General features: G+C 36.9%; 2 protein-coding genes across 5 annotated transcripts in view; both read left to right on the forward strand.

Moving 5' to 3' along the window:
• The first annotated feature begins 9,341 nt into the window (after positions 1-9,341).
• GABRA4 (gamma-aminobutyric acid type A receptor alpha4 subunit) lies at positions 9,342-75,761 on the forward strand. Its single transcript, XM_029932067.1, has 9 exons — positions 9,342-9,571; positions 9,971-10,089; positions 26,510-26,577; positions 27,576-27,796; positions 27,979-28,061; positions 30,910-31,053; positions 31,881-32,033; positions 38,038-38,297; positions 73,758-75,761. The coding sequence occupies exons 1-9, from the start codon at positions 9,486-9,488 to the stop codon at positions 74,289-74,291; spliced, it is 1,668 nt and encodes a 555-aa protein (XP_029787927.1). The 5' UTR covers positions 9,342-9,485; the 3' UTR covers positions 74,292-75,761.
• Positions 75,762-90,858: 15,097 nt separating this feature from the next.
• The window catches only part of LOC115298013 (cytochrome c oxidase subunit 7B2, mitochondrial), a 137,475-nt gene continuing 84,154 nt past the window's right edge, over positions 90,859-144,179 (forward strand). For 3 of the 4 annotated variants that reach the window (XM_029946329.1, XM_029946338.1, XM_029946347.1), the window contains exons 1-2: positions 90,912-91,000; positions 139,132-139,187. The gene's annotated coding sequence lies outside the window, so the exon portion shown is untranslated. Of the gene's footprint in view, positions 91,001-139,131; positions 139,188-144,179 lie in introns of all 4 variants that reach the window. The other variant, XR_003911572.1, reaches the window with a different exon arrangement.

The following is a 144,179-nucleotide window of genomic DNA, read 5'->3' on the forward strand; positions in this document are numbered from 1 at the left end:
TGGTTATTTCTTCATCAAGAACCACTTTCTTTTTAATTCACCTCAGGAGAATTTCTGCATGTGGGACATTAACCTTGGTGGTTAATGCCAGGTGGTGTTTGGTCTCAGCCCAGGCGTGCCCTTAGCTTGGATTTTTTCTGGTTGGGTGACTGGCGGTGCCTGCTCCCTGGCCGCCCAGCACCCACTATTTATATTTATGTCTTAGCAGAAATTACAAATCACTCTGTGCCAGAGACCTGTGGAAATGCCAAAACTAGGAAACTATAAATGTTAAGACTGCAAATGCCAGAAGCATTTTTTTCCCTCTAGAAGTATAATTTCTAAAACTGAAAAAACTGCATGATATGACACCCTATACACATTCCCAGAAGAAAAGTGGTTCTGGATTTTAGCCAACATATCTTATTAGAAATACACTCCAAGGAACTGTGTCATCTGTTCTTATAGTGATGTCACATGGATTTGGCCTCAATTTAGAGTAGGCAATTATAAAACAAGTTGCGTTAGGACCATCTAAAAAATCTCCTCCTCAGCCCTAAGGTATAATCTCATAATAGCACAACATTCCAGAAGTCATATCAGAATGTCTTTCCTTTTTGTCAGAAGTATTAATAATGCTGTCTTATTGCTCATCAGGCTCATAATCTTGGCACGCATGCCTTGTTATTTTTTTCTTTAGAGTAAATTCATAGACCAATTAGCATAAAACCCAAGCACTTAAAACATTTAAATATATTATATTGCCTGATCACATACTTAATGATTTCCTAACTTGCCTGTAAATATTTGTAGGCTGGGTCATGAATCAAGAATAGAATTCAGATTCATAAAAAGGCCTTTAATTTTTAGATTTCAAGTTCTATGTCCTAGAATTAAGTTTTCTCCTAAGAGAAGTCAGGGATTAGCCAGTAGAATAAAAATCTTAGTGATGGAGAATCAGAAGACGGATTGAAATCCTGATCCTGGTAGCGATTAATTGCAGAAACTTGAGAAAGCCATGCATTATCTCTGAGTCTTAGTCTCACACTTAAAATTATGTGGTTAAAATAACTAGATGATTTTCCTGGTTGTATTTTGGCTTTGCAATTCTATGATGGAAGTGGGAAATTTAAAAGGTCAATATGGACATTTCCTTTCTCTAAAATCTTTTTCCTCACTTTACCGTCTGTTAAGCTTGAAATGTCAGAGGTTTCCTTTCGTTTAAATTTCCTAAATAACAATGAACTTGCTGGAGTAATTCCTTACATAAATATAAATTAAATGCTTAGAAGTTGGGTTTTACAAGACTGAGTAAGGCACCATCTCTACCCTTGAGAAATTCAGACGGGCATAAAAGAAAAGGACAACACAAATAATCAGCAGACACACATGACACCCTGTAAGGATGGATGAGCAGAACCCTTAGCCAGGAGGACACAGATAGACTTCTGGCGTGAGGCACCGTTTAAGCTAACATTTTAGAGGTATGTACATGTTTCCCAGGAAGATAAAATGGAAAAGGCAGATGGCATGAATATACATGCATGACTGAAAGATTTAGTAAGTCCAGAAAAAATGGTTACCTCTAATATATCACTAGAAGAAACACTGCAATGTCACTTTCTGTCATAAAGTGAATAGGTGTGCTTTGAAAGTCTTAGGCTATTCATAAGTCATTTTTACCAGACATTCAACTTTGCTCCATTGGCAGTTGTTTCCAAATTAACTTTTTATGATATGCTTTTTTTTTTTATTGTAAGAAAGTCCCAAATCATTCTTTGGTCTTTATCCTCAGGCATTTATAACAGTCATCAATTAAATCCAGGTTCTTCTCTCTGCTCTTAAGTATGATATTCAGTTCCTTTAGCTCTCTTTTCAAATTGTGTTTAATGCCACTCCATGCAGCAGCCACCAGATGGTAATGAAGAGCAGTCTGGCTACATAGTCTTCAGAGGACCAAATATATTACCACTGTGTCCCGTTAAGACTTCACAGGTTTGTAAGGAAAATTTAATTCCAAATGCTGTGTTGGTTTGATAGCAGGCCAGTGTAAATCTGTGATATTTTGGCAATTTACTTTGCGTGAGTCTAATTTGTGTGTTAAGTTCTGTATTGAAGACTTAAAGACTAAGAAAGACATCTAAATACTTGACATTATGCTTTTCTTTGAAGGTTTTTTGTTATTTAAACAATTGGAAAGAGCAGAATATCTGTGTCTAGAACGATTGGTGAAAAGAAATATGTTTTAAGGTTTATTTTTTGCTTTTGTATACTAATATATTTGAAGTAAGAATCTCTTCATATTACCACCAAAAATAGATAAAATATACAATGCAAATATATGCAACAAAATTACATAAAATATACAATACATTTCACATCTTTGTTTCTTGGGCTTATGTAATTGCTAAATGTGTTCATTTACTATTTTATGTCCCAAAGCTCATTAAGGAAAGGGTGCTATCTCTTCAAAGGCTTAGGCTTTTTTTTTATATACGAGTTTAAAAAGTGTTTTATTTGAATAATTGTATTGCACAGTTTGTTTTGTTTTCCACTATATTGTTCTGTATTCTTCAAAAACATTTTTTTGAGAGAGAGAGAGAGGAGAGAGAGAGAGGAGAGAGAGAGAGAGAGAGAGAGAGAGAGAGAAAGCCCAGGCAAAATCCAAAGCTCAATCCCTTGACTCTGGGATCAAGATTAAGCCGAAATCAAGAGTTAGACACCCAACCAACTGAGCCACACAGGCACTCCTGTACTTTAAAAATTTTCTACAATGAGCATGCATTATTTGGCTGATTAAAAAAATAAAAACAATAAGACTTAAATATAGTGATTAATTTTTAATGCCTATTTATTTATTTTTGAGAGAGAGAGAGAGAGAGGAGAGAGAGAAGAGAGAAAATCTCAAGCAGACTCCAAGCTGTCAGCAGAGCTAGCTGGATGCAGAGCTCAATCCCATGAATGGTGAGATCATGACCTGAACCAAAATCAAGAGTTGGACATCCAACAGACTGAACCACCCAAGAGATCCTGGAATGATTAATTTAGAACCAAAATTATGTTCAACATTTATAAATGCTCACATGTCATGAGTCCTTACTTGTGTTACAGAAATCTAAAAAGCACCCTAAAAATAATGACAATAGGATGTAACATAAGATTCAAGATTCTAGTATGATTTTATACCATTTTTTTCAGAACTCAGTTACATTTGAAAGGCAAGAAAATTTTTAACGTGTTAAATGGACTGAGTCATTAATTTTTAGTTATATCCAAGAGATTCAGTAAACATTGAGTCTTGTATTCCTCCACTACCTGTGTTAGATTAGGGTTTTCCAGAGAAACAGAATCAATGGTAGTGAGTAGGGGATGGAATTTATTCATTTATGTTGGCTCACACAATAATGGAGGGTGGAAGTCCGAGATCTGTAGGATTGGACAACAGGCTGGAAACCCAGGAATGAGTTACAGTTGTAGTCTGATGACAGTCACTTGGCAGAATTTCCTTTTCCTTTGGGGAGGTCAGTCTTTTTTTTCTATTCAGGCCTTCAACTGATTGGGCGAGGCCCACCCACATTATTGAGGGTAATCTACTCAAAGTCTGATTTAAATGTTGACCTCACTTAAAGATACTTTCACAAAAGCATCTAGAACTATGTTTGACTTAATATTTGGATAATGTGGCCGAGTCAAGTTGACACATAAAATTAACCATCATGCCACTCTTATAAAGTGTTATTTGATTTTTCTCTGAAGTATTTCAAGCATACAGAAAAGTATATATGGTGGCTAGTCTTCAAAGCTGGCCACCCAGAAACCATACCTCTTAGTAATTTCCTTGTGGATTTCCTCTGCACAGATGTGGTTTGTTCCTATTTTGATTTGACCAGTAGAAGGCAGTAGTGGTGGTTCTCTATAACTTCCAAGGCTTATTCTCAAGAAGTCTTACAGATTCAGCCCAACTCTTGAAATGTTTATTTTGGAGAAGCCAGCTTCATGTTGTCAGGAATCGAAGCTAATTAAGGGGGAGGCCCCAGAAGGAAATAGAAAGAGAGAGAGAAAGATCCAGCCAACCTTCCAACTGTTCCAGATGTCCTGACTCAGGCGCCAGTCATGTGAAGCAATAAGCTATCTTCAGTGGCCAGCTCAATCACGCCTCCAGGTGACTACAGGACCAGGGTAGTCTAACTGCAACAGGGTGAGGCGTGACCAGGAAAACCACCGGATGGGGCTGGTCAAACCAGGAACGCTGAGAGATCATTATAAATTGATGTTTTAAGCCAGCAAGTTTTGCAATGGTTTGTCATACAGCAATAGATGAGCAGAACAATTAAAAAAGTAATATACTGAACACTCAAGTCCCTACCACCAGATTTGTCAATATTTAAGATTTTCTCATATTTGCTTCATTACTTAAATAACTCCCTATTCCATTCCCCTTTCTTCCCCTCCATAGATATGAACTACCTTTAATTTGGTGATTCTGTGTTCATGTGTCACAACATATATACCCAGAAACTGGGTGCAACATTATTTTTCAAAGTTGAAATTTTGTACGAATGATATTTTGCTGAAGGTATTATTCTGTCAATTTCATATTTTACGTATCTTCCATTTTTGTCCTATACATAATTTTCTTAATTTTAATTACCTTTTAGTACTATTTATGCCATAAGGCAATGTACCCATTTTCCCTGTCAAAGGACTTTTATTTTGTTGCTATTTCCCCACAATTACAAACAATGCAATATTTTTCAGTCGCTTCCTTACAAACGTTTGAAAACTTTTATGGACTATAAAACAGGCCGGAGAGATGACTTGATCATAGGGTATACTCATGTTCAACTTCAAGTATTGCCAAATGGCTTTCCAATTTGGTAGTATTAGTCCAGCATCACTCTTGAAACCAAACGACATAGATGGAGGAGGACAAATGCTGTATGAACTCAGAGGAAATGGGTGGTTGGGGCTGCAGGTGGGGGAAATGAGGAGATATTGACCAAAGGGTATGAACTTTCAACTGTTTAAAAGATCAGTAAGTCTCAAGGATCTAAAGTCAAGCATAGTGACTATACTTAGTTAACATAGTTACACATAGTTAACAATTCTGTATTATGTACTTGAAATTTGCTAAGAGAATAGACCTTAAATGTTCTCACCACACATACAAAAAATAACTGAGATGATGGAAGCATTAACTAACATTATTGTGGTAATCATTTAAGAATATATGTATATGTCAAATTAAACAACAACAACAAAATTACATTTTATCCAGGTAGTTCTAAAGGGACAAAGAATAAAATCTTGATCTTTCCATTGATTTAGTCCACCATGAACAAATTACTTAACATATTTAGCCTTCCGTTTATTCATGAGAATAATACCTAACCATAAATATTTCTTCTGAAGATTTAAATGAAATTATCTATTAATAAAGAATAATTGCTCTTATTATAATAAAGATTATTATCATTACTACTATCTATATAAGAATGTCCAAATTGCTTTTATGGCTTAATGAATTTTAAAATTCATGATATGTATATTACTTTCATTTTGTTTTAAATATAGTTGAAAGAAGATCACCATGGGTACACACTAAATTGTGTCCCCCCACTCACTCCAATCATAAGTTAAAGTCGTTTTTTGAGAGAGAAGGGGGGGAGGGGCAGAGAGAGAGCGGGAGACACAGAATCCGAAGCAGACTCCAGATTCCAGGCTCCCAAGCTGTCCGAACAGAGCCTGACGTGGGACTCAAACCCACCAGCAGTGAGATCGTGACCTGAGCCAAAGTCGGACGCTTAATCAACTGAGCCACCCAGGCGCCCCAAAGTCATAACCTCCAGAGCCGCAGGATGTGACTTTATCTGGAAATAGGAATTTTTTAAAGACCATTAAGTTAAAATGAGGTTTTAAGTTGAACCCTGATTGAACAGGACTGGTGTCTTTATAAAGAAAGTCAAACACAGAAGTGCATGCATAACAGAAGAGACCACGCAAAGCTTACAGTATTAAAGAGACCATCGGCAAATCAAGATGAGAGTCTTTCAATCAACCTCTGATGGCACCTTGACCTTGGACTTCTAGCCTCCAGTGGGAGGAGAAGGCGAAGGAGAAAAGAAGCAGAAGGAGACGACCTAATGTATGTATCATAAGAGAGACACTTGGCAGCAAATTTAACAAGTTTAACTTGGGGCATTATCGGTAACATAAATTTCCCTTCCTAATCATTACTATTAGATGCTGAAAAAAATCTGTTACTTGATGGTCGTATTTATTTTCCAGAAACTTGGAAAGTATATACACATATACACAAATAAAATTAAGGGAAGTAATTAACAGAAAGAAGCAAACCTAGGTTGAATTCTTTCAAATTCATTCTATTACCACTCCAAAGTTTTGTGTACCAAGCTAGTTGGATGTTTGGTAAATTGACAATAAATGAAGCTAACTACCTTCGATGAAGGCCCAAGATCTAAAACAGTCCATGGAAACCGGCGATGAGTAAAGGTATCAAGTGGGATAGAGATGTTTGCTACACATTAGTTACAAATGTTTTCCACCTATTTGGTTGATTGTTCTATTATATGTTTAATCTTTTATACTAAAGCATTAGTCTGTACTATAGTTGTACATAGCCTTTGAAAATCTGATGAAAGTTATCAAGAGCCTCAAAGACAGCACACACACTTATATGAATACAAAATTTTGTATCAATTTTGGGGGCATTCCATAGGTATGTGAACTCTGAAGTAAGACTTTAGCATTAAAGCAATCTATTTTGTTTGTATTCTACCATGTCCGAGATAAGTGTGGTTGGCTTAACATAATGATGTTTGGGGGTTATGCAGTTGAACCTAATTCAAATTCTATCAAATGTAACAATAAAAGACTTTTGTTAACTTTAAATAAGGAAGTAATAGGTATAATTTTAACACCTTTATATTTCTGCATAGTTATATACAGGTAATCAGAAGAATTACAATCTGAGTCATAATGGATAGAAGTTTATATAAAAAACAATAGCATATTTAATGATATTTGTAACTTCTGGTAAGTTGTCATTTTTTAATGTTAGAGTTAATTTAAAATTCCTAGTGATAAAAATACATTTTTAAAAGATTTCAGACAGTAACACCCAACATAAAGCTTCTTTAAGTAATATAATGGACAGCATAAATGAAACCTATGAAATAAAATAAAAGATATATCTATGCATTTATCTTCAGTTGATCTTAAATACTATACATCAGTTAAAAAAATTTAATTGGAAGTAGCTACACTGAAGGGGAAATCTTTTTATACCTTTGAAGGTATTAGTTTCACACATTTTAAATTGGAATTTTAAAGATAATTTATCTTTAACAATATGAAACCTCTTTCCCTGTAGGCTTTTATTTTTGTTTTAGATATACATGTATATATCAATATCTATATATATTATATATTTCAAATGGATATCATAAGAAAACAACAGAAAATTCTGTTCTGAAAGTATAATAAAGCATTAAGATTGAAGAAATAATATAATGTGACATAATAATATGATGTATTATAAGTTTTTATGTGTAGAGTCTGTGGAAACAAATGCTTTCATGGCATATATGGAGAGTACACTAATAGTTCCATTTTTTTCCAAGTGAGTAAGCTTGAGTTTCATCCAAATTAATTAGGATGGATCTGGGAGTAAGTAATTCATTAAATTGTCTAATTGTTCATTCAATAAATATTTATCGTCCTTGTAGTATGTGGTATGCACTGCAATAAGAGAAAAAATAAACACATATAAATTATGATTCCCATCCCAGACCCGCAAGGGGTCTTTTAGAGAAGAATGATACTAACAGAATTAGGATGAAGTATAATAAATTCCATGAAGGAAATAATATAGAATATCATGGGCATACATACCTCTGTGATTACATACTTTTGGCAGTCAGAAAGGCTTCCCCTTTGCAAGGGAAATTTTAATAAGGTTATTAAAGCAAGCAAAAATAAAGAAACAAAACCTTAAAAGTCGCTTGGTTTGTTTTCATATCAAATCAGCCCACCAGTCACCAAAATTTGAACAAACCATCAAAGTTCTAAACAGAATATAATTTTGGTGGTGACAGTTTCCAGGGAACTAACTTTTTGGAAACTACTTAGGTCATTGGTCCATCATATGCAAATTTCCACTTGCATCACTATTAATGTGAAGTACACCTTTCTCTCTTGGAACCAATAATTAAGGCTTTATAAAGGTCTATTGAAATTGCTTATCTCTGTTCAACCAAAAACTAATGATAAAGTGCTTAGTGTTCCTTTTCAAGTCAGTAGTGGTGTAAGAGGTGATCTCCTCCATTTTAATTTGTCTTCCCATCTCCCTTAGCCCCTCATCTTTCTTTCACACACACACACACACACACACACACACACACACACACACACACCACAATTTTGTCTTTCTTCTGTCTCTCTCCATCCCCGCTCCACAGCCATCCTTTACTGCTCCCTAAAAGGGTCAACCGCTGGAAGTCTGAGAACTCTATTATGAAAGAAAAGGGCATCAAGTAAGTGTCACAAAAAGTGAAAGTGATTTTGACCAGATGTCCCTTGTCTTCACCTCTCCTCTCCTCTCCAGCAAAGGACGGAGCAGCAAAGCTGAGAGTACATGTGTGCCAGGTGGGAGCGACTATTGTAAAGGAATTTGCTATCTTTACAGCAACAGTTTGGCAAACGCGTCGACAAGAAGGAAGCTCAAGTCCACTTTCTAAGTTTGGCGAGAGTCTGCCCCTTGAATTGCAGCCCCTTTCACCAGGAAGAATCTTCTTTTTTTTTTTTTTGCCTCCTCACCCCGCCCCAGCGCCTGAAAGGGAGAGTTCCAAAGTTTGTTTCCGTCCGTACTTGACCCCTCGTCCTCACCAGTCTCCTATCCCCATGCCCAGCCATCCCAGTCACCCCGCTCCTTCCCCTCCAGCCTTGAAAATGGGTACAAAACAGGTCCTCAAACAGCCTGAGAGAGGAGCTTCACTGGTGAAATCCCAATCCCAGCAGGAAGGAAGGCGGGTGCAGGAGGGAGGAGTGGAGGCTAGGCATTGCGGTGGGCAGGACTCATTTAGGGCTGGGGTGGCGGACGCGAGGAGGGGCGGAAATCCAGAGTTCAAGGCTGGAAAGAACTTGCCCAGCCTTCGCGTGCGAGCGCGCGGATGGTAACCTCGGAGGCTGCACGGTGCGGGCACGAAAGGGTGTTGAGCGGTATACATAGCTCTCCATACACATTGGGAGCTCAGCGAGAAAAGGAGGGGGCGAGGAAAGGCAGGTTCCGCCTCCCCCTGGCCCGCGTGCACACACGCGCCCACCGCGGCTCGGGCTGGCTGAGCGCGGGCGAGTGTGAGCGCGGGCGAGTGTGAGCGCGAGTGTGCGCACGCCGCCGAGAGCCCCTGCCCTCGCCTCGCACCCTGCTCAGGGCATCTTGAGAGCCTGGAAACGTGAACAGGCTTAAAGTATGGCATGTTGCAAAGATGGTTTCTGCCAAGAAGGTGCCCGCGATCGCCACGTCCTCCCGGGTCAGTTTCGCCCTCCTGCACTTCCTGTGCCTGGCGGCTTGGTGAGTTCTCCGGGGTCCCCAGGGGCAAGGGTGGAGAAGTGGCCAGCTCCCGGCCCCCCGCCCGCCGCCGCCCCTCCCACGGCAAGCCAGACCCTCCTGTCTCCGCTGTAAGGTCAGGGACCGAAGCTGGGCTTTTCTGTGACCGCGTAGACGCGCAGAACCGCGGGGGAGCCGGGTGCAATAAGAGTGTGGGTTTGGGGGTGCGTGTGCGCAGGGGGAGCCTTTCCTGACCATTTTTCTGTCCCCCATCCTTCAGACCTGCCTCTTGTAGCCTGGGGCAAGAGTCTCTTTCCCTAGAAGATAAACCTGTTTCCACCTGTTCTGTGATGGATTCTTAAAACAACCCCTTCCGTCGTTTTTTATTATTTATTATTTATTTATTTATTTTTGCATTTGCAGTTTAAACGAATCCCCAGGACAAAACCAAAAGGAGGAGAAATTATGCCCAGAAAATTTTACCCGCATCCTGGACAGCTTACTCGATGGTTATGACAACAGGCTGCGTCCTGGATTTGGGGGTATGAAAGATTTAAAACGCTCAACTGTGTCCTGTCTGTCCCTCTCTCGGTCTGCCTGTCTGTCTGTCTATGGGAATATCATTAGGTATGCCTCGAGTGCAAAAATGGAAAATCTCCTTCTCCCCGCCCCCCCACCTTGATGAGACCTCTGACAAGAAAGACCGCCTCCACCCTTACTTTCCCATCTCCCTGCCGACTCAGAAGCTCTGCCTCTCCCCCACACTAATTACCTTCCGGGCCCTGACTGCTGGGTGGGGGAGGTTGGAGGGAAAGAGTCAAAAATGGGAACTTGGGGCTCGGCTGCCCAGCTGCGCTGCGCCCTGAGAATGGACTTCCCTTGCACCTGGCCACTTTGCTCAGAGCGGGTTGCACTTGAGCAACTGATCCCAAGTCCCTTGTCCTCCCACGTGGTATCTGTTCCTCTGCCAAAACCTCGCCACCGTGTTCTACCTAGGACATGAATCTGGGGCACAAAGCTGCCTGCTCTGCTAGAGAACCCAGTCCTTTCCTGTTCTCTTCCACAGTGGGATGACTTTTTACTGTATTTGGGGAGATGTCATTTACTTCTCTCCCAAGACTTTGGAGTCAGAGGTGTTTCAGCTTTATTTCTTCCTTAAGTATTTATAATAGCTCAAACAGGGGCACATCCATTAACCCCACTGTTGCTCTTTTTCATCATCATATTCCATTTACTTATATAATGAGAATTTATGTGGCAAGCGTTGTGGGAGGCCCTGTGTCCACAGAATCTGAAGATATGATTCTTCACCTCAAACGCCCACTGGGTCCATATCAGGGAGAACACATGACTTCACCCCTTGTGTCAGCTGTGGACCTGACCACCAAGCCCCTCTTTTTTCCAGCTACCCTGAGCTAGTTATCTACTGGGAAATGAGTTGATCAAGATATAGACTCTGTCTTAAAAGAGCCTCAAGCAGGAGGAGGAGGAGGAGCAGCAGCAGCAGGAATAATAACCACTAATATTGTCTTTATTTGAAGTGGCATATACACCAGGCATTTTATAGGCATTACCGAGAGTAAGCTATTACTATCCCCATTTTATAGATGAAGAAATTTAGGCTTGGGAAGTTAAGTGGCCAGTTCAAGTTCTCAGTTAGTAAGTGGCATGGGCCGGATGTGAACCGAGGTCAGGTTGTGTATTTATGAGACAAACCCATGAAGACCAAGATGATGTCAGATGCTGTGTGGCGAGCGTCAGGCGGAATTAGCAGCACAGAGGCCTTCGGGCTTCCTCCTGAGAATGCATGGGAGATAAGACGATGAGAGAACGGACACTGTAAGCGGGAGCAGGACATTCCTGGGGAGGAAGACAGAATTAGACCCTGTCTCAGGTTTGAAAGAATTATCAGAAGTAAAACAGAATTGGATAGAGCGGAGCTGGATAATTCTTTGGAGTCTGACGAGGCCGGTTCTCCTCATTTAACAAATGAGGACACTGAAGATTAGAAATGGAAAGTGATTTATACAAGGACCCATAGCATATTAATGGTTGGCTAGAATCAGGCTTTCTGATCCCAAACTTTTTTTTCTGGATTTTACTGAGAAGGCGATAGGGGGCCATTGAGGGTATTAAGTGAGTTTTTGGCATACCGACAGTGACAAATACGGGTGAGAAAGATGAAAGCTTCTCCTGGTGCTCACACCGCCTCAGCAGTAGGCTGCTAGGCACTGCGTTTGCCTTCATGCAGATTTGAAAAGAGGCTTCCTTACAGAAGTGAATCATTTGTCAGTGCGCGATCTTTCTTTCACAAGCGAGGGGGAAATGATCACTTTATATCCCCCCCAAATTTGTAGACAATATTCCAGATGATGTGATACCATTGAAGACTACATTATATCAATAAAAGAGGATTTATCTGCCCATAAAGGTCTTAAACATGACGTTTTAAGTAAGGAAAAAAATAACAGAAATACCACATCCCATGAGTTTAAATATTTATTGGAGAATTGATGTACCTGCACATAAATTAAAGTGAAAAGTTGTAAGTGAGACGATATGGTTATATTATTAAATGGCAAAAGTTGAAATGGCATCTCCCCAGTTGGTTATAATGCAAGTATTACTCAAAAAGAAGGTATCCATTGTGGATGGATCCTTTTTAACTAGCTACCTTCTCCCATAATATTATATAGACAATAAAATGGATGAAATCAGTCTGTGTGAGCCATCCTGGATCTTGGCCAGCTGTGATATTGCTGAAATGTCTCAAGGGCGTTATTAGTCATCTTACTTGTCACTGCCAGGTGACCTGCATTACCCACCCGGAGACACTTTCATAGCTTTATAGGAAGAGGTGGAATTCACGTTACTTCAAGGGTTAGCAGTTGATTAATCATTAAAAATTTACTATCTCACACAAGTTTTTGGCTATACCCATAAATATTTGTGGTAAATATGATTCATCTCTTAGAAATGGGCCATTTCTGTAAATACACAGCATTCCACGTATGACAGAGGGAAAGTAATTCTTTGCTGCAGGAACTGTGTACTGCGTTTACAGGATGTTATAAACGAGCATCACTGAAAATAATAAGAAAACTCAAACTTAGTGCAGACTCTTGGACGTGCTGCAAGTTGGGTCCCTTCTTTGACATTTCAGTACTTTGTGGCAAGTTTGGCATTTTAAAAATAAAATGAAAACAATTCGGATTTTGACCAGTGTGCTATAAATACAGATTTACTTCCTGGTTCCTTTAATCCTACTTCTGCTCTTTGTAGAGCATTTACTTTGTATCTGTTTATACAACTTAGCTGTGTTCCATTTAAAATAAAGCTAAAAGCAAAGATTTGAATTGAAATTGGATGGTTTGTGATTGCTCAGTAGGCCGGCAGGGGTTGGAATAGATTTGGAAACTAAATTACATATTTTTAACTCAGCGGCACAGCTTGCTACAGGGAAGTAAAAAGAACTGAAATGGTTCTCTTCTTTTCATCCCTCCAGGGTGTCCTCTCCCTTGTCCCCTACGTTCTCCCATTGGAGAAGAAAAGGGGAAAAGGTGAGAAGAGAAGGAAGGAGGCATGGCGCGAGGAGAAGCCAGATTGGGACTTGTGAAGGGGGACAGTCCTTTGGCCTCTGACAAATCAGTCTGCTGTCATCCTGAAGTAGCTTGCACCTGCTTAGGAGTGGCACACAAGGGGCACCTGGGTGGCTCAGTCGGTTAAGCCTCTGACTTTGGCTTGGGTCAGATCTCACGTTCGTGGGTTCAAGCCCTGCATTGGGCTCTGTTCTGACAGCTCAGAGCCTGGAGCCTGCTTCCGGTTCTGTCTCCTTCTCTCTCTGCCCCTCCCCTTCTCATGCTCTTGTCTCTCTCTGTATCAAAAATAAATAAATAAATAAATAAAGGAGTGGCACACAAGTGAAGCTCTCCACAGAGGAGCTAGAAAATCAGTCCCTGTGCTCTTAGCCACTTTCCACACTGTCATATGGGGTCTTAAAACGCCTAGCTGAGGTACTAACCACCAGGAGATAGCAGGAAGTCAGCCCTTACCCACTTCTATTTTACTGAAGGATTACGCCATTTCAATCTTTTGAGGCACATAGTCTGGAATAATAAATACTTCAACTAAAGACAATTGCCTTAGTCAATTCTTCCACAACCTCTCTGAAATGGGAAGAAACAGGTCAGTTTTGCAAGGTTGCTCACCAACACAGTAGAACTCCACCGTTACTGGAGTCCTCTAAAGTTTGGAATCCTTTATTTTTTAGTTTATTTATTTATTTATTTTGAGAGAGAGAGAGAGAGAGAATATGTAAGTCAGGGAGGGGTGGAGAGAGAGGGAGGTAGAGAATCCCAAACAGGCTCCTCACTGTCAAAGTAGAGCCGGACACAGGGCTCGAACTCACCTGAGATCATGACCTCAGCTGAAATCAAGGATCTGACACTTAACCTACTGAGCCTCCTGGGTGCCCCCAAACCTTCTTGCATATAAGGCTTAATAAGATTAGCAGAGATAATCAGGGTGGGCTCATCCCTATGTTAGAGGGAGTCTGAGAAAAGTTCCAATGAATTTCTCAAGAATCCTAAAACTACTCCGAGACAGGCTGCTTATATATACACTATTGCGACATCCACTTCCTAGGTTTTTTAAAAACATCCTCTGTTTACCAAGAGTGGAATTTTCATTAACATATTGTCTAGTTTCTAATTAGGTTATTAAAATACACAAAACTATATTTCCCCCAAAGGATGAAATGAGAACTTTTATTCTAAAGCTTTAATAGCATTTTAAAATGGAAAAGCAAATATGGAGAAGTATATACACTCTGGTATATTTGGAACATCCTTACCACAGAAATAAAAATATTCTTGCAATGTTTTCAAATGATCTATATCCTATAACCTAAAATTTAAGTTAATGCACTAACCCTGTGCTAGCTTTATTAACTGAGTCTACAGAGAATATATTTTTGAAAGTATATAGACAAAAAGAACACTTAAATCCACAGGGTGACAGAAAAATAAAGCTTCATTCTCTTTTGATTTGCCGCACTCACTTACGCATTCATTTGTTGAACCAATACATATTGACACCAGTATGTATCAGGAACAATGTGAGCTTGTAAAGATATTATTCTGAATCAAACACAGGTCTTTGTGAGCTATATAGCTAAGCAGTGCAGAGAGATAAAACTAACAAAGAAACAACAAAATAATTAAAGATCTCACTATGGGACAATCCAATAGCATGCTAAGATAGAGAATACATTGGATAAGGAGGTCTATTTCAGATGCAGTGGTCAAGAAAGTGTCTTAAGCTGAGACCTCAAGGTGACAGAAATGGAAAAGATAAGCAAAAGTTGTTCAAAGATAGAAAAAAAAGGCAAGTGTAAGCATACTAAGGTAGATAATTTAGTGTGATTCAGGCTATGAAGGAAGTCCAGTAAAGGGAGTCTTGTGAAGGTGGTAAGAAAGCAAGAGGAAGATTCTCTCAGAACTAGCTTGTGCTGGCGAGCAAAGGCCAGATCATGCAAGGCCTTTTATAGAAGAGCTCAGATTCTTTTTTCAGTGAACCTGGAAGCCATTGGAGTTTTTTAGTTGGAGAGAATGTCTTGGTGTGACTTTGCAACATGATCTCTCTGGCCGTTTCATAATAAAAAGAAAGATACAGAGGTTGGGCAATGTTGGAAGCAAAGAGACCAATGAAGAAGGTGTTTGTTTGTTTGTTTTTTGTGGCAGGGGTGGGTGGGTGGGAGGGTTTCTTAAGCTAGTGGTGGCATGGAATGAGGTGGTAGATGTCATAAAATGGATTTAAGTGGAAACAATGAAGATATATTTTGGAGGTATAATTTAACTGATAACTGTGCTGGATTTCATATGGGTGGTAAAGGAAAGGGAGAAGTTAAAAAAAAAAAGATCCCTGAATTTTTATTTTGAGAAAATGGGCAGAGGATAGTGTTATTTAAATTAGGGAGGTGGCGAGTAAGAAGAGGGATGGGGGGGAAATGAAGAAATCATGTGTGGATATGTTAAGTTTAGGATACATATCTGGAGTCCTGGTGGTTGTACTTGTTTGGCTATCAGACAAGAATTTTGTTTGGAGATATACAAGAGTCACCAGCATAGGGCACTGTGAGAACGGATGCCTAGAGCAGAGTATGAAGGTGCAAAGAGCCCAGAGCCAAACCTTAAGGAACATTAACAATTGAGGACGGGCAGAAAGCATAGAATTGCCAGGGGAGGATGTAAAAGAGTAGACTGTGCTATGTAGGTGGGCACTAGGAGAGTTTAATTTTGAGAAGTGAAGAGAATGGAATGTCTTAGGAAGGAGGGATGAGAAGCCTTTCTCAAAATCTTCTAAGATGTAAGTAAGATAAGGCTGGCCACATGGGGATATTTTATTTCATTCACTTTTCATCAGCTACTTACAGATCATATAGTATGTGCCAGGAACCGTTCTAGGATGGCACTGGGAGTGCATTCGTGAACAAAAGACATGCAGTTCCCTACCTTCATGAGTTGAGACTTTAGTGAGAGACAGGAAATGAGCAACAGAAATAAATAAAATTTAGAGTGTCAGAAGTCGATAACTGCTATGGAGTAATATAAAGCAGGGAGGAATTGCAGCTTTAACTAAATTAATAGGGAAGACTTCATTGAGAAGGTGATATTTGTTTCTTTTAAGTTTATTTATTTATGTTGAGAGAGACTGAGAGAGAGGGAGAGAGAGAGCAGAAGAAGAAGGCCAGAGAGAGAATCCCAAGCAGGTTCCATGCTGTCAGTGTAGAGTCTGATGTGGGGCTCAAACCCAGGAGCCATGAGATCATGACCTGAGCCAAAACCAAGAGTCAGGCACATAACCGACTGAGCCACCCCAGTGCCTAAGAGGGTGATATTTGAACAATGATCCTAAGCATAGGTAAAAACGTAAGCCATATTTGGGTTAGAAGAAACTCTGTGTGCCAAAGTGCTAAGCATGGAAATCAGTGTCACTGCAGTAAAGTTTAACAAGAAGGGGTTGGTATGATACAAAGATGAGGTGTGTAAAGCTTTGCAAGCTGGTAAGGACTTTGCTTTTACTGTGAGTCATATCAAAAGTGATTAGAGAGATTCCAACATGGGCAGAACCTGAACTGCCTAATTTTCAAAAGCCCGCCTTGGTTTTTACACTGACACAGGCACTCAGGGTCAGGGCAAAGGCAGAGAGGTTTTCGCAGTTAACTAGGCGAGAGAGGATGGGCATTTTGACCAAGGTGGTGGCAATGAAGCTTGTAAAATTGGAAGAAATGATGGGCTTCTGGCTATATTTCAAAGCTCTGGTCCACTGATGACAGCTAGAAATGGGGGGTGTGCGGAAAAGGAAGGGGTCGAGTCTGACTCCAAAGTTTTTGACGTGAACACCTGGAGAAATAGTTGCCAACACTGTGGCAGAAGCAGATTAGTGGTGTGGATGAATGATTTGTATGTGGATTTATTAAATTTGAGATGCCTATGGGACATTAAGAAGAGGTAAGTCTGAAAAGCAGGGACAATAGGTATGTCAATATATATGCTATTTAAAGCCATAAGACTAAAGGGATCATCAAGAGACTAAGGATAATAGAGAAGAGGTGCAATTATAGAACTGTGAAGGCTCCAGTGTTAAGGGGTGGGAGAGGAGAAGAGTAACCTCTGTCTCGGCAAGACTGAGGAGTGTCCTTTGAGGTAGGAGGGAAATCTCGGAGTATGTACAAGGGACCTTAAATTAAAAACATATGTAAATATATAGATGGATATACATATAGATATTTGTTTAGAATAGGAGGTGAGAGGTGCCTGGTGGCTCAGTTGGTTAAACCTCAGACTCTTGGTTTCTGCTCAGGTCATGATCTCACAGTTCATGAGTTCCAGCTGTCTTTGTTGACGGTGAGGACTCTGCTTGAGATTCTGTTTCTCCCCCTTTCTCTGCCCCTCCCTCTCTCTGTCTCTTCTCTCAAAATAAATAAACTTAAAAAAAAAGAAGAGCACTCCCTTTCTCTGTCTCTGTCTCTCTCCGTCTCTCTTTGTCTCTCTCTCTTTCTTCCTCTTAAAAATAAACATTAAAAATTTAAAAAAAAAAAAAAGGAGAGCACTTCGGTGGCTCAGTCAGTTAGATGACCGACTTCAGCTCAGGTCATGATTTCACAGTTCATGGGTTCGAGCCCTGTGTCAGGTTCTGTGCTGACAGCTCAGAGCCTGGAGCCTGCTTCGGATTCTATGTCTCCCTCTCTCTCTGCCCCACTCACACTCTGTCTCTCTCTCTCTCCCAAAATAAATGAATAGTAAAGCATTTTTAAAAATAATAAAAAAAGAGGAGGGGGGATGCTAGCTTCTGCCCCTGTGGAAGGAGCCGTGCTACGTCTATCATTTCCTTACTGTGACCGTGTCATCCAGCAAGGCCGGTTGAGACTCCCAGCAGTGGGACTGATCATTTACTTCTTAATGCTCCTGACAGATTAAGAAAGAGAAGAACATAAAATTAATCAGTACATTTAGCACTATCTATATCTTCAGTGATTTTGACAGGGGCAGCTTTGGTGATGGGTGTGAAGGTCTGATAGAGAGACATTTTGAGAACGGGAGGAATCTCTGGACATTTGTATTAAATCATTGTACGGGGGAGTGGAGAAATGGGGTGGTAAATGGAAGGAGAGGTAGGATCAAGAGAGCCTTTTTATTTATTTTTAATTTTTTAATGTTTGTGTATTTTTGAGAGAGACAGAGTGCAAGTGGGGGAAGGTAGAAAGAGGCAGACACAGAATCTGAAGCAGGCTCCAGGCCCCTAGCTGTCAGCACAGAGCCTGACACAGGGCTCAAACTCACAAGCTGTGAAATCATGACCTGAGCCTAAGTCGGATGCTGAGCCGACTGAGCCACCAGGCACCCTAAGACAGCCTCTTTAAGAGTGGGAGGAATTAAATTATTTTTTCAAACCTGTGGGAACTGTGTCATAGATATGGATGATGTTGACAAAAGGGATTTTAGTGGATCCTGGGCATGAAAACCAAGTTACAAGAGATGATAGCGTGAATAGAAAAGGAAGAATGAGAGGCAATGTGTATGGATTTTCCCCCAGAAGTTCATAATGCGAAAAGCAAGAGAAAGAGGGAAAATTGCCTTCTTTTAAGATGAGAAATATCAGAATACATTTGTGTGCCACTGGAATCATCTAGTAGGAGAGAGATACTTTAATATTACAATGGAGGGAAGGAATAACTTGAGAGAAAGACAAGAGACTATAGAACCCAGAACACAAATGTACTTTATTCTTCTCTCAGTTTAGCAAAAAAGATGTACTACTGCTATCTATCATGTATCTGCATTTTCTTTAGGGTAAGGATATGTAACATGCCTTTGGTGTTTCCCAAAATAGGCACTGTAAACTCTAGATATAGGCTATTGGTAACTTTATGGATATTTAGATAATATTTCACTTGGTTGTTAGTTTTCTTTGAGGTGAAAAAATATGTCAAGTCGCATTATATTACTGCCTAGGCCTTTTTATTGTATTTATTTTTAAAAGCCTCTTGTGCACGGAATTGGATTCTAGACTAAAAATACTTGGTTTACCAAGTATCACCCATTATCGGTCCACACATAGTCTTCTTTTTAACTCCCCAGCTGTCTGTTCATTCATTCACTGTAATATAGTCAACATACCAGTTCAATCATTAAACGCTACAACCTTGACAGCTTTCATTCTGCAATGCAGTCTCCTTTATCTTCTCTTCCTGTCTGCCCCACCTGAAGTAACCACCATTCTGAGTCCTTTTTAAATTATCTCATAGGTTTTCTTTGAATATCCTTTTAGCTCAGTTTTTTTTTAATTTTAAATTTAAAAAATGTATTGGCTTTGGGGCACCCAGGTGGCTCGGTTGGTTTTAAGCCTCCAACTTCGGCTCAGGTCATGATCTCACATTCGTGGGTTTGAGCCCTTCGTTGGGCTCTGTGCTGACAGCTCAGAGCCTGGAGCCTGCTTCGGATTCTGTGTCTCCCTCTCTCTCTGCCCCTCCCCCTCTCATGCTCTGTCTCTCTGTATCAAAAATAAATAAAACATTAAAAAAATAAAAAATAAAATAAAAAATATATTAGCTTTGAACATGCTATATATTAGCTTTCGGTGGTTTGTTTTCTCACTTAATTGTGTATGGTGAGGTTCATTCTTACTGTTGCATATTGCTATAGATCATTCATTTGACTGCTGTGTGATATTCCCACTTCATAGGAACTAGTTTATTCATCTTCTCTGCTGGCAGTAGGCATTTTGCTTGTTTCCAAGATTGTGTTGCTGTGAATATTCTGGCCCAAATTTCCTGCTGTAAATGTGCAAAAGTTTCTTTTGCATATACATCCAGGAACGGATTTTTCTGGATCTTAGTGTAAGTGGGAGTTCAACTTGATGAGATAATGCCAAACTGTTTTCTGTGGCAGTTTTACAAATTCAAACTCTCATTTACAATGAATATGAGATTCAGGATCCACAAACCCTTCAACCATACTTGAAATGGTTTTTGATTTTGAAATAATTAGAATTTTCTGATTTCTAATATGGCTGAACTTCTTTTCAAAACTTTATTGCCTACACGAATTTTCCTTCTGTGAATTGCATTTTCATTTCATTGTTTTTTTTTAAAGCTCTTCTTATTTCTTTACTTACTTTAATTATTTAAAAAGGTGACCTGGATTGATAGAAGGATCATAAGACTTAGGAAGCACTAATCTTTAATGTCATCTAAGTAAAACTCTATAGCTTTCTGTTTTCTGTGTAATATCAGTGGATATCTTTTCTTGGTTTACCAGGCAGAAAGGCTAGCATTTCTGTGTTTTTGGATGGCAAACTAAATTATAGATTTCTTTAAATATATCACTCAAAATTCCTTGTTGTTTTTGTACCTCCTATGTTAAATCTCTTGATTTTTGGAAATGCATCAGCAGTGTTTTGTAAGATGTAGCTGGATGCATGAATTTAAGTGGCTGAAAAACCAGAAATACATCCTCAAATGCATAGCTTCGGACAAAATGTGAACAAGGGTTAACTATTTCTATAATTAGCAAAGCACGTTAGGTCTCTGTCCTGGTGTGACAGCAAATTGGACATTCTTATTGGAGAAGAAATTAAACTGTTACATCCTTTGACCTGGTCTATATAGCTCAAGTAAAGTTAATTAGTGGAAAATTATCTGATATATTATTAATTGTCTTCCTACTTTGCACCCAAGTTAGATTCATTAATAAGAGGGGAATATTCCTTTGGATTTGATCTTAGTAATCCTGGTTCTTTCTTTCAAAGATTATTGAAGATCACTTTGTTGGCCTTACAAAATGCAAATACATTTTGGGGATTAAAAATCACTTCCTTATTGCCAAAGAAGTCGAATTTTTAAAATAAAGTATGTCTTTGATGTTACACGAATGCATATAACATTATGAGAAGGCCTTCCAAGCTCAAAAGTATCTGGTTTCTATGTAATTATGCTCTTAGTAAGGTTGATTTGAACATCTTAAACAGTAATGTTAGAGGAAGCGTCTCTTAGAATTGCTCTTAATTACATAGCGACCATTATTCACAGAAAACTGATTTATTGGAAACCTATTACATGTAAGGCCGGAGATTAGTTCTGGGAAAGGATACAAATATAAATAAGACACAGTTTTGGCTTTAATCAGGAAATATTTTTAGCTTAGCTGGTGTAACGCATGCATCCAAGTAATTTTTCTTTTTTGGAAATTTTTTAATCACTAGTGGGGTGATATTAAGAACAAACACATAGTTATTGACCACCCAGTATGTGCAATGCACTATGCTAGTTGGGAACTTCATAGAGCATTAAGATTTCATGTTTACTGTTAAGAGGAGAAAAACAGACTCAAACAAGGTCTAATAAACACAAAGGCATAGAAAGAGCTGCAAGAACACAGTTCAGAAACTAAGCATGAATAAAATTTAAATGTGGCACAAACAAAATTTAGGAAATTTCGATATGGCATGTTATGTAGTAGGTAGATGCAATTAATTACTGATTTATTATTTAATGATACATTAGCATAGTAAAGCCAGAACATATTTTGGAGATCACTAGAAGGGGGTTATAATTCTGGCTCTCCTGCCCGGCACGTAGTAGGCCTTCAATCAATCAAATTGCTATATCTCCATTTATTGCTCTTTGAAAAAAACCCATTCGCTATGAGCAGTTTCCCACCAGCATGCCCCTGATTTGTCCACACTCCATCCCCGTAGTGTAGACCACCATCATTTTTTCAGCTGGGCTAATACGGCAGCCTCTTGTAATAACCCTTCTTCTACACTGGCCTCCCTATAATTTATTGCCCGTACAACTGCCAGGATGATTTTATAAAAAAATGTAATTCAGATCATATAATTTCCTTACTTCAAACTCTTGATGGCCTTCCAATAATTAAGGGATAGAAATCAAACTTCCTCACAGCCTACGGCAGAGCTGTCCTGAATATCAGAGGGAGAAAACTTTGGGGAAGAACAGGGTAAAAGTGTTTCTTTCGTACTTCTGTATTATTTTGTTTGGACTGCCATAACAAAATACCACAGACGGGGTGGCTTAAACAGCAGCAAGTTCAAGATGTCAGCAGAGGGTTGGTGCCTTCGAAGTTCCCTCTCCTTTGTTTGTGGATGGCTATCTTCTCTGTCTTCATTCATATGGTCTTTCTTCTGTGTGTTTCTGTGTCCTAATCTCGCCCTCTTTAAAGGATACCGGTCACATTGGATTAAAACCCATCTTAGTGACCTCATTTTAACCTAATTCCTTTGAACCTTAACTCCAATTCAAGTCACATTCTGAGGTACTAAGGGTTAGGACTTCATCATATGAATTTGGGAAGCGCATTCAGCCCATTACAACCTCTTTATGTGTTGCCCATCTGTCACTGGGACTTCTAACAGTTTTTTTCCATGTAGTTTTAACAACTGCTGCCATAATGTGTAGTATAAATGTGTTGCTTAAATGATGCCACTTTAGAATATGAGCTCAGGAGAGGGTCTCTGTCCACTGACCGGTTTTCATTCTGTTTATATGGCTTTCATTTCTTATCATTTTCTTCTTTACCTGCTTGGCCCCAGTCTCACTGCCCTCTTTTCTAATCCCTGAACACACTAAGGTCTCTTCTACCTCTGGGCTTTCTTCCCTGAAGTTCTTTATGCTTAGGGTGCAGTTCTTTCAGTTTCACCAATGGTTACCCTCATGCTTACCCTCCAGGTCTCAGTTTAAAAGTTACTGCTTCGAAAAGTGCTATAAAATCTAGGCTTTCCCAGTCTCTTACTCAATTGCCAGCCTTGTGTGTATTTCTTGTGAATGACAAGACTCTCCCTTATAATTTATTTCCTTATTATTTATACTCAGACTCTCTAATAGCATATTAACTCCCTGAGGCAGGAAGTTCTTATGTCTTGTTTCCTACTGAAGCACCAAGACCTACTATGGAACTCAGCACACAGCAGGTGCTCACTCAATAGATGTTTATTGAATGTGTCCAAATGAAATCTCTCTACCAATAATATATTTTTAAAGTCTTGCTTTGTCTCAAAGACCTATATGATCATATAAAGCAAATATTGAGTAATGCCACAAACCAACTCAATAATACTAGGATTGTAATTCTGAAGGCAAACAGTTTTCAAGAACAATTAAGAAAGAATTATGTAAGAATTTGAAAATACCCATTATTGGGGCACCTGGGTGGCTCAGTCAGTTAAGTGTCCAACTTCTGTTCCAGTCATGATCTTGCATTTCATGAGTTTGAGCCCCGTGTCAGGCTCTGTGCTGACAGCTCAGAGCTTGGATTCTGCTTTGAATTCTGTCTCCCTCTCTCTCTGCCCCTCCCCCATTCACACACTCTTTCTCTCAAAAATAAAATAAACATTAAAAAATATGAAAAAAGTAAAATACCATATTATCATGGGATCATTATAACTACAAGAATTAGTATAACCCCATGTACCTTAAAATAAACTTGTATGTAAAAATATCATTGGTCTAATTCCTCTCCTATGCTCCTTCACTTACATAGAACACTTATGGTATTAATATTTTACAGGACATAGTTTGGTAAATACCATTCTAGAAATCAGATGAGCATTGTCTGTAAGCTAGAATAAAGTGAACAGCATCACCTAAGAACTTGTTAGAAATACAAATTACCAGGTTCCATTTTAGGTCAACCAGCAAATCTAGGATTGGGCCCAGCATTCTGTGCTCTGACAAACCTTCTATGTGATTCTGATCCAGTTCAAATTTGAAAAACACTGCCCTAAACTGATCTTTGAAGTAACTTTTAATTTGTCAAGAATCTTGTCAAAGAAATAGTTCCATTGTCAGGACATATGCAACCTTAATTGTTCTAAGTAATTTATGTCCTTTGTTCTGACATACAGTGACATAATACTTTTAATTCTTTAGCAGTTCTTTTTTTAAAAAATTTTAATTTTTTTAAAATTTATTTTTAAGAGACAGAGAGAATGTGAGCAGGGGGCGGGTCAGGGCTATCAGCACAGAGCCTGATGAGGGGCTTGAACCCACAAACCATGATGCTTAACCGACTGAGCCACCCAGGTGCCCCATCTTTAGCAGTTCTTAAGAAACTAGCAGAATGATTTATTCCACTCTTGAACCACTTTGAGTTGAAAGTTCTATCTTCTAAAATTCAGCACTCATTATCAGGTTCTTGGATTGCCTATCTATTCCTGGAACATTTTGCCTTAATGAGTTTATTACTACCATGTTTTTGTTATTATTTACAATTGCTCATTCAAATAAAAATTCCACTAACTTCTCACTCTTGTTTTCTCTGCTTTCCAAACGTGTTACTATTTTTTTTAAATGAAAACTCATTGGGGCGCCTGGGTGACTCAGTCAGTTGAGTGTCCTACTCTTGATTTTGGCTCAGGTCATGATCCCATGGCTGTGGAATGAGCCCCGTGTCACGCTCACCATGAACATGGAGCCTGCTTGGGATTCTCTCTCCTTCTCTCCCCAGTTCATGCTGTCTGTCTCTAAAATAAAATTTAAAATTATTTATAAATGAAAAATCTGATCTATACCTTTTCTTTCACTATATTTACAAAGGGTATATTTTTCTTTTTTTAATTTATTTATTTCTTCCTCAGTTCAGGTTATGATCTCATAGTTTGTGGGTTCAAGCCCTGCTTTGGGTTCTATGCTGACAGATCAGAGCCTGCTTCGGATTCTGTGTCTCCCTCTCTGCCCTCCCCAACTTGTTCTCTGTCTCTCTCTTTCAACAATAAACAAACATTAAACAAATCTAAATTTATTTATTTATTTTGAGAGAAGCAGAGAGAGTATGGGGGGGGTGGAGGAGGAGCAGAGAGAGAGGGAGAATCTCAAGCAGGCTCTGCGCTGTTAGCACAGAGCTGGAAGTGGGGCCCAGACTCACCAAACTGTGAGATCATGACCTGAGACAAAGTCAAGAGTCAGAAGTGCATCCAACTGAGCCATTCAGGTACCCCTATTTTTCTTAAGATGCTTATTCAGGAAAGGATTTCTCATTCTCCCTCAAACTATTTTTTCCCCTCTGTGGCTCAGTCTTCATCCCGTACAGGGAGAAATATTCTGATCAATTTATATGAGGATAACTTTAGACCTAGGGCATTAAGCTATTCCAACTGCTCTTTGTCTTTTTCTTTTCTTTTCTTTTTCTTTTTTTTTGGCATAAATCCAATTGTCCAACCAGTGTCCAAAGGAAATAGTACATCTTGATAGCAGATGTTATTCTTTCCAGCATGGAGTATCTAGCTTCTGGCCATATGATGGTGTAAACCATCATTTAAGGAACTGATATTCAAGAGGGCAACAGTTTTTTATTTTTATTAGTAATAAGATATATATATATATACATACATATATATATCATAATCTCTAACATTATTAAATGCATTATGTTCTAGAGACTGGGACAAGTCATTTACCTTTATTATTTTAGTTAATACTCATTAAAACCTGTACCTATTAGGATTCATGTCTAAGATTGAGTACGTAAAAGGAGCCAAATTTAAATTCCACCATTCCTGATTTTAAGCACCACGCTAACCCAGATTGTAGCAATTTTCCTTTTTCTAAAATCTGTGTCAGCCCCATTGTCATGAGGCTCCCACCTTTCCCTTCTGCCAAACACACCCGTGTGTTTGTTTCTGAACCAATCTTATTTATACCTACGAAAGAATCTCAGTAGTGGCCATTATCAGAAGCCAAGAGAAACTACTGCTTAATAAGTACTCTTAGGAGAGAGTCACTGTGTTCACGGTCTCTTAGGAGCAATTTCATCTGATCCCTATTGGTAGTCTTGCTTGACTTGTGTGATTGCTGCTTTTGAGAGGTTCAGTAGCCTGCCCACGATCAAACAGCTAGCAGGTGGCAAGAGGTGAACAGGGCTAACTTGTAGGAGAGTTTGTCTTTGATCTCAGTTACCAGTGGATGGTCTGCCTACTGTTAAAGGTGACATGAATCATTTTTGTGCTTAAGTTATTTAAGCAGAATCCTCAGCTCTCCAAAGACAACCATTATGCTTTTTCTCCTCCTCTTGTGGCTAAGTTCCCGTTTTTTAATAGCTTGCTTCTTTACTAAGGGCCAATCAGATGATGGACTATAAAAAAATTACAAAAGCTGAGTTTTTGTTCCCTGCACTACCTTTCATAGGAGTGCCTAGGGGTGATGTAGTTTTTTAAGAAACGATGTTACCCTAAGTAATTTTTTTTTTTTTGCCTGTAAATAAGTACTGATTTCTGGTTCTGTTGTTCTTTTGTCTACATTTTTTTTGTAGAGATGCATTATCTCACTAAATATTTAAGATGCCAGTAAAAACATGATGTATTATATCAGTATTTACTCTTTAACATCCTCCTTGCCTTGTAAAATTGGTACTTTTTTTTCACTCCTATTTACTTCATACCTACTAGGTCCTGTTACAGAAGTAAAAACTGACATATATGTCACCAGCTTTGGACCTGTTTCTGATGTTGAAATGGTAGGTATTTGGGAAATTTAATGTACTTTTTTGCGGTTTGAAGAAAACATGCAGAAGAGGGCAAATAATATGTATTTTGTTGCTAATAGCACACAGCTAGAAAGTCCAAGAACCGCCTAATTAGATTTAAAAGTTTAAAAGGATAAGACATTGAATTTATATTTCAGCTCTCATATTTGAGTATGTTTTGGTTTGGAGTTATTCTCAACAAAGAAAAAAATAACCTTACTATTACTTGTCTCTGTGGCACAACCTTTAGGTAGTGATTTTTTTCCCTTGGAAAATTATTGAAGTGGTGAAAATTGAAGAGTGTAATTAGTTTCTGTATGAAATCATATTGTAGTCCTAACTGCATTTCGTACCCCGTGTTGGCCCAACTGCTTACAACCTGCCTCCGCCCAGATCCCTCTCTCCTTGCCTGGCTCTCAGGCTTAAAGAGGTTAGAACACCAGACACCGGTCAGGATGAATTCCTCCATTCAATTGTATCCTCTCATCTTGAATATATGTAGATTAAAGGTCGGAGGACCTACTTTACCTTTTTTCCTTGACCCTGGGCTCCTAGGCTGATTTTATAAATTTTGTGAAAATAAAATTGCTTATTACATATTTCACTTTGTCTTAGAGATGCCTACAATTTTATGATTAATTATACAATGAGATTTGTTACACTTTTACTAATTTTGCTACCTGGTCTAAAGCACAGCTGTAAATGCTTGGTGCTGGCAGTTTTATTCAATTATAGTAATTACTCTTGAATGATTCATGTGTATGGTAATTTATTTACCTGATGAAATAGAAGATTAAGGTATCAAGATGGACATAACATGCTTTAATTGCTGGGAATGTTTTAGCTTCATTGATTTAAGAACACTTCTGCTCCTATTAATTTAGTTTTTATTTGGGTAGTTTTTTTTATGGGTGAGATGGAGGCTAGAATTTAATGCGTATTTACGTGTAGTCATCTGTGATTTGAATGTCACAAACTAATTTTCCTAGGAATACACAATGGATGTGTTCTTCAGACAGACGTGGATTGACAAAAGACTAAAATATGATGGCCCCATTGAAATTTTGAGATTGAACAATATGATGGTAACAAAAGTGTGGACACCTGATACTTTCTTCAGGAATGGAAAGAAATCTGTTTCACATAATATGACAGCTCCAAACAAACTTTTTAGAATTATGAGAAATGGCACTATTTTATACACAATGAGGTAGTCATTTTTTTCTTTTCCCTTCTTTCCTTTTTATGCTTTTTCCTATTCTTTCTTCCTTCTCTCTCTGTCTCTCTCCCTTCTTCTGTCTTTCCCTCCTTCTTTTCATCCTTCTCGTTTTAGGTGTCTAAAAAATCATTTACAAAGTGAGAGTTAATTTTAATCGCATTTTTCCATCATAGACTCACCATAAGTGCGGAGTGTCCCATGAGATTGGTGGATTTCCCCATGGATGGTCATGCATGCCCTTTGAAATTTGGAAGTTGTAAGTTACAATAAAAGCATTGTTAGAACTTATTATTATCTAATGCAAGCTGATATTTATATATGTGCTGAATTTCCCATAATCCATAAATCATTGTTTAGGGCAACAACTGTCCAAGATTTGACTTTTAGGAGACTATATCTTATCTAATATATTTGAATAAAGAAGTAAAAATGAACTCTTTTCCAAAAGCCAAAAATCCATTTGTGCAGCTGGCCTAGGTAGACTGAATCATAAATAAGAGGGTGGTGGTCAGTGGTGAACCCCATGTGCTGGCGGTGTAACAGAGAAAGTATAAAGGATTTTAAGGGGGGGGAGAGGGAGTAATTTAACATCGTCTGTTACAGGGAGAAGTCTTTATGGCAGATTTGAAAAAAGGTCAGTGAGGTTTCAGTTCTTGAAATGACAAGGTTGGAATAATATCAGCAGCACTATTAGTATCAAAGTGGTTGAAGCATGATGAAAGCGTTCTAAGAGGTATGGTCTGATATGTAGACAGAGCCAGATAATATAGCATCCTATAGACCACATTAAGGATTAGATTCTATTGTAAATGCTATAGAAAGACTTTGGAAGGTTTTACTAGTGGATTTGGCATTCTTTGACATTTTAAAATTACATTTCAGCTTTTATTCATGGAGAATGGATTGTAGAGAGACTGCAGGAGAAGCAGAGAAGAGTGGGAGGCTATTGCTTTAGTACCATCAGAGATGGCTGTGGCTTAGACAAGGATGGGACTAGAAGTGAAGCTATGAAGTAGGTGATTTGCAAATATTTTGTGGAGGTGAAGACAAGAAGGTGAAATGAATGGGTAGAAAAGAATATGGAATTTCTTCTCCCAAGCTCCCTTTACTGAGATGGTGGAAAAATGAGATTCCCTTTTTTAATGTCTACCTCAAATATTTGATTCACTCAGAATCTACCACAAACAGGTGCTGGCTTTTATAATTGCTTGGGATTCTAAGTGCACTGATTGTGAAACTGTTGCCTGCTCTTACCATTGCTCACTGCTTAACTTAATGAGAACTGGCCTTCACCATTCTTTGACAACCCCTAGTAATCACAGTATTCAGTGAGCTAAGTTACAGCTAGAGACTCATTTGCTCCCTAATCAGTGACTTAATGAATGAGAGAAGATTGAAAAGATACAGAGACAGAAAGGTTGATCTCACTGGGGGCAGAATTAAAATCCATTTGTACTATAATTTAAATTCCCCTCCAGATCGTTCTTATCTATGGGAAGTTCTTTCCCACCCGCCCACCCACCTCTGTTTCCATAGAGCAGCAGTCTTTGGAGTGACTTGAACATATCTGGCACTAGTCAGAGTTTGTACTAAAGAAATCACTCCTTGGAAGTTGGTGGTTTGGGTTGGGAATTAAAAAGAGAGACATTTTTTGATCGCTTTCACCCGTTTTGCCCACGCCCCCACTTCTTGCCTCAAGCATTGAATCATTAAGAGAAAGGTTATTCTACCAAGTTAGGATAGCCAAGAAAAGGCTACTCTAGTTAAAATATTACAGTCAGGAACATAGCATTCAGGGCCTTTTAAACGTATGATGAAGCATGAATATACCTCAGGAGAGAAATTTTGACACATGATTCTACACTGCTAAATGACAACACAAGCCTCAGAGTTTGTTTTGAGAAGCCATTTGTAAAAAGAATCTCTCTAGGTATCAACTCTTTTGTCAAATTAAAATTTACTGAGGACCTTCTGTGCTCTAGTCACTTCAGGAAGGTTTGTGGAGAGAACCAATTCATCTTGGTTCTTTTGAACTTATTTGTGTGTGAGCCGAGCTATCTGTTGTGGTAGACTGGTAAGCAAGCAGTTGGTTTCCATTTGCATTGAACACCAAATAAGAGAAAACGGGCTTGAATCGCCTCTGGGAGGGATTTGTTGAAGATGGAAGGAGAAAGGTCCTGACTGTAAGAGTTTAAAGGTAGTGGAACTGGTTGTGTAATTAGATTCCCCGGAGGGCTTCACAAATGTCGCTGCCCAATTGTTCCCAGACAGCACGGGGATTGCCCAGAGGCTGTGTGGAATAGGTGACCCCTGCAGAGCTCTCCCAACAGCAGGATCTGTTTTGGGTTTTGTTGTTGTATTATTATAGGCAGCATCTGGTACATTTCTAATTGGCAGAATCGCCTTAGGATGGAAGAAGTCAGTGTTGGTCAAACCCTGAAAGTGAGTTAGAATGAAAAGAAGTACTTTTGTTGGGGGAGGGGTATTATTTTTGCTCTTCAACTGCTTATTCTATTAGTATAGAAATACATCCAAGTGCATTGATGCGTATATAACATTTAAGTTGACTTAGTTTTTGTCCCTCCTCCAAATCTCGACATAAAAACAAGAAATAGGCTGTCACAAGGTTGTTTATTTAATCTTTACAGTTTTCTAAATCTTTTTCTTTAAATTTTTAATTTTTTATTATAGTTTATTTGTCAAGTCGGTTTCCATATAACACCCAGTGCTCATCCCAACAAGTGCCTTCCTCCACGCCCTTCACCCATTTTGCTCTCTCCCCCACCTCCATCAACCCTCAGTTTGTTCTCAGTATCTGAGAGTCTCTTACAGTTTGCCTCTCTCCCTCTCCTTAACTATTTTTTTTTCCCTTCCCCTCCTCTATGGTCCTCTGTTAAGTTTCTCCTGTTCCATATATGAGTGAAAACATATGGTATGTCTTTCTCCGCTACAGTTTTCTAAATCTTAAGCATGTTTTAATAAATCATGATTATTATTTACTTTCATTCCATCTTTCTTGAACATGTGTAATATTTTTAACTGTTGACCATCAGGCTGATGGAAAAGGACCACTGACTTTAATCACATTCTGGGCTCTCATTCAGATGCATATCCGAAGAGTGAGATGATTTATACCTGGACAAAAGGTCCTGAGAAATCAGTGGAAGTTCCAAAGGAGTCTTCCAGCTTAGTCCAATATGACTTGATTGGGCAAACTGTATCAAGTGAAACTATCAAGTCCATTACGGGTGAGATGTTTAATGATTAAAGTCAATATGCTACTTGGCATTCATTCTCGAGCCTGCAAGTGAGATTAAAAACAGATTCTGGGATTTGAGTCTTCTGAATTCTGGGCTTCAGAGTCTGAAAATAAGTCTACTGTTTCCTAAATAACTTTCTTAATGTGTTGCTTTCATATATAATATTAAAAGTACTTATCAACAGCCACTAGAAATCTTACAGTTTGTTTGCCTTATTAGCTTGTCTAAATGCCCATACTTGAACTCAGGGATGTTAAATATGGCTCTATGTTATAACGTTTCTCTTGGTATTTTTCTTTATATGTATAACAGTTAGAAATATAGCTCTTTCTGAAAAATAAGGCAGTAAGGCAGCCTCTCCCAAAGCATGGACACACATATAGTGTATATCTGTGTATTTCAATTCTTTCTAAAATTAAGCTCCATGTTTTCAAATGTGTATTTCTATTTTTTCTACCAATTTTCTATAAAAGTTAGGTCTAAATTATGCTCTTATAAAAATGCTGAAATTGAATGATAATTGCTTTTGCAGTACTGGACCTTTAAAATAGGAAGTACTGCAAGAAGTTTTTAAAAAGTTATAGCTTAATCTATTAAATTGCTTAATCACCATACAGAACAAAAGCGTTTCCTTGCGTAATGATGTTCAGTGTCATTTTTCCCCTAGTTAGGAACTATATATTTCTGTTTGCTTGCTATGCACAACAGGTAATTCTTTGTCTAGAATACTATTTTTAGTCTGAAATATGATTATGAATTCATTGACTAATTGCCTGTGTAACCGATAATACATTGTCCTCATGTTCTATTTGTAGGTGAATATGTTGTTATGACAGTTTACTTCCACCTCAGACGGAAGATGGGTTACTTTATGATTCAGACATATATTCCATGTATTATGACAGTGATTCTTTCTCAAGTTTCATTCTGGATAAACAAGGAATCAGTTCCAGCTAGGACTGTATTTGGTAATTGCAATTCATTTCTTGGGTATTTCTTGTTCACATTATATTTTGATTATGATTCATAAGAAGAGCTCTTAGGCATTTTTTTTCTAAGAAAATATTAAACAGTAATATATAAACCTGTATTGAGAAAAGAATCACATAAGCTTTCAATTTTACCCAGTCAAGATGAGTAAGGTTGGAGGAGGTATGGGCAGACCATCCCTTCCTTTGGGGCCCTATCAGATTTCTCTTATTGAGACCAGCAAAGGAATACCAAGTGTGAAACTGGATATGATTTCACTTTGGGTGATATTCTTGGGCTCCTACTTTAATGTTGTGTAATTGAATTAAAATTATATCTAGGTGTTAAATGAAATGCACTCGGAACTTACAATAAAACAAAAAAGTCATGGCTGAATGAATATGAAAGCCTTTGAAAAATTTGCCTTTTAATGAAGAGGAACAAAATGCAAGTGGTTTAAATGCATTGAGTTGGATGGTATTATATGCTTAGTTTATAAGCTTATTGTTATGTTCTAGTTACATTCTTTTTCTGAACACACCACATTTTCTTCTCTTTGTTTTTTATAGTGGCTTCCAATATATCATATTCTAAGCGATATGAAGTCCAGAACACATCAATTTTAAATTTTATAGCTGTTCATAAGTCTTCTACATGTCAGCCATGCTTTTAAATAATATACTTAGTTATAATGTTATTTATTTAATTTAACAAATTTCTCTATTCTTTTCCTATTGATTGTGAGTAGCAAAAGCATTCAGTAGCAGGATAAGAAGGAAAATGTTCCCAGTTGCTCTGGACGGGAGGTAAAGTCCTCACAAGAGGTGTCAATCTCCCTTTGCTTTTTCTAGTTGTAGGATCAAAGCCATGGTAGAATATCCCTGATTATATAAGAGCTGAAGGGATGGATGGTGGTGAGAGAAAACTGGGGGAAGGAGGAACTTCTCATCTCACTTCCCCATCCTTACAGAGGACTGATCAGGTGTCTTAGTGTCCTCAATACACCTGAATGTGAGGACGTTGCACCCTCCTTCCTTTAATCTTAGGTTTACCCAAGAACCCTACTGGGGAAACCACTACATAAGGGTCACTGCTGGGGGCAGGGTATGACCCCAGGAGGGCAGTGAGCAGATATCATGGCATTGCCTACTTCATAGAGTTGTGAAGTTTCAATTAAAGAATAAATCCACTTTGCAAGTATTGAATAAATTTTCCCTATTAAAAATGGGTGTAAAAATGAAAGAGAAAATCACAAGTCTAAGCTTTGCACCCTAAAAGGTTGGGGTTTGAAACCGGAACCTGGCACTTATTTTCTCCATCCATATACATGTCCGTCCCAATACATCTCCCCTTCATAGACTAGTGAGGATTTAAATTTATGTGCAGTGCTCATCACAAGGCATATGGTGCACTCAGTACACATTAGTTACTCTCTCTTATACTTCTCTGATAGAAGGGAGACTTGTTTTGTTCTCACTTGATTTCCTTGATAGTTAGTTGCTTCTTTAAGAAAACATATATTGTTCTAGTGTGTCCATACCAGGCACGCTAAGTCCTTTATGCTCATTATCTCATTTAGTGCCCATACTAATCTTGGGTCTTTCCATGTCATGTTGAGTCACCCTGACTGGCAAGAAGGGCCTGCTGAAGCTGAACATCAGACCAAAGTTCTTTAACTTTCCCTGACACCAATAATATCAATATTTAAGGAACCGTTATCATTGATAATAAAAATGGACTCACTTGTACACATATCCTCATCTTTTTCTGTGGTCTTAAGGAACATCTAGAACAGAAAATACTGACCCATCATTTGTGCATCTGATGACGGTGTAATAGTGTCTTAATACAGATTGGGCAGCCAGGCAGCCTAGGTTCTAACCACAAGGTCTGCCACGGATTTGCTGACAACCCTCAGTGAGTTACTTCTGCTCTTTTCCTCATGTGTTACAACAGGATGAATGGTTGTACCTACTTCATAGGGTTGCTATGAGGATTAAGTGAATTAATTTGGATAAAGGACTCAGGACAATGCCTATCACACAATACCTTTTATTTAAGTGTTTATTATTATAAGCCCACCTTACCATCTACCTCATTTGAGAACCACAATACAAAAGTCCTCTGTATTTTATATTTCTTGTGATTGTTTGATAAGCTTTGAATGATTTTTTGGTTGAATACAAACTAGTAGCCACTGTACGGTCTCACTTATCCCTAAATAATAGAAATCGTCAGTGATGAGGAGAAGGATAACATTGATTACAGCTGTATCCACCCAACATTTCCTACAGATTTCTTGATAATACAGACAGTGTAAGGAAATTAAGTAGCATGTAGTAAGGATACTGCTAATACTGTTACTAATGATGATAAGATTTGCCATCTTGTTTAATCTTCACTGTAGGTCAGCAAGGTAGGTGTTATTAATTTTTCATGGATGAGCAACAGCAAAAAAAAAAAAAACCCTCGAAATCAAGAAACTTGTATAAAGTCACATACGTGTAAGTTATGGACCCAGGACAACTTCTGTCTAACTTTGAGAACTCTGCCATTTCTACTCTGTCATTCTGTCTTCACAGGAAGTATGATGGAGTATTCCAGAGCTACTAAGTGAGATAGTGTGGATGTGTGCTGAAGATAATTTGTGGGTAGCTTTTTCCATTTGAACTGTGACATTTGTCTGTCTTGTGCTCATGTGCCAAGATGTTGGTTTTGATTGACCAGTGAAATTATGCACAATAATTAAGTCTTCAGATGCCTAACATGTGTCAGAATGGTAATTATTAAATTGTTCATTGAGGCACTGAGATGGTATTTCCCCAAGGAAATTAAGTTTATAATATTTGAGGAGTATTAGCAATCTATGTCAAATGAGATTCAAGAAAAAAATTAATTCTGGACTAGTATTTTTTCCCCTAATTTTCATTTCCCTCTTCACTCAGGGAGAGAATTTGCTGGGTCACAGTATCACTAGAGATCATGCAAAAACAAACTCCTCCCTCAAAAAAATTAATTAGTGTAAATATGAGAAGCAGAGTGTGCTAAATTCTCTCCAAAGGCCTTCTATCCACAAAGTTGTATGCCTTTAAGTCTTCTAATTATTCCAGTAGAGTAAAATGTTAAACCCAAGTAAATGCCAGCTGGCATGTCTAAATCATTACTAGTTCATTTTCTTGGAGTGGCCAGCCAAAAATTTACTCTTGTGCACAGTCTTAGCCCACTCTTCCACGTCCTCTCCCAGCTCCGGGGCCAGCCAATATGGTATATATCCAGCATTATAAAAGCAGGTACTGGCATCAATACTCGAATGTGTCAAAAAAAATTTCTATGCTTGTTGAAATGTTTTCAGGGTAGTTGCCAGCAAAGCCATCTAGACAGATGCACTGTCTTCCTAGATGCAGAGGAAGCATGGCTTCTTATCCGAACGGTTGGCTTCTGTTTGCTATTCTTTTAGTATTTATTTAACCAAATGCTCTGCCTAAAAACAGCTGTAATAAGCACATTCCTGTCATGCTAGTGCTTTCTTTAAATTTGATCACAAGGCAGACGGAACTCTTTAATGTCTAAAGAAAAGGATGGCAACATCAAACACTTAGCCAATTGTTTATGCAGGCTACAGTCAGAAAATATGAACAATAATATCATAAACCCTTCAAGGGCTAGTGTACAAACTCTAAAATCAAATTTACTCAAATCAGTGAAAAAAGGAATGGAATGTAACCACATATCCAGGATTTTTTTCATTTATGTCTAGAGCGTAATTTAATATCTTCTCGAAACTGGTGATCTACCTTCCTTAACGATCAGAAAGTAATTTTGGGATTCATGGTTCAATAATTGCATCAATATCCTACTTACTTAGCATTAACAAAGGAATTTCTTTATATGATAGCAGGAGAAGATGAAGACCATTACTTCAGGTCTGTGAGAGAAATTGTTTTAGTACAAAAAAATTGTTCAAAGTGATGTGGGAAATCCCAAATTGCTTATACTTGAGCTTTAGTTTTCCTTTTTGGTTATCACATGCTGTATGGAATTTTCAGAGTTCTGAGTAATATTCTTATTTCTGCACTGTTCATATTTTATTTCCAAGTGCTTTCAGCATAATTTTTAGTAGAGGAAATAAGGAAGTTGTAGAACATTTTTGAATTCTTAATAGACTATTAAGCTTAAATTTTTATGAATAAGAAGAAAAACTTCGATTTATCTTCAAACTTTGTAGCTAACACTTTAAAAATTAATTTATTTCTCACAGACAGCATGGGAAAGCTGCCATTTTTTTTCTGAGATTCAAAATGGAGGCCTAAAAGTTCAAAGGTCTCTTTCTGAAATGAAGTCCAATAAAGTCACAATACTCCATTTTCTAGCTATTTCAATGTCTCCCTATTTCACCTAGCAAACATTTTAAAATCTGTTTTAGACTAATAAAATTCCTTTAAAAAATCACAATTATTTTTTTGGAAAGGGAATACAACAAGTTCAAATTTCTTTCTTTGCTTATGGAATATTTTAAAAAATTTTTAATTGTATACTGTACAATAGCTTTAATTTTTTATGCTCTGAAATTGGCAATTCAGAGGGACTAGAGAAAAGATGGATTAGTGATGAGGTGAAAAAATGAGTTTTTATTTCTTATGCATCTCTCATGTATCCAGCATTGTATGAAGTATGTTAAATCCTGAAGAAATGTTAGACATTTCTGCCCTCAAGAAAACTACACTAAATCAAGTTATGGGAGCAAGCTTACATACATGGAATAATTAGGAAACAAGGCAGAATATAATTAAATGTGCTGAGTTGAGGAGACAACATAGTTTCTAAGTTCAAATAATATCATTCCTTTATTGCATAGAATTCACTATTTCTTCAGTTTGACATATCTTATTTGGCTTTCAACTGAGGATTGACATGGATGGGAATATATAGTTTAGATGTCTCCATCATCATCATCATCCTTCTCATCCCCAAACATCTGTCTGTGTCAGTTCAGGAGCTATTCTGAGCATTATACAGAATGAGTTTAAACAGATATAGTAAATTATAATAGAAATTTCCAAGCTTAACTAGATAACATAGATTAAAGATACAGATAGACAAAGATGCAAAAAGAGACAACTATTAGCTTCTTTAAATAATGCATTTCTCTATAGTTTCAGTGGCAAGCAGAATTTTTATACTGAGAGTGGGGATTAACCTTTTTTTCAGGTTGAGGAGAAGGCTTTCCTGGAAATGATATGCTTTGATGAAACCCTATTTATGAAAGAGAAGTACCTTGTTCTTACTGCAAAGATTTTCCTGCTTACCACGAACTGATGCATGGTAGAAGACCAATATTTTTAAAACCAAATTATTCTAGAAATCGACTTTTCCAGAAATCTACCTTTATTGCTTTTTATAAATTAAGCTCTTTCACAACTAGATTATTATTATTTTCTTATTATCTTAATTTGATAAATAATATGCACTTAAAGATTATAAATACCTATAATTCATGTTTTTTTCTGGTAATGATTCTCAATAGCAATGGTCCATATCTATCCCTTTAATTCTGATGCTCCAAATTACAGTGCTATCAATTTCTCACTCCCGGTTGAAAATAAGCACTTCAATAAGTCACACTTCCTGACGTCCTCAGGTATGCTGGCTCAGATACTAATGCCAATCCAATATATGATAGTGCCTTATATATTTGTAGTCTTTGTAGCAAACCCAATAGGTAAGTATCAACTGAAGCCCAGTTTTCCTTACTCAATCCAGGTGGCACTGAGCCAATTATTAGTAGAGGCAGGATTTTAACTATATCTGTCTCTTACTCAAACACCGGTGCCAATTCGCTGAACCACTAGGATTTGAATCTTCCACCAAAGATGGTTTGGTTTGAGATAATTGTAAACTTTGTAACCCTTACCCCACCGAATCCCTAGGTTTGTTGATGTGTTGGTTTGTTTGCATAGAAATAATGGTAAAGTATTTTGTCTCTTTGCTCTTTTGCTTTTGAAGGAATAACCACAGTCCTCACCATGACCACACTGAGCATCAGTGCACGGCATTCTTTGCCCAAAGTGTCCTATGCTACAGCCATGGATTGGTTTATAGCTGTCTGCTTTGCTTTCGTATTTTCCGCACTTATTGAGTTTGCTGCTGTCAATTATTTTACCAATATTCAAATGGAAAAAGCCAAAAAGAAGTCATCAAAAGCCCCGCAGGAGACCCCGGCTGCTCCAGTGCTGAAAGAAAAGCGTCCTGAAACTCCTCTGCAGGTATTTGACTTAATCTCCTTCCATTTAAGATTTCAGCTTTTTGGTCAGATTTGCATTGCCAGGGGAAAAACTGAGAATTTGAAAATCTTAATAACACTTTGTAAGTCATGTAAAGTCTGGAAAAATATAAAATAATGATTGTACATTTCAACTTTAGCACAGTGATTAATGGTCTAAAAATCAAATAGTTTTGGATGAGCTAGATTTACAGAGAGCTAGTTGTTTGAAACTTTCTATCAGAATTAAAAGATTTCGACACAAGAGAGACCTAATGGAGAACCAGGGGGAACGGAGGAGGGAGAGACAGTTGGGGAGAGAGAGGGATGCAGAACTTGAGAGACTACTGAATGCTGAGAATGAACTGAGGGTTGCGGGGGAGGGGGAAGGGAGGGAAGAGAGGTGGTGGTGATGGTGGAGGGCACTTAAGGGGAAGAGCACTGGGTGTTGTATGGAAAACAATTTGACAATAAAATATTTTAAAAAAATAAATAAAAACGCTTAAACCACACACAAAAAAAAGATTTCGACAGGTAAAATCTTATGTATACTAAGAGGAACCTGTGGATATCTTTGAGTGGGTTGAGAAGGCATTTTGGTAGAGTTCATTGAACAAAATAAAGCAGTTGTTCTTAACATGATCTCACATTTAGAACTATCCCATGGGGCTGGATGCGGCCTGAGCCCTTGTATTAAAGAAGAAAATAAAACCAATAAACAAGAACACCCATAGCTGTAGTCGATGTACGCCAAAGATGAAGAACTATGGAGCTTACATTTATGTATGTAGAAAGAGGAGAGGGAGACAGATGATTTAAAATAGCAAAATAGGGGTGCCTGCACAGCTCAGTTGGTTAAGCATCCGACTTCAGCCTAAGACTTGATCTTCTGGTCCTCTCTGTGGTCTGTGAGTTCAAGCCCGGCGTTGGGTCCTGTGCTGACAGCGGAGTCTCCTTTAGATTCTGTCTCCCTCTCTCCCTCCACCTTCCTCGCTCATGCTCTTTGTTTGTCTGTCTCTCAAAAATGTATAAACATTAAAACTTTTAAAAAAAGCATAAATAGTAAAACATGCGGCATATTAGATGCTGACAGTACTGCGATAGTGCGGAAACACCTAAGAGGAAGAAAACTTGTGGGAGGGCTGGGGTACCATTCAGAAGTCAGGTGCTCGGGAGAGTCCTCTGCAGGAAGGAAGATGGCCTTAGAACAAATTAGGGTCAGGGGTCACTTTGGCAGGAATTAACTGGTGAAGTTTCAACAATCTATACCTCCTACCAAGGTCTGCGCACTGGTTCTCTAAGAATGGTGTGTGAGCAGGTAGAGAAATTATTGCCCTTTCCATTAGGCCAATTTAAATAGTTTCCATTTTCCTTTAGAGTAACCCATATTGCAAGATTTTCAAAACCATTGGAATGGATTTTGTACTGTTTTCAGTTAAAAAATTGATTATCTGCAGTTTTAGTCCTTTCCCATTACGCATGGGTACCTTTATGCCATCTCTGCCTTTTACTGTCATTTTAGTTGCTTTGCTCTCTTGTATTGAGGCCTTGATAGAAAAATTATATTTACTATTCTTTTCAAAAAAATTAAGTCTTGGATATTTATTTATTTATTTATTAACAGTTTCTGTGGTCTAATTGTTGATTCACGATTTATTTCATTTCCATCTTTTTGTAGGTTAATTATGTTACTCTTTCTAGTTTCTTGGTTATTTCTTAGTAATCTGTTTTCACTGTTTCTTCTTTAATAATAGTTTCCTTTGTTGCAATGAGCTGTATTGCATATAGCCTTGCTCATAGTTAATAACTTTTGGTATATATTACCATAATTATTTCCAAAATATTCTACAATTACATGACTGCTTTTCTCTATAATATTTGAAAGATAATATTAAAATTTACAAAGTGGAATTGGTTCATTTATTTAGCTCCACTGTTTATTGCTAGTTTTATCACACTGTGTTCAGAAATGTTACCTGTATAAACGTAAATGTTATCATACTTCCATTGTGTTCTGAATTGTGCTAAAAGCTTATAAATGTTTGATGGCAATTTGAAAGAAGTTGATTTAGTTATTAAATCAATTTTACTTAAAACATTATTATTTCATTTGCCTAAGAAATCACCTCTTGTCTTCTTGATTTTTCAAATACTAAGAAAGACACAAACAATTCTCCCACTACTATGAGGTTGTGATAAATTTCTTTTTGCATTTTAACATTTTTTGTTTTGTACACTTTGATGCTCTGATAGTCAACATGTAAATATTCATATCTGCTCTATTTTTGTATCAATATATGTATTTTTGGTCCCATATAATAACTTTTCCTTTGAATATTATTTGGTCTGATTTCAATATTTTTTGTGTTTTTTCTTAATATTAGCCTTTGTTATATATTGCTAAGTTCCTTACTTTTTATTTTTTTATGTACTTTGGAAACTATATATCATATCTTTATATAACGAGTGGTTAATTTTGTTTTAAAACAACGTATTTCTACTGATGATTTTCTAATAATGTTCAAAACATAAAACATTCTGACTCTCTCATGTAGTTGTTAATTTCCACCTGCCCCAGGGTTGCTCAGGTCCAGAGATTCTGGATTTGGAGACATATTTTATGTACATAATTTTTATATTTGTGGTGAGTTGGTTTCGTTCCTTTCATTTTTGCAAAGTGAACTTACACTAGTGCTGTAATGGAATATTATAAATACTTAAAAGTACCACTTAATCAGAATCCAACTATTTTGCAGAATTTACAAAGGTGGGAAGAAAACCAATAATCTTCTCTTTGTTCCTTTAAACATATCACTTGGCTGGAGTAGTTGTCATTGCCAGTAAATGCTTGGTTGAGCACATACGCTTGGCTATGTCTACTCTGATTCAGTAACTCCTCTTGGCAGGACGGGTCATAACCTGTGTGCATATGACATAACCATAGTCGAGAAGATTAAATTTGTTTTTGAGAGCATAGAGTCATAGTATTTAAAGGTTGTGAAGGAAATCTGGTCAAAATATGCATCATAGGCTCCCTGTCCTCTACAATATATGACTGTTTATGTTTGATAACCCAGATCTCCACAGCAGTTTACCTGAGGAATATCTGTGTTCCAAAGACAGTGATTAATGGGCTAGCCCATCCTCCTAACTCCAGATTGCTGCCAGAGCATAGCTGGAATTGGATTGTCAGTTGTCATTGAATGGCTTTAGTATCAAGTTCAACTTTGAAGGTTGAAAACACATTAAAGTTGAGAGAAAGAGAGAGAGGGAGAAGAAAATTTAGGAGGGGAAAGAATATGTTAAGAGTAAAATTTTAAAATATATCATTGGAAGGAAATATTCTAAAAATATATAAGGTTTGGTGTTTCAGTAGAAATTCTAATCAGACAGCTGAAATTTGCTTATTCAAATATGTATTCCAACTTGTATGACTGTTTACTTATTCAAATGATGCTGCCTTTGTTTAAAATGTGCTTGAACTCCTTATTTGGAATTGGCCTCAGATACTACATGACCTTTGGTAATTCAGTCCTTTGGGTAAGGTCACTAGTGGTTTGATTCATTGTCACCATATGTGTCCCATGGCCAGTTAACGGCCTGGCAGAGATGTATGGTGACCACTTCTATTTTGGGGGAATTGGAAAGCGTATGGTTTATGGAATATTCATGAAGCAAGGAGAAAAGGCTGGCAGAATCTAAGGGCAGCTATGGGCAGCTTGAATGTGTCTTTGGGCACCTCAAGAGGCAAAACAGCTGTTATGCATCTCTTACCCTAATTCTGCCCTTGATTCTGTCCTTCCAGTATTTGAGTTGCACTTCATTGTTGTGGTTGTGCACTTTCATATCCTTACTACTTCTTAGAGTATCTACTCTATGATGCAGGTGATTTGAATTAATAGGATGGCTTAGAAATAACTATAAAAAGAGAAGATTTCTTAAAATCATATTTTAAAAATTCATTTGAAAATATCTCCTGTAGTCCTTGTTCAGTTAGAAAGTATGCATTTATAAGTATATGTTGTATCTTGTGAAAAAATCCAATGCTCTAATGACTAAAATTAGTTCAGCTTTTAAATTGTGTCAGGTCTTATGTGATATGCTTTACATGTGTTACTTAATTTCAAGATCATGGTAACTAATTTTCAAATAAAGGAACCATGGCTCATAGTTGTTAAGTGATGTAGTCAAGAAATGGTAAACCAATATTTAGATTAATTCAGCTGTTATCGGAATGTAAAACTTGTTCTCTTTTATTAAAACTGTTTCACAGTATTTAATTTATGATACACTTATGAATAATAGTCATTAGAATGTAAATATTATATGTGCACATAAAATAATCAGCCCAATAGTCTTTTGTTCACATTTCTATGAATAAATAACAATAGAAAAATATTCTGAATGCTTTATACATGTAAATGACTAGAACTTTTACAGATATTGCATACATAACTTAATTTTAAAAACTTATAAAATGTGTCCTCTTGTAATCCATATTTTACCAATAAAAAAAAAATTGATAGGGATCAAGTGATCTTCCCCAAATCATTTATCTGGTAAATTGCAGGGCTGGGCCAACAAAACCCATACTTTTAAGCCTAAAACCTTAATGATGGATTAGAAATGTTGAGTAATGGAAATGGAGGATGAGATGGTGGTGGCATCATTCACTAGAACGGAGAAGAGCAGTGAGCCACATTTAATGAAGAAGCTAAATTAGTTCAAGTGTAGATACTGGCAATTCCCATAGAAGGGCATTGTTTCCCTTCATACAATAATGATTTTTCTGTTTTTAAGTTGCAGCATACCTTTCACTTCCCAAATACTCGATTTCCTTGTTTCCTTAACACTGAAACTATTTTTCATGGACTTTTCATAGATTCTTACCAGGATATTTTTTAAATATAGTTTTAATGTATTTATTTTGAGAGAGAGAGAGTGAGGAAGGGAGGGGCAGAGAGAGAGGGGGACAGAATCTCATGCAGGCTCTGTGCTGTCAGTGCAGAGCATGATGTGGGGCATCAGATCCCACGATGTGGGGCATGAACTGTGAGATGATTAACTGAGCTGAGACCAAGACCCAGATGTTCAACTGACTGAGCCACCCAAGAGTCCCTCTTACAAAGATATTATAAAATTAAAGAGCAATTTGCTCTGCTTAAGTCTTAGAGAAAAAGAAGATATAAAAAATAAATAATTGAAGGTTCCTCTTGGATTCAATAATTTAAGTGCACTCATGAAGAATCTCCTTTTTACTACCTATTTTTCAAAGTCAAACTCAAACCATATTTCCCACATGTGTATCTCATTCTCACTGAACCCAGGGATCTCAAGGACATGGTCTCAAGGATCCACATTTAAAAACTGGGGATGATCATAGAACTTATTGAAAGGCTTATCATGAGGGTTAAATAACATCACACATGTAAAGTACATAGTGTGACCTTAATGCCTAGTAAATAATTGTGTGATTATTATTATCCTTTATTTCTTGAAGCATCTTCAACATATAAAATATATATCATAAAATTCATCATTTATAATATACTAAAGTATTTTGCATTAGTAAATTGTTTCATATGTGATTGCTATATTTACCTACCATAGATGGTGAGCTCCTTAATAAAATTGATTGTGGCTTTATTCTATTTTCTCACACAACACAGACCATGGTGCTTAGAAATTACAGTTTACTGATGGATTATAAGGAGTCCAACTATAAGCATCATACAATGGGAATTGTGGTGCCTCTGAAATTATATATTTATCAGCCACATCCAAAAACATTTGTATTTATGTAAAGGTCTTTCTCACCAGAGCCAACGTGAACATCAAATAGATGTTAGTAGCGAGCTAGAGCCCAGTCACTGTGAGCATCTAGAACAACAGATATTCAGTCTTAGCATTCTGAGATGCACTTGTCAACAGTGGAACTTACCTAGTGGGCAGCAATAGAGAACTAAGGGGGACTCTTTGAAAAAAAAATAACACAACAAAAAGCTCAGTAAATCTACAAGTGCAACTGTGCATTAAGAGGAGAGCATTGGAGCACTTAGGTGGCTCAGCCAGTTAAGCATCTGACTTCAGCTGAGGTCATGCTCTCACGATTCATGGGTTTGAACCTCGTGTCGGACTCTGCTGACAGCTCAGAGCCTGGAGCCTACTTCAGGTTCTGTGTCTCCCTCTCTCTTCTGCCCCTCACCCACTTGCACTCTGTTTCTTTCTTTCTCTCTCAAAAATAAATAAAACAGTTAAAAAAATTTTTTAAAAAGGAAAGCACTATTTGTTGTCCTTTGGTCATTTTAGCCATACCATTTACTCACATGTCAATGACTATTAGCAACATCAGTGTTAAATACAATGATTTCCTAGTGGTTGGTAATACACAGCTTCATTTCATTGCAACAGGGTGTACAAACTAGGTCAGTTTCAGACTTTCATTTTAATCATTCTCAAAACTTGTCTTAGAAATGCTGTTCTTTAAATAGTTTCAGCTAACATGCAAAAAACCATTCATTTTTCCATTTGTCCATATTTCTTTCATGTCTTAACTTAGTTTAAAGTTTCCTTGGCAGTTCAAGAAAGGACATGAAGCAGCGCTGTCAGTTCACTTGACATTTACGTATGTTCGTGACACTAGTTTAATGACATTCTTTAAATCTTATAGAAATTGTACCTCCCCAAGCCCATACCTCATTCGGTACAGGATGTTCTGTAGTTAGTAATTCTCTTTAGGCAATGAGTCATTGCTTAATTGCACAATTACTAAACTGTATGATTTATTTTCAAGAATAACAGAATTTTGTTTCATCTCAGCCATTTTTTTTTTTTAATCTTTTCGTTTGGTTACATGTCTTGTGCAGATTCATGAGAAACTGTCTTGTTGCTAACCCTTGAGAACAAATCTAGTTATTTAAAAGCATTTACTAAGCAACTGCAAGGCACAGTCCCCATGCAGGGCACAGAGGATTCAAAGACAAAGGCTGGGAGTGTTGTCTGGTGAAGGAGAGAGGCTGTTAGTCTTGTGAGTTAGTAGCATATTCAGTATATAGAAGTGTGGTCTGAGTCCTGGTTTTAGAGTAATACATGCATACTTTTAGTAGTGGAAACTTACCCTCAAGTCTCCGCGGCTACCTTAGACCTATCTGCTGAAATACCAATCTCTATCTATATTCAATTCCATATTGGGAGCCTATTATATTTATAAAAATATTTATGGAATACCTATTAAGTGTCAGTATGCTGGGAATACTATACTCACTCCCTTCATAGATATGAGAATAGTAGGGAAGGTCAACATTCAATGATTAATTTCAAATAATTAAATATTGATTAACGTACAAAATGCTGTGAAGGAGACATAGAGAGGTAAAGATAAGTTACATCAGAGATAATTAAGCTACAACTTCACATTATTTTTTGAAATGCAAAAAGTGGCAAGTTCAGGGACATCATTCAAAATGACAAATGGAAGAGAAGCAACCAGTTTTAGTAGCTCATTTAAACTATATTGTGCATATTTTGGTGACTATTGGTAATAATCACATGGGAAGAAAAATGCCAACAGTAGCAGCATAATTAAAAATGTAGTCTGTGTATTCCTCCAGAATGGGATATGCCATAACTTGAATGCTGCATTAGGAAAGCTAGATATATTAGCTTGCGTTCAAGGAAAGAATAAGGCATCTTATAATCCTAGTGTAATACAGTGTAGGGGGTGTGTGTGTGTCTATGTGTGTGGTATAGATACAGATTAATAGTAAGTCCGTTTTTTTATTTTCGTGTATTCTATGTTTACAAATATCATGGCAAAGGAAGGGGCTGTGAAGTGTATTTATATATAACAGAATTTGGAGAGGTAGCTTGTCATTACCATGATCATCATCATTTTTTTAATATTCTATAATGTACTATATAGATGTGTGTTTATATATATGCATATTGTACATATATATACACCATATATGTGTGTACATGTATAATATGTAGTGAAAGTTATACACATGTTAGCTCTAATTTCTACAATGAGCCCCTGCATGAATTGTTGTGTTGTTACACACATAATTTTGTGGCTGAGGAAAGTAAGCCTCAGTGACGTGTTTTTGGACACTTTCAAATGCATGGGGCCTCCTCTCGCTAGAGAAAATAAGGAGGTATTGAGGGATTTTGTCTCTACTCTCAGGTTTCCAATGTAGTTTTAATAACACAACCCAATATTTGGGATTGCACTTCTCTGTTAGAGGAATGAGTTAGGCAAGATAATATCTAAATTTCCTTCTAATTGAGAAATCTGTGTTACTACAAACTCACTCACTCTCTATCCCTAATGCAAGCTTGCATCATACTCTTTAACATGTGCTTACTTCCCTAAAACTGAATAGAAGAAGGGTAATTCTTTTTGGGTTCACTGGGTCCAATCAAATTAAATATTCAAGTATTTTATGCTCACCTATCATACCATTCCAATGGCAATAAAAGCATCAACTGATACTATGTTACCAAGTGCCAGAGAGTATTATAAGCATTTTACATATATTAGCTCATATGACTGTCACAGCAGTCCTGTCTAATCTTCATCCCATCTGACAGATGAGGAAATTGAAGCACAGAGAGGCCTAAGCGATTTGTCCAAAATCATACTGCTGCTAAGTAACCAAGCCAAGATTTAAGCCCAGGTTGTCTGGCTGCAAAGGGGAGGTTTACAACCACTAGGAATTGCTGTTACAGTTATAATTCGAGACCACCCCTACGGACCCTCTGCTGTGCCTCCCGCCACATCCTCACTCCCCACCCCATTCCCTGCCTTCCTGAGGGCTGTATGACTGTTCACATCTTTGAAAGGCTAAGCCATGCTTTGAAACACTATCCCATTTACAAATAAGCTCTCTCCCTTAGCTAGTAGTTTAGTTTACATAGAAGCCCAAATCACAGAGAAGTAGGCACACTCTCCAAATGCCCAGCTTTGCATAAAATACATGAAAATTTTGTCAAGGCTAAAAATGACAAATTAGTGCAGTCATTTCGACGAACTACAGAGCAGTCCATAGTTTTAGCACTTTTGACATTTCAAACCTTTAAAACATTTGAAAGTATTAGTTTTCTTTTTTTAATTTGAAATAGCCTGTCTTACACATGTATATCTTCAATGAACAATGTTTACTTAGAATATATGTTCAGAAGAATTGTTTTAAGCGTTGTAAGGAAAATTTTAAAGGAGTTCAAGAGTGAGTTTTTGCCCTAAATGAATTTATCCTCTGTCAGGTGGCAGAGTATAGTGATACAAATAATCAAGAAGAGCAAATACTCTGTAGGGATCAAGGAATGTTTTAAGAGACATCTCCAAATTTGGGAGGGCTTGGTGGGAGAACGCAGCCTACCAACGAGGTGTATTTTACCAATGGCCAGCAGATGCAGGAGAATAGCAAGGAAATGAGCTAGCTCATTCCTATAAATACCATTAGTTTTGTTTGTGATATTTATGGACTAGCCTAAGGATCATTCTGGAGTTGCTATATGATTAATAATGTATTCCTATATTACTGGAATTTTTATGACTTCTTCACTTTATTATTTCTCCAGCACTTCTGGCACAAATTTGCTAACCACCTAGCAAGTATTCGAGTAATACTTACTGATTGAATTCATTCCTCGTATATCTAAGATGTAGGCTCAGGTGCCAGGGATAGCAATATATGAAGAAACCACATATTTTCATCAGTAAAATTTTATTAAAAGGTTTTTAAATTTATTTTTATTATTTTTTAATGTTTATTTATTTGAGAGAGAGAGAACAAGCAGGGGAGGGGCAGAGGAGAGGGAGACCCAGAATCCGAAGCAGGCTCCAGGCTCTGAGCTGTCAGCACAGAGCCAACATGGGGCTCGAACTCACAAACTGTAAGATCGTGACCTGAGCCAACGTTGCACGCTCAACCAACTGAGCCACCCAGGTGCCCCTAGAAGTATTTTTTAAAATGGCATTTCAAATTTTTATTAATTTGGTGATCTTTTTCCATCTCTGTTAGTAACATGGGTGAACCCACCTTCTTCAAGAATGAAAAAAAAATCAGCTTCAAAAATTACAGCTGCTTGAAACAAATTCCCTCAATGTTTAGCTACATTTTCCAGCAAATTCTTTTCCGTAAGCTACTATGTAAGATTATTCATTCCTTCTGGTTTATTTAGCTAAGCTGCCAATTTCCCTTTTGCTATTTTGAGGGACTAATTTCTCACAACATAATATACATAGCTAAATCTCTAGCTTTTCACTCAGCCTCAGATGTTTCAGAAGTTTCAAGAATTATCAGTTTGCGTATTACTTATTTCATTTTACTTAAATGAATTAGAGGATATTATGCATAAAAATATCTTTGGTCACAGATTATTATCTATTTTGGTCAATTTAAGGAGAGGACACTTCCTACTCAAATATTATGGCATGGTATGGGTTCCTATGCTCTAGTATTTCAGATTTCACAAGATTCTTCACAATCCTAGCAATTGCCTGAATAACACATCTTATTCTTTCAGAAAGCCTCTTATAGTAGTGACCCTAAATTTTCATATTTCTCTTAGTTATTTTGCAAGGTTCTATTCTTTCTCCCTCTGTTTCTCTCTCTTGTATGTTGACTTCAATTTTGGTAACTCCAGCATCTTCATATAGATGACTAGTATGGAGTCTTATTTATTCTCCCCAGGCTCATGACTCCCAACCATGTTGTCCAGTGCATTTGGCTTCTCTCTCAAGCTCTTTCTCTCTTTTGGGGGAAGTTTGGCTAAAACAAAATTTTAGGGATACCCAGGTGTTTCAATGGATTGAGCGTCTGACTTCGGACTTCAGCTTAGGTCATGATCCAGGGGTCATGGGATCCAGCCCTGTGTTGGGTTCTGTGCTGAGGATGGAATCTGCTTAAGATTCTCTATCTTTTCTGCCCTTCTCCACCCACTCGTGTGGTCTCTTTCTTTCTAATATAAAAAGAAATTAAAAGCTTAAAAAATTACTTTTACTTGCTTTTGGTTTGACTAATTGAAAACAGTTGTGGGATGCCTGGATGGCCCAGTTGGCTAAGCCCTCAACTTTGGCTCAGGTCATGATCTTGCAGTTCACAAGTTTAAGTCCTGTATCAGGCTCTTTGCTGAGAGCTTGGAGCCTGGAGCCTGCTTTAGAGTCTTTATCTCCCTCTCTCTCTCTGCCCTCCCCCCACTCATGGTATCTCTTTCTCTCTGTGAAAAATAAACATAAGAAAAAAGAAAATAAAAGGTAAGAAAAGAAAGGAAAGGAAAAGAAAAGAAAAGAGTAAACAACTGTGAACTCCAGTGTCAGAGAAAGGGCTATCTTTAAGAGATTCAAAGAAAGGAATAGAGGTGTGAGGAGGAGGGTGTAGTTTAGTTTCTCTGATAACACTTTCTATTTTTGTCTCTATGAAAGGATTGTCTAAACCTAATCAGTTTACTGGGGACATCAAGGGGTCCTCTGAAAGTGAAAAATTGTACCATTAAAATAAAAGGAGGGCATATGAAGGAAGAGGGATCCCCATCACTTAACACATCTGTACTTTCTCTTCAGCCACATGTTTGGCACTTGAGGATTAACATTTTCAAAGAGAACTTGGCAAAAGATGGTATGGACTCTGTAACCAGGGTTGAAAGTCAACTCTTCACATAGAAAATAGGTATAGTATTGTTTCTAGGTTAATTAGCTATGAACATATGTGAACATCTGGATAGATTTTTTAAAAAGTCTTTAAGAATACAATCTTTTGGACCAATGTTTAGCACAGAGCCTGGCACCCAGTAAATGGTCATCCAATATTTGCTGACTGAGTCCATGGATAAAAGAATGAATGAAAGCAATGTGGTCTCTGCAATGTATTAATAATAATAATAGTGACAGGAAAGAGAAGTCCTAGATGACCACAATAATAAAGAAAACCCCCAGATTCCCATTCCAGTATTGCTTTTTTACTTTTTGAGGCCCACACCAAGTTTGGGGATTACTGAAGGAAATCTGCATGACTCATTTCTTGACCCAAAACTACCGGGTTTCTTTGGAAATCTCTCATATGAAGCAACTACTATCTCTGCCTTTTTTATGGTCAGTGCCTTTGACTCTTAGTCATGTTTGGGTTCCTCTGGCTACTGATACAGACAGACTACCAGATGGGAAGTGCTGCTCAACTGTGCTGTTCAGGCTGTATCTGGAACACAAGGAAATGTTCTCTGATTGGATGTGGGAGAAGGGTATAACTGATGCCCTCCTGAGAGCAGGCTTGAATGGAGAAGCTCTTAGAAAGGCATCCTGCTTGGAAGGTGAGGAGAGGCCTCGTGGAGCTTCAAAGATGCTTCCACAGAAAGTAAGCAAGAGCTGGACAACCATTTGGTAACTTGATAGGTATATTCTTAGGGCAGATCTGCCATTAAAAAATGTGGACTGGGGTGCCCAAGTGGCTCAGTTGGTTCAGCATCTGACTCTTGGTTTCAGCTCAGGTCATGATGTCAACGGTTCATGCACTGCTGACAGTGCAGATCCTGCATGAGATTCTCTCTCTCTTTCTCTGCTCCCCCCCCACCTTTCTTTCTCTCTTTTTCTCAAAATAAATAGATAAACAAACAAACAAACAAACAAACAAACATGGACAGCAGTGATGTATGGAGAAAGTGTGGGCTGAGTACTTGGTCTTTATGGCTTCCCCTTCCATGACCAAATGGGCCTGCAGTTTGTTTTGACAAAAGCCGCTTTTTATTAGGTTGAACTATATGAAAATACCATTTGTACTGGTTAAAAATGGTTTAAACAAGTCAAAAACAGTTTTTTGAAGTGAAGACGAGGCCTAGATCTGACTTAACGATTTCCTTTATCAACTTTTTCTCTTTGACAGCAAAATAGGTAATTAGAAATTGTCCTAATGATTACAGTGATTAGCCTTTTTGAATTTATTTGTTTGTTTTCAAGACAAAAATTTAGGTTGGAGCTGAGAATGTCAAAACCTTGGACCTGTACTCAGTGTGCCTGGGGCTGATGGGAACATATCCTCTGCGGGCATACTCATACTCTCAGGAGGGTTGTTTTGTTAGTTTATTTATTTTATTTTGAGTTGAAGCAGTTGAGGCTTATACAGACGCAGAGCATCAACAGGCACTGTCCCCTGTGGTTAGCTCACTTTTGCTGCTTCTGTGAGCAAGAAGCCCACTTTGCTAAAGGCTTAGCTGATCCTAAAAAATGTTAACATGCTTTCTGCTTAATGTTTGCCGATGGGCTGATCTAAAAATGCCACCAAGGAGGTTACCTATTATCCACAAAGCAAGAATACATTTTGGGACTGAAATAGATTATGGTCAATGGGGACTTGATCTGCTGACAGAAAGTTATATTAGTATCTCTGAGCAATTCATAAAAATAGAAGTAGATTTTATGTGGTAAATCCTTTTTGTTTTTTGGTTAATTAAACAAAATGAATCTCTCTTTTAGTACTTTCAGTATTTAAGTTCTTTTTCTCTTCAGCTTTTTTCCCCCACAGTGTTTCCTTATGAATTGCACTCATCTTTCAAAATTATGTAAATCATTCATTTTTTGCACATTTGCAATGGGTAATATCCTTTGTACCATAGCCAAATTTATTTTATCAAATTCATTACTAAAAATACTTTAAAGAAGGGCTTCAAAGCATATTGAGATAGAATATGGAAAGACTTAAAATCATATTTTGAATGAAACATACATATTTTTTTCCTCTGTGGTCTTCAAATTCCTAGCAAATTGGAAATTTTTATTGTTTTTTTTTTTACTTAATGTATAATGTATAAGTTGACTTTGTCCTTGTGATCTATCTAATTTAGCATTTGTTTAGGACAAAAATATCCTGGCTTGACTAAGAGACTAGATAACCACCCTAACAACAGAGCAAATGTAAAAAGCAGTTTTCTAGTAATGAAAATTTGCAAAAGGATTTAAGTTAATTATTTAAAATTATAATCTAGATATTTATTACTTTAATAGGCATTGTATAATGGGATTAAAGGTTAAAATTATAATCAATAGGGGATTTCAGAACCTCATGAGACAATTTAAGATAATTATTGGCTACAATTAACTTCCTGGTTATTATCCAGTCAGTTGCAGCTACACTACTCACAGTATTAGAAAGGCACATGAGATAGAAGAAAACAGGAGTAAAAAGGATCTTAAGTCTTTATTGGGCTGCAGTGTTGGTACAAGGTATGGGCCAATTGTTCTGTAATGGAAGATAGATCAAGAGTGTTGCTTTACTTTCAAGGATTTTGTTATTAGATGCCCTTCCTCATGGTGGGAAAACAAAACAAAACCAAGATACAGAAAGATGTAAAATTGGGAGCTGAAACATTGGGGTGAAATCTGAAGTATGAAAATGAGAAGAGAAATACTGAATGAAATGTCTTTTTTTCCATGTAGTTGCTCGCATTGCCTTCTTGTATGTTACCTTGTGTGTTACCCAAAAACTTCAATTTTGGTTTTTCTGTCAAGCCCTAATTGAGGATATCTTAAGATTTCATCATACATGTTGGTCTGAATGAGAGAATATGCCAGACTTAAATGGGGAAGAAAGAACTCTGCTGTTAGTGGGGCATTGTGGCACTCTGCTTGTTAGACCTAATTTGGCATCGCATGCTGCAGCCTGACTCATGATAGAGCTGGTCAGTTCAGAAGTAGCTACATTAAATATGTACATTATACATGTGTATTCCAGATCAATCTGCTAGCAGAATAGAGTAAGCACAATCATACACTCTCAGCAATGCAAGCAACGAGACAGAATTTTTTGCTTCTTCACTAGCTCACCATAATGTTCCTCAGTTGGAAAGCTCTCTACCGTCTGATTATTGTGTTTACTCCACGGTGTTCTTTCTTCATGTCATTAATATCTTATTTTCTGGCTGAGGTTCTCTTTATTTATGATAATTGTGTCATAGATTTCTGGAGAATAAACAAATTAGATTATTTTAATGGTTAAAATACAAACTGGATGTTCAATGGAGAGCTTATGGCTGTTTCTGATCAGTCTCATAGTGTCGGCCTAGCTAGGTTCACTATTAGAACAATCTGAAGGAGTGCGGAGAAGATAAAGACATTAACCAGAAGGCTCCTGATAAATTCATGGTTGGTGATTAAAATGACGAGAACATAGCTCCACATAGACTATGTTAGCCTTTTTAACAGCCATTCATTTGGTGCTACTATTTCCACATATGCATGCCCCATGTGAGTAGATATAACCTATAATTCACCTAGGAAACGCCCATTTATCTGGGGATAAAAAGTACCAAAAAGCTAAATTAGATGAAAGCACTTTTTGGTAATATTATATAGTGCGAACATATGTATGAATGCGCCACAATATAATTTTAGTATAGAGTTAGTTTTTATGTTAACCAAATGCTTTGAAAATTGACAATATATGAGTAAAAAGAGATTCTGCTAACCACACACAAAAATAATCAGGAACTCATTCCAAAGTTTAATTTCAGTGTTCAGGGTTTCCTCACCCCCCACAATTCATCAAGCTGATATTAAAAGTTGCTCCATTCCTCTTTGAAAACTGATCATTTTAACTGTTCCCTCCCCCACTGAACTCTACCAACCAGATAGAGCCTGTGAGGCCTGGATCTCAGGCTGTGTAAGGCATTTGGGGCCTTGCAAAACATACATTGTGACAGGAAACATTTTTCAAGGCAGTACTAAGGGTGTACTACACATTTTTCAAGGTTGTAATAAGACCCCCTTCCTCCACTGGTCATCTGACATGTATTTCTTACAATGTGAGTCAGAGTCTGTGTCACCTCAACCTTAAATATAGTTGGCAGGGGGGTAGGTAGGCTCTGAGCCTACTAGGAGACATGCTATGTGACATTGAGGCTGGCTCTCTTGAGACTCCTTACTGGGACCCAGCCATTGTGCTGTAAGAAAGCCCATGCCACATGGAGAGACCACAGGTAGGGTATTTTGGCTGACAGGCCCGTGATCAACTGCCAGAAATGTGAGGACACCTTCAAGGTGACTCCAGTCCCAGCCACTCCGACTGAAACCACCAGAGAGACACTGAGTAAGAGCTGCCTCGCTGAGTCCCGACAACCTCCGAAGCGCTGAAAGGGACTGTTTGGGGTGATTTGTTATGCACGAGATAAGTGCTTTTTAAAAAGTCAGAATACTCGAGTTCAAATACTGACTCTACCTTTTGCAAGTGGGATAATGTCAGCCAAGATCTTTAATTTCTCTAATTCTGTTGGTTCATCTCACAGATGTTTAATCTGGAATACTGTGAGTGCTCAGTAAATATGATTTCCTACTTTCCTCCCACTCTTCAACCTTCCCTCCTTCCTTTCCTTTCTTCCTTCCTTCCATCCATCTTTTCCCTCCTTTGCTTGCTAGAACTCTTTTCCTTCTTTTCCTTCCTATGTAAATTCAACTGAGTGCAGCTGCTTTTGTGGGAGGCCATTTCAAACTGGAATATGTTAGTGCCAGGTGTCGATTTAATTGAACCTTTACTTAGAATGCAAGCAGACAGAATTCAGGATGCATTTTTTTTCCAGTGAAAACTGCTGAATCACTGGTTCCAAAATCAGCATAAAATATCCCAGACCTTCCACAGACAGCATGTGTGATGCTATCAAGTGTCTTGGGGGAATGGGGTAAACACATTTTTAAAAAAGGAATGTTTCCATCAGTTCACAGTGAACGTTATCTGAATTCAGTTCAGGCGAAGAATATCTTTAAAAGCTAGATAAAGGAAACGAAGGCGTGAGCAACATGTTATTTGTAGGAATGACATACATTATCTCCTTGGCAACTGCAGGGTGGCATGCAATTTGGCAATCTATGTTGTGTCATCTCAGATGCCTGGAAGTCACTGTTTCCTATGGAAACAAAGGAAAGAACAACATGAGAAAGAAGTTCTGATTTTAGTATGCTGGAAAATTACTTTAAAACCAAGGGACCCGCAGGTTTCCATAGCATAACAAAAACTCAAAATGGCATTAGCTTTTTACTTATTAATTTCATAATGCTTTAGAATGTGGATTAGATCCAAATTTTTTTGGTCCTGCTGAGCTTTATATTCATGCTTTATGGTCAAATGATGATTCAAGACATTTGAGTGGAACTTTCAATACACTGGTGTTTGTTAAGTCTTAGACATCAGGATCTCAGTTTATGCACGTTTGTTTGTCTGTTCATTCAGCCAGTAGTTGTTGAGTGTTAATCTGTGCCAGAAATTGTGCTAGGCATTGAGTCTGTCTACACTCCTTACTTTATGTCTTATAATCATCCTGGCATATTCATGGGATGTGTATCATTTCTTTATTTGAAGTGAATCAGTAATTACATACATTCCTTTGACCCTGGCCTGGAAAGTCCGTTACATTGGGAGTTAGGAGATAGCAGATGTGACCCTCAGGGCCACACAATACTTGATGGGGCACAGAACAATCCTTATCATGGCTTCTCTTTGGTCAGTGATTTCAATGAACTTTTTAAAGGTATAGTGTCAGCTTGTTCTCATCAACAGCCTCCAAACGAATGGCTCCAAAATATTTATCATAGTGACTGGTGCTCAATATTTCATTTGGTAGGCAATCTGATGAAACTGAATGTTTTAAATGAAGGAAACTCAGATTGCAACATAGCTGGCTCAAGTCTAATAGTTTCCACTATGGGAAATTCAAAGAAGTATCAACATTATAAAATACGGTAAAGGCAGCCTGAATGGCGGCAGTGGGACCATTTGATCACAGCAGAAGAATGATATGGCTGGTAATGTGAAATTCAAGTATGACATCAGTGTTACCAGGATCACAGGTGGAGTACTGGGAGTTCTTTCACAATGGTGTGGCAGGCAAGGACTTGAGATTTACTGTGGAGCAGGAAGTTGAGTTCAAGAGTCGTTTCTTTCCAAGGATGATCTTGCCTCCTATTGATCAGTTTTGTGTCTCCAAAGCATTGCCTTTACTGCATATTCTACATCTACTTCTAACCTCACCACAGCATAAGGTGGGACATTTATCCACATTTCTGAGGTGTATTAAAGAATGGATGTGAGTCAGACTGCTAATGTCCATCAAAGAGTCTCACAAAAGAACCTTATATAGGCTGACCTTCCAGATAGTGATTTCAAGTGCTCTTCTGGTTTGGAGGAGTAGAAGCCATATGCTTGATTTTTTCATTTCAATATTAAAATTAATGACCATATTTCACTTCTGGATTTTTCCCCCATAGGGTTTTATTTTAGTGTGTCCTCTCTAAGAGCAATATTTCAGCTTAGAATTTTCTTGGGTTTGTGGATATATTCATGGAAGATTTAAATAGCATTGCAGCTGTACAGAAAAGCTGTTCTAGTGTGTGCTTTGAAAATCAGCTTTTCAATAACTGATAGCTTTAGAACTATGATTGAGAGGAAAAATCCAGTCCTTGTTAAACAAGCTATTTCAGCTGCTGGCTACATGTTTCATGTGGTTTCAAGGAGAGACTCCCATTTCCCACTGCTTTGCTCCTATAGAGGCAAGTTGGTGCTCAAGTGCCTCATACTTTTCTGGTGTAATAGCAGAGGGCAAACGGAAGGCAGACGTTGATCTAAGAGGTGATGACCTTCTACTCAGTAGCAATCATTCAGTCATACTTTTAAACAAGCAGATGTCTGAAATACGAGAGGAAAGGTGTTTAATTCCAGTTATCTGTTAATATTCCAGGATTGACTCATTAAGCAGTTCATTAACTACTGTAGTAGCCCAGGAAGTATCATCTGGATAGAATAAATGACTGTCATCTGGTTTTCAAGTGGATTTAAATGCTCTGCTTTTGGCTATATAGCTTTGCCAACTACTTATCTCCTGAGACACATTGTGTGAGACTCATTTTTGCTGTTCTGAGCATACAGGAGGGAATGATTTTGTTGTTGATTTATTTCAATACCATTTGCTCATCTTTTATTTATTCTTCATTTGACTTACTTTTATTGAATATCTCTTAGTGCTTGGTACTGTGCTAGTGAGCGGGGAAATGAATACCTAAGAGCCTTGCAGCCCTAAGGAACCCATATTTGGGAAGAGCATTCACACAGTATGCTACATGCTAGGCTGGGAAAAGTGATAAAATGCTGTGTAAAGATACAGCAATTCAGATTAGCAGGTCTGCGGTGGAGTATTTTGATGATGGTGGTGGGTGGGTCACATTAAATTTCTCAGAGAAACCAATAGCTGAGTACTGCCTTTGAAAGCATAAAAGGGAGGCAAAGAAGATGGGGGAGAGAAGGTAGTGAAGAGTATGTGCAAAGATCCAGAAGCAAGACAATAAAGCTGATACTTGTAGAACTAAATGGTGGCATCCTGCTAGGTTCTAGGTGTTTTAATTTGGTTTCCCCCAAAGCAGAGCTCTGCTGCAAAGATTTATATCCACGCACTTTATTTTTGAGGTGATACCAAGAAGCACTGTGAGGAAAGTAAGATGGAAAGGATGATAATGCATAAAGTATGATTAATGAGCAGAGTTACCACTGTGTACTCATCATTCTAGAGATCCTCTCAGAGTATGTGAGGAACACACTTCAGAATTGTTCTACCGGTTGACAAAGAAGTCAGGATACTTATTTACCAAGTCTTGGTTCTTGTTAACTAGGGTCACTCAAAGGATGTTAACTTTCTTGAACTTCTGGTCTAGCCCTCTGGACTAGCTACATCAAGCTTCTGTAGACAGAGTGCCCCTTAGAGAAAGGCAGCAAGTCATTATCTTGTCTGGAATGATACTCTGGATAGACCAAATAAATACAGACCAGTCACCAATAGCGTATGCTACGCTAGGGTACCCAGAGTAGCTAAGCGGAAGATTTGAGAATAATAGGGAGATGAGAATGACCGGGAGGCAGGGCCCAGATCATATAGAGTGCTATGCTGCCATGTAAGTATTTTAATTTTTTTTTTTCCTGAAAACAGTAGAGTGCCAACTGAAAGAACATAAGCATGGAAGTAATGTGATCAGATTTATAGTGCATAAATATTCTTTTACTGGGGAGTAGAGAGAGGGAAGATTGATAAGCATGTTGGGCCCGAGAATGTTAATAGCCTGGGCAGTAGCCAAGTGAGAAATGTTGATTTACTTTATAAAGGCTGTGAAGGAAACTAGAGAGATTGGAAAAATATTGATGATATTGGATGCAAAGAAATAAGAATAGTAGATGTTTGTGGCTTGTATAGCTAGCTGGACAGTGTACCATTCTTTAAGATCTAGAAGACAGCATGAGGGATGTATTTGTTAGGATAAATACATTGGATTCATTGGATATGAACAAATTGCTATATAGATTAGACTTTGGTCAAAATTGTAGGTTCATAAGTGCAAGAATTTGGGGCCTTTCCTCCACTTTTGTATCACCAGAGCTCAGAACTGTGCCTGACATATAAATAACAGTGTCTGCCATATACATAATTCACATATGAATAAGTGAGTGGATATATGAATGACTAAGTTAAAATTTTGGTATGCTTTTAGTATAGCTGATTGATAGCCACCTAGATATATGGGAGAAAACTTTGGGATGTAGACGTCGATTTTATAATATTGATATAAAGATGGTAATCCAAGCCACTGGACAGGTTTAGTTACCCAAAGATTGAGAAAACTAAGATGTCTGGGAGTGGAACTGTATGGAAATACCGCATTTCAGAATTAAGCAGGAGAGACTGGATACTGAGAAAGGAAAAGGGAACATGACTAGATTATGGAGTTTACAGGAAAAATTTAAAGAAGGTAGAAGTGAGCAACAGTTTTAGATGCTGCTGAGACAGTAGGTAAGACGTGTACTTTAAACAGTGCCACAGTCTCAGGGAAAGAAAGGAGGGGATATAAAATAACAATGGGTTGAAGAGTAAATGACAAGTGGAGAAACAGGAATAGTAAATGTAGATAATTTCCCCCAAACTGGCAGTGGTAAAAGGAACAATAGCAGGGGTCAAAAGCTTGAGGAATTGTGTATGCTGATAGTGTTTACTTCTTTATAATGTGAGAGAAATTTTAGTATGTTGTATGTTGAGAAAGTGCAAATATTTTTTAAATTGCTAATATAATTACATAGAACAAAATCACAGGATTCCTGATTTTATGTGTCTCTTCAAGCAGCCATCAACCCAGAAGGAAACCTTTTAAAACAGGAGCCTTTAATTATCTCTTCCTGCAATTGGCAGATCTGGGCAAGTTGGGTTTTTGCCAATTCTTAGCGCTGCTCCAAGGAATGGAGCTGATTGTCTCCATCTGGAAATAGGAAATACAATGAATTTTGAACAAAGCACAAAATGTAGTGTTCCCATATATTTTTAACACTTTCTGAGGTGTTTAGTTACAACATTCATTAAATCTTTAGTTCTATTGAAAATATACTGAAGATAGAAATAATGGAAACTTCTGTTGTAATAATTTTCCCTCATAGGGACTATCCCCATTTCAGTCTTAGAATATGAAATGATAAAAGTATAATATTGATACTTAACAATTACTGATTGCTTACTATGTTCTAGATAGTGTATCAAGGGCTTTACAGTACTATGCACCAGTAATTCTACTAATTGTTATTATCCTCATTTTCCTCAGGAGAAATCTAAAGCCCAGAGAAACTAAATAGCTCTTCCAAGGTCACATAACCAGTATTTGGCAGACTCTAAAACTTGAATCTACCTGATTTAGAGCCTATGGTTCTGACTTTGGTTTTTAACAGCTAACATCCGGCCGATAAGAATGATAATGGATATAGATATTTAGTAGCTTTTGGTTTTAAGATTCATTTTACAGATGTTTGTGGAGGGCACATTCTTCTTGCTGCCTACCAGGTCGTGTAGTTTCTGGCCTGCTTGGCTGTAGTGGTTATCTTGGTGGCATACATTAATGTGCTGATGAGCCATTTACCATAAATTGCAACTCAGCTACTGATTCAATTCATGCTAAATTTGCAATCTGCCTTTACTGAAGTGCAAAATTGTCTTTCTTGTCATAAAGTGGTAGAACATGCAAAATAGTCTAATACCTTATTTTCTAGCTCAAGTAAGATTATCTGAGCTTCACAAAAGTTTCGATGTTCACTTTGGATGAACAGCTGTTTCAGCATGAGAGCCTTGGTCAATGTTGAATGGTTTTGCTAATGCCCTGTTGGAAACCATACATGGCACTTACTCTTTAGGACAAGCCAGATTATTTCTGGAGAATATCTGAATGGCTTCAGCTATTTGGGGGGAAATTGTCATCTGTTTGACAACGTAAGAGCTACCAACTAGGGGCATTCTGGAATATCAATTTGTTCTGACCTAATGTGCTGTTTTACTGTAGATGGACTAGATTTGTAATGATTTGTGTTAAAAGGATAACTCAACATCTGCTTTATGACCCATTGGCTGTGTGTCCAATTGTAAAGACTAGAGAAAGGGATTGATTTTGAAAATATAAGAGCATACACAATAGGTGACTTAATGAGTCCTTTACTAATACATACACATATGTATACACATTAGCTTTATGCATAATTTGGCACATGCATTGCTGAACTTCATTAACTTTAATTACTTGTAAATAATTATGTGTTTGAAAAAATCATTCTCAAATCAGGAACTAGAGCTACTGCTTATGTTCATACCTTCTCTGGGTTACAATTAAAGTTACAATTGCAATGTCTTATATGCTAGAGGGAAAAATGTTTCAATTTTACCATATCATATATTCAAGCAGTATATTTTTAAATGTCTTTTCAAAGTGCTATATTCCAACTTAAGAGAAAGTGTGTCAAAGAAGGTTGGGGCCCAGCTTCTCTCTTGCAGAAGATCATCATAGAGAAGATGCAGATTTTGAGTGTTGATTCATTTTTAAAACAGTTCATTTTAAAACAGGTCAAAATATACAGGGGCATCTGGGTGGCTCAGTCAGTTAAGTGTCTGACTTCTTCGGCTCAGGTCATGATCTCACCACTCATGAGTTTGAGCCCTATGTTGGACTCTGTGCTGATAGCTCAGAGCCAGGAGCCTGCTTTGGATTCTGTGTCTCCCTCTCTCTCTTCCCCTCCCCACTCATACTCTGTCTGTCTGTCTGTTTGTCTCTCTCTCTCTCAGAAATAAACATTAAGAAAAATCAAAATGTAGAGATACAAAGTAATATCTACAATCATGAAGCACCAAAGGAGTAGGAAGAATATAAGGAAGAATGGGAGAGACAGTAATCTGTAAAAACTCTAAGACAGTAATCTGTAAAAACAATTTTCACGTAAACTGGAAAGGCAGGACTAATCAGAGAGAGATTCTTTTTTGTGATTCAAAACATAGTACAGTGTTTACTTTATGATGGAAACCAAATAAATGTAAATAAAATCAATTCTCAAAAACCAAGTCATTTATAATGGTTTGGGTTGTTGTGTACATATTTCAGGTAAATTGTTTTCTGTTTTCCTTCAGTCCCATTAACATATGCATTTGCTATTGTCCAGAAGTGGTTAAAAGGGTGGGTGGGTTTGGGATTCACATCATGACTCTACCCCATTTTATTTTATTTATTTATTTATTTATTTATTTTTTTTTTACATTTATTTATTTTTAAGAGAGAGAGACAGCACAAGGGGGGGAGGGGCAGAGAGAGTTAAAGACACAGAATCTGAAGCAGGCTCTAGGCTCTGAGCTGTCAGCACAGAGCCCAACGTGGGGCTCGAACTCACAAACAGTGAGATCATAACCTGAGCCGAAGTCGGACACTTAACCAGCTGTGCCACCCAGGCGCCCCTCTACCTTATTTTAATTGTCTGACCTTAGGTGAAGTACTTAACTTTCCTAGTCTTTAATGTCCTCATTGGGGAAAATGAGAATATTAATACTATCTCACAGGTGGTTGCAGGAAATATGTGAGGTTATTTGTGGAAAACATTTAATGTAGTGCTTGGTCCTTAGTAAGCACTCAATACATTGTAGAGATGTTGGTGGAGATTCATGGTTTCTGTGTGGCAAATGCTAGTATCAAACATTAATTATGTTAGATTAGCCCTGAATGTAAAGCATTGACTTAATTGACCATTTCAAAACAATATAAAAATAAGAAAAGAACAAGAAGGTTTTAGAACATCCTCAAAAGATCTCACATTTTAACAGACTAGGAAGTTTCTTAGCCTTCCTTATCTTTATGCTACTGAGAAAAGTCTTCAGAATTTGTCCCAGCTGCCATAAGGTACTTCCTTTCCCCTTCCTTCTTTACCTGATTAATCCTCACTGATTCCTGAAGTTTCAGTTTACATGTCACTTTCTAAAAGACACTTTCTCAGCAGTCAGGCTAGGTAATGTACTCCCTAATATCTTTAATTTTCCTTGATAGCCCTCACTGATTATTATAATTTTTTATTCCTGAGAGAAGTTGCCAGGACTGTATTTTTTTTTCACCTCTGTACTCCCAGTGCTCAGCAAAATAACTGGAAAAATTGGACACACAATACACTCAATACATATGTGTTAGACAAATTAATACTAGGCAAATCAATGCCTTTAATAAGTCTTTTATTGCTTATGTGCTTAATTGTGGATCTTCTATACCCACTTCCAACAAGAGATGAAGCATGGCACTTGAGCTCTTTTTCCTAAAAATAAATCTATTGGAGCTATTATAAATGTTTAGATTTAATAGGCAAACATTGTCTAATATTGCAAAATAACTCAGCCTGTTTTAGGTAAGGTTTTTGGCTCATCAAAGGCTTTCTTACACTGCAGAGCTATGATTTTACAAAGGGATGTGACTGATAATGCTTGAGCTTTGAAATGTTTCCTTCCAGTGAAACTATCCTGAAAATCTGGTCTTGATAAATCACTGCTTTTTGGGCAGTTCTCCTGTTGCCTTTGCTAATGCAGATAAAATTGTGACTCAAACTACTTGGGATATCAGCCTCATGGAGGGTTGGCATGAACCTGAATCCATCTGGGTGGCTATTTCTCAAAGGACAATTTTGTTATGATCAAATCATAATAAATCTATATTTTTTTTAAAAAAGCATTGTCTGAATGATTTCAAAGATCACATGTAATTTTCTGAACATTTTGAAACTCAAGCAGATCATTTCCACAGAATGATGAGCATGCTTTAAAAAATAAATTGATTTGGCCACCCAAGTTAGGGACTTAAAACTGTAGTAACATTTCTTTTGCAATGTTTCATTGGATATCTGTGTTTATTAACTCTACTTTTAAGGCTAAAAACATCTGGAAATATAGAAAAGAAAGGTTATAAGTTATGTTACTGATGGCACTTTTTCAATATTTAAACAAATAATTACTCTGAAATCCACAACAGTGGTGGAAGGGTGGTCAGGGTCATAGATTCAAGTTATAATATGGAAAGAGACAAAAATATCTAGGAAGAAGTATTGGGTGGCTAAGAAGGATCGGGAGCTGAGGCGCCTGGGTGACTCAGTCAGTTAAGCGTCTGACTTCATCTCAGGTCATGATCTTGCGTGGGTTCAAGGCCCGCATTGGGCTCTGTGCTGGAGCCTGGATTCTGTGTCTCCCTCTCTCTCTGCCCTTCCCCTGCTTGCACTCTGTCTTTCTCTCACTCAAAAACAAACAAATAAATGAAAATATTTAAGAAGGATGTGGCGCTAAGTCCCAACTAGAAGGTTAAAAACCTCACTTAACTACCAAATTCCTCAGATGTGAGTGAAGATGTGAAGGAAGAGAAGCTGGAGGAATCATATGTGTAGGCAATTAGGACAGTTTGGGAAGAGAATGTAGATGCCCCCTGGTAGATACGTCAGTATTTTTAATTCATCAAGAAAAATTAAGACTATTACAAAGAAATCAATGCTTCATTCCTGTCAAAGGCATCTCAATTTCTTTGCATGTCTTGTATCTTTACTCTGTTCAAAATTTAGGGTTATCAGAAAGTTATATTCAGCATAGAAGAGAGAAGAGAACAGAGTAGAAACAAAGAAAGTATCTGAAAGGAGAGAGCTGCAAGTTTGTTTAGTCTTGTTTCTTCCTTTCTTATGAGAAGGTTAGTTCATATTCACTATTTAAAAAAAATCTTAAAATGAATGTGCCTCAAATTAAATTTTGTCGAAGCTAGATAATTGTTTTAGCCTGCTCAGGCCACCATAACAAAAACATAGCTTGGATGGCTTACACAACAGAAAGGTGTTTTCTTACAGTTCTAAAGGCTAGAAAACCCAAGATCCAGATTTCGGCAGGTTTGGTTTCTGGTGAGAGCTCTCTTTCTGGCTTGTAGAGGACTGCCTTCTTGTCGTACCCTCTTCTGACACAGGGAAAGAGCTCTCCAGTGCTCTTCTTCTGTGACCATACCAGTTTTATCAGATCAGGGCTCTATCCTTATGACCCGAGACAGCCTTCGTCACTTTGTTAAAGATTCAGTCTCCAGGGGCGCCTGGGTGGCTCAGTCGGTTAAGCGACCACCTTCGGCTCAGGTCATGATCTCACAGTTTGTGGGTTCCAGCCCCACGTCGGGCTCCGTGCTGACAGCTCAGAGCCTGGAGCCTGCTTCGGATTCTGTGTCTCCCTCTCTCGCTGACCCTCCCCCACTCACTCTGTCTCTCTAAAAAAAAAAAAAAATTAAAAAAAGAAGATCCAGTCTCTAATACAGTCACACAGTGGGTGGTTAGGACTTCAACATATGAATTTTGAGGGGACATGGTTCAGTCTACAGTAATGATTATAACCTCTTAATAGTTTGATTATTTTATTCTATTATCCCAAATCTAGTGCCTTCACTGCCCCATTTCTTGCATCCAATTTAAATGTGGAAGAAAGTCCTTTTGACTTCTGTAATTAAAATAAGAGATAAAAGAGAGTGATACTATAACGCCTGACCAATATATTCACAGACACAATGCTTTTTAATATTCCATTATACTTAGAAAGTGGGCCAGCCAAAGAGGTTGCCAGAGTTCTAATTTTGAGCCAATGTTCTGTGTATGTCTTTTTATGGGTGTGATAGGAATATCCTCCTCTAGGTTGGAATACAATGGATCCTGTAGTCTTTGCTGTTTCCCTACTAGTTTCTAGTAGACCCCACTAATACTTGGAAAGTTCCAAAAAGAGACCAGTGATCCGATATAATAGATGAAATACTTTTATAGAACCCACATCACTTTTGGACACTGAAATAGTTGTGGCTATAGTTTTTCCTACAGAGAGCATGATGCTTGATTGTAGTAGCTAATTTAAAGCATGTCAGCTATGTGCCATGTGCAAAAGAACCACTCAGCAAAAGTTCACCATTGTTTCTGTTCTAATTATTGCCATTTACTTCCTAGAAGAGCTTTCTATATTTGTCTTACATCATACATTATGAAATTTACTATAGTGTTAAAATTCCACATTTACTGTGTCCAATATGTATTTTAACTTTGTACTGTATTTTTTATTTCCTCACATTTATTTCTCATTTCAGCCAGCAGCATGCTTTTCATCACTGACTTTCTCCTACACCACAGACTGCCCTTTGCTCTAGTGTTCCCCCACCTTTCTAGTAATTAGAAATGGTGGTCATATTTTTATAGAAATACAGATAATATCTTCTAAAAGTTTATTTACTGTGGTGATTTATTTATGAGTGATATCCCTTCTTGTGTGGACCAGAATCTCATTATCTGCCTTCTGCTGGACTATTTCTATGTAATGTTCATTTGATGCCTACTAGGCGCTGGACATTGTAAGTGCCTTACAGGTATTATTTTACTTGTTATTATAAGGAAGGTACCATTCTTACTCCCGTTTTGGCAAAGATCTTGAGGTTTCAAGAGGTTAAATAATTTGCCAGATATCTCACCAGTAGCAAATGGCAAATTCAGTGCTTGTGTCCAGGTCTGTTTCCCAATTTCTGATCTCGATGATTGGCAATAACATAACTAATGGATAAGACTCCCTGCAAATATGATCTGAGACTGAATTTTTAACTAGCTCCCCGATTATTCTTAAAAACATTTAGAATGACTATAATGCTGCTTCTCGCTAATGAGCAAGAAAAGACTCATTCAGGCTAGTGTTTGCATTTGGATAAAATGAGTGGAGTGTCCTTTACCCTCTACCCTCTCCAGGGTGAGGTTGGGAACATTGGTGGATGCATCTCCTGGAGCAATTCTAGAAGCATTTTGGTCAAGTTCACTTGATCAAGCTGAGAACTTCGGCTCTGACAAGTGAAATCTCCAGCAAAGAGATTTCCTCTGCTAGAGCGATATATTTAGTAGACAAATCTTGACAAATAGGAAGAAGCACTAGGGATCACTATGGAATAAAACTAGCCACCACATTGCATGTCTTCAAGAAATCCTAATATTTTGTACTTTCAACTTCTAAACATATAAAGACAAAATGAATGAATCCTTTAAGTTCTTGTTCTCTGGTAATTTCAAATTGAAGACATAATTTTTTTTTATCCTAGTGCCTGATATTGAAAGTAGTCTTTCCATAACATATGGAAATACAAACATTGAATTAAATGCTAACATTGGGAGAAAATGAAATACAATAAATAGCGTACTCAGCATTTTCATTTCTACGTTTTGCTGTTCAATGTCTGATGGAGTCCCCTGGTAACTATTTATGAAATATTTAGCATGTTTGGAGGGGATGCTTTTCATTTCTACACAGTAGCATTTTCTAAAAACACTAATGATAGTCCTTAGCAAATCATTACCTTGGAGCTTAGTTTCAGCTGCTCTACCGTACTTGTTTATTTCCCTATTAAATAAGATACGTAGCTCACCCCTGCAGCCCTGTCAGAATGGCCTGGAATAACTGTCTTTACATTATTGGATTTTTTAAAATATTTGACTCATTGATATTCTGGAAGATAAACCTGTTCATTACTAGCCTTGTTTGTTTTTAATTTAGAAGGGTTAAATTACATTTTATTAAACTTCATCAGCTTCTGAAGCGAGCAATATGAGATGTAGTATGTGTTCTGCAAAGCTCGCCTTAGCCGCTTTATCTCATTGCTGCTAGAGTAATAAATTGAGATGAATTTTCTTTTTGCAGTTGATAATCCTTCTCTAGAAATCGTGTCAGATCACAGTCGTGATTGAGGAATGGCTTGGATTTGCTCCTGTTTGCCTGTTGCTGCTTGAATCTGTTGGTGACGTTTGAGTCTGCCACCTCGCATCTCTATCCTACCAGTTTCCTTGCTTTGGGCTATTGTGACTAATCATAAAATGATTTCAAGCTAAATCATTTTTTTTAAGATTCAGACGAAGCTTAGGTGCTTTTCTTGTTTGTAACCACTGTGTGTCTGCTGAATACTGAATACTGATGATGGCACTCAAGTCTCAACATTACATCACTCTGACACATTAGTTGTTCCAAAGTTCGAAGACTGTGTGAATAGTATTCCTGGTGAACCCGGTGCCAGGTAGGTCAGCTGACTTCTCACTCTTTCTGTGGTTTGTCATCATGGAAAATGACAACTACTTTTTACATAGTAGACCATGAGAACCAGTAAAAAATGACTTTGAGTATCGTTTGGGTGCTTGGCAGAAAGCGAAGATTTAAGCCCCAAATCAGTCTAATTCTAGTTTCCCATGTGTGCGTTCTGATATATGAGTATCGAGACTCCTCAGGCACTCTTAGTCAGACTTAGGGTTGCATCAGGGTAACATGCACCTTAGGTAGTTCCAGCAGTATTTCAGAAATCTGCCCCGTAAACAAAGGAATGATAATCTACAGGTCAGAACATTTTTGATACTTTTTCTTCAATTATTTTAAATTTGAAAAAGAATCTTGATTCTGTAATATATCCATTTTGATAAAATGTATTAAAAAATGAAGTAGGTGCCTGCTGTGTGCATTTGCCTACAGTGATTAGTATAATAAGATAGTCTTTATACTCTAAAAGCTCACTAATACTTTTAAACCAAGAGTAAAATGATTGGATCTTTGTTTTGGAGTAGTAATTCTAGTGGCAGACTTCTTACTGCTCCCTCAGTTTTCATAGTCTCTTGCTTCTTTTTTTTCTATATTTTTGAAATTTAAATTCAAGTTAGTTAATATACAGTGTCATTTTGGCTTCAGGAGTAGAACCCAGTGATTCATCTCTTCATTATGACATCCAGTGCTCATCCTGAAAATTGCCCTCCTTAAAGCCCATCACCCATTTAGCCCATCCCGCCACCCACCTGCCAGCCAGCAGTTTAAGAGTCTCTTATAGTCTGCCTCTCTCTCTTATTCTTATTTTTCCTCCCCTTCCCCTATGTTCATCTGTTTGTTCCACATATGAGTGAAATCATATGATATGACTTCATATGATAACAGTCTCTAACTGGCTTATTTTGCTTGGCATAATACCCTCTAGTTCCATCCAGGTTGTTGCCAATGGCAAGATTTCATTCTTTTTCCTCATCAAGTAGTATTTCATTGTGTGTGTGTGTGTGTGTGTGTGTGTGTGTGTGTGTGTATCACATCTTCTTTATCCATTTATCAGTTGCTGGACTTTTGGGCTATTTCCATAATTTGGCTATTGTTGATAATGCTGCTATAAACATTGGGGTGCATATGCCACTTCAAATCAGCATTTTGTATCTTTTGGATAAATACCTAGACTTGGGTGAGGAATAATACAATACTCTTAGCTTCTCCTGCAACAAGGTGGTTTTGAATGTAGGTGAACAACCAGATTGGTGAGTGGTGGTGTCAGTCAAATGCCTACTTGTGTTTGTGATTCTTTTTTCCAACCACCTCAGACCAATCCTATCTCTCTGGCTCTGGATCAGTTTCTTTTTCCTCCAGGGGTATTCTTCAAGTCTCTGCTCAATTTCTGTGATATTTATAGTGAACGTCATGATAGTAGATGTCGTGAGAATATAATGGTATATGTGGTCCGAATATAATTTTTAAACCATCAGAAATAGAACTCATATAAATATGAAATGGACATCTGTCAAAGTTTTGCCCAACTCATTAATTAATGAGGGAGCCACATAAGTGATAAAATTGGTTTGAAATCTTTTAAAGGATTAAAAGTAGCCGTTTTTAAGAAGAAGAGTATTAGGATAAGTACCAGGTTAGATATAGAAGTGCTTAATATCCTGCAGAGCAACAAAACCATAACCTTCAGTGATATTTTCTACTGGACAGGAATCTACAAGTTAACACGTAACTTCAGAATGTTTGCACTTGAATCCAATATTAAATAGTGAAATCAAACTCAAGTAAATTCCCTCACATGCTTAATAATCCTTGGGTAGATTTAATAAGCAGTGCTCCACTATAATATTGAAAGAATATGCTATACTCCTTTCTTAATCCCAAGACTTGAATAAATCTTTTTTAGAGTTTATTTATTTATTTAATTAGAGAGCCAGGAAAGGGCAGAGAGAGGGAGAGAGAGAGAATCCCAAGCAGGCTCTGCACTGTCAGTGTGGGGCCTGACACAGCACTTGACCCACGAACTGTGAGATCATGACCTACGAACTGTGAGATCATGACCTGAGCTGAAACCAAGAGTCAGATGCTCAACCAACTGAGCCAACAGGCACCCCTAAGTCTTGAATAAATTTTTAACAATGTTATTGACTATCCCAAGTACTTAACTGACTCAGATAGGTGTAGTTTATTAAGTTTTTAATGCCTCCACATTTGTTTATTGAGAGGCTGTACAACATGGTAAAAACATTTCAGTAAGTAACTTACTGTATGACTTCCATCAAGAAACAACCTCTCTGCTCTTACTATCCTCTACTGTAAAATAAGGAACTGGAATATTGGAATTTCTCCCCAGTTTTAAAATACAGTTGATTTTTTTTAAGAATGGGATTATATAGGGCAGAATATCTTGGTCCTTTAGCTAGTGTGTGGAGTTAGGCAACAGGGCCCCCTAATGGCCTTTGATGAATTCTGGGTATGTTGGCCTTCTACTCCCAGAAAGTCTGAGGAGGTTCTCCTCTCTAGAAGTTTGGCAATATTTTATGGGAAGACCCTTGTTTAATTAGTCCAAACATGTCTTCTAGTGGCACAATAATACTGCCTAACAAATAAGTACAAAGTGTCATTGGGATGCATTAACATTATCTTTTGCTCTCAGGCCTGTGAGTTAACTGGGAAGTTCAGTTGATATTGATTAGGCTCGGTTGGGCAGTTCATCCTCTCTTAGCTAGGGCAAATTCACGTGTCTAGTGATCAGCTAGCTGTTGGGGGACCTGGAGTAGCCTCACTGGGGTGACTGGCTCTTCTCCAAAGGATCTTTTCAGCAGTCTAGTTCTAGAGTGTTCTAGTGGTGTTGATGACAGTGTTTTGAGAGAGAGTGGAAGCTAGCAAGACAGAAATGACACACCATCGTTTTTACCACATACTGTTAGCCAGAAATAGTTATAAGGAAGACTGTGGAGGAAATAAACTCCGTATCTTGATGGTGGAGAAGTGGGAAATTCATATCACATGGAGCATGAATATAGAGAAGTAGGAAAAATTGGTGCAATTTTTGCATTTAATCAAAGATACAGACCATGATTCACAGTTGGGATTTCAGAAAGTTCCAGGAAGATACTGATCTAGAGGGAGAGAAGACAGAATCCTATAAATGTTCTTGCACTTTCTTCTGGGGCCCAGCTGAGTCACTTACAGCAAGCTTCATTCTTTCAGGTCTTACTTTTAAAATTCATTCAGCAGGACTAGTGTTGTGTGCGTTTGGTGCTAATTACTCCATACTACTGAGGCACGGTCATTCTTAGTACTCTACCAAACACTCCAAAATAGTGAGATTTTGCAATCTGGCCAGTGGGAACATGCCTTATTCCTGGCTTTGTGTGTTAGGTACTTTTTTGGGGGGTTATTTTTTATGGCCAGGTAGTACTTCACACTTATAAACTGATCTATGCTGGCAAAAGAGTCAATGGGTACTCTCCAATTTTTGGAGTTCTTTCTCTCTCTCTTGTTACTTACTTTTTATTGATTTATCAATTTATCAATTTATTTAGATAGACATCTCTCTTACTTTGTCTTGTGAATCTAGCCATCTTTATTTCCCCAGATTTTCAGCTCCACCTCCTCAGTTTAGGGAATTTTTCAGATTTCTCCTGGATTCTTCTCTCCTATACTAGAGCATGGAAAAAATTTCAAGTTTGTTTCTTCTCTCTCGATGATTATGATCCTATGTTGTCTAAAGGTTGGTGTCTTCAAAAAAAAAACACTTGTTTCACATATTTTGTCTAGTTTTTCTTTTTTTTTTTTGTCATTTATACAGGGGAGTAAATTCAGTAAATTCAGTCCCTTTTACTCCATTTGACCAGAAGTAAAAGTCTCTAATTTTTAAAACTTAGTTTTGGGATTATCATGGGTTTCTCAAGACTTTGGGTAACCTAACTTGTGGTGGAAGAAGGCATTAGGCAAATTAATAGATTATATTTGAAACTATATGTTTCTTTCCTGCTTGTTTAATTGATCCTTTCTTACTCTCTTTCCTTCTCTTCTTAATATATTCAGCATTTTACTACAGTTTGACCTTCATTATATTTTACTTTTTATTATATTTTTTATTGTATCATGTATGTGGGTATGCATCGTGTCAATGACAGTGTTAGCTCTTTAAATGTTGTGAATATACCTTATCCTTCTGTATATATTCTTCACTGTGTGTATGACATTTCAAAATTAATGTTAATTAACTATTATTACTTTATGTGAAAAGGAACTCAAAATCTGAGGATTAATTGACATTTACAATGTGCTTTGTAGAGGAAAAGTGTAAAAGTATAGGGTAATCAATGATATTTTTAGCTTTTTTTAAGTTTACTTGCTTTTGAAAGAGAAACAGACAGCATAGCAGGGGAGGGGCAGAGAAAGAGGAGATTTAGAGAATCCAAGGAGACTCCACACTGTCAGCGCAGAGCCTGATGCAGGGTTCAAATTCATGAAACCTTGGGATCATGACTTGAGCTGAAACTAAGAGCCACACAGGCACCCCTGGTATCTTTAGCTTTTATGTTGATGTCAATTTTGGTTTCAATTTAATCCACCAAAAGTAGGTGCCAAATGTTAGACTACAATTTCTTATGAATTCAACTGCAACGTGCTTAGGAGAATACTCCAGACTGACATGAAGAATACTTTGTAAACCTCTCAGATCCTACTTTGGCTCTACATTTTGTGAGGCTTTTACTCTTTCTCTACTTAGCAAACTTGCAGTCATAATTCACAAATACATAACCTATGGCTTAAACACTTTCAAACTACGTGATGGATCTGGCGTTGAAGAAGGATTCTATTTGTAGAACAAACATTTCTCTGTAAAATGAGCTCTCTGTTAATTGTATGTAATATTATCTGTGGCTTTTCTTGTGTGCTGTCTCCTTCTAATCACCCACCTGTGAGCTCGTCTTCTTTCTCTCTCCCTCATCTCTCCTTCCTCATCTCCTCACTCACTGCCTAGTTCACAAGTTGGTAAGGGGAGAGGGTATGGAAATTAATTACAATATACCCTAACGTAGCTTAGAATAAACATAACTAAGGAGGAAACATTTTTGCAAAAAACTCATGGTATATTCTAAAGACAGACATGACTATTTTGGGAATCACTTGAGCAATTGCTTTCCTTCATTAGCATGGACAATCTAAAGTTGGCTATGCAGTTATTTATCGTGCCTGTCAGACTATAAGGAGAATTAATTTTAAACTTTATTGTGCATCTGAATTCAAATATAGTCTTGTTCTACACATAAAATAATTTGATGGAAAACAGTGAGATCCATTTTGATTTAAATACTCTATTGGTAAATAGTTTGAATTTGGATATCTAGGCAACAATATGGTGATGCTGTTTAAGTGTCTCATATAACATTTTGTTTAAAATTAATATTCCTTTGTATTTTCATTATTGTGGTGAAAAAATAAGATGCATTAGGCTTTCCAGATTTTATAATAATGTGTATGTGACCCTGTAAGATTATGAAAATAAATCCCAGGGATTTGGAAATTTAAACTTTTGGAGTTCCCTTTTTTCAAGGAATGTCATGCACATATATATGGTTATTATTGTTATTCTGTGCACAGGACTAAGTACAGTTCATGCTGTTTATAAAACAAACATATAAAACTCATCAAAGTATATACAACCCATCGCAGAATATCATTTACAATAAAACTGAACAAAGAAGCTGTACAACTATTATCATGAACTTCTTAAATAAAATCAAGCAAAATTCTAGTTTAGAGTTCTAAAAGCCAAATCTTTCTATAGTTTAATTTCTGATCATTTATAAGAATGGACAATATTTTGAAATAGATTTTTGATTTGAGTTTCAAATGTACTCATTTTTTTTTGTTTGTTTCTGGTTTTTTTAGTTAAGTATTTTTAAGTTTTTACACTGAGCTGAATGGCTATAGCTTATCAATAAAAGTTTATTTCCTAGAAACAACTAATTTTAATTATTTGTCCCCTTTAACTTTGTATCACTCTACATAGAATGACATAATCAATGTAATTTTTCATATGCCTTTTCAGAACACAAATGCCAATCTGAATATGAGAAAAAGAACAAACGCGTTGGTTCACTCTGAATCTGATGTTGGCAACAGAACTGAGGCGAGGAACCATTCAAGCAAATCCTCCACAACGATTCCAGGATCTTCTGAAGCCACATCGCAGTCTCACTTAGCTTCCAGTCCAAACCCATTCAGCCATGCGAATGCAGCTGAAACAATCTCTGCTGCAAGAGCACCTCTCTCTGCTCCTCCCTCTACTCCTGGGAGGACTGGCTACGTGCCCCAGCAGGCTTCCGCCAGATCTGCTCCTACCCAGCGTGTGTCTGGATCAAGACTGGAGCGAATTAAGACCACTGTTAATACCACAGGGGCTTCTGGGAAGTTGTCAGCAACTCCTCCTCCTTCTGCCCCACCGCCCTCGGGGTCTGGCACAAGCAAAATTGACAAGTATGCCCGTATTCTCTTCCCAGTAACATTTGGGGCATTTAACATGGTCTATTGGGTTGTTTATTTATCTAAAGACACTATGGAGAAATCAGAAAGTCTAATGTAATTTTGTTGCTAGATAGTTTCCTAAAAGATGATGAACATAATGCAGAATGCCTTTTTACATGTTTTTAAAGATAAACATTGTTCTTTATTAAAATAAAAAGTCTATGTAATTTTTACATTCAAAAAAAATCTAAGCCAGTTACTGGGAGAGTTAATGCATTCCTCAGTGAAGAGAGAGTGAGCTATCTTTCATTTTGGAAAAAAGATTTGAATAGAATCAATTCAGCATTCAAATTAGATGAAATACAGACCATCCTGGAAAGTTGGGACAAGAGAAATAGGGCTATTAGCGATACATGGCTCATATTTATGCACTGGAATTTGAAAATAGACTATGACATTTTTAAATATACACTATGAATACCAACCAACAACCCTAAATTTCCCAGTGGCGCTGCCCTTAATCAGAATTGTTTATTGGATATCATATGCGGTGACCTTTGGAGATTCTTCTAGTATCAGCAAGAAAAGGACTTTCTCTGTTTAATGAAACCTTTTTAAAAAGGGAAAATGGAACAAAACAAATACTGACCAATAGAGTGAAACCTCTGCTGCGTCAAAAAACAAAAATAGAGGCCAGGGAAGATGTGTTCCCTGTCTTATGTTAATCAAACAGGACTTAAAACACTTGACTTGAAAAATCTGTGCTTTGAGCCAAAGTTTAACTCATTGTATGAATTCTTTTTGACAGTAGTTTATTCAGTTATGTATTCTTTCAACATATAGTTATTCAGAGCCTACTGTGTTCCAGGCACTATGCTAGACACTGTCTCTCTAGGAAAGCTCTTTCACCTTAACCTATGATATTACTTGAATAGTAGAACAGTCAATGCATGCTAACGAACCATAAACTAGCAGAGAACATTACATTCTTTAATGGAAGAAATTTATTTAGAGTCTGACAACATATTGAAAACATTTGTTTCTCCTATACTGATAGAGGGTAACACGTTAACACAACCTTAGCAATTGACTTCAAAATATATGAAAATGTGTACAAATGGTTCTCTAAGAAGCACTGCCTATTGGAGAGTAAAAATCTGGGCACTGTATGATCATATAAATTATCTGTCTCAAATTTGATCAGAATAGTAGAATAGAATTTGATCAGAATCACAGAATCATCAGAATTAGGAACTCAATACAAGGCCTTTTAGATGCTTTTCCAAATATAGATCTATTTTGGCTGGTGAAATGCTAATCTTCTGGGAAGTTTTTGTGTCTGTAGTTTTGTATTTCTGGGAAGCTTAGTGTTGGGGGGGCAGTTTTTGTACAGTATCATAACTAAGGTGAGTATTTTAAAATTAAAAGAGTAGCAAAGGAATGGAGTAAAGAAGAAAACACATAGCCAAGGGGTAGGATTCTGCGGACTCTGTTATGCAATTTATCAGGATTTTCATGTACTGACTTTTCTTTTTTCATTAGGTAGGCTTAACAACTTAATTAAATTTCTTACAACTGTCTTATGACACTAAATCTAGGTCTATTTTTTTGTTGTGTTGCTTCCAGATTTCTCTTCTATACTTCTTTCCTCTTGATCTGGGTTGTGTGAATGAATGTATTCTGGATGTTTGGGGGAACATTTTGATTAAAATGGCCACTTTCTAAGCAGAATTTCTTATTTTTTTAGAAAAGAAAATATTAATTAGTTGACAGTAGTCTTTCAATTATTACATTCCCTTGGGATGGTTGTATATGAGAACTGTAAAATGTGCAAATACCAGATATTGTGAGTCATATCTGAGGATTCCTTTTTTTTTTTTTTGCTATCACTCTAGGTACATCCTAGAATCACTAACAATTTTAAGGCTGAAAGATGCTTTAGAATTCATCCAATCCAAGCCCTCATTTATAAATTGATGCCAGTAATATGAGGCCAAATAAAAATTGTATATATGTAAATACTTAATAAAGAGTACTTGTATAAAAAGTTTATCACAGGTTATTTTATGAATGTGAGTAGATTTCTAGCCTTCAGGATAATGCTTGAAATTGTGGTTGGAAGCAATGATTGTTTATTATTCCAATGAAAGGACTTTATTTCTTTAGTGAAGAGTATCCTCTTTTCTTATTCATTGGCCTATTCTTAAGAAGTATCTTATTGGCTTCTTTTTTAAAAAAAGAAAATCTCCCATAAATTTTACAGATTTTAAAGGAATAAAAATCAGTGATATTAGATTTGTAGACAAGGTATCCAGGTAGGCCTATGTTTTTTTTTCTTTGTTTATGAAGAAAACTTTACAACAAGTCAGGTGGCCCAACAAAGAGAAAGGGCAAAATTAACCAAGGATTCCTTTTTTAAAAAAAAATTTTTTTAACGTTTATTTATTTTTGAGAAACAGAGAGAGACAGAACAGGAGTAGCGGAGGGGCAGACAGAAAGGAAGACACAGAATCCAAAGCAGGGTCCAGGCTCTGAGCTGTCAGCACAGACAGAGCCCAATGCAGGGCTCGAACCCATAAACTGTGAGATCATGGCCTGAGCGGAAGTTGGATGCTTAACTGACTGAGCTACCCAGGCACCCCTAACCAAAGATTCTCAATTGTTAATGTGAAGAATAAATTGACCAGAAAGAAAGTGTAATGATTAGTACAAAAAGGGATTATTTCATTTTTATACAATGATAAAAATATATAATAATAATAATAATAATAATAATGCAAATTTTATTTTCCCTAACTGAATTTCATCAAATAAAGTCATGGCTAAATATTTTATTTTGGTCATCATTACTATTTCTCCAATAACTCATAGCTACATTAAACGAAACACTTTTGTGAAGGACCTATTACTTTTCACCATTAGCAAACATTACGAGAGTCATTAGGAAAGCTCAGAGTCTTGGTAATTTGTGAAGAATTCTGGCTGAGGATGGTGACTTTGTAGGTCTCTATATTTTAAAGATGAAATTCAGAATTGTCTTATTCAGAACAGGTATCTATACTCTAGCTTTCAACTCCAAGTTGGCTCCTAACTCCTACATAATTACTTCCAGTTTACTCCAGGCATGACTAGGCATAATAATGTATTTATATGATTAATCTGTAGCTAAAAATGACTTGCATTGTTCATATACAGAGTATTTGAATAGTGTATATTTTCAACCGGACCCCACAAACCTTAAATTAGAGTAGGCAGAAAGTAGAGTCACTCTCTTACCAATGGAAATGAATCATAGAGAAGCCAGTGACAAAGACAAAAGCAAGGTGCTGGAATTAACTTTGAAAGGTCACTCTTCAATCACCACACCTTAGTAGTGACCATGTTTCAAGCAGTAACTATAGCATTTGTTTGTGGCTTAGTTTACCCATGAACTGGCCAATTCTGCCTGATCTAGAGAAAAATCTCCACTCCCCACTCTCCCACTATTCAGTGGTCTTCTCTTCTAGATTTGTGGGAAAAAACCTCCAGTGAAAAAGCCCCAGGTGGAGAAAAGGATAACCTAATTTCAAGTTCTGATTCTACTGTGGTTTTAAATAAGTTACTTAACCTTGCTAGACTTGATTCCTTATTAATAAGAGAATGGGAGGATTAAATAATATCTAAGCTTTCTTTAACTCTAATATTTTCTGTTTTTTCATAGTAGACTAAATACAGGCATATTCTTAGAATAGATACTCCATATCTTAAGAATAGACTTATTCAATACTTTGTGCCACAAACAGATGTTTTGGGGGGAAAAGAACCCGATTTTAGTTTCCCTGCTTAATTAAGTTCATGACTCGAAATAAGCTACAGTTCCCTTACCTTAAAAAAAGAACAAAAACAAAACAAACAAAACCCTCTCCATTTAGATTAGAAATTTTCTTCCCTGTGAAAGATTTTAGTCTTAAAGACTAAAAAATTTGGTTATTTCTATTTTCTGGATTTTTATTCATCTTTGCTAAATGGGTTCCTGCTCCATCTTAGAGACTATGCTGATTTTTAGATATACATAGTAATGAAACTGGTTCCTTTTCTTTTATGTGGCCCCAGTCTGGTAGTGATAATAGATGTGTAGATGAGTGGCTATGGACTATAGTAAGTGCTTCAGTAGTATAGAGGAGGGCTAAGACTAGGGCGATATGGGTTAGCCCTCATCTGAAGCACAAAAAAAAAGTTTATAACATATAAACATACATATGTATAGAAAACAATAAGATGTATAATATTTTGAAAGAGTATTCACAATTCATGCAAAATCTATAATTAACAAAATACCCCAATTTTAAACAATATACGATCAGTATTACTATTTTTTCTTTTGCATCAGGCTTTATTATTGTTCAGCACAGTGCTGATACGGAGGGTAGAAAAGGATGCATGTAATTTTATAAATTAGGTGCTGTTAGGGAAGGCTTCACAGAGATGATATTGAACTGAATTGTGTGGAATAATTTGGAGCTCCAGCCCCTTTGCCTCCTTCTGCAAACAAACAGACAAGAGGACATTTCTTTCCATTGTCTGATGCATGAGGAACCCTTACTACAAGTTGTTCCAGGTAGTAGGAGGAAGACAAGTGAAGGGAAGCGAAAGACGTTGATGTTGGAAAGACCTGCTGGAGCTGGATTAGAGAGTTTTGTATAAATTAAAGAGATTGGATTTGATCCTGGATTAGTGTCAGTCTATTGAAAATCTGGCAGTATAATAAGATGAAAATGAATATGCTATGCTTCTATTTTAGAGAAATCACTTGATTGCTGTATGAGCTATGGAATGAAGGGCCATGAATCTGGCGATAGTACAAGAATTGAGAAGTCTCATTTTTCTTTTTTCTCTCAGTTCATCTTTGCACTTCATTTCTTTTTTTAAATCCAAATGACTTCATTGTCATTTATGAAAAGATACATAATTGTTAAAAATGAAGGCAGGCATCGCAGGAATTTACAATCTCAACATTCCACCACCAAGAAAGTGTTAATATTTCATCAATATCATGCCAGCTACCTCTGTAGAGATATGTATTTATATAGAAGAATAGAGTGAGTAATTAAAAGACAGAATTTCATAAATTTAGGAGTCAAATATTTCATATATGAATGTTGTTAGATAATTTTTTAAAAACCATTAAATTTATGTTATCTAAATTTAAGATTTTAAAAATAGGGTAAAACTGGAGAGATTTTTGTACCTTGGTGTTGAATCAGGCAAGGGATTCTGGAGACTCTATGTCTTTTTATTCCACATTTCAGTCTTTATTTCAGGAAAGTTTATTTTCCTATAGTTTGTCTAAATAATTTTTCTTTCCAAGTGCTATTGTGTTAAATATTTTTTGCCTCTATATTCTTTATAATCATTTTTGTATTTTTAAATTTGTTGTCAACTTTTGTCAACCATAACCCAAGTGAGTTTTCAGTTGTGTTTATTCTGTTTTGTAACCTTTTATGTAATTTTTAACTTCATAATGCTTTTTTTCCCCATTCCTTTGTCTGTGCCATTTCATTTTTTCATTTCTTTCCACTATTTTTACAATCTATTAAAACATTGTATATTTTCTTTGAGCTTTTCATTCTTCTACTAATGAGATTTTGCCTACAACTTATTTGACCCTATAAATAACTACTTATATAAACTTTTCCTCTGTTTCCTGAAAAAAAAATTCTCTGGTATGAACTTCCTTTGCTTTTTCATTGTGTTTTTGCTTCCTTTGCCTATGTTTCAGGCTGATTTCTTTCTATTAATCACTGAATGAAGCCAGCTATTTACTGAACTCTATGTGGGCAGTGGTAGGAGAATGAATCAGAGCAGCCCACAGTAGCTAGTTAAATTTCAGGTTTCAAGCCCACCTCCCCAAATCTGTTTTAGTTCCTGCCCAGGGACCATATTTTTCTCTATTTTTGACATTTGGTGCTCCACGTGGCTCACAATGTAAAACTCCCTCAGTTTTTCTTTCTCTGTGTTGTTGGCCCTCTAGCGATTGTCTCCTCTTCCTCCCGCCTCACACTTTAAGTGCTAGTCAGCTCTATTATTCAGCAGGCTGTTCCACAACTATCAAATGTAGTCTGTCAGCATTTTTTTCTTTATCCCCATATTCCACCATTTGGGGATATATAACTAGAATTCTCTGAAGACAGATTTTGTTTTTCTCTTGCCTGTCCACTTTTCGTCTCACGGTGGCTTCAACAGTCTTTGAAGAATGTCTCAGAACCATGATACTTAGTGTAATCTATATCCTATCCAAGATATGTGCCAATAAATGTCTTTTCTCCTGTTAGTGCAAAATATATCCCTGTTTGAAAGCTATTTATCATAGTTTGTCGTCAGTTACTTATAATTACACATGTGGTTTCATTTTGTTCTTTTTTCAATTTTTTATTTATGTTATTTTTGAAAAGATTTCATAGAAGAGCAGTAAATTATAAATGCTTTTATTTCACCATCTTAAACTGAATCACCATCTATCATTTATATTTCCATTAGGCCAGCGGTTGGCCAGAGTATTTTTACTGGTATTTTTTGCTGGCAACCAGAGCTATGTGGTTTTTCCCTTTTGTATATCAGATGTCACTGGAATCAGATAAGAAATCAGGGTTAAATCTGTGATAACACAGTCAATAGAAAACACTTCCTTTTAAGGGAAGGAAAAGAAATTATAATGGTAAGAAATAAATATTATTACAGTTAACCTTTGACTGACATATTCTCTTTCAGTCTTTTGTATTTGTGGACAGTATGTGGTATTCCATCCATGCAGGATGTGAGCTGATAAAGTGGAGCATGTATGCTTTCCTTTTACTGATTATGTATACCATTTCCTGGTTCAAATATACAATCAATCAGAATTTTCGTATTTCTAGATATGTAAAATGTTGTTGGTTGATGAGATAGAGTTTGATATTTTTAAGGGAGTTTTACTGGAACATGAATCTAAATCCAGTCTTTAGGTAAAGCCATACTTTGTGCAATAAGACATCGAATGGCCATAATAGATAGGAGGTTAAGTTGTCCGCTTGTTTAACCTTTAATGATGAAAGCTCCTTAACAATTTTATGCTAAAAATGTTGAGAACTGAAGAAGAAAAAAATACTCTGGTTTTTCAATTGCAGTGTTGCACAAACTGAGGAATAAAATCTTATCTGCCTGCTCTTTGAATAATTTTAAATTGTTTGTGTAATTGCACAATTAAAAATATTCCTCATTATGGGAGTATAGGAAAATAATAATGCATATTTTAACATATCATGAAAACTAAGCTTGTTATCCTTTGAGCTTCATTATTCTTGTTCAATCAGAATAGTAAATAATAAACTGCAATAGTTTAAACAGTTTAAAATTTGTCAAGAGATACTGGTGTTTTGATTACATGGGAAGATGGTTTTCTTACAAAGTACACACTTTTTGAGCTTATAGAAATCACATTTGACCCTGTGAAATTGATTATTTTATTTTATGTGAGAGTATTACCATGATATAGTGAAGAACACATAGTCTTTATGGTTTTATTTTTGCAAATTTGTTTTTTTTTTATCATTTTATTTATTTATTTTTCATCACAATATGTATACTCATTAATCCCCAGGTTTTTAAAACTTTGTTTTAAAAAGAGGGAGATATTGATTTGGTATTTTAAAATAATTCATTAGGAAATGATTTTTTTAATGAACTTAAAAGCAAACTTCTCTTACTTTTCAGAGCTAAACTTACTATTCATGGTAATAAACTTCCTTTGCTTCTTAAAACAAAATTTATATGTGAGCATAATATTCTGGAATAATTCAGGTTTTGATTTTCCACTAGAGAATGAGTATTTAAAAGAGTAAGGATTTAAATTTCTATAAAATTTGATCAGAGATATTTATATTTTAAGATAAATGTGTTGGAGCTAAACTCTGGGAGCATTAAAATGCAAATATTGTATCTAATGCATTTTTTTTCTATTTAAATTTAAAACAATAAACATCTTTGGAATTGTTTTTTTGTTTAAGAACTTTTTTCTGTATATAAATATACTTCTTTTAAATTAGTCACAGTATTGTTTTGGACATGATATTTCACTTTTGAAGTCTTGCCTCATTTGTGAGTATTCCCAGTTTTCACTTACCTCTCATTCCCAGCGTGACCAATACCAGTGTGTCTAGATTGTAGTTTTGCCAAGTTTTCATGGTCAGGAAAATTATTTGTGGGTGATATGGACCTGAAGAAAAGTTACGGGGCCCTTGATATCTGATGTGGTGTAATAAAAACCTTACGTATGTGGTTTTGATTGATTAAAGGGATATCAAATCTATCTACATGTCTTCTTTTATTCTGATGCAGCAAAATAAATAAAGTATAGCGATCTATGACTTAATTCTAACTCATGAAACCAAAGTAAATTTCTAAGAAACTGGATGAGGTTAATGTATAGGAAACTATGTGAGTTTATGCTTTTCAATATCTAGCTCAGAAGAGTAGCTATAATTATTTTGATAAGATGAAATGCTTTGAACACTCCCATGCTCTTAATGAGAGTTTTAGTTTTGTGTCTATATTTTATAATGTATCATGAAATATTTTGAACATAACCCTCCTTGTTCTGAAACAATTGTTTTCTGAAGAAAAATTCAGGCTTTTTGATTTGTACCTGAGAGAAAAAAATGACCCCAGATTTTCCACAACACATACAAAGACACACACATTCCTGTATGGATACATAACTAATAAAATACATAGTACATGTAGTATTCTTTTGTTGTTCACTTCTATGACATATTAATTAAATCCCTTCCATATTTAATTGTATTTGTTCATTTGTGGACTAAATGCTTATGTCTCCCCAGCACTGCATATGTTGAACTTTATTCCCATATGAAGGTATTAGGAAATAAGGCCTTTGAGAGGTAATCAGAATTAGATGAAGTCATGAGGGTGGAGTCCTCATGAAGAGGACTAATGACCTTAAGAGAGTCACTTGATCCTGCTTCCTCTCTGCTCTCTGCCATGTGAAGATACCCTGAGAAGTTGAGAGTATGCAGCCTGGAAGAACTTGGACCTACTGGCACCCAGATGTTGAGACTTCCAGCGTCTGAACTGTGAGAAATACATTTCTCTTGTTTAAACCACCTAGGCTATGGTGTTTGGTTATATCAGCCCAAACTAAAGGAAATTCTCTACTCCTAGAGGACATTTCTATTAAAATTTAAATATTTAAGGCATGTAGCATCTTTATTGTGTAGTGATTTGTGCAATGCTTTTTTTTCCCCCCCTTATAGGTCATAGTGATCACTAGATCCTGTTTCCAATGGAAATGGATACTAGATAGAAAGTACCTGCCTTTTATTTTCAATATAATATTATTATATAATATTCAATGTTGATAATAGAGAATGTAGAATAATGTAGAAAAAAGAGAAAGTCAAAATCAAACAGAACTATTTTCAAACACAAGTATAAATAGAGATGTAGGACAAATAAATTAATGAAATTAATGAAATACATGTAGAGGTATTGTGACTTTTCAAACTGGATGACTTCAGTTGTTTAAATTATACTAATTTCATTTGTTTTAATTATCTGTGAATAATTTATACACAGTTCATTTTTGAAACAGAATAGTTAAAAGTTAATTTTCTTTCTGACTAATTGGAAGTTGGAGATCACTCCTGGCTGCTTGATTATGAAAAACACTGCGGTGATTCAGTAATCATGAACTTGGTTGCCATGTTACCTAACCTATATTATCACCCTCTGTGCATTCTGAAAATCAATTTCTCTGACAAGAAAAATGACATGAAAGTCTGACCTATATTCTAGCATGATTTCTTGAAGTCAAATATACATTCCCTTGTGTGAGTACCTAGATCCTATCCCTCTCTTTTTTAGTCTAGAAAATGTCAAATATTGTCATTATTTCACACTGGTCTGGATAGTGTTCTCATTTGAAAACTCTTCAGGGTAACATTCATCAGCTTGGTATTCCAGGCGAATGGATTCATGAATTTGTATTATTAGTGTTAAGATAAATGCTAATCAGTGACATCATTTATTAAGTAAGGACCATATGTCTGCTTGTGGAATAATATTATTGTCAAGATGCTCCATGTGCATGTCTCATTTGGAAACTTGATAGACTGATACATGTGTACTCTTAATGGGATGATATCTACATTGGCACATTATTCCAACATTCTGATACATTTTTATTTCTTCCTTGACTTCAGTTTCATGCATTTTGCCTACTAGTTCATAGTGTAAACATAACATAGCATTGTAACAAAACTCGTTCCCTCATAGGTTATGGTATCCCTAGCAGTGCCATGGAGAGAACAAAAACCCCTTTACTTCTGCATGCAAAATGGAAAAGGTAAAGGCATCATTCCATTCTTGTATATTTTCAAGTGTGCACTTTTCTAAGCAATATACCATATAATATATAACACTCTACCATAAATGAGAATAAAGTTTTTTTCACTCATAAGTAAGACTAAGTCTAATTTTTCTTTTAGTAGAAAAAAATATGAAGTAAAAAGCTATTACTCTTTATTTTGGAAAAGGTTGCATTGTGAATAGAATAATACCTCTGGCCACTCTAAGAATAAACCATACATAGAATTGAAAATGCCTTGTAGATATTGTGCTAACTGAATTATTCAAATACTCCATCAAAGAGCAGACCTAAAATGCTGGCATCCCTCAAAAAGGTTGAGTGATATGTAATTCATTTTCCATTGCACAATTACTCTTGCATTTCTGCTCAATGGTAGCCTTATTTCTGGCTCCTTGGGCTCTTCTCTTCAGCTCCACCCATTTTGCATGCAGATGTCAGGGTATTTCTGTTCATTTCACACTTGCCTTAGTGTTTCTATTGGCTCTCATCACCTTTGGGATAAAAGGAATTCCTTACCATGACATTCAGGGCCTAACACAACCCAACTCTAATGTCACCTTCATCCTCTCCTTCTACCTGTTCTATGATCCAGCCAACCAGGACTATATGAAATTCTCCAAACAAACATTCTCTGAAATTCTCTTTGCACCTTTTCAAGCTAAATCCTTTGCCTCAGTTGCCTTTTTCCTGCTCTTGTTGACAACCTCCTATAAACCACAACACTAAGATTTCCACTAACTGAGGCCATCTCTGATTCTTCTTAGTGGAATTAATCCATTTCTCCTACTACGTTTTTGTAGTATGTTTCATATGAAATTATAATTTTTGGTAACAGATCTGTTTTTTATTCGTAAAATAAGTCAAAATATGTGCTGACTGTGTTTGGGCAAAAAATGAATAGGCCATGATCAAAAGTTTACAGTTTTATAAGTTTGACAAGATTAAAATCAATAAGCTCATTATCTGATGACAAACTGAGGTTCCTAACAGTGTTTGTCAATTTGTAGGTTTAGTTTACTGTGTAATTTGAATTTAGTTGATTGCTGAAGAGGACAGTATGCCAATAGTACTTTTCAGTTTATTCATGCATCTTGATAAAATAATGCTTAATTACTTAAAAGAAGCAGGCAAAACAAATTACTTCATATAATTTTGATTTAAGATTGTGTAGTGTGGCCAAAACAACCATTTTTAATGTTCTCAACCAAAGGCATTATTATAGCTCTATAACCATAAAATGATATTTACTTGACAGAAATCGGAGAGGGATTCAAACGTACATATTTCAAAGTTGTAAGCTTGTATATCTTCTTTTTTTAAAATAATAAATGTCTGTTAACTTTTTTAATGTTTATTTTTAAGAGACAGAGACAGAGTGTGAGTGGAGGAGGGACAGAGAGAGAAGAAGACACAGAATTCCAAATAGGCTTCAGGTTTTGAGCTGTCAACACAGAGCCCAACACGGGGCTCAAACTCACGAAGATCAAGACCTGAGCTAAAGTCAGACACTCAACTGACTAAGCCATCCAGGCACCCCAATAATAAATATAATTTTACATTTCTTGCCTGTATTTTCCTCCCATATCACTTGGTATGAGAATGTATATAGAAAATATAAAGGATCAATTTCACACTATATCATGGTTGAAAACCCCTCTTTATACCCCTGAGAATTTTTGTTTGTCATTTAGGTGCTCAAATAAATTTGTCATTCTGTGACAATAATCACGCTTTTAATTACAAAACATGCCTTCCTCAGACAATACAAATTGTTTTGAAATAAAAGTTCAGATAAGTAACTGTAGGATAGAATTGGGCTCACTGGCTTCAGAATTGACATTACATTGTTGTCTTATGAAAACTTACTTTAGTAATAGTATAGTACTGCATTGCTAATGGCATGCTACCATGTACCAAATTCCTTCCTGTAGTGAGAGTAGAAGAAAAGTATGGTCTCAAAGACGTAAAAGGGTGAGAACCAGTGAGAAACAGTGAAACACCAGTAAAAAGTATTTTTAGCAAAGTTCCATAATGGAAAAGCCACAATGGTTTTTCAAGTTGGTAGGGATATAATGAAATGAAATACGTTAAAAGGCCGGGATGCCATTCTACGATTTCTAGATCAATTTTCAAGTCTTGTACAACTAATAGTTAACCTTGGGGCACAGAAAATAAGTTTAGATAATGGAGAGGACAGAATAAGGAGTCTTTTTCAGTTAATATAATGTGATATATATTTAAACTTGTTGTCCTCATTCTTGAATTATTTTTTTACAGAAAATAGATACTGAGTATAATACTACTATGCACACTAATTGCCATTGCTGCTCTAACTAGCCTTATTGAGTGCTGTTGGTTTTGTGGAGATAAATAAAAAACTAAAACCATTTCTCTTATCTATCTGATGCCTGATTGGTAAGAAATGACTTCCATTAATACAAATTGATCTTTATATTATAAGAATAATTTAAAGATAGAAAGGAGGCTGTGGAAGGAAAAATAGAGTAAGGACAGAAATACTCTGAGGATATAAAGTGTGTAAAAGCAAAATTAACAGTTTTAATTGTGTGTCCCTCATATTAATATGCTTTCCTCTTGGGGAATTCCTAACTATTCCTGGCTATAAACAGAATACAGGTAATCTAGTGTTTTATTTTACCTTTGATGTTTCATTGTTATTCTTAATTTTTTTAATGTTTATTTATTTTTGAGAGACACAGACAGAGTCTGAGTGGGGGAGGGGCAGAGAGAAAGATGGAGACACAGAATCCAATGCAGGCTCTAGGCCCTGAGCTGTCAGCCCAGAGCCTGATATGAGGCTTGAACTCATGAACTGTGAGATCGTGACCTGAGCCAAAGTCAGATTCTTAATCTACTGAGCCACTCAGGTGTCCCCATTGTTGCTCTTAAAACTACATGATGTATGCTGGAAATATGGTATGGGTAGGAGATTATATACAAGCTGAATCTTATTTTATAATTATTATTTCTTAATTTTTCTCTTTTGATGGAGGAAGCCTGTCTGATATTATATAAGTGATCAAATCATATATATATGATAGACATATTTTTATATTAATGGTATTGATTTTACTTTTAAATTTAATCTTTCTTTATAGTGTCTTCCTAGTGTTCACACATCTTGCCATCTGGTATGATGAAGCTGAAAATATTTTTGATGAGTTTAATGGATGTTGGCATAAATTATTAGGTGAGCAAACGCATGGTTCTGTAAATGGGAGACTACAAATTGAGACATGTAAGATGACAATATAGTGCCTCACTTACTACCGAGAGGGTAGATTAGGGGAGTTTGGTGGTCCAAGGGCTCTAGATTCTTGTGTCATTTTAATAGTGTCTGACTTTAGGCATATTATTTAATCTCACTGCTGCTCAGTTTTCTCATTAGTCAAATAAGGATAATTATCTCAAGTGATTGGTTTTAATATTTAAATTAATTCTTGTGAATATGGTTTTTTAATTTTTTTAATGTTTATTTATTTTTGAGAGAGAGAGAGAGAGAAAGAGAGAGAGAGTGCATGAGTCTGAAGCAGGCTCCACGCTCTTAGCTGTCAGCACAGAACCCGATGCAGGGCTCTAACTCACAAACTGTGAGATCATGACCTGAGCCAAAGTCAGACGCTAAACTGAGTGAGCCATCCAGGCGCCCCTCATGTGAATATGTTTTGAAAAGTACCTGGCGCATAGTTAAGTGCTCTATCAATGCTGGGTGTTATTCTGGTTATCTATTGCTGCCTGACAAACTTCCTCAAATTTGGGTGGCTTAAAACAACCATTTATTTATTTATTTCATTTTTCCGTCAGCTCATCTAGGTGGCTTGCAGTTGGAGTCACTTATGCAGTTGCAATCAAATAGCAGGTGAGGATGGAATCATAGGAAGGTGTTTTTCACCTAAAGGCCTAATGTCAGGACTGAGAGGGCCACAATCTTGGTGGCTTCTTGTGGATTTTTCTCTTTATGTGGCTATCTTGGGCTTTCTCATGACATAAAGTTTCATAGTTCATATTTTTTACAGGACAGCTGGTTTTCCCTAGCGCAAGCATTTCAAGAGGCAGGAAGTGGAAATAGTAAGTCTTTTAATGCCTATCCTACAAATTGGCAGAAATATGGCACTGGCACCATATTCTACAGGTCAGAGTAGTTACAGAGTCCTCTCAGTTTCAAGCAGAGGTAACACAGACCTTATCTCTCAATGGGAGGAATATCGAAGAATTGTAGCCATCTTTACAATGTATTAGCATTACTAGTGGCCTATTTAGTGAATGTCAGCCTTTCATGCCTTTTGGTAGTTGAAAACCACTGTGGAATTTAGATATATTGACCCTTGACTGTCCACATCAAGATATTAAAAAAGGTCTTTGAGCAATTAGCTTTATAATCAGTACTGAGTTTCAGTTTATGAAAAATGGTTCAAGCTATTATTGCCCTTTCATTTGGTATGCTTTTGTGTCCACTGTCACTACCTAATAGTCAAACACCAGTCCAGACGAGAAGATATAGAAGAATCATTTATCTTTCAATAAAACCTATAGAGAATACATATCTCTATGTTTAGAACATATGAAACAAGACTCTGAGAAAAGTGGGTCACATATGTTTCTGTCAGCAGAGTGTAAAAATTAGAGGTCATTCAGGTTCTAGGGAAAAGAATGACCAGGGTAAAGCAGCTTCTTCCTAAAAGTTAGCTAAAGATAGCAACACAATTAAGTAAAGGGACTCTGAATTTTGGGGTTGTGACAATAAAGATACTGTGTCCTGCTAATTTTACAGCATCCTCTTAACTGTCCCTTTAGTTAGCTAATGTACTTCAGGCCTGATAGTAGGCTGGCTACTGAGCCAATTAAGTGGAAATTTGAAACAAGAAAATTTTAGTTTTTGGGGTGCAATCTCACAACTTTAGAGAATCTATATAAATGAGAAATTCTCATGATATACATACATGGAGATGTCAGCTCTGTCAAATAACTTGCAAAACATTAGTTTAAATAAAAAAAATCAAAACCAAAACCTTTTCAGGAAACATGAAGCAGAGCCTCTCGAAGAATCATGAAGATGGTCAAGCTACAGGAATGTGCAGCCTGGTATCACAGATTAAACACATCGTATAAGTGCTAATGTAGCTAGATAATTATTTTAGACTTGAACCATTTTTTGATCAGGACATATAATTTTATGAAATTTTATCCTAAATTCCATTGGTTCTATATTTATCCTATTTAAATCATAGGGTTACAGTATGATGATCATAGAATAATAACAGCAATAAAAAGTCAACTTCCAGGCAGATAATTAATGTAAACACTATGAAGTATATTAATATAATACAAATAAACACTTCTTAAAATACCCTTTTACGTCCTGTCCATTTCCCATATTCCATTGTCCACCTCCATATCTATGCCTCCAAAAGTCTCCATAAATGACTCCCTGAAACCTATTCCATGTGCCTCTCATCTTTTTCCCCTCACTGCTGTTCCTCTTCACAAGTTAAATTTTTCATCATTTTCCATTATGGAAAAAAGAACCAATCTGGCAACTGACAAAATCTTCTTTTGAATGTTCCAATCTCCCCTTCTTTCCAACTTGGATATATGAGTGGGATCTAAACTAAGAAGTGGGGTGTAGTAGTCACTATTTAGAAATACAGGAGACAGGGTTATGAGAAAGGAAGAGTGGTAAGCACACTGTGTCCCTTCTCACTTCTGAGATTAAGCTCTGTGAATGAACAAAACAAAATATATGCAATTAGATAGAACTACAAAGGGAGGCAGAAAGACTCCCAAGCAGGGTCCTCACTGGTGCGCGGCGAGAGGAAGAGACGGTGGTGTAACTGACTGAGCCACTCAGGCATCCCCCATATTTATAATTTTAAATTTTGTAATTTTAGTCTTATTTTCTCCTTTTAAGTGTCTTAGTTTGGACAATATATTATGTGGTTACCATAATTAATAACCTGGCATGTTTAGGAGATGTGAGATACACAGTGGACTTGTAGCTCGCTTTGCGGTTGCAGGCAATCTCAAAGTTCCCTCGTGGCCAAGCCGGATCAAGATGTAATCTTCTCGAAAGATTGCTGTGACAGGCAAGTTAAATCCTCCAAGAGAGACTGCATTACGTTGAAGAGCGGGAACACTCAACTCCCAAAGCCGTTCCCTCTACTATGGAGGGATTCAGAACAACACGCCTACGGATGTGTTTTTTGCTTCTTCCGGTGGTCTGATTGGTCAATTTCGAAAGAGAGCGTTGGCGTTGTGACCCGCCTCTTGCTTTCCTCTTGGGGCGGAGCTGCCCACAGGAAATGCGCCCTTAGCTCCGCCCCTCCAGGCTGTGAGGTGGCCGCGCACGGCTCTGCCTCGGCGCCATCGTCGCCATCGTCGGTTGGGCCCTGTCTGTGGCATCGTTGGTAAGTCGAATGCTGGCGTTCGGAGTCTGTACACCTGCGGTTTATAAGCCACCGTCTTCAATATTTTCCCTGGCAGTTATAAAGGAATAGTTTGGTTTTCTTGCCGCTTTACTTTTGTTTCTGAAAGAGAAACGTTTACATGTCGGACTCTCCTCACACCCCAACATCCAACATACGGAGTGGGAGTCAAGAGAAAATGAGAAAAAGAGGAATTCTGCCATGTAGTGGACGGAATAGAGCTTCGGGCTTGCTTCTGGCTTGGCTAACATGGGAGGGATTAAACTTTGATGATATTGAACTAGGTAGGCACTGACCACGTATTTTCCGTGGTGGTGGGTTGTTCGGCTTAGGGCAGTTTTTTTCCACTGGGGAGTGGCTGACTATGTAAAAGTAAACACCGGTTGGTTTGGAGGCCAATCTGCATGCCTTCGCCTGTCAGCAAAGGCAGGCAAGCTTTGGGGGTGCTCAGCGAGCAAATTCTGACTCTTAAGTGCGGAAACGTCGTTTCTCAATGCATCCTAGTCAAATTGTTACTGCTGCTTGCCATTACACTCTGATATATGTTTTTCAAAGCAGCCTTGTCTGAGACAAAGTTTTGGTAATAAAGCAAGCCCTTTTCATGTGCCAACCTTTTTTAGGCATCAGCATCAGGTGTACCTGCTGGAAATGTTTAGTGCCAGGCCTAGGCTGGTGGCATAGGAGGTCTCCTCAGATTCTCATCCACTTTTATGTTTCGGCTCCTCTTCAGAGTCAAGGGAAGGAATGTTGGAAGAACAAATCTTGGAATCATATGACTTGTCTATAGGTTTAGAAGTTGCTCTTACCTCTTGATTTCAGTTGGCTCTGAAGTTGATAAGTCCATTCAGTTTGACTATGACTTTTGATTGCTGAGATTCGACCTTGGGACTCCATTCATAGGAGGTTGATGGATATCAAATTAAAGAAGAATGGAGGCCCTTACTGTAAAGAGCATATACCTTCTCCTTAAATTGAGAGTGAAAATAAAGTGTTTCAAAAAAGGTGGCTTAGAAAGCGAGAAAAAAAAGGGTTGTGCTTGGAATGCCCTGGCTCTAATAATTGACCTTGCTCATGAGTTTAAGGTGTTATAGTCACTTGTGCTTCAGGGTTAATGTAGAGTAAAGAAAGAATTGGAAACAAAAGAAAAACATCGGCTACAGGAAAAACTAGAGAAATTAAGGGATGAATTTGACAAAGGTGACACAGAAAATAATTTGACGTTCAAGTAGACATCTGTGAGAGAGAAATGGTGAGTCGGGGTGGGGGGGATCTAAATTCTTTTCAACAGAGTATTGGAAAAGGGAAAGGTGTTCAGTTGTTATTAGATTGAAATAGGGGATTAGGTGTCATGTTAATCAAAAAGAAAGGAAAGATCTCACATGCAATGACTCCTTCAGAAAGAGAAAAATGCTGAGGTCTCAGATAAGGGATGATGTAAAAAAATAGTATTAGAACAGCATCTTAAAGATTGGGAAAGACTAAGAAGACCTGTAGAATGCACAAAGTACCATTAGGTGATTTTTAAGGTAATCTAGTGATTGTAGGTTTGTATAGAAGAAGCACAGTTTGTGCTCAGAAGAAGCACAGTTTGTGCTCAGAAGGAACATGGCCAAGCGTTAGGACTCAAGACAAGACTCAGCAAGAATGGGCATATTGAAAGGAGCCAGGCAAGAGACTAAGACAGATCCAAGCTTGGATGGGGGCGATTCACATTGGTGGGAGAAAAGTTGCTCTGTAGAGTTATGCATCCCAGGGAAGTGGAGGAGAAAAAACGAAATTATTTAAGAGTAGGTGCTTTTAGTAAACTCAGAATTGAATAACTTCATTTTTTTAGAGATGATTTTGGAATGTTATAAATAGAGGAATATGTTAGGGGAAAAAAAAACCCTAATGTCTAAAAAAGATAAAAAAAGAAGCCAAATATTCATTTCCAGTAATCAGTAGTAATCCTATATATTTTGAAGAGACCAAATAGATTAAGCAGTTAGATAACTCAACTTTCTAAACAGATTAAATAGTTAAAAAATTTAAATTGGGCGCCTGGGTGGCTCAGTTGGTTAAGCCTCCGACTTTGGCTCAGGTCAGATCTCACATTCGTGGGTTCAAGCCCCGCATCGGGCTCTGTGCTGATGGCTAGCTCAGAGCCTGGAGCCTGCTTCTGGTTCTGTGTTTCCTTCTCTCTCTCTGCCCCTCCCCCTCTCATGCTCTGTCTCTCTTTGTATCAAAATAAATAAAACATTTAAAAAAAATTTAAATTGTCTGAAAAATGTAGAAGAGAATGGAAGAAAATGAACACTAGAGGCATATTTCATTGCTGCAGGAAAATATGTAGCAGAAAAAATGCTGTTCAAGGTCTGAACAATTCAGTGATGAAAGACAGTGCCTGGAGGAGCACATGGAAGAGGTAGAAGTCCTTATTGGGCCTCTAGGGGCTCAGGCTTCAGAAGCATCAGTTGAAGCCTCAGTTCAGGAATCTGTTGAGAGTGATTTGCTGGCCAAAACAAACGGGAAAGGAGCACCCCTCTCTAAGAGGCAGGCCTCACTAGCTTTGCAAATCCATAACAAGAGGTGGTGGGAAGAGGCACTTATAGTATAGGTTTGAAGATACCTGTTTACTGAAGGTAGTAGCCCCTGTTTCACAATAGAGTCCACTTCCAGCAGTACCAGAGTGCCAGAAACAGGAGGTTAAAGGAAGGAACGGGAAGGAAGAGGCTTTTAAAATAGGTTGCAGTGGAAAAATACACAATTTGGTGATTCTGGTTGAAAATTTTTAAAGTTTTCTGGAAAGCAAGAATGTCTGAAATACCATTCTGTGAGAGACAATAGTATGCTATACTATAGATATGATGAATCTGTTGTCAGAATTAAAGCTTTAAAAGAGGTTTTCTGGAATCTGCTACTCACACAAACTGACAGGTATCCTAGTTGACTGAAACCAAGAATATTTCCAGTTCCCTTCTTTAGATATCATTCTCTTCTGGTTTCTAGGAACACAGTGGTTTGGGGAGTAATCTGATCTGAGAATGGCTTGTATTTAAACTTTATGCGTATGGGGCCAGTTTTGTTAAGTTTATATATCCATTTACTGTTTTTGAACCATACAACACTCAAACTAGTCATTCAAAAACCAAAGTGATCTAAAGTAAAGTATACATTGACAAATCTTTTATCCACTTTGCATTTTACTTACCTAGTTTAACAAACAAGTCTATAATACTTATTAAGTGCCCAATGCTGACCTGTGTATTTTGCAAATGTTAGCTCATTTATATAGTCTATCAACCTTATTATGTAAGAATTCCTATATTTCCTATTTTATAGATAGGCCCGCAGGCAGTCTGGCTCAAGTTAGACTTGTTAGGTAAATGATTTATTAGGTCCTGTACTATATATATGCCTCTTGGGTCATTTTTAAAAATGCAAAGGAATGCAAATATGAATATATTTTCTTAATATATTTTCTGAATTTTTCCTTTTCTCTACAAAAGAAAGCACTATCTGCACTTTGGGTTTTTTTTTTCCCCCTTTTTCTTCACTTAACTGCATGTTCTGGAAATACTTCCTTATCAGTATATAGAGAGCTTCTCATTCATTTTTACTGCTGCATAGTATTAATATTGTATCTGTGAATTTGTCACAGTATATTTTTTAAGTTTTATTTTACATATACATATATAGTCATTATATGTCTCTTGGTGGACATTTGGGTGATTTCTACTTTTCTGCAATTACAGATAGTGTGGTATATACTTGTCATTCTTGACAGATGTATCTGTAATGTAAATTCTTAGAAGTTGAACTGCTGAACCAGAGATAAATGCATATGTAATATCTTTTCTATTACCAAATCCCATTAGTCTTGACCATTTCTCATTCTGCTTCATCGTAGACTTATCAACAGAAATGTTCACATTTTGGCCAGTCTAATAGGTGAAAAATGTGTTTTCAGGGTTATTTTAATTTTTATTTATTTATTAATAAGATATGAATGAGTTGAATGTGTTTTCATTTGTTGAAAGGCCATTTGAATTTTTTTGTGTGTGAATTGGCTGTCATTTCTTTGCTCATTTTCTAGGGAGCTTTTAGTGTTTTATTTCTGTTAGATAGCTACCTGCTCTTTATATATTGAGGGAAATGAACTTTTTGCCTATGATACGAGTTTCAGTTCTTACCAAGTGGATCATTTGTTTTTTGATCCTGTTTATTTTTTTTAATGTTGTGTAATATAGAAGTATTTCTTTTATGGTTTTGAGTCATATTTAGAAATGTCTTTCAAATTTATAAAGGAATTTTTCTGTTTTCTTCTAGTACTTTCATGGTTACTTTTTTTTTTCCTTTTTGCATTTAAATCTTTGATTCCTTTTGAGTTTATCAATGGTCATGGCATATGATATAGGATTCACCTGCATCTTTTTTCCAGATGACTGTTTTTAAGATTCCTTAAAATGTAGTTAGTAAAAACTTGTCTTTGAACTGATGCAATTTATGAATCCCTGAAAGAACTATACTTACCTTAGATATTGAGAATGACTGTCTGAGAGGACGTAGAAGAAATTTGTGAGAAAGAGATTTGTCTTCGACTTTCAACTAAGTAGTATGATTTTAACTTCGTGGAGTTGTAGCTTACAGGGGCATGAGAATTTGTAGACATCAATTTGAACCTTAATTTGTATTTAAACTGTCAAGGTAATTTAATCTTTGGACTTTAATTTCTCTTTGGAAATTTTATAGGTTAAGGAAGTCATTTTCAAATTTGGGATATCTATAATGTTAGATTTTTATTCTTAAGGAGGTCATTTTCAAATTTGGGATATCTATAATGTTAGACTTTTATTCTTAAAATGTAAGCCATTTGATCTAATTGTAGCACCTTTGATCGAAATCCTAGATAATAATGTGCTGTTCATAATTTGGGATGGCAAATAGAATTGAGAAGACATTTTCAGCTTTGGATATAGAATGGTTACACATTGAATTAATGTGTTTTTGGCCTGTTTTGAAGGATTCTGGGCTCAGAAATCTGCACTGCTAATAGTGGTCCCAGCAGGATACCCAAAATCACAGTGGGGGGGGTAGCCTACTCAGAAAGATAGTGGGAGGAGTAATGTCTTGATAGCTTGCTGATTCTTTTCCCTGGGGAGACAGTTTCTTGGTTCAGCTGAAGCTTCATGATTGAGCCCAGTGGTTTAGGAGAATGTAAAGCTATAGAATATTGATATGTAGGAGGGAATGGTGAATGTTTTCTTCCCACTTCTCATGTTTCCTTTTATGTGTATGTCCTACATTGTCCTAACACATTAGGCCTCTAACTTCTACTTGAATAGTTCAAGGAGTTATCTGGTGAATTGAGAAGAGGCTGGGGTCTCTTCTCCCCTTGTTGGGAATTGAGCTGTCCTCAGGAAGGTGTTTCTGCTCTCCCATTTTACCATCTTTACAGGGATGGGAGAATGGCTGTCCCCATACTATCCTGCTGATAACTGAATGAGAAAGTCTATCTAATTTTGGATTCAGTATTAGAAAACACGTTAATAGATAAACCACAGTTTTCCTTATCTGCTTTCATCAGATACAGAGGTAAATTTTTGGTCTCTCAATAAGCCAACTTCCTTGTATCTCATAATTGTTCAGAAGCTGAACAGGAGTGCTAGTTATTGACCTTTCCCACTCCTCCTTTTATCAAGATAAGAAGTCAATAGTATGGACAATAGGGTGATTCAATCGAAATTTTAGAGGCTTGTTTCTGCCTCCTAACTGAGGTGGGAATCAAATCAGCAAGGACATCATGATTTCACTACACACTCCAATAACAGCCTGTGTTTAATGTCTATGTGGAGGGAATATGTGACAAGTTATATTGCCATAAAAATGCAGAAAAATGAACAAGGGTCATGTGCATACCACTCTTGATGCCTTTGTGTTATATACGGTTTTCTGAAACCAGAGTGAGAAATCACAGGACAGGTCTAAATTTAAAAGCCATGTTTGAAGTTTTGTATTAGGCTAAATTATCAGAGGCAGAAATTATAATGAGATGTGGAAATAAAGTAAGTTATATATTGTACATGTGAATTTTCAGAACTTCCAAGACTGTAAAGTTCACATTGTGTTGAGTTTCAGGTTTTTAATATTTATTTTATTTTGAATGTATTCTGTATCTGTGACAGATTTCCCTAAATAACAAAAGCACCCTGGCTCTGACCTTACATTTGTAGTGACATAATGCTATGTTGCAACTTAAGTTCAAAACTGTCCACAGGTGAAGAACACGAAAAAACAATTTTTCTCCACTTAAGTAGTAAGCTGTCTTTCTCCCCTACTGAAAGAGTCTCCTTGGAAACATTATGAGTTTGATTGCTAACTATATATAACACGTTGGTCTGTAAGTAAAATCTCCCCAAAAGCCAGATAGCACTGTGTGTCTCAGACCTAGAGAGGTCTCTAAGTCCTGGGTCTCATTCCTGCCTGAAATGTAAATATCTAAGTCACCCGAGCACTTTTACCCAGTACCTAGGTACCTGTCCCAGGATGTAACCTTTTGTCTTTATGGAAGATAAGTTTTATTATCCTTTTAGATTAGAGTAATTAACACCGTAATTTGGGGGAAGAAATGGCTACAGATTTAATCTTGTAATATATGAAAATATTTTCAAGGAGAAATGAAAAGATTCTCTAACTTTATACTAAATACATTGGAACAATCAGAAATCCAGGAATGTTTTATTTTCCTATATGTATGTTATATCACTTTTATCATATCTGCTGGATAATGATGTTAATACTGTACCTGGGGCATAGAAAATACTCTACAAATGGTTGACATTGTAATGATAATTAATCCTTATTATTTTAAGTTATTAAAAATGCCTATATTCATGTTGCAGAAAGAATCAGTGAAATAGAAATTACTTTTTATTTATTCATGTATGAAATAAATTTGTGGCTGAAATTTAGGTTGGATGGTGTCTCAAGAGCCTTGAAATCTGCAGAGAGGAGTCTGTATTTTCCTCATGGAGGTCTATTTAGCTCACAACTCAGTTACCTTCCTTGGTGAAAGAGTCCCCCCGCCACCTCCCCATTATGTATATGGACATATATCACTTACATATATGCCCTCCTTGAAGATTCTCTCAGGAGTTTTCTAAGAATGGATTTTATGCCTGCTAACACACAGAGACTTCATTCTCTGTGTGTTATTCAAATTCAAAAGAAGAATCAACAGCTTTACTAGTAGCTAAATCCAGTATAGAAGATAATCTGTTATTTGCTGCATTTCTTATCTTTTAGATTCTAATTATACAGATTCAAATTCTTTTAAATTTCTGTTTAATACTCTGATGGTTTTTCATATAGAGTACTGTAATACCTAGCTGGAAAGACAAAGCTATTTCACATGAAGTATAATATAGGATGATGTGAAATTGTAGGAATTGATAAAGAAAGATCAGTATAGGTTGAAATATTGAAAACGTTTAGTGGAGGTTATGGTATATGAGTTGAGCTTTGCTTTTTATAAGAAGTAAAGAAAGAAGACAGCATATCAGGTATGGATACTAATGAGAACTAAGGCCATTTTCTGAATGCATGTTAATTTTTTTCTTCTAGTGACATACAGTGGTAAACGAGAGTGATGAAACAATCCCTTTCTTCATGATTTTATAGGATAATTTTAAAGTACACTGTGATTCATTATTGGTTACCTTTGTGGTTAGGGAACAGAAGGAGATATGCTATTAGCAGTGAACCTATCAGGTTAGACCAAAGACTTTAAGATAAAATGCTATGGGCAATGTAGGGTCATCACAGGTTTTAAACAGGAAGGCAAAAGAATGAGAAACAGTATTTTAGGAAAATTTTTCATTGGTAGATTGAATGGAAAGAGATTTGTGTCAGGAAGACCAGTTAGAGAAGTACTGGAATAACCTAAGCAATAAATGATGAGAACATCTAATTTAATTTTGGCCTTTGGAACAGAGAATTCAAAAGAAGAATCAACAGCTTTTCTAGACTTAATTTATGAATGGAAGAAAGAGATAATTTAAAGGTAACCTCAGGGTTCTGAAAAAAGAATGTAAATTTGGAAAGTAAAGCAGCAAATTAATTTTTATACATATTTGGGTGTTAGCCAGTGACTAGATCCAGGAGAAAAAATCTCTATATAGACATTGAACATATATTACTGGAATTCTAGTTAGGAGAATACATCAGTCTAAAGGTGATAGCTTTTATGCGAGTAAGCAAACCTTCTGAGTTAAAAGGCCAAAAAGTAGATTTTAGAGAAATAGCTCAAAGAGAGCTAGGAGGAAAAACAGAGAGGTGAGAGTCAGAGAAGATAGCCAGTGTACTTAAGGAAGCGAAGAAATAGTGATACCAAATTAATGTGGTGTTATGTTCTGGTCTCAGCTATGGATAACCAGCATTGTGGCTGGACTGGCCTTTGTGGTTCTTATGCTTGGAAGATTCTCTCTGGAATAACCATCAAGAAACTTTGCAAAAAGGTTTACTACTTAAAATTCTTAGAAATTACATGGCAGACTTGGGGCCACACAGTGAGGTCCAGAAGAAGATGAGAGGGAAGAGAGGGAGGGAGGGAAATGGTGTGGGCTTGGGGTTCTGCTTGCATTGGGATCCAGGGTAGAAGGTCTGGAGCTGTCTATTGGTGAATTTACAACATAAGAGTAGGAATTTAAAGTGCAGGAAGAGAAAAAACAAGCAGCCCAAGTGAACAGTTAATGAAATCAACCACAATCTCTGAAACAAAGAAGCATGGGGCATCATCTGGCTCTTTATATAGTTTCGTGGCTGACAATGTGTTTAGTTATTTAAAAAATTTTTTAATGTTTATTTATTTTTGAGAGCGAAAAACACAGAGTGTGAGCAGGGGAGGGTCAGAGAGAGAGGGAGACACAGAATCAGAAACAGGCTCCAGGCTCTGAGCTGTCAGCACAGAACCCCACACGGGGCCTGAGCTGAAGTCTGCTGCTTAACTGACTGGGCCACCCAGCAGCCCCTATTTTTTTTTTTTTTTCTTAAAGTTTACAGAGCACATGGGCCACTCAGTCAGTTAAGCATCTGACTTCGGCTCAGGTTATGATCTTGAGGTTTGTGAGTTTGAGTCCCGTGTTGGGCTCTGTGCTGACAGAGCTCAGAGCCTGGAGCCTGCTTAGGATTCTGTCTCCCTCTCTCTCTCTCTCTCTGCCCCTCACTTGCTAGCTTGCTCTATGTCTCTCTCTCCATCTCTCTCTCTGCCTCCCCTCCCGTCTCAAGATGGAGAGAGGGAGAGAGAGAGAGAGTTGGAGAGAGAGAGCATGAGCAGGGCAGGGGCAGAGGGAGAGAGGGGTGGAGATAGAGAATCCCAAGCAGGCTCTGCAGTGTTAGTATAGAGCCCAACATGGGGCTTGAACTCAGGAGCCTAATTCATGAACCCTGAGATCAGACATGAGCCAAAATCAAGAGTTGGACGTTTAACAGACTGAGCCACCCAGGCGCCCCTGACAATGTGTTTATTCAGGAGAGCCATCTTTGAAGGGGATCCCTGTTTGAAGCCAGTGCTTCACCAGTAAAAACTTAAGTCAGGCACTTGAATTACCAAAAAACAGGAAACCTAACTGTTAGGGCTTATACAACTTGTAGTTAGCTACATCAAATTTTGAAGTGAGGTAAAAGAAAAGGAAGTCTGAGAAATCGTCATTAATTTCTTGGTTTAAAGTATTATCCAGGATGAAGTGGGGTATCAAATGGGCGGAGGACTGAACTCTTATATTCATGTAAATTTGTACGTTAAACCACTGTCACCCATTATTGCGGAAAGATTTGTCAGATAAATTGTGAATAAGCCATTAAATTTGAGCAGTTGGAGAGAGGAGAGGTCAGAGTGTGAGTGGATGCAAGAGCAGTACAGAGTTGACAGCCGTAGATGTTATCCTTACGGGTGTTTGATGAAACAGAGTACAGGGGACAGCAATGGTCTGGCTCCTGAATTGTGTCTTCTGTTCCTGCAGGCAGTGACTGTTCTGTTTCGTATCAGAAGCCCAGGTGATGTTTATCTGTTGAGTGGGGATCAAATAGAGGGAACACCGAAAAATACAGCTTTTCCTAATACTCAAGAGGATGAATACTTGGCATTCTCCTGTTATAAAGAATCCAGCTGAGATGATGTTGGATTGATCATATTTATCCACATAAAAACGAGAACTCTGGAAAGGTACCAACTTTATTCCTGCCTAAAGATTTGAAATAAGAGCGGTGATAGGGGAAGGCAGGGGATAAAGGGGTTGGAACCTTAATTTTACAATAGAGCTAGTAATTCATGATGGGGCTGATGGCCTGAGTGACCTGTATTTCCAGACACTTGCCCCGAACTTGACCCTGTTTGTTTCTGGTTCTGTTGTCTGTGCCCCTAGGGTGAAGCTAAGGACAAAGGACAATTGGGAAGTCAGCTATAGCCTACAAAAATAAGCCTTCATTTGTCATTTTAATGGGTGTACCATTTCACCTTAATTTAATTTTCCTACTCTAAGAATATATATTATTTTGTAAGTTCACAAGCTGACACATCATTCAGAGAGACTATTTATTTTCCCTATATTCACACAAAGGCTGAGATTATTCTTGCAATAGTAATCAAGATCTTCTGTCTTTGGGTTGGAAAGAAAATGCATTCAACTCTACTTGAAAGAGAAAATTGAAATTTGGCTGCAAATGATAAAGCACTTTCAATTCTTTCAATTCTGTCTGTTCATATCAGCTGAGCTGTATTAATAAAAGCAAAAAGGTGCCTGTTGCTTGCTATTGGCAAAAAAAAATATAATGTTCAATTGTCCTAAGTGTGGATTAGGTGTGTTGAAGTTTATTCCTATTACAGAACCTTTGTGCTTTTAGTCCATTTTTTCTTTGTCAGTGCTAGCATGGTACCAAATGAATTAGGAAAGTAGTCTCCAGAGGAAGGCTTTTCCACCAGCTTTAATAGCAGAGCAACTATGAATCTTCTAAAAAAAAAAATCAAATCTCCAAGTGTAATTGGCTTGTCTATCTGCCCATTTTAACCTTTGTTTTATTGGTGTAATTGTCTTAGGAAATAATCCTGTAGGTTTATTAGCATGCTTAATGCTAGTTTCAGTTATTTATTTTATTAATTGGGTGTGTAAGTCATGAAATTGCTGTTGGGTACATTTACCAATAGCACAACCACCATAATAATCCAAGCCATCCAAAATTAAAAGTAGGTTGGTACCTCTGAGATAAAGATTTCCGTAAACAAAGAGTGTACTGCAGATTTTTGTTTTTCCATCAGTCTATCTCATGGGCATGCCAATTGTGAAACCATAGTCAAATTTTTAGAAATGCAAGGGTAAGGACAAAATAAAAGTTTACACTCATGTACACTTAACAAGTAATTTTTTTTAGCCAGCACTATAGAGCAGGAGACCAGTAGCACAAGTCTAGGCAAAGTTGTCAAAAAGGAATAGGTTGTCTTTAGGTACCTCTAGCCTCTTCTTTGTGTGTTTAATAATATTCTTTTCTCTAAAATCCTCATTGATTTTTCTCTCCTCTTCACAATTATTTATTCTCAAAAGAAGATGAAATTCATTAACACTGAGGTTTAAATGATGAAGGTGGTAATGGTGCTATAGAAAGAACTCTCTGAGACCAAACAGCCCTAGCTTCAAAATCTGCTATAATTATAATCATTTCCAGCTATGTGACTTTAATGAATACATTTTACCTCAGGGAGCTGAGGGTTTGGTGCAGACTGGAGCTTACATAATTTGGGAGACATATAAAACCATATATATAAGTTTAGGAAAGTAAATATTTATAATTATGTATTAAAATGACAAATGGAACAAAATTTAGAAAAATAAATTTAGTTATTCCTCAACCTTATTTATTCATAAAAAATTTATTTCCACAACAATAATAAAATCTTCCCAAAATAGCTAGTGGTCTGGGAATACAATGACCTAGTTTGGTTCTTATTTTCTGAAGATGTGGGGGCTACTTTGATATTATTTCCTTGTAACGAGTCATTTTTTCTAAGGAAATTTGATGTGGAGAAGGACAAAGTTTGGGGTGAAGGAGTCAGGCCTCATTGAGTAAATCATCTCTTCATGTGCACTGAGCTCTACTTTGTGTAAAAACTGATGGCAAGTCACCAGAGTAACTCTTAGACAAGGCATGCCCTTGTGTGCCTCAGTTTCTCTATCATGACCAGGCCAGTAAATAACTATTGTAAAATAGTGGATAATAGAAATAAAGACACATGATATTAGCCTAAAAGATTTACACTTCTCCTGTCTACCTGTATTAACTCATGTGACATTCCTGATAGATTTGTCACACTAATATTAACAACAACACTGATGTCTGATAAAGAACACTTGTGATATTGTTCTCTTTAGCCTGTACTATAACCTATAACAGTAACACCAGTAATCCCTGCAATTAATATCAAAGAAAGACTCAACAAGCTACTGGAGTTAACAAGAGGGAATCTGATTCCCCTGGGAGGAAAGGTGCTTTATCTTTGACATTGATGTGTTAAGGAGGCTGCTATTTGGAAACTTTGGGTTGCACTCAATTATAGTCCTTCGTATTTGCCTTTCCTGAAGGATCCCAACAAAGCTAAAAATAAATTTAACAGAATAGGTTGAAAGAATAAGAAAATAAACAAATACGGAAGAGGTCTGTTGCAGAGCTGGCACAAAAGAAACCTACTTACATCTAGGACTCATTTTCTCTTCACTGCATCCAAAGAGCCTGCCTGCAATTTAACTTTGCTTTATAATGCTCACAAACTTAGCTTTCAGGATGTGTGATTTTTGAAAAATCTGTGTTCTCTTTAGCTTGTGCTTAATCCAATGTCATTCTCTAGTGGTACAGGCTGGAGAAGAAGGGGAAGAACCAAGAAGGCTAAACAAACTAAGCCATAATGAGATGGCATGGTATTCACTAGTCTGCTACATACATTTCAAAGGCATGGGGGAATACTTAAATTTGACATAAACTAATGTTTTTTCTGCAAGGCATTGAGATCAGAGAGAAGACAAGGAAACTACATAGTTGTGTTATTTACAGTGTATTCTCTTAAACGCTTCATTCATTTGGCTTTGGGAGCACCTTTTTTCTGATTTCATTGTCTCATTGCTACTCCCTTTCAGTCCTCTCTGCTGGTCCCTTGCCTCATTCTGACCTGGTCCCTGGATACTTCCTTTTTTTTTTTTTTGAGATGCATTCAATTTCTAGGTGGTCTTTAAATTACTGTCCTTATGTTAAAGATTCCCCAGGTACTATCAGTGACTTGAATCTTTCCACTGAACTTCAGACCCATATTCAACTTTGTACCTAAATCTGATATATCCATTTTGGATTCTTGATTTTTCTGTACCAACTCTTTTTCCTATAGTATTCCCCTTCAAGTAAATGGTAACAGGTCAAAGATTTTGATGTCATCCTGTCAATCCTCGTTTCACATCCACATCAGCAAAACTGAATCTGGATTTTTTTTTTGTCTTTTTAATGTTTTATTTACTTCTGGGAGAGAGAGAGAGCGCACGCGAGCACGTAAGAGCGAGTGAGCGAGTGTGAGCAGGGGAGGGTCAGAGAGAGAGGGAGATAACAGAATCTGAAGACAGGCTCCAGGCTCTGAGCTGTCAGCACAGAACCAGATGCAGCGCTCGAAGCCACGGACTGCGAGATCATGACCTAAGCCGAAGTTGGACACTTAATTGACTGAGCCACCCAGGCACCCCCTGAATCTGAATTCTTAATCTGACTACTTCTTCTCCATTTCTGTTGTCATCAGCTTTCATTCAAGCCATCATTTCTAGCCTGGACCCAATTATGTATAAAAATTAATTTGCTGCTTTCCTTTTCAAATCTATGTTCTTTTTCCCAATCCTGAAGTTACCTTGAAATTGCCTCTTCCTTTCATTCATAAACTAAGTCTAGAAAAACTGTTGATTCATTTTTTAAATCCTCTGTTGCAAAGGCCAAAATTAAATTAGATGTTCTCATCATTTATTGCTTAGCTTATTCCAGTATTTTATTCTCCTACCCCTTGTATCTGTTCTTGCTTCCATTTAGCTATAACTCACATATGGTCAGAAAGATCCATTTAAAGTGTAAATATGCAGTTACTCTCTAAATAAAACCCTCTAATGATTTCTTCTCACAGTCAATAAAATTAAAAATATTTACTATGGCCCAAAGGCCATATATTACCTGATTCCAGGCTAACTAGTTTCTGTTCCTGGTCACTATTCTCCAGGTGCTTTGCTGTTCAATATGGGAAGGACTCTACCTCAGTCCTTGAACTTCTGTTCCCTCTGTTCAGAGTGATCTTCACCCAGATGTTCTCATGATTTACTGTTGTACTTCTTTCAGTCTATGTTTAAGTATCATCTTGAGAGAAAGCTTTCTTGCCTGTCCTCAAAGTAGCACCCCCCCTTCCTTCCTGCCTTCCTTCCTTCCTTCCTTCCTTCCCTGAGTCTAAAATGCTTGGTAGGCACTGAGTAAATATTTAGTGAATGAATGAATAAGGCATCATTAATGTCCTAGGGGCTCCATTTGCTTTAGAGCAGCATCCTTCTGTTGTGATAGGTATAGGGAGTATATCCATCGTCGGATTCATTATAGTTCCCAGCCAGCTGCCAGACCCAGCGTTTAGCAGCTCATCTATACAAGAACAGAAGCCAAATCCCTGTGATTATGAAAATATGCCGTGTACTAAGGAAGGCCTAGACTTAGGCTGCTTTTCTGTTCAAACACACCAGAGTGACATAAAGCTTCAGGACTCATTCCAGGTTCTATGTAGGAGGGGCTTAAGTCTGCTGTCCTGTTGCCTTCAGCTAGATTCATTATTTCTAGAGCTGAACTCAGCTGTCTGTGCAGGTTAGAGGTTTTAATGCTGAGGTGCATACTAGCATCCAAGTATTCATGCTGCTGGCATTTACTCATTTGTATAAATCATTTTTTTCTAGTAACATATACTAGATTAATGAGGAAACATTGGAAAAACAACAATTGCAGAAAAAAGCAGAAAAGTAGTTTTTTTAAAATTCCACTTCTCAGAAACATCCATTATTAAGATTTTGATATTATTATCAGTTTTATTTTTGTGTGGTTGTATATGTGTATGTGCTTACATAGTTTGGGTAAGCCAACAGTATTTATTGAGCAGTATTTGTATTCAGAGCCCTTTGTTCTTAAATTTCTTAATAAAAATAGATGAGGGCAAGGGGCACCTGAGTGGCTCAGTCAGTTAAGTGTCCAGTTCTTGATTTTTGGCTCAGGTCATGATGTCATGGTTCATGGGATGGAGCCTTGCATTGGCTGTGTCCCATCAGTGAGCCTGCTTGGGATTCTCTCTCCTCTCTCTGCACCTCCCTCCAATAAACAACAACAGCAACAACAAAATGAGGGGATTTGACTTTTTGTCCTCATTAACTACTCCTTAGAAGGCATTCTTTTCACCTGAAATTAGATTTCACTATTTCCATGTAGTTGAATGTACATTCGTCCTTTTGTCATACCTGTCTAGTCTGTCTCTGTTTTCCCTCTCCCCCACCCCTGTCATACACACACACAGACACCTGTATACCCAGAGTGCTTGGATGTATAAAAGCAACATTGGAGAACAGAATTCAGTCCATAAAATGAGAGTAAAGTGTATGAGAGTATCTCTGACTTGAAGAAGAGTGAGGTAAGCCTGGTGAATATGAGAAGAATTCAATGCAGAGACTGTTTCTGATAGAACCTAAATCTGGGGACCAGGTGGCAAATCCCTAATAGGACTATACTTTTAGATCGAAGGCCAGACCTACCAAGGAAGATGGTAAGTCCTTGCCAGTGAGAATGCAGATTATAAGCATAGTTGGTAATGGAAATATGAGAAATTTTTATAAGGGTAGTTTAACTAGTTCTATCAAATGGACTTTCTTCCTGGGTTTGTTGAATTAATTAATACATGATCATTATAGGAACACTAGGAAGTACAAGTAAGTAGCTGTCCACTTACCTTAAAAAACCATTTTGGTGGGGTGCCCAGGTGGTTGAGTCAGTTAAGCATCCGACTCTTGATTTCAGCTCAGATCATGATCTCATGATTCATGGGATCAACCCCTGTATTGGCCTCCACACTGACAGTGAGGAGCTTAATTGGGATGCTTTCTCTCTTGTCTCTGCCCCATTCCTGCTCTTTTTCTCTCTGTGATCAAAATAAGACAAACAAAACCAAAAATAGAAAACAAAACACTTAAGGAAACCTTTTGGTGCTTGCTTTGTGGTGTTGGTGGTATATAGAATGGGGGATTAGAGAAAGATACAACTGGGAACTGGAGAACGTATAAATGAGATGAATGAGGATGATCTGTCTTTGCAGTAGAATTATTATTCAAGGAGAAATGTAGTAATCTGTCCTCTTTAGAAATATAGTACCTGTCCATTACTGTTACTTGTTATGTATTACTTTTGTGATTTGAACAAATTTATTATTTAAAAATAATACTTAGGGGCACCTGGGTGGCTTAGTTGGTTATGCGTCTGACTTCAGCTCAGGTCATGATCTTGCAGTCTGACTTTGAGCCCCGTGTCGGGCTCTGAGCTGATAGCTTGGAGCCTGGAGCCAACTTTGGATTCTGTATCCCTCTCTCTCTCTCTCTCTCTCTCTCTCTCTGTCCCTCCCCTGTTCAGGCTCTGTCTCTCTCCCTCCCAAAAATAAATAAATATTAAAATTAAAAAAATAATACTTAAATTCTTAAATTGGCGTTAACAAGCTAAAAATATACCAAGATTTAAATGTGGTGTGTTTTCCTATAATTCTAAAGGAATCCTTGAAGTTATGGTAGGATGCAGTGTCTGTTACCTAACGGCACCCCTCTGAGAACTAAAGTCTTTGCCTCAAAGGAAAGCACTAAGTTCTTGTGGCACCTTTAAGGGACATCACTTTGTTACTCCTGTTGTGCTTCTAATGCATAGTACACAGCATGTGAGTTATTGCTTCTCAGGGAAGTTCTGATAGTCACTGTGAAATGTTGTTTTCCAGATGTTTGAGTCATTAAGAGTAGTGTCAGCACAGCAAGCAGGCTTTCCATTTTGGGCATCAATGCCTTCAGCAGGGATTGGCAGCCTACTGGTTCTGGCCTGATTAATAGCACCAAGTGGGAGTGAGGCATGTCCAAGAGGTGGCAAAGGAATCCCTGGACTAGGCTAAGTCCTGTCTTTGTTTTCATTCGCCAAGCTGGCTGCAGGGTGCAGTCTCCTAATTCTATGGGGGTGAGGGTGAGGCAGTTGGAGAAGAGTCAGATAGTAAGACTGCTTGACTGCTTGGTATGAATTGTCAAGTAAGGCTTCATTGTCTTACATCTTATGGGATATTTACTTTGTAAAGTCTTGCACACATGATAGATGAAACCTTTGGGCCCTATATAGTAGGTAGTGTGCACCTAAGGCTAGGGACTAAAGGCACCCGTTCCTGGTTTTCACAGACGTCAGACTGTCTAGGAGTAGAATGAAGTTTTGCATCTTAAATGAATCTATCAGCCTTTTTTCTTTTGGCTAGGAGGACAGAGTATCTTTCTTTGGAAAATACACTTGAAAATCTATCCCTTAAAATTCTTGTCAGGAAAAAAAAGCTGGGATTCATTCCTTCCCTCCACTCTTTCCCTCGCTTCTTTGCCTTCTATTGTATTTGTGTGAAGTCCTAGATGTGGGACATACTTAATGGCAGTAATGCTAATTGTTAAAAAATATGTTTTCATGTTGCTGAGATTTCTGCCTGCAGTATAAAATACCTGTTCGTGATTTTTTTTCCTTATCAATTAACAGTTCTGTCCAGTAGGTGGACTCCTTCATGTTCACATAGGAGTTTTCTTTATGGTTTAATCAAGGGTTCCTTAAATCTGTGAAAAGGCTTTTCCTCATACTGAACTTTTAGTTTCACCAGATTATTATCTGAGGCTGAAAATAGTTTCTGGAATACTGCCTATTGCTATTTGAGAAATAATTTCATCTTTAGTTACTTTTTTTTTATCCAGTAATATGTTACGAAAACTACAGACTCAAACCCATCTCTTTTGATTTCTACTGTATAACACGGAAATTGCTATTCTATACTTTTGGTACTTAGAAAACAAGGACAGGAATTAGAACTCTCCATCCTGTTCCAGAATGAAATAGGGAAAAGAAAAAAGTGTGCTGAGAAACTTCATTTTGAAAGCAGATTTAAATTTTGAAACTTTTTAAATCATCCTTTCCAAATTTGTATGTTAAAATCCTAATGCCCAATGTGAAGGTATTAGCAGTTAGGGCCTTTGGAGGATGCTTAGGTCATGAGGGTGGAACCTTCATGAATGAGATTAATTGCTTTTATACAAGAGATACCAGGGAGTCCTCTGGCCCCTTGTATCACATAAAGATACAATGAAGTCTGCAACCCAGAAGACAGCTTCCACCTAACTATGCTGGCACTCTGATCTTAGACTTCCAGCTTCCAGAACTGTGAGAAATAAATGTTTCTTATTTATAAACCACCCAGTATTTATGGTGTTTTGTTAGAGCAGCCTGAATGGATTAAGATACACCCTGATCAGAATTTGAAATTGATATTCAGGAAATGTAATTAAATGTTTAATACCATATAAGTTGGTAGATAAGAATTAATTTTAGAGAAAATTTTAGTGCCAAAAATAATGTGGAAAGAAGTACCAATTGGAGAGATTATTTTCTAAATTAAGTCAAATAAATTATCAAGCCGTACATGATAATACCAAATTTACAAAGTAATTTAAGAAACATGAGGAAAATAAACAACTGGAATTTGTAAAAAGTAATAGGATTTCTTAAAGCAGTTAAAAGGAACTGATAACGTTCTTCACATGGTTAAATATTTTCTTCTGGAATAGAAAAAATTAATCCAGATGTGATTTTAATTTAATTATACCCAAGATTGGTACTAGCCTTACCTAAGATTCAACCTTAAGTATGCAAATTGATTTTTTTTTTTAATCAAAAGTTTAGGGTAGAACAAGGCACGTGAAAAATGTTCAACATCAGGCACCTAGTTACTCACTTGGTTAAGTGTTTGCCTCATGATTCGTAAGCAGAGCCTACTTAGGATTCTTTCTCTCTCTTTCTGCGCCTCCCCTGCTCTCTCTGTCTCAAAATAAAGAAATAAACATTAAAAGGTGTTCAGCATCATTAATGATTAGGGAAATGCAAATCAAAATCATAGTGAGATCACCTCCCTGGTTAGAATGGCTGTTCTTGAAAAGGCAAATGGTAAGTGTTGGAGATGATGTGGAGAAAAGGGAACCCTCATATACTGTTGATGGGAATGTCAACTAGTGCAGCCATGAAAGACAACAGTATGGAGATTCCTCAAAAAATTAAGGGTAAAGCTACCCTTTGATCTAACTATTCCACTTCTGGATATTTATCTGAAGAGTATAAAACTGCTAATATTAAAAGATATATGCACTCTTGTGCTCATTGCAGCATCATTTACAATACCTAGGAAATGGAAACAACCTAAATATCCATTGAGGAACAGATAGAGAAGATCTGGCATACACATACAGTGGAATACTGCTCAGCCACAAAAAAGAATGAAATCTTGATATTTTATGGCAACATGGATGGACCTTGAAGAAATAAGCTAAGGGGCGCCTGGGTTGCTCATTCGGTTAAGTATCCAACTTTGGATCAGGTCATGATCTCACGGCTCCTGAGTTCAAGCCCTGCATCAGGTTCTGTGCTGACAGCTCGGAGCCTGGAGCCTGCTTCAGATACTGTATCCCTTTCTTGCTCTGCCCCTCCCCAACTCATATTTCTCTCTCTCTCTCTCTCTCTCTCTCTCTCTCACTCTCACTCACTTTCTCTTCCCCCCCTCCCCAAAATAAATAAACATTAAAAAAAAGAAGGTATTAAGCTAAGTAAAATAAGCTAGAAGGACAAAGATACCATATGATTCCACTCGTATATGGAATCTAAGTAACAAATGAATGAACAAAACAGAATAAAACCAAACTCATGGATACAGAAAACAGAGTGGAGTGGGAAGGGATTACCAGAGGCAGGGCAAAATGGATGAGAGTCAACTGTATGGTGACAGAAGGTAACTAGACTTAAAGTGGTGATCATTTTATGTGGATATCGAATTACAGTATACCTGAAACTTATGTAGTATTAGACATCTAGTTTACCCCCAAACAAAACCAAAGCAAACCCAAAGTAAAAAATGTTTGGAGATTTTACTACCATGTCTATCAAAATAAGAAGAACTTGACTTTATTATATGTAAGAAATTGAACCTTTAAATTAAGTTACCCAAGAGCCCAAGTGAAGGATATTAATTAAATGCCTCTTCCCCATTCCAAAATTCATCACAGGTAATGAGGAATAGTACAAGTATATAGTAATAATGATGGTTGCAGACCGAAAGAGAATTAAGAATTGTTGCTACAGTAGTATTGAAGAAAATGACCAGTTTGTTGATTCTATTTGATTTTTACCCTACCCTGCAGGCCACTATATCAAATGGCATTCAGAGGATTGCTTTCTAATATCCTTTGGGCCTTTGCAAATCTGCATGCTGCATTGGAAAAGCCTCAGCTTATAAAATGTCCTGTTCTTACAAAAGCAGAGGAAGTAGCAGCCTCAGACTCTTTGTCTTTGTCAGGACTCCTTTTGAGATATTAATGTAAAAGTTTACTAAACTGAAATTTTAATAATAGCCCACCTTCAGCTGGACCTGTTAAAAATTGTTTATGGTTCAGAGTAATATATTTACATATCTACTGACATAATTTGTAGTGTCATATAGACCACATACAGATGTAGCAGTTGAGAAAAAATATCTATCCTTGTCATTCCTTAATATCTTTTGTCTTTGAGATGTGACAGAAGTAGTAGAGAATAAAAGCAAAGCAAGCTGGAATCCATTCTTTGTCTTAGATTTGAGATAAGAACTCTGTGTTCACATAGATGATATTTATAATATACAGAGTTTAGAAAGAAGAGAACTTTGGTTATCTAAGAGGTATTTTTGCTGTTTTGGGATGAAGGCATCAAAAATTCTAGAACTTTCAGTGAAATATTTTTACACAGCTTTTAGTCAGTTGTACTAGCCACTTCTTCAGAATGTCTTTTGATCAATGATACCCATGATACTGAAGGAGAGGAGAGGAACTTTATATATAGTAGAGTGGAATCTGTTAAGAGAGGCCATTGGTAGCAAAGTGGATGGACCTTGAGGGTGTCCTGCTAAGCGAAATAAGTCAGGCAGAGAAGGATAGATACCATATGTTTGCATTCATAGGTCTAACAGGAGAGACCTGGCAGAGGACCATGGGAAGAGGAAGGGGGAAAGAGAGCTGGGGAGAGTGAGGGACACAGACCAAGGGAGACTACTGAATACTGAAATCGAACCAAAGACTGAAGGGGGAGGGGGAGAGAGGGAGGGGAGTGATTGTCATGGTGGGGGGCACTTGTGGGGAGAAGCACTGGGTGTTATATGGAAACCAACTTGACAATAAACTATTAAAAAAAAGATGTATGGTTGCTGACCCCCAATTTTTTAATTTAAAAAATTTTTAATGTTTTATTTATTTTTGAGAGAGAGAGACAGCACAAACAGGGGAGGGTCAGAGAGAGGGAGATACAGAATCTGAAGCAGGCTGTCAGCACAGAGCCTGAAACAGGGCTCGAACCCACGAACCATGAGATCATAACCTGAGCTGAAGCCAGATGCTCAACTGACTGAGGCATCCAGGTGCCCCTGACCTAAATTTTTTAACTATCCATCTTTTCTCATGTTTCTTGTTAGATCAAGAATGCATATTTTTATGGTAGTATTTTTATTTACTTAAACAGTTAGCAAGGACTCAGTCAGTCCACCATATTTGAACTTCAGCCAGTCATTACTGGGCTAGTCTAACTGCCTATTTGAGATGATTTTTAAGAAATTGATTTGGAACAACCAAAGTTTTAGTATTGTCATTAGTTGTTTTCAGCACTAATTAGGTGTAGCAACTCTTCATAGTACAAACAGTGGCAGATACATTTTCAGCATATGTGACACTGTATACTCCTTTTTGGGACTTGCATCAGCCTTTCCTGCTCTAGTTTACTTTCTATACATGTGGGTTTACATTACTATTTTAAGACATTTTAATAATTTTCAAAATATTAATGATTTTCTTACAAACTTAGAAATTGGAAGCACAATGCAAAAAATGTTTTTTGCTCCTGAGTCATTTGTTGAATAAGTTACTGATTTGATTCTTTATAATTCCCAAATATTTTGATGTTTAAACCTTACAAACAAGGAAATTCTCCCACATAAATTACCGTCAAAACCAAGAAATCAGTTTGGATACATTTGGAGAAATTTCATATTCCAATCAAATTTTGCCAGTTATCCTAAATACATCCTTTATAGAAAAAGGGGCCAGCTCAAAATCACATAATGTATTTAGTTGTTTTATCTCTTTTCACTTCAGTTTGGAATGTTTCCAGTTTTTTTCTTTGGATTTATATGACCTTGACACTCTTGAAGATTGTAGTCTGTTTTATAGAATGTTTTCTCAGTGTGAATTTGTCTGATATTTCCTCATAATTACATTCAGATTAGGTATCTTTGTCAGGAAACTACAGTAGAAATGTTTTCTTCTCATTGCATCCTATGAAGTGATGCACGATTTCAGTTTGTCCCATTACTGATGATACTCACTTTGATTACTTGATTAAGGTGGAGTATTCTTGTTTCCTTATTGTAAAGTAAGTCTTTCTTGCAATTAATAAATATTTTGTGGGAAAGTACTTTGGAACTCTGTAAATACCTGTTGCTCATAAATCTGTTTAATTTTTGGTGCCTGAGTGGCTCATTCTGTTAAGTGTCTGACTTCAACTCAGATCACGATCTTACTCACAGCTCGGGGCTTTAAGCCCCACATCAGGCTCTGTGCTGATAGCTGGAGCCTGGGGGCTGCTTCCGATTCTGTGTCTCCCTCTCTCTCTGCCCCACCCACACTCATGCTCTGTCTCTCTCTCTCTCTCAAAAATAAATAAGAACATTAAAAATTTTTTAAAAAAATGTTTACTTTGTTAATTTTATCTATATAAACTAAAGGCTTTCTACTTTATTTTTATGCTCAAATTCTTCCCAATTTGGCAAGCAGTTGCCCACTTTTAAACTGGCTCGTTTGTTCTTAGATATGTCTCATTATTTGAACAGTTCCTTACTTTGAGGCTTATCCTTAATTTTTTCCCCCAGCTTTATTGAAGCATGATTGGTAACTAAAAATTTCATATGTTTAAGGTTGTATAATATGAAGATTTGATATGTGTGTACATTATGAAGCAATTATTAGTGTCAAGCTAATTAACATATTCATCACTTCACAGTTAACTTTGTGAGAAAATTTAGATCTACTCTCTTAGCAAGTTTCAAGTATACAATACACTATTATTAACTATAGTCATCGTTCTTTACATTAGGTCACCAGAACTTACTCTTCTTAAAACTGAAAGCCTACACCCTTTGACCACCATCTCCCATTTCCCCCACCATTAGGCCCTGGTAACCATTATTCCACTGTGTTTCTATGGATTCAACTTTTTAAAACTCCACATGTAAGTGAGATCATGCAGCATTTCTCTTTCTGTGTCTGGCTTATTTCCCTTAGCATAGTGTCCTCCAAGTTCATTTTTGTTGTCACAAATGAAATAATTTCCATCTTTTTGTGGCTAAATAATATTCCATTGTGTGTGTATATATTATATATAAGGTTTTGAATAATAGTATATATGTAATATATAAATATAGGTTTATATGGATGGGTAAAGAAAATTTGATATATATGTAATTCTTTATTGATGACATTTAAATTGTTTTTATGTCTTGGTTATTATAAATAATGTTGCAGTGAGCATTGGAGGATAGATATCTTTTTGAGATACTGATTTCAGTTCTTTTTGATATATACCCAGAAGTGGAATTGCTGGGTGGTAAGGTGGTTCTATTTTTAATTTTTTGAGGAATCTTCATACAATTTTCTGTTTGGATATACCAAATCACATTCCCACTAGAGCATTCTTTTTTTCCACATAATCACGAACACTTATCTTTTCACTTTTTGGTAATAGCCATTCTAACATGATAGAGGTAATACCTCATGTGTTACTCTTCTTAAAACTGAAAGCCTATACCCTTTGACCACCATCTCCCATTTTCCCCACCATTAGGCCCTGGTAACCACTATTCCACTGTGTTTCTATGGATTCTCTGAGGATTATTGATGCTGAGCACCTTTTCATATGTCCACTGACCATTTGTATGTCTTTTAGAAAAATGTCTGTTCAGGTCCTTTGCCCATTTTCTAAGTTGAGTTGTTCTTGCTGCTGCTGCTGTTATTAGTTTGCTATTGAGTTGTATAAGTTCCTTACATATTTTGGATATTAATATCCCTGTATCAGATACTGATAGCTTATCTTATACTTTGTCTACCTTAGGCCTAGAATCAGCTTTTTCTTCAAGTGGCCTGATTTCTTTTAATAGAGAATGGTAGAAGCTAAAACCCAGGAATTAGGTATACCAGTTGCATTTGGAGTGTCCCTGCTTCCAGGCCTCATTGTGGATAGATTTAAGAAATATACATAAGTTTAATACACACACACACACACAAATCATGCCAATAGTTATTTCTGTTGTGAAAACCCTAAGTTCTCATTAGTAAAATCAATAGCAGTCTAGAACCATAGGACTCGTTCTAGTTTTCTTTTTTTGCATGTATAGTTTTCATCTCTGATTCTGAGAAACCTGTCCTCCATTCCAGCTCCTCCCCTACACAGATGCCCTTCTTATCCTTTCCAGCTCTGACTCCTCACTCCTCACATGTGGATGTTCACTCAGAATCCTATACACTATCCAAGTACCTCCTCACCCTGCTTGGACTGTGACATCCACTGTTAGACTTTCCTCACTTATAAATATCCTCTTCACTCCATTTGAGTTCTTGATCTCCCTGATGGACCAGCCGACATTCCTGAAGATGCTTCTCACTTGCTTTAGCTCTGACACTTCAAAGCAGACCACATCTATGCATAGATGGTCTCACTGTGCTTAGATGCTGACATCTAATGTCCAGCCACCTTTCCACAGGGATCACTTCTTCCTCTGTTTGTTCTGAATACACTTCAGTTTGCTCTTCCATGAGGATGCCTTTTTCACCCAATTCAGACTCTGACACTCTGTCACAGGGAGACTTGGGGACTTTCTCTGTAAACACCCTTCTACTTTAATTTGCACCTTGATACTCTGTTCTGGGTTACTCTGGGTTCCCTCTTGTAGTTGGCAGATATGTCTGTTTTGCTCTCCCCTACCTGTTTTTATAATTCCTATTTTAGAGAATCAAAAAGCTTTTTTCTTAAAAGAGTAGGACAGAAATCTATGTTTGAAACTCTGAAAATCAGGTGGTCCTCTTATCTTTATAAAGAGACTCACCAAAAGATTATTTAAATTTCACTATCTAATACATTTAACTTTTTATTTTAGTTATAAATTTTGATCTTAATATTTTGCACAGTACACAGATTTTTCCCATTCACATTTCTTAGATAGTCATTAATGTACCCATAGGTAATAGTGCAAGCAGTAGAATTGCATTTTGTAAACTTTTTTTAAAAAGATGATCATATTGAGTCCACTTTGTGTTCTGTTGTATGTAGTATGTTTCCAGCAATGAAAAAAGCACAGTGGATAATAGGAAGGAAAGATAGAGTAGAGAATTCCGTGGCCTCAAGCAGCTTATGATCTATTTGGACTAGCAGTAGGTCAAAACAAACAATACAGTGCAGCATATAAACTTTACTGAGTTACATAGTTAGAGGGTAAGTGTAGTGTAAATTCAGAGAATAATATGACTTGAGGGTTGGAGCAGTTGAAATTTTTTGTAGGATTTATGACATTTCAGTTTATCCTGGAGGATAGGTAGGATTTGGACAGCTATAGAGATGGAGGGAAAAGAAGAGGTGAATATTCGGAAAATCATGGAGGCAGACTAAACATTGACACATGGAATGAAAGGGAATTTATCCTGGTGGGAGCAGCAGTAAGTTAAGTTGGGAAGTCATAGGAGGTTAAATTGATAACTAAAATGAGATACTATATCCTTAAACTGGGAATATGTCAGTGTAAAAAAGTGTGGGCTTTTCCCCATAGATACTAGAACCACAGAAGGATCTTGAACAACACTGTGACATGATGAAAATTGCTTAGAAAATTTAATCTAGAGATGTTTGTAGTGTGGGTTGGAGGTGGGAAAAACTGTCATTTACACAGTTAAAAATGAGCTGGAAGTGTTCACAGCCTAGACTTGAGGTAATATACTGAAGAGTGAAAATATGGAACAAGTCTGAGCTCTTTCCAAGGACACCTGAGGACACAAGGAAATAAAAAAAAAAGTAAAAGGTTAGAAGTGACTCTAGAAGGTGGTGGGCAAAATGAGTGGGCTGTGCATTCTCTGAAAGAAACATTAAATAAAATATATTTTGCTCTTGCCATTGGATTTTAAGTGCCTTTCATTGATCTCTGTTCAGTAATTCTTTTGTGACACCTGAAAATCTAAAAGATGCCTATTAAAAAATCCAAAAGGAAAAATTACAAAGATTAGTAATAAATGATTAGAAACACATGTGCAGGAGATATCTTTATGTGCATCGGCAGTTAGTTACATGTTAGAGATAAGGTATGCAGTCTTAGTTCCTAGCCACAGTCCTTGAAACAAAGGGAAGATGTGAAGTATTTTTGATAAGCATTTCTGGAAGACAGAAATGAGCATGTAACTTTCAGAGAATACTTAATAGACCAACAGGTAGACAGAGAGATCTCAGGTGGGGGCCTTTTAGTTAAACAGCCCTGTAGGTTATGTCTGTGTACAAACAAACACGTAACAGAAGAGAAGCAGACAGCACAGAATTTCATACGCCAGTCTTACCAATACACAAAAGTGTCAGTGTTGAGAGAAATTTCCAAAAAATATCTGCTAGATTTGCAGTTATTTGGCCAAGTTTACATTTTCCAGATATTTTTAAAGCATCATATATTTAGGTATACACAGACAAAAAATGCTGTACTTTTGGAACACATCAGGGACTATATAAAACCTGCATATCAAAGCATAAACTTGATTTTGAAATATGATTAATATACCTGAGAATATATTTTGCTCTTGGAACAGAAAAAAATGCAGAAAAGAATCAATATGATGGGCCATATGTTCTTTGGTAGTTACAGAAATGAAATATAAAATGAAGACAGCTTTCAGCTTGTCAGTTTTTTTGTTTTGTTGTTGTTGTTGTTTTTAGTTTTGCACATTAGGTATTGCAATTGAAAAAGTATATCCCCAGTGAAGATCTCAGGGGTGAGATTCTACTCACCACTTCATTCCTTTGAGATCTTCTTGCATCTTTACTGCAACTAAGAATACCTCAGCTTTGACTTTAGTATATTGTGAATCTTAAAGTATCGTGAATTTAATAAGCAAATTCTGACCTTTCTCCCCTCTCAGCTTTGTTACTTTTATTTGAATATAACATACAATTAAATATTGGATTTTGATTATATGTTGTATTTTATGCATTGGATTTAGTTTTCACAGAATTCTAAGCCAAATGTCCATGCTTTAGAAAAACATTGACTAAGAGAAAACTTGTTTTAATTCACAGAGTGAATTATAATCTGAGAGGAAATATATTTTTCTCTTTATAATTTATAGTATTTTAATCCATTTATTCACTGGATATCAATTTCAGTCCTCTGATAATTTGCCCAGCAAATTATGGTTTAAATGAAGGGCATAAGGGGCACCTGGGTGGCTCAGTCAGTTAAGGGTCTGACTTCAGCTGGGTTCATGATCTCACAGTTTGTGGGTTTAAGCCCTGTGTCAGGCTCTGTGTTGACAACTCAGAGCCTGGACCCTGCTTCTGATTCTGTTTCCTTTTCTCTCTTTGTCCCTCCCCCACTTGTGCTCTGTCTCTTTATCTCTCAAAAATAAAATAAAAATGTTAAATTTTTAAATGAAGGGTATAATAATACCTTTACTAACAAATAATGGCAAAATGTATTGCGCTCCTACCATACTCTAAGTGCTTTCTACTTCATTTAATTTATATTTAATTAACACCAATGCTGTATTGGGTAGCATTGGTATCCCCAAGTTAGACACAGAGTAAGTCAGCAAATTGTCCAAAGATACACACCTAGGAAGAGGTGAAGACTTGAACTGAGAGTCCAACATTCCAACTTTGGTTCATTTCCTTAGCGCTATGCTATAGAACTGCTCTATACTTGAACTTGCAAATGTCAGATTCAGAATTTGAACACAGATCTCTGACTTCTAAAATCCATGCACATTATTATTATTATTATTATTATTAACTTATTTTTAAGTTTTAACTTTAATCCTAGTTAGTTAACATACAATGTTATATATTAGTTTCAGGTATTACAGTACAGTGATTCAGCATTTCCATACATCAGTTACCCAGTATTCATCACAACAAGTGCACTCTTAAATATCTATTACATATTTAACCCATTCCTTCATGCTCCTCCCCTCTGATAACCATCAGTTTGTTCTCTGTAGTTAAGAGTCTGTTTTTTTTACTTTGTCTCTCTCTCTTTTTTCCCTTTGCTCATTTGTTTCTTAAATTCCACAAATGAGTGAAATAAATCATATGCTATTTGACTTTCTCTGACTGACTTATTTCACTTAACATAATACTCTCTGGCTCCATCTATGTCATTATAAATGGCAAGATTTCACTCTTTTTTATAGTTGAATAATATTCCAGTGTGTGTGTACATACACACACACACACATACCACTTCTTTATCCATTAATCAATTGTTGGGCACTTGAACTGCTTCCATATCTTGACTATTATAAATAATGCTGATATAAACATGGGAGTATATATATTCCTTTGATTTTAGCGTTCTTGTATTCTTTAGGTAAATACAAAGTGCCATTGCTAGATCATAAGTTTTAGTTCTGTATTTAACTTTTTGGAGAACTTCCATACTGTTTTCCACAGAGGCTGCATCAGTTTGCATTCCCAAGAATATAAGAGGGTTCCCGTTTCTCCATGTCCTTATGAACACCTGTTGTTTCTTGTGCTGTTGATTTTAGCCATTCTGACAGGTGTGATGTGATATCTTATTGTAGTTTTGAGTTACATTTCCCTGACAATAAGTGATGATGAGAATCTTTGTATATGTCTATTGGCCATCCATAAGTCTTCTTTGGAGAAATGTCTGTTCATGTCTTCTGCTTATTTTTAATTGGATTATTAATTTTTTGGGTGTTGAGTTGTATAAGTTCTTTATATATTTTGGGTAGTAGTTCTTTATTAGATGTATCATTTGCAAATATCTTCTCCTGATTCTGTAGCTTGCCTTTTAGTTTTGTTGATTGTTTCTTTCACTGCACAGAAGCTTTTTATTTTGATGCAGACCCAATAGTTTATTTTTGCTTTTGTTTCCCTTGCCTCGGGAGACATATAGAAAGAAGTTGCTATGACCAGTGTCAAAGAAGTTACTGCCTATGTTCTTTTGTAGGATTTTTATGGTTTCAGGACTTACATTTAGGTCTTTAATCCATTTTGAATTTATTTTTATGTATGGTGTAAGAAAGTGGTCCAGTTTCATTCTTTTGCATATTGCTGTCCAGTTTTTCCAGCACCATTTGTTGAAGAGACTGTCTTTTTTCCACTGGATATTCTTTCCTGCTTTGTCAAAGATTAACCAACCATATAATTGTGGTTTTGTTTCTGGGTTTTCTATTCTGTTCCATTGATCTGTGTGTCTGATTTTGTGCTACTGTCATACTGTTTTGATGACTACAACTTTGTATTACAAGTTTAAGATCAGAATTGTGATGCTTCCAGCTTTGCTTCCACCGCCCCCCCCCCTCAGATTGCTTTGGCTATTCAAGTTCTTTTGTGGGTCCATACAGATTTTAGACTTATTTATTCTAGCTTTTTGAAAAATGCTCTTGGGGTCATCCTACTTTGACTCAGGTCATGATCTTGAGGGTTGTGAGTTTGAGCCCCGCATCAGGCTCTGTGCTGACAGCTCAGTGCCTGAAGCCTGCCTCGGATTCTGTGTCTTTCTTTCTCCCTGCCCTGCTTGCTCTCTGTCTCTCTCTGTTTCTCAAAAATAAACAAACATTAAAAAAAAATATTTTTAAATGCTGTTGGTATTTTGATAGGGATTGCATTAAATGTGCATATTGCTTTGGGTATCATAGAGATGTCAGAAGTATTCTTCCAAATCATGAGCATGGAATGTTTTTCCATTTCTTTGTTGTTGTCTTCAATTTCTTTTACCAGTGTTTTATAGTTTTCAGAGTAGAGACTTCTCACGTCTTTGTTTCTTTTTTCTGGTATCTTATTATTTTTGGTTCAGGTGTAAATGGGATTGTTTTCTTATTTTCTTCTGCTTTATTATTTGCATATAGAAATCTGTACATTGAGTTTTGTATTCTGTGGCTTTACTGAATTCATTTATTAATTTGAGCAGTTTTTGGTAGGCTTTTTAGGTTTTCTATATATAATATCATGTCATCTGCTTATGTTTTACTTCTTCCTTATTGATTTGGATGTCTTTTATTTATTTTTGTTGTCTGATTGCTGTGGCTAAGACTTCCATTACTATGTTGACTGAAAGTGGCCAGAGTGGACATTCTTCTCTTATTCCTAACCTTAGGGTAGCAGCTCTCATTTTTTTCCCATTAAGGATGATAATGGCTGAAAGTTTTACATAGATGGCCTTTATTATGTTGAAGTATATACCCTCTGAACCTACTTTGTTGATGGTTTTTATTATCACTGGATGTTGTACTTTTTAAAATGCTCTTTCTGCATCTATTGAAATGGTTATATGTTCTTACCTTTTCTTTTATTGATGTGATGTATTACATTGATGGATTTGTGAACACTGAACTGCCCTTGCAACCCAGGAATGAATCCCACTTAAAAACAGTGCATAATTTTTTCATGGTGTTCATTTTACTAATAAGCATGTTTCTAATTGTTTATTTTACCCTTTATCTTGGCTATGTTATTCCCTGTGTCTATGTTGCGGGCCTCCTTGTCTCTTAAACTCTTTTCTCAAGTCCAGTGAGTATCCTTATGATCATTGCTTTAAAGTCTCTTTCAGGCTTGTTACTTACATCTGTTTTGCTTAGACATGGCTGTGGCCTTCTTTCTTTCATTTGGGATAAATTTCTCTGTCTCCTCCTTTTGTCTGCCTCTCTATGTCTGTTTTTGTTTTAAGAAAGTCTCTTCTGTCTTTTGCTCTTGAAAGTAGTGACTTTATTGCCCGAGTCACTTTTCCTTTCAGTGCAGTTGTCTGCACTGACTCTCTGCCTGTTGTGAACTGTGCTTGCTGTGAGGTGTTAGTGAGACCCAGGCAAGCCAGTTTTGAGGAGATATGCCCACTAGGGAACTTGGGAGCAGGGCAGTGGTGTTAGCAGAATTTCCTCTGGGCTACTATGCCCATCCCTTTGAAGCACTATGGTGGCTGGGCCCTGTGCATGATGGCGTCTGGGGGCATGGCTAGGTGCCGTGTGGCGGTCTGGCCCTGTGGCTGGGCACTGTGCCGGATAGCAGCTTGGGGGTGCATGGCTGAGTGTAGCGTGGGACAGTGGCTGGGGACACCTAGCTAGGCACAGCATGGTGGTTGTGCCTGGTAGCACCTGTGTACCTGGTAGCTGGCTGAGGCACACAGGTGGCTTTCACAAAATTGCCCTGAGCCTAGCACCGAGGCTAGCCAGCTTGGAGTGGGTGAGCCCTCAGAACTTGTGTGTATGGTGCACTGCTAGTGGGTTAGGTAGCAAGTATCTATACATCCCTGGTTCTTTCAGGTGTCTGTGCATTTATGGTAAGGGGTAGAAAAGAAAAATGGGGCCTGCCAGTTCTCTTATTCTCAGAGAAGGGAAAATACTCAGACGTCAATATGAATAGGTCTGTCTCCCTTTTTTGTATAAACGGTATAAACTCCCAGAATTGTATATACTGTGTAACCTTGGCATTTTCATGTTGTCTCTCTGTGCAGCCTGTTGTCTCTTTAAGGATTGTGACCCAGCTGTCACTTGCCCTCCTGGTTTGCCCACTGCTGAGTCAGCTGACTTTTAAAGTTCCAGATTCCAAGTCCCAGTGGTTTTAGGAACCCATGGAATTCAGCACCTCTGGTTTTTGAAGCCAGACATTATGGGGATTAGTCTTTCCCATAGGAGCTTCCTGGTGAGATCCCATTTCTCTTCCCCTTCCACATGAATAGCTCCCTCCCTCTTTTGGGCAGCCTCCCTCTGCCTTACTGACTTCCTACTTTTTCAGATGCAGCTTCTTTATATTTGGTTGTGGAGTTCTGACAGTCTTCAGATTGTTCTCTGGATTATTGAGTTGGATGTGGATGATAACTATTTTAAAATATAGGAAGTCAACAGACTTTGAGGTTTTAGTTCTGCCAACTACTGGATAAATAGAGGAAAAATCACACAACTTTTTTGAGCAGCATTTCTCCTTCAAGGTTGTAGTAAGGAATATTCAATGATGTTTATGAAATGGCTTTTTTAAAAGTTTATTTATTTATTTTGAGAGAGGAGGGACGGAGGGAGAGAGGAGGCATGCAAGCGGAGGAGGGATAGAGAGAGGGAGAGAGGGAGAGAGAGAGAGAGAGAGATAGAGAGAGAGAGAAAATGGATCCCAAGCAGGTGCATACTGCCAGTACAGAGCCCTTTGTAGGGCTCAAACGCATGAGCCATAAGATATGACCTGAGCCAAAAATCAAAAGTTGGAGGCTTAACTGACTGAGCCATCCAGGTGTCCCTGAAATGGCTTTATGAAAGTGGTCAACCCTGTTTTATGTTAGTTACTGTTATGACTAGTTACCTTGATTTCCAGGGTTTTTTTTTTCTTTATATTCTTCAAGAATAAGACACTTAAGGTGCTGAAGGCTAGGGCTGCCGTTGACAATCTTTAAAACACCTGGAACCCAGACAAATACACACATGCATACCCACACACATGCACACAGTCACTCACACTTGCATACGGTAGGTACCTGTCAGAATCTGAGTTGGGGCGATAGAGCTGTAGTGTTTAAAAGAGTCTCTTGCCCTCAAGAAATTCTTAAGTATTCCCCTGGAGTATGCCAGGGTACACCAAACCAAATAATTAAGTCAGGGTTAACTTTGAAATGCACTCTATTAAAGCACTAGAATAATCTCTATGTATTTCCTCCTCTTCCTCTTGTAGTTAATGTAGAGCAAGTCTTTTCATGAATGAAAAATTGCCTGAAACTCACTTGCTGCTTGAGTTAGTGTATTAAAATATAAGTGATGCTACAGTGCTTTCTTCACTTCGTTGGGAAATTTTGGGGACAGTGTACAGTAAAGAAAGTCAATGAGTGACATTTATGTTTCCCTGACTTAATTAGCAGTGTCTTTTGTCCTCACATTTGTATAAACCATGTCTTCTGTTTGAATATTGCCACAATTATATCCCATTCTGTCCTCAACCCTGGCTAATTTCCACATTTCCTTTAGGGCTCAGTGTTCAGGTTGATGGACTTGGAAGGCCTGCCTTCTTCTTTAAGACTGAGAAAGTAACCCCACCAATTTCTTGTTTTCAAATCATCTCTTACAGTTTTAACATGTCACTATTTTAACTGCCTAATGACATCTCTATATCTTTCACTAGATTTTGTCTTTGTGGATAGATCATTATGTTTTAATCCTATTGTATCACTATTGTAGTCTTTAGGGGTTATAAGCTGGGGGAGGAGGGAGGTCTGTGTTTTTTTTTTTAAACGTTTATTTATTTTTGAGAGAGGGACACAGAGCATGAGCGGGGGACGGTCAGAGAGAGAGGGAGACACGGAATCAGAAGCAGGCTCCAGGCTCTGAGCTGTCAGCACAGAGCCTGAAGCGGGGCTCGAACCTATGAACTGTGAGATCATGACCTGAGCTCAAGTCGGCTGCTTAACCAACTGAGTCACCCAGGCGCCCCGGTCTGTAGTTTTTAAATGTTAAAATAATTTTGAACAGCCAAAGTTTTAAAAATTCTCTTCAGCAAATGATGTTGGGAAACTGGACAGTGACATATAGAAGAATGAAATGGGACCACTTTCTTATACCATACACGAAAATAAATTCAAAATGTATGAAAGGCCTAAATGTAAGACAGAAACCATCAAAACCCTAGAGGAACCCCTAGGCAGTAACCCCTTTGACCTCAGCCACAGCAGCTTCTTACTAGACATGTCAGCAGAGGCAAGGGAAACAAAAGCAAAAATGAACTATTGGGACCTCATCAAAATAAAAAGCTTCTGCACAGCAAAGGAAACAATGAACAAAAACTAATAGGCAACCAGTGGAATGGGAGAAGATATTTACAAATGATATATCAGCTAAAGGGTTAGTATCCAAAGTCTATAAAACTTACCAAACTCAACACTCAAAAACCACATAATCCAGTGTAGAAATCAACAAAGACATGAATAGACACTTTTCCAAAGAAGTCTTCCAGATGGCTAACAGACACATGAAAAGATGGCTCGACATCACTCATCATCAGGGAGATACAAATCAAAACCACAATGAGATACCACCACGCACCTCTCAGAATGGCTAAAACGAATAGCTCAGGAAACAGCAGCTATTGGCAAGGATGCAGAGAAGGGGACCACTTTCCCACTGTTGGTGAGGATGCAAACTAATGCAGCCACTCTGGAGAACAGTGTGGAAGCTCCTCAAAAAAGTAAAAATAAAGCTACCCTATGACCCAACAATTACACTGCTAGGTATTTATCCAAAGGATACAAAAATGCTGATTTGAAGGGGCACATGTACCCCAGTGTTTATAGCATTATTAACAATAGCCAAGTAATAGAAAGAGCTCAGATTTTCATCCAGTGTTGAATAGATAAAGAAGAAGTGGTATACATACACACATACATTTATACAATGGAATATTACTCTGAGATAAAAAAGAATGAAATCTTGCCATTTGCAACAACATGGATTCAACTAGAATATAATATGCGAAGCAAAATAAGTCAGAAAGACAAGTAGTATGATTTCATTCATGTGGAATTTAAGAAACAAAACAGTTGAACATAGAGGAGGGGAAGATAATAAGATAAAAACAGGGAGACAAAACATAATAGATTCTTAAATACAGAGAATAAACTGAGGGCTGATGGAGGGGAGGTGGGTGGGGGATGGGCTAAATAGTTGATGAACATTAAGGAGGGACTTGTTGGGATGAGCGCTGGGTGTTATATATAAGTGATGAATCACTAAATTCCATTCCTGAAATCACCATTATAGTATATGTTAACTAAGTTAGCTGTAAATTTAAAAAAATAGAAAATTAAAACTTTACATTAAAAAAATCCTTCTAGTTTCTTTTGAAGAAAATAAACATCAGAGGTTTTGGCAACACTGGTCTGTTTTTCAGGGTTGATTTTGAGATAAGCTCCTTTCTCATGTTGTATATATTTTCTGATTTTCCTGTTAAAGATAAGTCTGTTTTAATGTACAATTTAGATTTTTAAAGGACTCAGTCTTCTTGTGAGTTTGAAACTAAACAATTATTTGTTTAAGAATGTAAATTACGTTCTTTGCAGTGATCAAGAAAGCTCTTTTCTTTGCGATGATCAAGGAAGCTTTTTAACTCCTTTGAGGAGTAGATCATGTTTTCTGGGATGTCAGAGTAAGACATTTTAAGAGGAACTGGCTATCTTCAGATGAACATAAGGAATGTAACTGCTCACTGAATATGTGACTGTGTAGACATTAGTTAGATTCCTTGATCCTCAATTTCCCCCTAACATTGTATAAAGTGGTATAATAAAGTTTTTTTGAGAAAATATGCTTTAGCATGTTAAACATCTGAAGAACTATAAAGTGTCAACAAATATATTTCTGTAGTACTTAATAAAACCAACGATTGTAGACTAGCAGCTCACAGGCTGCATATGCCTCAGAGATGTGTCTGCTTGATTTATATGATGTTTTAAAATTAGTTTGCAACACACACACACACACACACACACACACACACACACACACAGGAGAGAGAGAGATTTTACATATACCTCTAGATTCTTGTTTCTGTTTAAAAAATGAGAAGATCTGGGAACCCTGGACCTCCATTCCCAGTTGGCAGCAGGCCACCGGCCCTTAGTGAGCAGCTTTTCTAAGAAAGCAGACTTCAGTGTGGCTCAGTTATCTATTTGCCCATTGCACTTATTTACGTGGCCTTCCTGGACCTAAAAATCATTTGAATTTATGATCCCAGAGTTAAGTCATTTATTTGTGTACTTGAATGCATTCTACCTTTCATCTTTAACTGTGTATATATATCTTACTCTGTGTTATATAAAAATGCCATATATTTTAATGTACACAATTATATATAACATATTTTATATACTGGCTTATTCTGTGAATACATACATACATACATACATACATATCTGCATATAGGCTCTTAGAGGCCAGATATGAGATTTTTAAAAATTCTTCAAAATCCCCACCTGCTTTTGGTAGTTAACAACCTAAGTTAATTATAAAATAATACATACTAGTTGAATTAGATTATGATATTGAAAGATATCATTGTTAGTGGAATTTATTTTATCTGTTATCAGTATTCCTTTCACCTCTCTATGAGGCTATGAAGGAAAGGAAAAAAAAATGCTTAGTGTATTCTTTTTTACTCCTCTGCTCTCACCAGCATTGGTTTTTCAGGGCTTTTCTTTGTGCACTGAAATTTTAGTACTGCATACATTCAGAAAACTCTTTGTTTTGATCAGTTTTTACTTCTGTAGCTTTCCCACTGGGAAATTGTACTCGCTCTTTGTTTAATTTAGCTGTTACATAAATATGTTGAAATGCTCTACTATTTCAGTTCCCACTGTGAAAATATTTTGTAAGCAGCAGTATTAAAACACGTTTTTTCCCCTCCCAGCTATATAGATCATAGGAATTTCAAAGCAGCAGGAGAATGTAAAGCTTACCCCAGTACAGCTTCTCATGACACCACTGGGGCTTCAGAAAGAAAATGGTGAGCCCACAGTTCACTTCCAGGTGGAAGAACTACAACTAGGGGCCAGTATTCATGACTTCAATTCAAACTGATACTTAAATTTTAAATAGAAATTAGCATTTTATGGTGTTTGTAAGTCAAATGAAATGGATTCCACTGAAATGGTTTTTCTGTAAATCACAATCTGAATCAGCTAGTACTTATTAAACTTACTATGTGGTATAACTTTATTCTCTTCAGAGCTGTATGGGCTAAGTATTGCCACTGCCTTCCTTCCATAGTAGGGAAATCCGAGGTATAAGAAAGGTTAAGTAACTTGTTGAAGGTTAGACAGCTGGTTATAGCTGGGATATTTTGACTTGCTGTCAGGCTTCTGCTTCTGTGCCCTGAACCACTAGGCCACCTTCCTTGTCATCATGTGCTTATCCTCTCTGTTCTGTTCTTTACTTGTCATGTCCATGGGTGTAATATTGACAGCATGTTCAGTCTTTCTACCTGTGATCACTTGAACTTTAGTTTTTACATTTAAAGATTTGTACCTTTCTATCAAACCGTGTCACCATTGTTCCAACTACTTTTGTCACCGTTTCACCTATCTGTGAAATTTTGAAGTCATTATAGTTGTGATTTTCTTCCACTGAAAATAGGCTTGCCTCCTTAAAAAATAAAAGATAAATAAATAACAAAAGTAAAAACTTTGGCTGTGATAACTGTGGATGGGTACAAAAATTGTCATAATAGCTTTGCCCAAGACTTTTCTCCGTTACTCAAAAACTCTCTTTTCCCCTAGGAATAGTTTTGGTCTTCAACTTCTGTGCATCTTCTCTTCAAGAGAGCATATCCTGGTCAACTTTTACTGTCTTTTTTTTTTTTTTTTTTTTTTGGTAAATCTCTGGCCAGTGCTAGATGAAGCACTATTGGAGGAGACTAAAAGAGTAGAAGCTAGATTTTGCAGTTTAGGACTAAAACATAGAAACAGCATGGCGAATAAAATCCCTATGAGGCAGTCCTGAGAAGTGAAGGTCACGGCCCCAGTCCGCTGGTGCTGAGCTGGGTGAGGTGTGAAGTGCGGCTAAGGTGGGTGATGTTAGTCAAGGGCTGTGGAAGGAAATCTTACTCATCCCCGGCCTGTAGTTGTATCCTCTCCCTGGCTTTTATCCCTCACTGACCTGTAGGAACTTCGAGGAGCAGGTAATTCAGAACTTGGATGTATATATATCATTTTATTTTTATTGTTATAAAACAAAACTGGACTTAATGGTGAGCACTTCAAAACTATTAAAAAAGTATGAAGAAAAGAATTGTTACCCAACACCCAGAGAAATCTGTTTAAAACAGTTAATTGTCTATCTTATGGGTTCATGTATTTAACTGCCTAAACACCTTTCTGTTGCCTCTACATTATTTAAGTTCAATGAACTTAGGATCATGTTATCTATATCATTTTTAGTGTATTTTTTTCTCACTCAGCCCGTGAATCAGAGTTGCATAATGGTGGGTGCATGTCTAGTTTGCTATATGTTTAATATTGTTCAAAAGCAAGTTTTAATGCCTTCATTGTGCTTTCTTTTATGACGATTGTCATATATTTTTGTTACTCTCTTTTCATGTTTTATTAGAAATAAATATTGGACACTTATATAGAAATCTTTATAATGAAGTAAAAATTAAATAATTATTTTTGATGAGTATATTTTGTTAATTTCTTTGGGAATAAATCCTAGATCTAGGCTTAAGTTAAATGTGTAAGCTTTACAAAAAAAACAACAAAAATCTTGATTTTTTCCTATGACAAATTAAAACACATTATTTTAAAAACTTTAGGAAATGTAAATTGACAAAACAAAAGAAAAATATAATCTGATAATTAGGTTTCGCTCTATAGTGTTTATAGTTTCATATTTATTTCCCATTAAAATGTTGCTGTGGCTTATTTTGCTTAACTATAGAACATGACTATCTTTCCAAGTCATTAATTTTTTCTAAGCACCCATTTTAATGGCTTTATAATATTCCATTATAAGACTATTATTTTGATGACTGAATTTTACAAGATATGCAAGGATATTCATTTCAATGTCTAATTCTGTAATAAATACCTCTTCTTAAATGTTGTTTTATTTTGTTTCTGATATTTTGCATTTAGCCATTGCTTTTGCAGATATGTTTTGAGTGGTTATTATGTGCCAGCCCAGGGAAACTAGCCTGTATCCTCATGGAACTTAAAGAATAGAACAGAGCTGTCCTAGGGCACCTGGGTGGCTCAGTTGGTTAAATGTCCTGCTTTGGCTCAGGTCATGATTTCACAGTTCATGGGTTCAAGCTCCATGTCGGGCTCTGTGCTGGCAGCTAGCTCAGAGCCTGGAGCCTGCTTTGGATTCTGTCTCCCTCTCTCTCTGACTCTCCGCTGCTCGTGCTGTCTCTGTCTCTCAAAAATTAAAAGAAAAAAAAAAACCATAAAAAATTAAAAAAAAAAAAACAGCGCTGTCCAATAGAACTTTCTGGAATGATGGAAATGTCTGACCTGTCAAATGCAGTTATTTTAACGAATTTAAGTTTCAGTTTCAATAGCCATATATGGCTAGTGACTACTGTCTTGGATAGAGCAATTGTAGAATTTACCTATTCATATTCTCAAGTCTGTCTTTTAAGTACTGTTATGACTCTTGTGTACTTTTGAGTACTGTTTTGACTCTTGTGGGATTCATACTAAGAGTTCCTTTCATGTAGTCTGTAAAGAGAAATGCCTTGAAGAATTCTACTTTACAGGTTTTACTAACTTCTGTAACATTTTTTTAGAACACAGTGTTTTAGGTAGCCAGTTAACTAAAGTAAATGTGAAAGCCCTAAAAAGTGGTAGGTTATTATATGTTGGTGCATGTATTACTACAGATTGTACTATATTTGTTCGAAATGATTAAGATTCACTAAAAAGTTAATTAGTAAATGTAACTTAAAAATTACACTCTACTCAGTTATTTTGTTTCGATTTATATGATTAAAATATTTCTTGATTAAAATAATTTTAAAGAAGCTGAGTTCAATTGAACTATCTACAAGTAAGATATTTGATTCTTTGGCTTTTTAAAAAATTTTTTTGTTTTATTTATGTTAGAGAGAGAGAGAGAGAGAGACAGAGAGAGAGACAGAGCACAAGTGGGGGAGGGGCTGAGAGGGAGACACAGAATCTGAAGGAGGACCAGGCTCTGAGCTGTCAGAACAGAGCCCAATGTGGGGCTTGACCTCACAAACAGTGTGACAATGACCTGAGCCGAAGTCAGACACTCAACTGACTGAGCCACCCAGGTGCCCTGATTCTTTTGCTTTTAGATTTTCTCATTCTACCTGTATGAAAACCTATAGTTATACAGAACTGCATGTAGCAAATACATGTCCTTGAATTGAAGTGGAAAACATTTAAATTCATGATGTATAAATTAGAGTCCGTTGAATTAAAATACACCATTAATGACACTTCTACAAAAACGACATATCATTTTGTACAACTCTGGCTCTTGGAATAATAGTAAGATTTTACATATCCCCAAGATAAGTAAATATAAAATTAAAACAAATAAGGAAGTAGGGAGAAGTCAAAATAGAATATAAACTAAAAAATCTAACTATATTACAAAAGAATAATATAACCATATTGAAGAGAGCAGGGAAGAAAAGAACCAAAATTATTGTGGAAAAAGAATCTTAACAGGATATTGTATAGCTGAAGAGAAAAAATGTATATAAATGTTGTGGTTTAATTAGTAAAAGCATTTCTTTAAAATTTTTTTTAATGTTTATTTAATTTGGAGAGAGAGTGACAGAGCAAAAGTGGGGAGGAGCAGAGAAAGAGACACAGATTCAGAAGCAGGCTCCAGGCTCTGAGTGGTCAGCACAGAGCCTGATGCGGGGCTCGAACCCATGAACCGTGAGATCATGACCTGAACCAAAGTTGGCAGCTTCACCGACTGAGCCACTCAGGCGCCCCTAGTGTTTCTAACATCATTAGAATAGCAAAGCATATATTTTACATACATATTATATATACTAGATTTTTTATGTATATACTAGAATTGAACAAGTAAATAAACTTCAGATAATGAGAGCTGGGTTTTCTCAGTATTGCAGAAATAAGTTTAAATAATGAAAGAGGGGAAGGGTAAAATGAATCCAATTTCATATTGGATTGGAATCAAAGGTATCAATATAAACTCACTGTGTTTTTTCTTTTCATTAACCAGTATATATCATTTTAATAATACCGTGAAACACTTTTGAAGGATAAAAAATAGAAAGTTTAGAACAAAAAGCCATGTCAAAAACCAGAAAAGGTATAGAAATAACTTTACCACATGATTTTGTAAGATACTAGAGACAATGAGAGAACCATGGAAAAGGAGCGAAGCAAATCAGGCAGGGGTTGAGGAAACACCCATGTCATGCTTGGAACCATGTAAACTATTAACAGAAGCTTCTGGTAGTCAGAAACCTAGTCCGTCCTTCCTTCCTTTTTTCTTTTTTTTTTTTTTGAAGTTTTGTCGATATACAATATATTAGTTATTGGTATACAATATTGTGATTTAACAATCATACACATTATAAAAATGTGTCATTCTAATATATATTCAGATAGATTTGGGGTGTGGGGGGATAGTAAAAATGGGTGAAGAGGAGTAAGAGAAACAGATTTCCAATTATGGAATAAATAATTCACAGGAATAAAATGCACAGCATAGAGAATATAGTCAGTGGTATTGTAATAGTGTTGTGTGGTGACAGATGGTAGCTCCACTGTGGTGAGCATAGTGAAAGATACAGGGTTGTTAACTCACTATGTTGTGTATACCTGAACCAGTGTAACATTATGTGGCCACTATACTCAAATTAAAAAAAAAATACAGTCTATTCTTGCTACTCACAATAGTTATTGTGGTCTATGAAGTCACCAAAAACATGGAGCTAGAGAATACCAAACCATTGCTCCTAGGAGAAACACAGGAGTAAGTTCTTGCAAGCCTGTTGCTCACAATAAAGGTGATAATATCGGGGCGCCTGGGTGGCTCAGTCAGTTAAGCGTCTTGCTTCAGCTTAGGTCATGATCTCACGGTTCGTGGGTTCAGGCCCCGTGTCGGGCTCTGTGCTGATAGCTAGCTCAGAGCCTGGAGCCTGTCTTCAGATTCTGTGTCTCCCTCTCTCTCTGACCCTCCCCTGCTCGTGCTGTCTCTCTGTCTCTCAAAAAAATAAAATAAAATAAAGTGATAATATCACAAGAGGATGTGGAGGAAAGTGAACTTTTGTGCACTGTTGGTGGGAATGTCAATCAGTTAACCACTATGGAAAATTTTATTGAGGTTCCTCAAAAAATTAAAAATAGAACTACCATGTGATTCAGCGATCTCATTTCTAAGCAACCCCATTTTCTTTTTTTTGTATTTTATTTTATTTATTTTTTAAAATTTATAATAGTTTATTGTCAAGATTGGTTTCCATAGAATATTCAGTGCTTCTCCCCACAAGTGCCCCCTTGTGACCATCACCCCCTTCCCCCAGCCCCCTCCCCCTTCAGTCCTCGGTTCATTTTCAGTATTCAGTAGTCTCTCATGATTTATGTCCCTGGCTCTCCCCAACTGTTTCCCCTTCCCCTCCCTATGGTCCTCTGTTAGGTTTCTCCTGTTAGACCTATGAGTGCAAACATAAATGTCCTTCTCCGCCTGACTTATTTTGCTTAGCATGACACCCTCAAGGTCCATCCACTTTACTACAATCCCATTTCTAAAGGAATGAAATCATTCCATAGGGAAAGATATTTTTACTTCCATGTTTGTTGAAGCATTATTTATGAAAGCCAAGACATGGAAACAAGTTAAGTGTCTGTTGATATATAAATGGATAGTGAAAAATGTATTTATACACACACACACACACACATATATGGTATAACATATAAAATATTGCTTACCCATAAAAAGGAAGGAAATCCTGCCATTTCAACAACATGGATGGACCTTGAGGGCATTATGCTAAATTGAGTAAGTCAGACAGAAAGACAAATACCATATGGTCTCACTTATATGTGGATTCTAAGAAAGAAAACCAAAAACAAACAAACAAAAAAAAACCCCTGAACTTATAGAAAGATAGAGTGGATTGGTTGTTGCTGATGTGGGTTGAGGGAAGATAGGTGGGTGATGGTAGTCAAAGGGTACATGCTTCCAGGTATAAGGGGAGTATATTCTACAGATCTAAAACACAGCATGGTGACTGTAGTTAACAATACTGTATTATATGCTTGAAAGTTGGCTGAGAAAGTGGATCTCAAATGTTCTCCCCCTCTGTCCCCCCCACCTCCCCCCACACATACAAAATGCTAACTATATGAAGTCATGTTTGTGCTAACTGGCCTTATCTTGGTAACACTTTCACAGTACATATGAATATCAAATCACCACCTTGTATACCTTTAACTTACAGTGTTATATGTCAATTATATCTCAATAAAGCTGGAGAAAAGGATAAAGTTTTCTTACTTGAACACAATTTGATCTGTATTGACTGCAAAGTCAGTGCTCTTCAGAGGCCACCTCCTGTCATGGGCCAAAACACCTCTGATGGCAACTGTATTATAGTCCCCTGCACATGTATCCTCAGACAGGTTGTGTCCTCTATCACCTTCAATTCTGTCACGCCTTAATTTTCTTGGCATTTTTTATTTCAAATTCAAAAAGAAACAATTAGATTGCCACGAGTAATTTTTTTCTAGTTGGACGAGTCCTTATCTAATATCATAAGCCAGCATAATGAATTCACTGCCCTGGGATTAGATGCCTATCCTAGGTCCGTTGAGTTTTGATCCTCTAGGGGCATGGACACATGGCACAAAATCTAGCTGCCTAATGATTGCATTCATCAGGGATAATGGTTTCAGCAACTTGCTATAGTATTGGCAGGCTATGTATTAGCCCTGTGTAGAGTAACGATTTGTTCTCACTCATATGACACTGGAAATACGCACACTTCTTTACAGTGTTAGTAACTGATTTACATTTTGCAGTGCTTTACAGACCAAAATTGTGTTCACATAACTTCATACGGTACTGTTCATGAAAATGAAGTAAAGCCTTACCTTTTGGGAAGTGGAAAATAGAATTTAATATTGTTAGGTTTTTTATGGGAGCTATCAATACAATGTGGATATATTGTGTATTTTGGAAAGTACAAGAAAATTATGTTCATTAGCAGCCTTTTTCTGGTCTTGAAAATTATCCTAAAAATAATTATCGATACATATAATGGACATATCAATAACACAAAAAGTGATAGTAGAATCACAGTATAAATTCTGTATGGAGCTGTATATCTTGTTCAGTACAGCACTTTAATTTTAGCAATTTCAAATCAGTTTATCCATCTTGCTTATGACCATTAAGGGAGATATGCGCCCTGATTTTTTTCCTTAATGATCATTGTAATAAATTCTTAGAACTTACCACTCAGGAAAAATATGTTGGCTGTTTTTTTTTTTAATAAAATGAAAACTTTATTTTGTTGGAAATAAGGTTACATAAATCTGTATTTCTCTTAGCTGTGGGAAAGCAGAGAGCTAGATTTAAGTTTTAAATACAGTCATATATGAATATTTTTAAAAATAGTAACTGTCTCTAATATATCAAATTATTGAGTGAAAATTGTCTCTAATATATTAAATTATTAAGTGAAAACATTTTTCAGGCTTTTTTTTATTTAGCTGTAGTTTGTATATGTTTATCAACCGTGTATTTACATTTTCTTGTCTAAGTGTATATTTCTGTTTTCATTCAGGCCACCTCAATCATTTTGGAAAGTAGCTAATCAACTAAGTAATGCTTATTGAGCATGTACTATGTGTCTTATATTTCCCCTTGCCACAGAATGCCAAGTATATTATTGATAATGAAGACTGCTAAATTGAACAGACTGGACCATAGTGATTTAATCTTTTAGCCTTGATGATGGAATGAAACCTTTGGAAAAGCTGATAGTGCAAGGGTCAGAGTTGTATTGCTAGGTTAGGCAGGCTGTATATAAACAAATATACTATGAATATATAGCATATACACACATACTATATATATATAACATAGTATATACATACATATATATGTGTATATGTATATATCATAGGCAGGGTGTATATAGGCAAATAAAAGGTAGGGTAAATGTAGATAGATACACATATACATAAGAAAGGTATATTGAGGACATAAAAGGGACACATTTTGCATAGTAACATTCTTACAGAACAGGAATTGTGAATACTCTTCAACCCAGTTTGCCCCTCTGTGTACCTTAGTAAGTGCTCAGTACATCTTCATTGAATTAATAAATAGAGAAGAAATTGCTTTCAAAATGTTGTAGAAAAATGGAATGCTAGCTATAGATAAATCTAGATAAAAGCTGAAAGCTAATCATATTAGGGCACACAACATAGCTTTTGATTGTGTGCCAGTGCTCCATACACAGTAGGCATGTGCATACCTATGATACCGTGTGCCAGTGCCCTGTATGCAGTAGGCATGTGCGTACCAATGATACCGTGTGCCAGTGCCCCGTACGCAGTAGGCATGTGCGTACAAATGACACTTGTACAAATGCAGCAGGGCAGCTCCTTTCACTGAGCTGTAGCTGTTAATTCAGGGCCTTGCACATAATACTGCTCATTAGATTTGGTTGTATTGATTAAAAAAATAAATTACAAACCAATCTAAGCATGTCTAATCACAATGCAAAGTTTAAAAATAGGTTATATGAGCTACTTAGTAATTAAAATAAGCTGACTTTGATTGGTATTAAGTGTTAGCCAGTTTTGAAATATCAACTTTCAGAGCCTTACAAAGAGTGAAGTAGCACAGCTCTGGCACTAATTGGGTCTTCTGGGGAGCCTGTTAAGATTGAATTTCATTTATTTAGAAGTGCATTTTACCATTTTCTCCTTAGAAAGAGGATAGAATGGAGGTAGCATGACTCCTTGTGTCCCTTTCAATGGCGATTCTCTGTGAGCCTCCAGCAGGACAGCAGACTCACCTGTCCCCTTGGCTCTTTGTCTCAGGTTTTTCTGAGAAATCTCGTGATAAGCGTCTTGAAGAAATGCTTTTCTGTTCACTTTCCTCCTACCTCACTGGCCTTTTTTATTTGGTCTTTTTTCCTGGCTCTTTCATATTTCCCTCACCTCTAAATGTTGTAGTAACTCAATTAAGTTAGAAGCAAGTTAAAGTTCCTGTCCACATTCCAAAGGATGAAAATTATGCAAGGGCATGAACCCCAAGAGGCACGGATGATGGAGCCACTTGAGTCTACCAACTCCAGGCTAGTTTTTATCTCTGTCCTCTCTCTTCTTTGTCTGCACTCACTTCCTTTTATATATCATGGCTTTAGATATTATCAGTGAGTGGGAAACCTCCAGTTTATAGCGTGATCTCCTTCTCTAAACTCTACACTGATTTGGCTAACTGCTTACTTTATATTGCTCCTTGTTTGCCTGACAGACGTATACAATTCACATATCCAAAGTCAAAGTAATTATTTCCTTTAGTAACCTGCTTTTCTTATTGTTTCCCAGTCCCATTAAATGGCAACTCTGTCCTTTCATTTGCTTAGATAAAATAAGCTTTGTGACTTACTTGTTTCTGTTTTCATACCTACCATCCATTTCATCAAACCATTTTACAAATTTGTTATTTTTTGGTTGATATCCTTATCTTCAGGTGGCACTAGAACCTTATTTAAATTATAGGTCACTTGGGGGCTCTCTGGCAACCATTCCAGTTCTAAGTGGGGAGTAAACTCTTCATTTTCTAGTAACTAAAGGCTTACTTCTAACAGGATGGACCATGTGGAACCCCAAACACCACTGCATTCTAACTTTGCTATTGATGGAAACTCGTGGCTTCACCGTATGCCTGAGTGGTTCATGTCAGATGTTCCCTCTTACCAAATAAGGCTTCCTTTTGCCTTGGTCAATTTGTTATTGTTTCTTTCACTCCAAAGATAAAGAGGGAATAATGTAGGTAAAAGTAGTCACCCAATTCCAAACACACTTCTTCCTGCAGGGTTTTCTCCTCCGTAGTAGCCTGATCTCTTTTCATCCTGTATTCTGGTTTTTTTTTTTTTTTTTAAATCTTCTAACATTTGTTTATTTTCAAGGGAGGGAAGGGGCAGAGAGAGATGGGGACAGAGGATCAGAAGTGGGTTTTGTACTGACAGCAGAGAGCTTGAAATGGGGCTCAAACCCATGAACTATGAGATTATGACTTGAGCTGAAGTCGACGTTTAACCTACTGAGTCCCCCAGGCACCCCAATCCTATGTTCTTTTTTTCTTCCATACCCTCCATATACTCAAAAATTATATTAAAGTCTACTTCTGGGTAGGTAGGACTTTCTATCATTCACATATACTTTGAACCAAAGTAATAAATAAATGTATCTTTTTTCTTCAGATGTATTTTTACTTTAAACCCTTACTTTTGTTCTAGAATGAAAAATTTTTTCTTGTCAACAGGATTTGAAATATTAGTATCCTGATGAATTTCATTTAGGGCGAAAACAGTAGATGGGTCCATTCATGTTTCCCTGAATTCACATTTGAGGCAACAACCTGCTCTCCATACTTGGTTAACTTTGACCAGAACTCCTCCAGTTGAGGCACAGGTAGAGTCATGGACGCAGCTGGCAGAAAAAGGGGGTGATCTCAACTACATGGATTGAGAATATCTATAACCCTCTCTCGACTACCATAGGAAGACTGGGGGGGAGCTATGTCTCTTTCCTTCACAAACTTTGTGATCCTTTCAATTCAACTTTAAGCTGTTTCTTAAAGCTTATTTAAATAGATGCCATTTGTATAAAAATGTTTACTATTGATGGAGTAGTAAATGGTGATTTTCTCTGGGTAATATAGCCCAAACTTATCTTTTGCCTTTTTCTATTTTCTCGAAGCCTCACACTGATTTTCTAATTATATTTTCAGGAGTCTGAATCTTGAACTTCCTGAGAAGAGCTCCTGGGCTTCAGCGTTCTTACCAGGTAATGAAAAAGCATGGAAAATGCCCATACTGCCCAGATTAGAATTTTGCTATGTGTGTCAATTTTAGGTGACCTGTTTTTTCATGATGGGAAGGGGGAAACCGAAGATTTAGTTGGAAATTTTGTAAAAAATAAAATGGGCAGTGAAACCATTTCTAAAGTTTTATTAACTCTTAAGCAGTTTGTTGACTATTGAGAACTGCATAACCACAGAAAGAGTAAGAGACAGATGCCAGTAAAATAGACAAATGTTTCCAAAATAAGATGTTTCCTATCAGCAGAAAATGTTTTCCTTGGTAGACTAACTTGATAGTCTTAGCAACACAAACATTTTGGTTGTAAAAGAAAATGTGTGTGTTGCCAGCAAACATTTTCAAGAGATAAGCACTTGTTGCAAGTACTGCATGCCTAGAAAAAAATCTCATTTTGGCCAACTGAGACCACCATGTGTTTTAAAATATGTCATTTAAACATTTCAGTGTTAAGAGCGCCCCCTGGTGAGGTTCTGTAATTATGGATTCATGAGAAATTTATTATCTGTTTGCTATTATATGTTGCTGGTCCTTTTTTTTATAGTAAGTTGATTTGATCAGTATGGGGTGTAACTATCTAGAAATATGCATTTGATTTTTTTCTTTCCCTAATATGGTTATATCTGGAGTCAGTGGTCAGTTTGAAAGTAGAATTTGGAAATATCTAGTCCCTAAACTTCATCTCAAGATGATAGCAAATAATATATCATTTAGTAAGTGTGAAATTATATATACAGATAAATTTTTACATACTAATAAAATTCTTTGCTGGTAATAACTTTGTTAAGTGGAAAATTGTTATGAGCAGTTTCTTTTTGGTAAACTTATGGGTATTTTAATAATTAAACATGAAATTTCAGATATTACATTTTGTTTTTGAAATGTACATCATGTGAAAAATAATTCAGGGTTTAATATTTCCTTAAAACCCAGCAGCTCACCAATAGCTACATAACTTGCAAATATAAACATAGTAATTCATCCATGAATCATAAATAGAGCTCTCATCTATGCCTTGAAATCACTCCTATCCCCACAAACTCTTATTCAAAATTGACAACAAAAAACTCTTTTTTTGTTACATTTAACTTTTAGTCTTTTGGAAATAATTAAACCATCCTTGCAAACTTAAAGTGTGCATAATATTTTAAATTACATTTCTGTAAATTTTATAGTTGCAATTATATTTCCTCCTATTTTCTCTTCTTCAGACTAAATTATCTTGATTGTTTTAACCATTTCTCTCCGGTTCTGTGTTCTAAACTTGATCATGTACAGGACTGCCGTACAAGCTTTTTGCTTTTATTTTCTTCTGTACGTTCCTCTTTCACTTAATTCTGAAGCCATAAGCTCAGGACCATATTTGTATTAAGTCCTGGCTTTTTGAAAGGATGTCTTCTAAAATGTAGAATAAAAAAAGGCAGAGCAATCTGCTATCTACCACAGTTGATCTGTACATGAATCCTGGTTCCGATATGTATTACTAGCATTGTGACCTTGGACAAGTCACTGACCCTCTCAGAGCCTCAGTCTCACCTCCTGTAAAAGGAAAATGCAAATCACTACTTCACAAGATGTCGTTAATCCATCTTTTGTATTAATATCTATTTAAAACTTATTTATGCCAGATTTGGGACTGGATACCTCATAAGCATTTATTTCTTACAGTAATTCTGTGAACTAGGTGCTATTATTTCTATATTATTAATGAAACTTAGAGAGGCTAGGAAATTCTAATCCAGAATTTTTTGACTTCAAAGTGAGCTTCAGTCATTATGCTATGCACTTGTTTTAATCATACTCATTTCTGCTAATTTGTTGATTTCATTGTCTGTAAGGTCAAATAGTCTCCCGATGCACAAACATAGAGGAGACCAATCTTTTGAAAAAGAAGAGATAGATTCTTTAATATGGATGCTCTTTTTGTCTGGAAGCCAGAATTACTTTGGGCATTATTCATTCATCTATATATTTTCTTTGAAACCAGAGAGTGCATTAAGAGATTCCCTGTTAATAGCATGGTTGAGCTGGTAACAGCAGTGACAAGGCCTATTGGGTTAGTGAACCTTAAGGCACCTGTATGCATGATATAAAGGCATGATAATAGAATGCTAATTTTAGAAACTGTTGCATGCTTCCAACTCCCCACTTGTGTTGATTTTCTCAGGACCTGGGACTGTAATCTCTTCCTGTGTGTCTTGCTGTTCTATTTAGGTATGGATTGGCTTCATGAAGCCTGCATCATTTTCCTTATGGTTTAATAATTTTTACCTGATGTGTTAGATAACAGATTTTATTTTTAATTGCTACAGAGGCCAGTTTAATAAGTTTCTCATTTCTTTAGTAAGTTTTTTTGAAGGCTCCTAAGTAACTCACTGTGGAAATATGGTATTGATCAGGCTTCTGTTTTGCTTAATAATACCTGGTGTCTTATATTATTCCCCTGGCCTTTGAGATTTACTTTAGGAAGTAGGCTGTTCATCCATGATTCAAACGCACATTGTTAGGTTTCTCAGTGACTGAATGACTGTTCACTTGGTGAGGTTGCCTCAAGTTGTGCTTTTGTCACATATATAGACATTAATATGAACAGGTGTATATATTATTATGTCTGACTGCAAACATATGCTATCTTTAGGAAAATTGGCTCAATCATCGTTATTGAATTAGTGAATGAGTGAAGAAATGGAAATTGTCTTATTTTTCTACCCTCATTTCTCTCCTACCTCTATACTTGTTTTTCCCGCCTGCCTTCCACCCCTTGCCATGCACACATGTACACATAGCATTTGGTGAATGTGTTTTTTAACTTTGACTTGTTTAACATCTTTAGAGGCAGTATCCTTTTTTTTCCCCGATTCCTTTTTTCCCCAATTCCTCTGGCATTGTTTTGAGATGGGCCTTCATATTTTTCATTTGAACAATTAGAATAGTCCTTTAACTGAATCCTCTCTTTCCAGTGTTATCTGTATCCAGTAAATGGTCTTCAGTAGGACCAGGATAAGTTTCCTAAAGCATGAAACTAATATCAGCTTAAAATGGTTTAGTGTCTTGTTGTATAAAAAGACCCATTGCTTCTTGCTTATCTCTCTTCTAATTTCTCTCACCACCATTGCCTTTGCCCTTTGATTTCTGTGCTTTGTACCTCTTAGAAATTGTAAATCCCAGAATACTTGTTACTTGTCTTGCTGTCCTGTGCCCTTATGCACTCTACGCTAATAACTCCCTTCTGCATGTCATTTGGTGAACTTCACTTTATCTTTCTGTAGCAGTTCTTCTCTGACTAAACTCCCACTTCACAAGCACATACCCATTTTGAGTTAAGTACGTCTTCAGTGGACCACTGTGTGACCCTGTGCTCACTACTGATATTGAAAAGTTCGTTTTAATTAAAGTTGGTAGCTTGAAGACAATTATTAAGTTATTTTACTCAATGTACCACAGTGCCAGATATATAGAAAACACTCCGGAAAACTTTATTTATGAAGCCCATGAAGAGTTGAATGAAAACTAGAAAGACATTTTGTTAGGATTCTGATGAAACTTATGCCTCAGTAGGTGTAGGACTTATAAATCAAAATGCGTGACTCCTGTCAGCCACTACTGGGCAGGATGGTGAAGCAGTCATCAGTTGATTTCATATGCTGTCCTTTTTATTTACATTGACTTCTCTTAGCACGCATATGCTCATCAATACCCATCTGACAGAGATTTCCTGTGACTTACTCAATATTTATTCTCCTCTCACCACTACTTATGAGGTTCCAATATTTCAGGAAATAAAAGAAGAATGCCAGAGTCCAGCTCCAGCAGGTCCAGGGCTCCCTGAAGGATGGACAGTGTCCGCAAAAGGGAGTGAGAGAGCCTTGGCTTCTTTGTGCTCACCAGGCAGGCATCTCTGCACTGACCAGAGAGTCAGATTTATTTATTGAAAAAATATATGGGTACAAAATAGGAGTGGCAATTGCCTTAGACAATGATTTCTGATGACAAATTCTTTGGTATGTAAAAATTTCCCAGAACATAGATTGGTAGAAGACTCATGCATAATCTTTATCAATAGTGATTGATTGATGTAGGTGACTAGATGCTTGTCACATGGGGAAGGAAGGTATCTTTAGCATTCGAATACAAGGCAATGTTTTTAGCATAGCAAAGGCAAGAGTTAGTTCTTTTGTAAGCAGGGGCCAATAGCTTGTTTTCCTGAGGGGAAGAAAAACAGGTTTCTTGAGAAATGTAATATTTGCTCCCATAATCACAGAAGAAGAGACTTCTATAAGTTCCTTCACACGGTCTGTTACCACTCAGCCAGGTGCCTTGGTGGTCGGTACTCAAGTAAAAATTGAGTGGGGGTTGAGTGGGTCTAGACGATGGTCGCCGTCTGGCGGTAGGAGGCCTTGCAAACCTGCCTTACTTCAGAAATGGCTCCCAGCATCAGAAAACAATACAAGTACCTCATCGTCTCATCCTTCTTGGTGTTTCAAGAAACAATCTCCTATAATTCTGTCTGGTGAAATATAACCAAAAATCTGATTAAATAATCTGGAAAGGTTTTGCTTTCTTGATTCAGGTGTTGCTTTGTCTTCCATCTGGCCCATTCTTCCTTATTCATGGAAGGTACACATGATGACGGGAAGTAGAGCAGTCACTTTGTAACCTTAAAAGACCAGGAGTATTACTCATATTTTAGATGTGACATCCTTGAACTTCAAATCTATACCAGTAATGTGCTTCTTATGGAATTCTCATTGCATGAGGAAAATTCACCATGCTGTGTTAGCCACTGTTCTTTAGATTTTCTGTTGCAGCAACTGACTCAGTTCTCTGATACTTATTAGTATTACAGTTAAAATAAATGCATTAGAGCCTCTAGCGACACCTGGCTGGCTCAGTCAGTAGAACATGTGACTCTTCATCTCCTGGTTGTGAGTTCAAGCTTCACATTGAGTATAACGTTTAC

This window comes from Suricata suricatta, chromosome 1 (genome assembly GCF_006229205.1).
Source record: "Suricata suricatta isolate VVHF042 chromosome 1, meerkat_22Aug2017_6uvM2_HiC, whole genome shotgun sequence".
Lineage (NCBI taxonomy): Eukaryota > Metazoa > Chordata > Mammalia > Carnivora > Herpestidae > Suricata > Suricata suricatta.

What these genes read in the sequence shown, in the direction of transcription:
- GABRA4 (XM_029932067.1), top strand. Translation starts at nt 9,486, where the DNA reads ATGGTTTCTGCCAAGAAGGTGCCCGCGATCGCCACGTCCTCCCGGGTC. An exon ending in CCCTTTGAAATTTGGAAGTT is followed by an intron (nt 28,062 to 30,909) that starts GTAAGTTACAAT and finishes GCTCTCATTCAG; the next exon opens with ATGCATATCCGAAGAGTGAG. An exon ending in AACTATCAAGTCCATTACGG is followed by an intron (nt 31,054 to 31,880) that starts GTGAGATGTTTA and finishes TTCTATTTGTAG; the next exon opens with GTGAATATGTTGTTATGACA.